The following is a 139,543-nucleotide window of genomic DNA, read 5'->3' on the forward strand; positions in this document are numbered from 1 at the left end:
ATACTCGCAGGGCCTTATTTTTAAGGCCAACCCTGAAGATTGGCTATCTTGGAATTTTCGTCAGGTGATTCGAAAAACGTGGGTTAATCTTATGGGAGCTTCCACTTTTGCCTGTTTTTTACCCTTTCGGCCCTTCCACCTTCCGCGCGGTTCGAGCAGGATGACAAACTCGCACATCAAAATGAAGCTAATTGCGACTTCTTTCAAATGAGGGGTCGCGGCGGGCCTTCGAACATCCTGGGCCTTCGCTGGGGCTCCTAAAAAAAAATAATTATTGTCCAAACCACGTTTTTCGGCTTTTGGAATTTCATATCTCGGCTCCTATGGGAGTTGCGGGCCAAAACCGGTGATGGCTGAACTCGAGGTTAAATTCTGCAGACGATGGCGCCGGTTTCAACCCCCCATCCCCCTCGCACCCCCCGCTGCCCCGGAAAGACCCTCCAAAATGCCTCTTTTGGTTTTTTTTAAATTCGCCTATGGCAGGAATCTCGGGTTTCTCGGTTGTTTCCGCGTTTGTGGCCGACCCTCGGTCGGCCATCCGGGTTTCGGCCCGATCGGCCCCGTTTTGCCGATTTTGTTACACAGGAGCATAGGGACACCTCCCGCTTCGAGGGGGCCCCCGGGCCCCTATGGGGCGGCGGCAAAAAACCTCTCGGACCCGGGCCCCCCTCCCCGCCCCTCAACTCCGCCCCCCCTTGTCGATGGGTATTGTATAAGTAGGGTCCATACATAAAAAAATAAAATAATAATAACTTCTCTTGTTCAGGAGTTCTCTCATTTCGTCGTCACAATCATCATAGGATTAGATGCATATTTTTACGATTTTTACAAATAATCTGTCACCTTATTGATGCATTTTAGCATTCTGTCTGTGTCATAACAATCTCCTCGTTTACTCAAAAGCCATTTAAAATAAATTGCAACAGTCAAAAGCTTATTTTTGCGATTTTTGCTAGCAGACATGAGCATGAGCAGACGTGGGTTTGTTTGTTTACTATGTTTGTGAAGTGGAAGGGTAAATTCTTGCGCTGCGCGGGAAGCGGGCAATGAAACTCCATGAAAGTCGGCTTTTAACGCAACTTACGTTCACGTAGTTGTCCAAAGAAACACGAGGTGGCAGTTGAACGCACAACGTGGATCGCACGTTGGAACGAACGAACAATTACCAAAACACAAAGCACACCAAAGGATTGTAGCGCTCACCCACAGCTTTAGCACCCCCAATACATTTATTGACTGTGAGTCGAAATGGCCGAAGCCGAATGGAAGCAACTCTTTCAAGGTAATTGATTAAGTCTAGACTTAACAGGTGTGTTTACGTTAAAATAAATATGTATAAATCATTTCAGAACCGCCGAAGGTGACCGCGGAAAGTCAACAAATCAAGGAAAAGATGGCCACTGCTTTAACATTTGCTCGGATTTGTTTCCGATACGGTGCCAATGGAATGACGAAGGTTTTAGATAGCAGCGTTGTTGAGTGGGAGCGAATCGCACTTCCTGTCTCAAAGATACTTCAAAAAGAGCGTAATCAGGTTGAGATCCTTGCTAAGGATGCCGAGATCCAGGCTGCCATCGACTATATATTAGGTAATTGAGCGGATTCGAACACTGAAGGTTTATATATATACAAGTAGTAAATTAATACAATAAACCATTATTATAAATCTTTTTCTTTTTACGAGGGGTAGAGGGTAAGCACCCTTTAACTTTTTAGCTGGTCAGGGGAGATCAATGGTGGTAGTTTTTTTTAAATTCTGATGGTTAGAATCCGAGATTTGGAGTTGCAAAAATTACGAAAAAATAAAATTTCTTATTCATTTTTTAAGATAAAAACCTTCTTAAAAATAAAATTTCGATCACTATGCAATTTTCTTCTAATTGTAAGTTCGCATTTTTCATAGGAAAACTTTGAGGCATATTTTCTAAATTTCAAATTTAAAAACAAATATTTTATTTATTTGAAGCTTATATATATATATATATATATATATATATATATATATATATATATATATATATATATAAGCTTCAAATAAATAATAATATATATATATATATATATGGAAACCCCTCAAGTACGAACCGAGCCCGCCGACGAGCCAGCCGTGAGCAGCAGAAACTGTTTAAATTTTATATTTATTAACATGCCAACCATTTTGACTTTATGAAAACATTTAATGTCGTACTTGCATTGTAATTTTAATGTTTTCATTTTGAATATTATTTTCTGCATATTTATTCAGTCATCAAATTAATATATTTTTGAACAAAATTTATCAATCAAGAGTTAGAAACTTTAGTATAGTAAAGATTACATTGTATTAAACTAGTTTTTTAAGGATTGTTCTTTTGCAAAGGTCTGCTTGTTCATTTCTTTACTTAAAAGATATTGTGCCGACTGCCTCGCTGCTCGCGGCTAGCTCGTCGAAGAGCTCGGTTCGTGTTCGAGAGGGGGTTCAGACCTGGCTCTCGCGCTCTCACCCTCGCAGGGATGGTGGTGGTTGTGGTTTCGGTCGTTTATGGGGGATTTTGATCGAGGTAAAAGTCAAAATACCGCCTAATTGAAAATTACCCTTAATACTCTCGCGAAAATTCACCCTTAACTGTTAATTCCGCGAAGGGGGAATCAAAATTGAGGTCAAACTCTCCCTTAGAAGACCGAAATCACAACCACCACCCTCCCTGCAAGGGTGAGAGTGCGAGAGCCAGGTCCAAACCCCCTCTCGAATGCGAACCGAGTCCTTCGACGAGCTAGCCGCGATATATATATATATATATATATATATATATATATATATATATATATATATATACTTTAATTTTATGTTTTATGATTTCTTCATATATAAGAAATTTTGTTATGACGCAAATCCAGGAATGAAACACAAATGGTGTTATTTATTTAATAAATATTTATTAATAATAATTTTTAATGATCAACACACTTGCAGAAAATGGTTGGTTCAACACATGTGAAGATCTTGCCATGGTCGCCAAATACGAATTGACATCTGTCCAAAAAATGGCCTTGACTCAGATAATTCTGAAGACTAATAGTAATGAGTTCAAGAGTCCTCCCAACATAAGTGTGGAAAAAACAGAAGCTGGTGTGGCGCCTGCCCAGACTGGAATTGATGAGACAGCCATTTTAGAACACTTTGTCATCGATAGCATTTTGCGACTTGACAAAAAGCGATCAAGCGCAATGCTAATATATGGTAATGCATCAAAATCAAGTATGTGCTGTAATGAAAGGTTAAATTTTTTTTAGGATGTGATCTGTGGAACGGATTGGAGAAGCTGGAGGGTAAATTTAATATGATGTTTTATTTATATATTAAAATAGGTATCAAAGAAAGTGAAGCGTTGTAATCTGAGAATAATAGAAAGCGATAAATATTATTTTATCGAAATTTATAGATTATTAAATTAAAATGTATTCATGTAATTTTAGAGTTCCCTTGGCCCGACGAGAGTGAGAGGAAGCTGCCTGATACAATGACGACACTCGCCAGCAAGAAGGAGGTAGCCGGTCAACTCAAGGAAGTAGGAGGTCGAAAGACTGTCGTCAGCAACAAGGAGGAAGCCACTGGAGCGACCGGTAAGCTACCGCAGATTAAAAAATATATATTTTTGTCATGGGAATCAAAATTTTCAAATCGGTTAATGTGTCATGAAGTGTTTTTCTTAAATATTTTATAAGTTTTAATACTTTTATTAGCAATATTTTTTTTCTCTTCCGATTATAACCCCGTTCTTAAAGTATTTTTTTCAAACAACGTTGATGCGTTGTTGAAGATAAAAATTTTCTGCGCGTAGAAGTGTTTCATGAAAAGATAATTTCTTAAAAATTTTAAAAGTTTTTATTCTAAAATTAGCAATTTTTATTTTTTCTTCCAATTTTTCTGCCTCAAACCTGTTAAAACCAGGTTCGTCAAAATTGTATTTTAAAACAGCCGGAACAACGAGAAAGGCGTCACGCGTCACGGGAAGGGCGTCACGCGTCACCGTAAAGGCGTTGCGCCGCGCGTCATGACAATGGATTAAAAATAAAATCTTTCAGGAAAGAAGAAAGGAGGTGTTTCTGACCAAACGAACAGTCGCTCGAAGCTGCCCGACAAAATGACGAAACTCGCCAGCAAGGAGGTAGCCGCTCAACCCAAGGAAGGCGGTGGTCGAAAGACTGTCGTCAGCAACAAGGAGGAAGCCACTGGAGCAACTGGTAAGCTACCGCAGATAAAAAATATATATATTTGTCATGGGAATACCATATGTTCGCTATTTTAATAAGCAAAATTTTTGCTAGGGTGGTTTAAACCAGACGAAACGATACCTACGAGAAAAATCACGTGTCTACCACGTGAAAAACTCGTGGTTTTTGCCACGAGTTCACGTGTCTTGAAACACGTGTCTACCACGAGATAGACACGTGTGAAGTCTCGTATAAAATCACGTGTTTTGGGAACGAGTCACGTGTCGACACGGGTTTGGAACGAGTTGAAACTAGGCTTTAATTTTGCATTAAATATATTTATTTTCAGCAAATAATGACCATTTTACAAATACAATAACAATTAATATTCGCATATATTTGTTCTACTGCTCGCGGCTAGCTCGTCGAAGGACTCGGTTCGCATTCGAGAGGGGGTTTGGACCTGGCTCTCGCACTCTCACCCTTGCAGGGAGGGTGGTGGTTGTGATTTCGGTCTTCTAAGGGAGAGTTTGACCTCAATTTTGATTCCCCCTTCGCGGAATTAACAGTTAAGGGTGAATTTTCGCGAGAGTATTAAGGGTAATTTTCAATTAGGCGGTATTTTGACTTTTACCTCGATCAAAATCCCCCATAAACGACCGAAACCACAACCACCACCATCCCTGCGAGGGTGAGAGCGCGAGAGCCAGGTCTGAACCCCCTCTCGAACACGAACCGAGCTCTTCGACGAGCTAGCCGCGAGCAGCGAGGCAGTCGGCACAATATCTTTTAAGTAAAGAAATGAACAAGCAGACCTTTGCAAAAGAACAATCCTTAAAAAACTAGTTTAATACAATGTAATCTTTACTATACTAAAGTTTCTAACTCTTGATTGATAAATTTTGTTCAAAAATATATTAATTTGATGACTGAATAAATATGCAGAAAATAATATTCAAAATGAAAACATTAAAATTACAATGCAAGTACGACATTAAATGTTTTCATAAAGTCAAAATGGTTGGCATGTTAATAAATATAAAATTTAAACAGTTTCTGCTGCTCACGGCTGGCTCGTCGGCGGGCTCGGTTCGTACTTGAGGGGTTTCCATTCTGGCTCTGTCACACGCTCTCACCCTCACAGGGAGAATGGTGGTTGTGGTTTAGGTCATCTAGGGGAAGGGGAGAGTTTGACCTTACAACCATGACCACAACCACCACCCTCCCTGCGAGGGGGGAGCGCGGGGTTGGAACCCCCTTTCGAGTGCGAACCGAGCCTTCCGACGAGCAGCAGAAGCAGTCGGCACAATAACGAAGACGATTCAGTCGAATACAAAATTGTCTCACGTGGCTCCGTACTCTTCTTGATCTTATTCTTCCTCATCAGCTGCTTTCTTCATTAGCTGCTTCTACTTCTTCCTCCTCTTCATCTTGGGCCCACTCTAAAACAGACCAAAAATTCAGCTGTCAATTATCTATTAATGAGTTGATATACTATAAAAATTAATTGGTTTGTAAGATAAATTTTAGTCTAATTTAACAAATTTTGCACTCGTATTTTAATTTAGGGGTTTTTTAGTGACTTTATTTTGCACCTTAATCTAAATAATGTAATCTTTAAATAAACATTAATTACAATTCAAACTATCAATAATAGGATTTAGATCCTTTAGAATTCCAGACAAGCTAAATAAATGTAAGAATAAAAAATACGGGATTTCAACAATGTCAAGGCAATGACAGGACTTTAAGTGATCGACAAAATAACATTACTTTGTTACTTACACAGGAAATATAATTAAAAAATATATTATTAAGTAAATTGCGAATAAAAGTATGTTGTCGCTCGCGAAAATGGAAATGCACACAATGTTATATTATTGGATTTAACATAATAGGTGTAAATATGGCAATGCAAAATGTTTAAGTTCATAGACAAATAGAACACTGACATGAAAACGTTAGAAATTATACACATATTACATACCTGCCAGAAATTTTGAAGCCTTTGATCCAAGGGATTCGCTCCAAAACAGATCAGTGTTCAGCAACCTCAATCAGCTTTCTTCCAGACGGCTGAGGCGTGGGCGGCAAGGCCAATTAAAGTTGTCGTTTCACAAATTTTCAATCTGAAACATACAATTGTAAACATTTTAATTAAGCAAGAGCAAAAATAATTAATTATTGTCAAAGTGCATGCGGTTTACTCTTTAAAAAGTAGAAAATTCACTTAATGAAACACGTCTTGGTGCCGTTAAAATTGCGCATAGCTCAACAAACACCTTAATTTTCAGTGTCGAATTGTCGTTGTTGCCCTTTTCTTGCGACAAAGAAAATCGCGCTTGGTTGTTGAGCTATGCACAATTTTTACGGCACCATAAGACGCGATGCCATTTACATTTCGAGATTAATAAGCTCATATTATGTACATGTTGACATATAAATAAGAAAACTAGAGTGATTTTAATACATAACATACGTTACATGGAATTTTGCACGGCTGAAATTGGCATTATTTGTTAAATTAATTGAATATTTAGGCATTTATCGAGCTCAAATAGAAAGAGGCGTTAAAATTTGAAATGCGTGTTTAAAATTCTTACTTTTTAAATTTTGGTTGAAGTAAGTAAAAGAATTGAAGAAGATTTTTGCCAATTTAGCTGCCTCAAAACCTGTTAAAACCGGGTTGGTCAAAATTGTATTTTAAAACAGCCGGGACAATGAGAAAGGCGTCACGGGGAGGGCATCACGCGTCACGGGGAGGGCGTCACGCGTCACGCGGTGGTTGTCATTGGGAGGGCGTCACGCATCACCGTAAAGGCATTGCGCGTCACCGTAAAGCCGTCAGCATGCGCCACTTCATGGAATTTTTAATGTTCTTTGCACTGCAACGGTGTGAAGCGTTTCGATGGAAAATAATTTTTTTAAATTTTCAGGTCCTGTCTTAGCGCGGAAAGAGAGAGATGTTGCAGGTCCTTCATTCCAATCTTCTGAAGATGCTCCTCGAAAACTGAGGTCTTACAAATAGTTTTTTCACACATCAGCGTGTTTGTATTATATTAGTAAACAATGATCCCACCAAAAGTTATACATGGTTAGTAATGTTGATCTGAACTCAACCTCTCTGTTGAATGAAATATGTGAAAAAATGTTCTCGTAAAAAATAAATTGTCATTTTAATTTGTAGAAATTGCATATTATGCTGCGACAAGTCTCTAAAGGTCTATATGAACAATCGTAATTTCATTTATAAATTATTTGATGGATATAATAAAAGCTGAATCGCATTATTGAGAGATCAAACGTATATATTTTTAATTAAATCATCTAAATTATGTCATTTTTTTGCTAAATCCTTGGGAGAAATAAATAGGATAGTGCACTCTGAAACAAATAAATTAAAAAAGAATTAGTAAAACTTAAGCAAATTACTGCTAAACTCCGGTGGAACTACCCTGGTGCCACCTGAATCCAGGCAACCAGGCTACGTGTCAATCTCAATAAACTAGAAAACCTATTATGGGAGGATTAAGATATCTCTGCACTGCATACCCTTGAGGTTGTGCATGGGGGTCATTATTCTAGCTGTAAATCAAGGGATTGTGTGGTCATAATCATTAAGACAAAAGCGGTATTGAGGTTGAAAATGAATTTAATTGGAATAAAAGCTACACATGCTTTAGGAGAATATACGTTGATATTTGTTCACTTTTAAGTTTAAATCGTAAAAAAGCTGATACACAATAAAACTAAACTTGAATCTGAATATATGCGCTCTTGAATGTCCATTATTTTAAGATTCATTTGAAACCAAAAGTGACCGAATGAGCATGATTTTTAGCTGTCTCCGTGCTCGATATCCCATTTTATTTCACAAAAAATAGTTTTCTTAGCAGGCTTCATACGCTGTAGGATAGATTTCGACGAGAGGATAAAATTTTTGAGAAAATTTGAATTTTTTCTGTAGTAAAATGTCTTTTTTGAATATTGCAAATCCTATTAAAAAATATTGTTTGCATTTATTATGTTTTGCGCATTCTTGACGTTTGTTTTAACCGATAGACCCAACGTAAAAAACAATTTGGATCGTGTTTCAAGAAGCTCACATTTTGACAGCCAGAAAGGCCGCGGTTTAATTCTCTTTATTCAGCATCTAAAAATAAATTCAAAAGTTATGGGTCGCCTGGCGCGTGCGGCTTGGCAGCCGCAACCACACTCTCATTCTCATTCTCTGCCGAAGCTGCTTTTTTTCTCTCCTCTCGTCAGCTCATTTAGTCAGCTACGAGACTGTCAGGGTCAAGACCGTTTGCATGGCTAGTCAAGACAGTCTTACCGACCTGCCCCAAGGCGCGGCTGCGAAACAAGGACGACCGTTATATATATTTTTTAATTAAATTTAAAATAGAATTGAGGGTTGAAAAGATATTATTCCATTTTTGGCATGAGACAAACTAAAGCGAGCAGAGGCAGGTGGCGAATACAAAAATTATAAAAAGGCATGAATACTGCTAAATATATCAATCTGCAACTGCATTTCAATTGTACCGGTCCCCCGTCAGATTTTAATAATTTAAGGCTCAAAGAGTGACCGATTCTCAAAGAGGATCTGTGTAAAAGCCAGGAAGCGAGCAACAAAATTCATCTCTGGCTTGTTATAAATAATGCTGTGCTATCCAATCCAGCATTCGCACCCCACGCATACCAGACGCGCTCTCATGATTGCAACATGTTAGACCACGCTTCGTGCGCGCACGATTTCGTTGGGATGCTATCGATTGTGATGGCGCCGGTGGATCAAATTGTAACCGGTTTTCAAAGGGGGCGTTAGTTGTGTGACAGTTTGTTGCGTCACGAGCACTATGACTATGCATCGTCGGTATTTTCTTTGATGAAAAAACCGGTATAAAATTTGTATCTGCTGGCTGCTGCCTCTGGTGACCCGTTCGTCATTCAACTCGATCATTGCAGCGGCCTTTTAACGTCCTTGATTATGTACATACATACACTCCTCATTTTACACACTCTCTTTCCAATTGACCTGCTTTTTTGCCATTCTTCCGTTATTCTGCCAATTTTTCACATCTTTTCATCTGAATTGCCGACTGAGAACCTGCAGGAATTTCAGAACATAAATTCGCGCATCCACTGAAAATTCATTGTGAGTTCTGCCGACAATGGGTGGCAGAGGGAGAGAGGATGAAGTCGCGTACGAGGTATGTTTAATTATGCATTATTTATTTAAAAATTCGATGCGACCGCGTCTTTGCATTGATTTATCATAATATATGTAGTGTACTTTTCGCAGTGCTCAGACTACATACATTTTTCCCATTTATGTATTAATTATCACGCAATTTAAAATAAAAAATCGTTGCAATTACTGGCTAAAAATATTTTGATTTGATTTTACAGCTCAAAAATATCTACAGTGAGCGAGCTAATTTGAAGAAGACCATCAAGGAATTGTTCCCACCGCAGCACATAAAAGATTGCCATGAAGTATCTGAAGGTCTCTGCAGCAAAACTGCTGTTGATATTTTAAGTTGCGAGGTGAAATTGAAATAAAACAATTCGCTTCTGTCCACCAAATTTAATATTATTTCATCAGGTGCGCCAAATTTTGTGTGTCTATCTGAGGGTTGCTGGCTTCGTGAGACGCAATTGCTGCAGCAGCTGGCTGAACAGCGGCCCTTGCCTCTGTGGGAAATTGCAGCTGAGTGGCGCAGTGAAGATTACCTGCCTGATGACCTGGAGGATTACTTGCGGGACAAATGGAAGGAAGACCTGGCCGGTTCAGTCCTGCAGGTCCCGTTGAAAGAGGTTGCGTGGTGGAACAAGAAAAAGCAGCCACGACATAGGGATTACAAACCTGCGACCTGTCCAAGTGCAAGATGAGCAGCATGGAGTTGCTTTGTTGGTAGCCAATTCCTTATGACACGCCACGAGTTCCGGAATGCTATTTTGTTGGACCCCTCATTGAGATTCTCGTAAAGGTAATTTAGTCGCTTGCTTCTATGTGCTAATTAGAATCGTATTTTTTCTATTATGTCTGATTCTATCAATCTTTAAAATGTATATCAACCCTTCGCCACAGGGCCCCCTCGACCAAATCTTTATCTTCTCATGTAAAAAATAGACGGAATTTTGAATATTTTGTCACGGGGAGGTGTGCCTGCAAGTCAGAAACTGACTCCGGCCCATGTGCAAATTTAAATAAAAAATAATGCCAAACACTTTTATCAGATTTTGGGGCTGCGGCTGCAAATGGGCCTTAAACACGCAGAATTTAACAAAAATACTGATGAACTTAAGATTTCTGCAGTACGACGCATAGGAGCCAAGTTATTGATTTTTAAAAGTTAAAAACGTGATTTGTGTCACTTTCAAGGCTTTGTTTTTGGGCCCAGGTGGCTGTCGGCACTGATTTGGGCACTATTCAATATGCCCCTTGATGGGGCGCGTTCGCTCATGTGAGTTTTTACAAAATTGGATTTCGATTTAGGAAAAAAATGTGCCGTTTTTTCGGAAAATTTGAAATTATCAGCCCCTGACCTGATATCACTTTCATCACTTGCAATTGAGTCTTTTGCGAATCAATTGCGTCGCATCGATAGACAGTTTCCCGTAGGGCCCAAGTCACTTGTCATGAAATAAAATAAAATATTGTGTATTATATTCAAGTAAAAAAATTATAATTGAAAAGTTTTGCAATCAACTGAAATTTCATGATTTTTATCCTTTTAGCACAACAAGAAGGGCCATCCTTTTAAGGCGCCGGCATGTGACCTTGCGAAGATTAGATTTAGTTGCGTCCAGTTCGCCGTTCCTCCTATTTTGGCTCTGAAGTACCACGAGAGAAACATCCAAGGACTGCACAGCATGAAGATATCTGCGTGGTTCGCCTCATGGTCCCGTTCGGAATGTAATGAACCATCTTTTGGCGTCTTCAAAAGACGTCAATGCGGAGGGAAGGAAGCAACTGCATGGTGGCCACAAGTCAGACTCTGTTAAATTGGAACTGCAATGAGGCTTTGCTGCCTCTCTGAAGACCAAATATCAGACGAATTAGCTTTCCTCACCTGTTAGATGTGTTCAGTCAATTCCTGATTAACAACACAATCAGGCAGCAATGGGGATTGTTGTAGCCCTCTTTTCTATTGTCAAGGTACTATTTTCTTTTGCCTTCATAAATAACGTACCCTAATTTTAATGAAATAATCTCTATAGATTGAAAGGGAGACCATCTCCCTGCAAGTGTGGCCACTGCCTGTCGAAACTGTTTGAACTGGACGAAAACATAAGTTGCTATTGCTCTGGGCACCCATTGTAAGGATAAACAATAATATTAAAATGGGCTGCATTTAATGATCAAAATTTAAGGAATTTTGAGTACTACAAGAGCCCTTCACAGAAAAAAGATCCATCTAATAAAATTCATGATCCAATTGGCTTGGCAGTTACAACTTTTGGAAAGATCCTCCGTTGCTTGAAAACAGCGCCCAGATGCCACTCTTCAAAGGTGAAATAGCCAATTGGACATTTTATTTATATGTGTCTATAATTATAGGATTACTTGGAAGTGATGCTTACGCACTGGCTAGGAATAATTCGTGGAACAAGAAAGGGAAATTCGTCAAAGAAGTGGTTTCTGCAATGGCCTGCATGGGATACATTATTCCATCAATAACTGAACGTAGCAGAGTGGTCAACGCCTTGTATTGGCGAGTGGCAAATTTGATGAGCCTCTGTGAGCAATGAAAGGTGATTTCATTATGAGAAATAGCAAACCAGTTTTTCAGATTCAGAAAGATGTTTTTTGTAAAGCTGAAATTGTCACAAATTGATCACAACAGGAGGAGATTATGCCAAAATGGATATCATCGGGGTAGAATTGGATGCCACTGCGTCTTCTTCTGCTGAACTGCACAAACACATTCAAAGCACCTGAGCGCAAGTGCTTTCTGAGTCAGCTACGATGGTAATAATTGAATTATTATACATTTTATTGTAATCATAAAAAATTTGGTCCGTAGACTTTTGTTGGAAGTTTGGTCTATCTGTCTTATGAAATGTTTGAGATGAATCATCTTCTGAGACTGGGTATTTTACTTGGGATTGTTGGCGACTTTGAACCAGTTTGGCCTCTGAAAGACAAAGGAGGAGATTTCACTCACCTTTTTAACGTTCATAAGAGTCACCAAGAAGGCAGAGTTGTCCAGACTTGGTGATAAGTCAATGGAAAAAGATGAGTCTCTTAAAACAGAAGGTAACTGGTAGCGTCAACTCTTGTAAAAGTTCATTCATTATTTCTCATTCAGGTCCCAAGGAGGATGAGTGTGGCGTAGGTGTCTGCGGCTCGTGGCTTCGGGATCAACTTTCACTCCAATTGAACTCCATTTGGTCGAGCAATGGAAATGCTGCAGCCGCGAAGTGGGCTCCACTCCTACACTACCTCTACCCCTGCTACATTCATCTTTATGAGGAACAGCCCCCAAATGAAGACCTAGCTGCCTTGGCTTATTCTTTGTTCTCATTCACCAGCTCATGTCAAGCCACATGGACATTCTCAAGGGAAATGTCTGCACTGGAGATGTCAAAATGATTGAATTGCAGATCAACATGACTACACAGGTAAATCGAACAGCAGAGTTTAAGGTAGCAATGTTTGAAGTGTCCACTATTGAGACCACATTGCACTCATTGCGCAGTTACCTTTACTACAAGTATGGTTTCTACTCAACAGCAGCAAACCTATAAAAGTAATTTCTCATTAGTCTGTCCAGGTTTTGTCGCTGTGACTTGAATGAGGTCATGTTTCTTTACACCTGCAGCAAAGATTACTCTGGTAGGATTCCAAATTATGATGAAACTGTCAAAAACTATCTCATGCTCTCTCCTATTATAGGACGTTTTGGCAAGCGTTGTGTAACGCACGGCGTCTGATTTCCCAGGAAATGGCCATGGCTTCAATAAAGCTGCCAAATGATAGCTTTGGAAATTGTGTTGCTGCCTTTATCAGAGGAGATTTTGAAAAGACAAATTTGCTGATCAAACCAATCATTCCGTTTGTTCTTTTTGCTGACGATGTTTCTGGTATGTTGATATTCTATGCTGTGTGCTTTCCGAAAAATTGGCATTTTGGTTTTTAAACTTGGTGAGAGCCAAATGAATAACACACAACTAGACATCTCAGCCAGCCACGCGACTCAGCCAATCCTTTTCTCGAGCCGCCAGCCGACGGCATTTATTAATGGCTAAGCCAGCCCCCCGGACTTTTCTTGTTCATGTTATATTGTTTTTCACGTGCCCTGCTAAATTAAAAATTTTCGCGCCGTTCTGTTTCACGGATATTTTTCTTAAGTAGTTATTACACAGTAAGTCGATTATGGGGTTTTCGTGTTACTTGCATATTTATGTATAGCTCGCAATCAGGGGTATCGCAAAATCTTCATTTTACAGGAAAAAACAAACTTTTTTGCGTGTTGCAATTTTACGCATTATTAAAAAAACGGATATTTTATGGAAAATTTAAAATTCTCATGATCGGATGACCAGTATTAAAACCACTCATGGTTTTTACCTTTTTTTTTAGAATTAGATCTTCATTAAAAATGCATGTGTTTCGGTCGAATTTGGGTTTTGACGATCTCTGAAGTTTACAGCGTGTTTCTGTTTCATCTAAGTTGTGACTTTTGAGTTGTGCAGTCTTAAAAAGCAGATGAGCCGGCTGCAAGGCAGCCAAGGCGATGAAATTTTGCCAGCTAGCCGCTGACGACTGTTTTGACTTTGATGGCTCGGAGCCAGAAAGCCAGCCGCCGGTCAAAATGTGGGCGGCTGAGATGTCTAATGACATATGTCATTCGCTGGTCTTAAAACAAGTGCAAATAAGCATTTACATGAATTAATTTTGTAATTTATAGTTAACTATAATATATTATCCTAAGCCAATCGCTCAAAGGTTGGCAAATAAATATTTTAAATAATTTGGTTGCTCAAGTCAGTGTGTGTATGGAATTGGAAGAATGCTTGCAAGAAATTGCCATGGGAAGGAAAGTATTCAAGCAATTTATCCAGCTGCTGGTCGCAGTGGAAGTAATTGAGATTTGTCACACGTTATTATTAATAAGAATATCTCAGGTTGGCCAGTGACGATATGCCTGCTATTGCCATGCTTTATCGTTGGCGTGACATGCACATTTTTAAAAATGCTTCGTTTCTTAGTTTTAGTTCTATTCATAATCTAAGGGCGATTGTTAATAAGGGCGACCTCTCTAGTTTAACGGATTGCAAATTTTGGACCTCTTCCAGCAGTGATGGTGGCAAGAAGAAACCATTCAAGGCCAAGAAAAGCTTTAAGCCTCCGAAGGAGGGTAAGTAATTTTTTCAAAAATTTCAATCGTATCTTTATTATTTTTTTCCCCCAACAGTTATTCAAGCCCTGCGAGAGACACCAAAACAGCAAAGTGAAGCCCTGCAAGAGACACAAAAACCGTAAAAAGAAATTGAAGAGCACACTTGCACCGCCTGCATGAAATCTGTCAACAAGAATTTCTTAACCTGTGAAGAATGCCTGAAAACTGGGTTCCCAAATGTTAAACTATTACTGCTCCAAATCTTGTCAGAGTGAGTACATAATATGTTATCCAGGCCGAGGCCAGCAGCAGCCGCTGAGACACCTGCTCTCTCAGATGGGGTCCAAGCCATTCCCAGAGGATGATCGCCGCTCAACATGAACTACCGGTCCAACTCGCCTGTACAACCAAATGTTGTTGCCTCATTGTCAGTCGCACACGCAACTTGTCCAGAAAAACCAAATCCAACACCAGCACCTCCAGCCGAGGGTGAACCAGCAGCAGCAGCAGTAACAAATGCTGCAACACCAGATGCACCAACAGCAACTACAGCAGCAGCAAATGCAACACAAACGCCAGCAGCAGCATCAACAGCAACTCTTGATGCAGCAACAGCTGCAGAAACTCCCGTCAAGCATCACAATTAATCACTCTCCTGGAGTTACAAAATGTGAGTAAAAATCACAATTTTCGCTTTTCAGTAAATTTCATTTAAAATTAGTGGAGTGTTCAGTACGCTGAATTTATGTGGCTAATAATTGTTTTAGGGAAACGTATTTTGATAATCAGTTAACCAGCCCATTGGCAGGCAGTGCAGTGATAAAAAGCGTTTTTTTAAATCTTAACCAGTTTCTTGCGTGCATAATGTTTTCACTTCGTTTTGCAATAATTAAAGCTCAAAAATAAATTAGCTGATGCTCAATCGTTTCGCCCAGCTAGCGACTATCGTCTCGCGCACCCAGTCGTCCTGTGCAAAAATCAATATATATTGAGCTTGACTTAATTGCATTGAAGCTAGAATATTTTTTCTAAAAGTTGTCGACAATTCTCTATTGGAGATGATGCGTAATAATTCAATACTTCTACAACGTTAAGTTAGTGTTTAAAATATTTAACTTAATACTATTCTTTTCAAAATAAAATTCAATATCTTTTAACCTGCCGTGACTTTTTATTGCATGTGTTGTGACCTATTTTGACTTAAAAAATATCTTAATCACCCTTGTTGAACTTTTAGATTCAACGCCTTCTATTACAAAAAAAGTTTCATAAATGTTGAGCTTCAATTTGTATACATTTTTAATGGCTTAGAAAAGCTTTTATTTGAAGTGGCGAGTACAACTAACTTAGTTTTTTTCTACATATTATATGGATGCAAGGAAACCATTGGTGAATTAACAACGATGAAATTGCGTATTTTTCTAACGTTCTTTCCTCCTAGCTGCTCTGTCTGATTTTTGCTTGAAGAGTTAATGGGCGATATATGAGAAAAATGCAGCACTCTCTTTTGCCTCTAAAATAAATTTTATTCATTTTGTAATTTAAACAAATCACAAAATTTAAATTGCATAGACACAAGTAATTTCAATAAACAATGCCCACGTACTTACAAAATTATCAACAGAAGGTACGATGGCATTTATCACAAAAAGTCATGGAATATAATCTGACCAAACGTGTTGCACACGCGTGTGCTGTTCAATTAATCTATGCAGCCCTACTCTAATAACAGCCATTCATTCTTTCAATTTTCCAGGTTATCATTCAATAAAGCATTGAGATAGTCGACGAGGCTTTCGGCATCAGTCTTCATAAGTATCACCAAGTGTTTGGAGTCATTCAACCGACATCAAAATGCATAATTGGGGAGCCATCACCATAGCAAGATTGTTTGCTTCCATCTTTGTCATTTGGAATACCTCTATCTAGTCTGGTGAATATCTACATAGAAATCTTACCAGGTAGAACAACACAAGAGTTTGTTGAGCTTAAGTAGCATCTGGACAATATGATGGCACGCCGCTGGATGGTCATGGAATTTGAAAGCTAGAAGATCTTGGCGCAGTGAATAATCTGAACCATAAAGAGGCCACTTCCAAATTCTGAGAAGTTTATGCATTATTAAAATATTTTTTAAAAACAAAATTATTTTTAGGAAATAGCTGTTTCGGCTAATGAAGCCTCGTCAGCAGTACTTTGTCAAATAATAAATTAAGTATAATATGAATTGATGTTAAGTTATATAAACCCTACTCTAGAGCAAAACAAGAATTCAATCGAAATTATTGTGATAACTCAAATTTTGAATTCACACTAAAAATCAGCTAAACTTTCAATTTTATACAGGAAAAAATTAAATGAACTTTTTAAATATTTGACTATGTACTGGACAGCTATATCCTAAATAACTGTCATTAAAGGCCGAAATTAATGGTCTATATAGGTATTAGCAAAGGCCAGAAAGCCAATGCTAATGTAAAAACCTCAAATCTCGTCTTTAATCTAAGTCTACTAGTTATAATAAAACCTACGCACGCCATAATCACACTAGATTCAAATTAATCCTGCTATATACAAATATATACAAGTGGAATTTCCTGTTCAGGTCCCTTCAGCTCAAGCCGGCCACGGTGGACAACAATCGCAGGGTTCCAATCGAGCAGAGTTCCCGAAGTACCTCGTTTTTCTGGAATAACTCAGAGGGAAACTGCAAGGACACCCAGCCAGGATGCCCTTGTGGATGCTGCGCAAGTGCTCCTCATCAAAGATGCCCTTAAGCTTGGATTCTACAACTGAAAACTGATTAGGGTCGATGGAGACAAACCTCACCTTTTTGAGCAGCCGGTGGAAAAAAAAGGGCGCCGGTACCGGTGCCCCTGAGGCGTCGAAAACGTGCCATCCCCAGGATAGAGCCGCGTCCAGCAGATGCAGCTCAGTGAGGTCGGCAGGGAACTTGTCCAAGCTAAGCACAGCCTCCAAACTCTTGACGTGCGAAACCCTCCACGTGTCGGACTCGAAGACTGGCATCGGGTCGTCCGACACCTGCATCAAAAGCCGCTGCGACAGCAGTGGGTAGAGGTCCTTTTTGCCAGTTGTCTCCAGGAGATCGTAAAGCAGGAAGGCGTCGAGAGCGGTATCGCACACGAGGTGGTGCTGCACCTCCTGGCACAGGTATTCGGATTGCCACAGCAAGCCGTACCTAAAAATGACAGATTTTAGAGAAGAATCAACTTGTGGAAGCTTATTTGAGTGGAGGAGGGAGAGAGCAGCGCTCACGGCCTCGATGTCCGCACGACAGAATGCCTCCAGCTCGACGAACGGGCCTTCAGACAAGGCGCTGGCCAGGCCTGGGCTGGTGGACGTCAGAGCATCGGTGTGCACCCTGAAGATGGCGGCGAGTGGTCCGTCAACCAGCCGAACGAAGATGGCCGCGTTGGGCTTGGCGTGTTGGTATTCGAATTCGACCTCGTCAACCTGTAAATAGTGTCAGCGGCAAAATCAAATCGGAATGGGGTTCATTTTATCAACCATCAAATTAGCATTATTTAAACAACTCTACTGAAGTATCCCAGATTACAATTTCGATTGAAAGCATTCTTGATCACCCGCAGCAAAAATTATATTTATTCAAAGCGGTGCACGTTCCGATCTTTTGAACCGCCACTTGAAGCATAAGAATCGTGATACATATTATTTATTCTGAACTCTCATTCAAGCATTATTTGACGCGCAAAAAAAGTTAAAGAAAATATCAACTGCGGTCATTTTTGTGCACGTGTTTGATCCGTTTGGTTGCGCGGCGTGTGTTTCGCGGCGGCCATGACAGTTTGAATGGAGGATCATGTGGTGAATTTTTTCAACTTCATTTTAACACCCAAAAACCTTTCAAAATTGCGATAAAATTACTTACAGTGCCTCCATCGTCCTCAGAATAGACAGAATCGCCCTCAAATGCGTAGTCCATGTCGTATTTTTGCTAAAATTGCGATATTTCGAGAAAGCGATATAGCGCGTGACTTTTTCTATGACTTTGCCCCGTAGGGTGGTGTTCTGGCGCTGCGATCGCCTTTTTCTCTTCTCCTTACACCTGTATGAGTTCCCCTTGGAGTGTTCCTGCACGGCTATTGGCTTAACCATTAACCGCGCAGCTTTTCAGGTATAAGAATTATTTGAAAGTGGCGGGAAATTTGTTTATTGCAAATTGCAAATACGGTCATATAATTGTTATATATGTTGTTTTATTGTTTTACATTGCTATACACATTGTATAGACATTGTTATACATTACGATATTATTTTTAAAATTATCGGTTTCTTTGTGGGTGTAGGTGAGGTCCATCCTGGGCTGCTGCACCAGGGTGACGCCCTGAGCAGACTTGGTGGAGGAGCCTGTGAAGTTGGAGCTGCTCTTGCTCGACGACTGGTTGCCCACTGAGATGTACGAGCGGCGCTTCAGGTCCGAGGTGCTGTCCGGGCTGACGTCCTGCTTGCCGACTGGCGAGTGCGACCGGTACGACGGAGGCATCAGCACGGCCGACGACAGCTTCGTCTCCACGCACCTGCAGGATGAACAGAGTGACCCTGTAATTATTTTTATTAATAAATCCTGATTTTTTCTATTCAATTTTAATTCTAATTTGTTTATTTTGTGAACTTTCAAGTGGAAATATTTTATTTTGAATTAAAAGTAAGTCGTTAAAGATGTCAAAAATTTAATGAGAAAATGTGAGGCCGATTTCCCAAATATTCAGAGTGAAATCTGGGCAAATCGGACTCTAAATACGCTTAAAAAATTGAAAATATTATTCAGAGTTAATAGTATTCTATAGATTTAATACCACAGCAACAAATTTAAACTTGATTTAAACCGACAATAGAATGAATTGTCATTTCACGCACCTGCCAACTGGCGGCCTGCAGCGCCGTTCGCTTCTTGTCGGTGGCGTTGACGTCGGCGCCGGCGTCGAGCAGGAGGGCGGCCATGTCGGTGTGTCCCTGCCAGGCGGAGACGTGGAGCGGGGTGCGGCCCTCGCTGTCGGCGCCCTCGAGGTCGAGCAGCGAGGTGGGCGTGGCCAGGCCTCCGCGGGGCGCCGGCGGGCCGAACGACGCTGACTCGGCGATCAAGCAGCGAGCCATCGAGACGCGGTTTTCCAGCGCCAGCACGTACAGCGTCGAGCGGCCGTCGGCGTCCTTGGCGTTGGGGTCGGCGCCGGCCTTGATCAGGCCTCGCAATGAAACTGAAAATTAAGCGCATCGTGGACCAGATTTCGACGCACCTCATCTGTTTCATTGATCGACTGTAACCAGCCGCTGCTCAGTTGGTCGGTCGGTCACGTTTTTTGACTCGACATACATGCCGGCTTTAAATATTTATTTCTTGACAAGTTCATTCAATTTAATGTGTAGAATTTAGCAATACATAGTTAAACTCTAATAATAAACTAATGGCAATTGTTTATTCGTAAAAACTGCATTATTATGCTGCGGCAGGTCTCAAATGTCTATATGAACAACCGTAATTTCATTTATAAATTATTTTATGGATATAATAAAAGCTGAATCGCATTATTAAGAGATCAAACGTAAAATATTTTAATTAAATCATCCAAATTGAATCCTTGGGAGTAATAAATAGGATAGTGCACCCTGAAACAAATAAATTAAAAAAGAATAAGTAAACTTAAGCAAATTACTGCTAAACTCTGGTGGAACTACCCTGGCGCCACCTAAATCCAGAGGCAACCAAGCTGCGTGTCAATCTCAATAAACTAGAAAACCTATTAGGAGGATAAGATATCTCTGCACTGCATACCCTTGAGGTTGTGCACGGGGGTCATTATTCTGGCTGAAAATCAAGGGATTGTGTCGTCATAATTATTAAGACAAACGCGGTATTGGGGTTGAGAATTTAATTGGAATAAAAGCTACAAATGTTTAGAAATTAGGAGAATGTATACGTTGATTTGTTCACTATGTAGTTTAAATCGTAAAAAAGCTGGTACACAATAATACTAATCTTCAATCTGAATATATGCGCTCTTGAATGTTCTTTATTTCGCGTATTGAAGTGAAAATCTTCGCAAATTAAAGAAAATAATCAGACCAAACTTGTTGCATACGTGTGGTGTTCAATTAATACATAAATGCAGCCTTAATCTAATAACAGCCATTCATTCTTTCACGCGCGACTCCCTACCCGTTCCAATATCCGTATCCAATGATAGTGGCCAATATTGTTGCCAATATTAGAACAATGTTGAAAAAGTCACATTTTCACATTGATATAACATCAGACGCCAATATTAAAACAATAATCATAATGCTATTGGGAAATAATGTTACCCTATAATATTAAAACAATGAAGATTTTTCGCAGGGTGGTCTACGATCTGAACCTTTATGGACAATGTCAGTTACTGGCGAAATGCTCTGGTGAGGGCTTGAGTACAGGCTTGCAAGTGTGCAGCGAGGTAGTTTGCGTAAAATTTCACCAGCAATAAATCTCACTGTGGTCTTTTGGTATGTTTTGGATTATAATTCAACACGCGCACATGAAACTCATCACTTGTTTGACATTTATTGGGGGCTGCAGTTCTTTGAGAACTGTAATTTTCCGGTCGTTAATTGTCTGGCCTTCGCGATTTTCCAGCCTAGTACAACGCACAAATAAATGTGTGCGTGTGAGAGGGTCTTGCGCTCAAAAGATACCTGAGTTTCTCCCTCCGCTCTTCCCTGACGGGAGCCCGAAAATTCACGACAATTATTAATGTGATTGTAATATCTTCAGATAAAACCCTGATGATAAAAAACTGGGGATTTGGTTTTGTATTTTTTTCTTAAAAAATAATAACCCTAAAGGAACTTGTTAAAGTTTTGTGTTTTTAGGTGAACTTTTTGTAATGTTTTTTGTGTTCCTCTTTTATTGTTGCGTTTCTACGTACGTGTTTGTGTACCTATTTACAAGCAAACGATATCAATACTTTGCTTGTGGATTTTAAATTCGTTTTAAAAAATGGGTGGGATGTCAATCCATCCCGGGTAGAACCCTGACAAGACTAACAATAAAAAGTCACTCATGCAACTTATCACAAGTAGTGAACACGTGAACATGTGATTTACACTTGATCTTGAATTTAACTGACCACATTTTTCAAAGCAGTTTTAATATTTCAGAACGTGATTTATGGACAAGACATTGTTTCTAATTAAATCACAGTTAATTTAAAAACATTTTCATACGCTGTAGGATAGATTTCGACGAGAGGATTAAATTTTTGCGAGAAAATTTGAATTTACTGTAGCAAAATGTCCTTTTTGAATATTGCAAATTCTAGACAAAAATATTGTTTGCATTTATTATGTTTTGCACATTCTTGACTTTTTTTATAACCGGTAGACCCAACGTAAAAAACAATTTGGATCGCGTTTCAAGAAGCTCACATTTTGACAGCCAGAAAGGCCGCGGTTTAATATACTCTTTATTCTGCATCTAAAAATAAATTCAAAAGTTATGGGTCGCCTGGCGTGTGCGGCTTGGCAGCTGCAACCACACTCTCATTCTCATTCTCTGCCGAAGCTGCTTTTTTTCTCCTCTCGTCAGCTCATTTAGTCAGCTACGCGACTGTGTCAGGGTCAAGACTAGTGCGTTTGCCGGGACGGGAATGTATCAGGACTCCCGGGAATTCCCGGCGCCAGGAGCCAAATTTTTAGAAGGGAACCACGGTCGGGACGGGAGTGGGAAAGTTTTGCCGGGAGCGGGATTTCCCGGTAACCTAGTCAAAATTCATATTTCACAACTAGCTTATAATTTTCATAAAATGATTAAAAAAATTGTTAGGAATGTTTTGTATATTAGATTTTTTTCACGGTTTGATAACTTATTAACTGTCCTAATTTCAATTTGCGGAGTACAAGCTGCAATATTTCTTTTCTGTCATCCAATATTACTAAAAATATTACAGAATTTTCTTTCATTGACGTGTGATGATTCTCGCAACTTAAGAGTCGAAAGATCAATATAAAATGCATTTTTTAGGTTTTGTTTGAGTAATCTCTGCATTTTTACAAACACTGAATTTTATTTGCAAGGTGGTATTTAACATGGCCCAGTAAAAATTGCCTCAGTGAATTTTTAAATCAACCCAAAGTATAATTTATAACTTCAACACGGAAAAATAAAAAAGGATTTTTGTATTTGTAAATATGCGAGCAAAGAATTAAGTTATCAACGCACATGGTGTCTACTTTCGATTTTAAAATTTTTGGCGGGAAATCGGGAGCGGGAAAAATCGGGAAATAAGATTCGGGAGCGGGAATTCCCGGGAAAAATATTTGGTAAGGGCACCAGGAAATTCCGGTAACAGGAAACATTTTTTCGGGAGCGGGACTCCCAGGGAGAAAAATTTGCTCCCGAAGAACGCACTAGTCAAGACCGTTTGCATAGCTATAGTCAAGACAGTCTTGCCGACCTGCCCCAAGGCGCGGCTGCGAAACAAGGACGACCGTTTTATATATTTTTTAATTAAATTTAAAATAGAATTGAGGGTTGAAAAGATATTATTCCATTTTTGGCATGAGACAAACTAAAGCGAGCAGAGGCAGGTGGCGAATACAAAAATTATAAAAAGGCATGAAAACTGCTAAATATATCTGCAAGTGCAAGTGCATTTCAATTGTACCGGTCCCCGGTCAGATTTTAATAATTTAAGGCTCAAAGAGTGACCGATTCTCAAAGAGGATCTGTGTAAGCCTGGAAGCGAGCAACAAAATTCATCTCTGGCTTGTGATAAATAATGCTGTGCGATCCAATCCAGCATTCGCACCCCACGCATACCAGACGCGCTCTCATGATTGCAACATGTTAGACCACGCTTCGTGCGCGCACGATTTCGTTGGGATGCTATCGATTGTGATGACGGCGGTGGATCAAATTGTAACCGGTTTTCAAAGGGGACAGTTTGTTGCGTCACGAGCACTTTGACTATGCATCGGTATCCTTCCTTGTTGAAAAAACCGGTACAAAATTTGTATCTGCTGGGCTGCTGGCTGCCGCCTGGTGACCCTGACCCGTTCGTCATTCAACTCGATCACTGCAGCGGTCTTTTAACGTCCTTGATTATGTACTTACACCTCTCATTTTACATACTCTCTTTCCAATTGACCTGCTTTTTTTGCCATTCTTCCGTTATTCAGCCAATTTTTCACGTCTTTTCGTCAGAATTGCCGACTGAGTGAACCAATCGCAGAATCTGCAGGAATTTCAGGACATAAATACGCGCATCCACTGAAAATTTTTTGTGAGTTCTGCCGACAATGGGTGGCAGAGGGAGAGAGGAAGAATTCGCGGACGAGGTATGTTAAATTATGCATTATTTATTTAAAAATTCGATGCGACCGCGTCTTTGCATTGATTTATCAATATATGTAGTGTACTTTTCGCAGTGCTCAGACTACATACATTTTTCCCATTTATGTATTAATTATCACGCAATTTAAAATAAAAAATCGTTGCAATTACTGGCTAGAAATATTTTGATTTGATTTTGCAGCTCAAAAATATCTACAGTGAGCGAGCTAATTTGAAGAAGACCATCAAGGAATTGTTCCCACCGCAGCACATAAAAGATTGCCATGAAGTATCTGAAGGTGTCTGCAGCAAAACTGCTGTTGATATTTTAAGTTGCGAGGTAAAATTGAAATAAAACAATTCGCTTCTGTCCACCAAATTTAATATTATTTCATCAGGTGCGCCAAATTTTGTGTGTCTATCTGAGGGTTGCTGGCTTCGTGAGACGCAATTGCTGCAGCAGCTGGCTGAACAGCGGCCCTTGCCTCTGTGGGAAATTGCAGCTGAGTGGCGCAGTGAAGATTACCTGCCTGATGACCTGGAGGATTACTTGCGGGACAAATGGAAGGAAGACCTGGCCAGTTGAGTCCTGCAGGTCCCGTTGAAAGAGGTTGCGTGGTGGAACAAGAAAAAGCAGCCACGACATAGGGATTACAAACCTGCGACCTGTCCAAGTGCAAGATGAGCAGCATGGAGTTGCTTAGTTGGAAGCCAATTCCTTATTACACGCCACCAGTTCTGGAATGTTATTTTGTTGGACCCCTCATTGAGATTCTCCTAAAGGTAATTTAGTCGCTTGCTTCTATGTGCTAATTAGAATCGTATTTTTTCTATTATGTCTGATTCTATCAATCTTTAAAATGTATATCAACCCTTCGCCACAGGGCCCCCTCGACAAAATCTTTATCTTCTCATGTAAAAAATAGATAAATTTTCGAATATTTTGTCACGGGGAGGCGTGTCTGCAAGTCAGAAACTGACACCGCCCCATGTGCAAATTTAAATACAAAATAATACCAAACACTTCAAAATATCAGAATTTTGGGCTGCGGCTGCAAATGGGCCTTAAACACGCAGAATTTAACAAAAATACTGATGAACTTAAGATTTCTGCAGTACGACGCATAGGAGCCAAGTTATTGATTTTTAAAAGTTAAAAACGTGATTTGTGTCACTTTCAAGGCTTTGTTTTTGGGCCCAGGTGGCTGTCGGCACTGATTTGGGCACTATTCAATATGCCCCTTGATGGGGCGCGTTCGCTCATGTGAGTTTTTACAAAATTGGATTTCGATTTAAAAAAATCTGCTGTATTTTCGGAAAATTTGAAATTATCAGCCCCTGACCTGATATCACTTGCAATTGAGTCTTTTGATCAATTGCGTCGCATCGGTAGACAGTTTCCCATAGGGCCCAAGAGGTTCAAGTCACTTGTCATGAAAAATAAAATAAAATATTGTGTTTATTCAAGTAAAAAATTATAGTTGAAAAGTTTTGCAATCAACTGAAATTTCATGATTTTTATCCTTTTAGCACAACAAGAAGGGCCATCCTTTTAAGGCGCCGGCATGTGACCTTGCAAAGATTAGATTTAGTTGCGTCCAGTTCGCCGTTCCTTCTGTTTTGGCTCTGAAGTACCACGAGAGAAACATCCAAGGACTGCACAGCATGAAGATATCTGCGTGGTTCGCCTCATGGTCCCGTTCGGAATGTAATGAACCATCTGTCGGCGTCTTCAAAAGACGTCAATGCGGAGGGAAGGAAGCAACTGCATGGTGGCCACAGGTCATACTCTGTTAAATTGGAACTGCAATGAGGCTTTGCTGCCTGAAGACCAAATATCAGACGCAATTGCTTTCCTCACCTGTATAGATGTGTTTTGTCAATTCCTGATTAACAACACAATCAGGCAGCAATGGGGATTGTTGTAGCCCTCTTTTCTATTGTCAAGGTACTATTTTCTTTTGCCTTCATAAATAACGTACCCTAATTTTAATGAAATAATCTCTATAGATTGAAAGGGAGACCATCTCCCTGCAAGTGTGGCCACTGCCTGTCGAAACTGTTTGAACTGGACGAAAACATAAGTTGCTATTGCTCTGGGCACCCATGGTAAGGATAAACAATAATATTAAAATGGGCTGCATTTAATGATCAAAATTTAAGGAATTTTGAGTACTACAAGAGCCCTTCACAGAAAAAAGATCCATCTAATAAAATTCATGATCCAATTGGCTTGGTGGAATGCAGTTACAACTTTTGGAAAGATCCTCCGTTGCTTGAAAACGGCGCCCAGATGCCACTCTTCAAAGGTGAAATAGCCAATTGGATTAGCCTTAAACTCACATGTTATTTATATATGTCTATAATTATAGGATTACTTGGAAGTCATGCTTACGCACTGGCTAGGAATAATTCGTGGAACAAGAAAGGGAAATTCGTCAAAGCAGTGGTTTCTGCAATGGCCTGCATGGGGTACATTATTCCAGCAACTGAACGTAGCAGAGTGGTCAACGCCTTGAATTGGAGAGTGGCAAATTTGATAAGCCTCTGTGAGCAATGAAAGGTGATTTCATTATGAGAAATAGCAAACCAGTTTTTCAGATTCAGAAAGATGTTTTTTTGTAAAGCTGAAATTGTCACAAATTGATCACAACAGGAGGAGATTATGCCAAAATGGATATCATCGGTAGAATTGGATGCCACTGTCTTCTTCTGCTGAACTTCACAAACACATTCAAAGCACCTGACCAAGTGCTTTCTGAGTCAGCTGCGATGGTAACAATTTAATTATTATACATTTTATTATAATCATAAAAAATTTGGTCCGTAGACTTTGGTTGGAAGTTTGGTCTATCTGTCTTATGAAATGTTTGAGATGAATCATCTTCTGAGACTGGGTATTTTACTTGGGGTTGTTTGCGACTTTGAACCAGTTTGGCCTCTGAAAGACAAAGGAGGAGATTTCACTTACCTTTTGACGTTCATAAGAGTCACCAAGAAGGCAGAATTGTCCAGACTTGGTGATAAGTCAATGGAAAAAGATGAGTTTCTTAAAACAGAAGGTAACTGGTAGCGTTAACTGTTGTAAAAGTTCATTCATTATTTCTCATTCAGGTCCCAAGGAGGTTGAGTGGTGCGTAGGTGTCTGCGGGATCAACTTTCACTCCAATTGAACTCCATTTGGTCGAGCAATGGAAATGCTGCAGCCGCGAAGTGGGCTCCACTCCTACACTACCTCTACCCCTGCTACATTCATCTTTATGAGGAACAGCCCCCAAATGAAGATTACCTTGGCTTATTCTTTGTTCTCATTCACCAGCTCATGTCAAGCCACATGGACATTCTCAGGGGAAATGTCTGCACTGGAGATGTCAAAATGATTGAATTGCAGATCAACATGACTACACAGGTAAATCGAACAGCAGAGTTTAAGGTAGCAATGTTTGAAGTGTCCACTATTGAGACCACATTGCACTCATTGCGCAGTTACTTTTACTACAAGTATGGTTTCTACTCAACAGCAGCAAACCTAAAAGTAATTTCTCATTAGTCTGTCCAGGTTTTGTCGCTGTGACTTGAATGAGGTCATGTTTCTTTACACCTGCAGCAAAGATTACTCTGGTAGGATTCCAAATTATGATGAAACTGTCAAAAACTATCTCATGCACTTTGTTATTATAGGACGTTTTGGCAAGCGTTGTGTAACGCACGGCGTCTGATTTCCCAGGAAATGGCCATGGCTTCAAGCTGCCAAATGATAGCTTTGGAAAATGTGTTGCTGCCTTTATCAGAGGAGATTTTGAAAAGACAAATTTGCTGATCAAACCAATCATTCCGTTTGTTCTTTTTGCTGACGATGTTTCTGGTATGTTGATATTCTATGCTGTGTGCTTTCCGAAAAATTGGCATTTTGGTTTTTAAACTTGGTGAGAGCCAAATGAATAACACACAACTAGACATCTCAGCCAGCCACGCGACTCAGCCAATCCTTTTCTCGAGCCGCCAGCCGCACGCATTTATTATCGGCTTAGGCAGCCCCCGGACTTTCTTGTTCGTGTTATATTGTTTTTCACGTACCCTGCAAAATTAAAAATTTTCGCGCCGTTCTGTTTCACGGATATTTTTCCTAAGTATTTGTTACACAATAAGTCGATTATGGGTTTTTCGTGTTACTTGCATATTTATGTAACTCGCAACCAGGGTATCGCAAAATCTTCATTTTACAGGAAAAAACAAACTTTTTTGCGTGTTGCAATTTTGCGCATTATTAAAAAAATGATTTTTTTATGGAAAATTTAAAATTCTTATGATCGGATGGCCAGTATTAAAACAACTCATGGTTTTTACCTTTTTTTTAGAATTTAGATCTTCATTAAAAATGCATCATGTGTTTCGGAAGAATTTGGCTTTTGGCGATCTCTGAGGTTTACAGCGTGTTTCTGTTTCATCTAAGTTGTGACTTTTGATTTGTGCAGTCTTAAAAAGCAGATGAGCTGGCTGCAAGCCAGCCAAGACGATGAAAATTTCAATCGTATCTTTAATATTTTTTTCCTCCAACAGTCATTCAAGCCCTGAACAAGACACCAAAACAGCAAAGTGAAGCCCTGCAAGAGGCACAAAAACCGCAAAAAGAAAATGAAGAGCACACTTGCAACAAGTGCAAGAAATCTGTCAACAAGAATTTCTTAACTTGTGGAGAGTGCCTAAAAACTGGGTTCCCAAATGTTAAACTATTACTGCTCCAAATCTTGTCAAGAGTGAGTACATAATGTGTTCCTTTTTAACGCATGTGTTTTGACCTATTTTATACTTTGACTTATCTTATTTTTTCTTGAAGAGTTATTAGGAGATATATGAGAAAAATTCAGCACTCTCTTTCGCCTTTAAAATAAATTTTATTCATTTTGCAATTTAAAAAAGTCACAAAATTTAAAGTGCTTAGACACAGGTAATTTCAATAAACAATTCACAAAAAGTCATATATGCAGCCTTAATCTAATAACAGCTATTCATTCTTTCAATTTTCTAGATTATCATTGAAATGACGTTGAGCTAGTCGACGAGGCTTTCGTCATCACAGTCTTCAAGTATTACCAAGTGTCTGGAGTCATTCGACCGACATCAAAGGCCTTAATTAGGGAGCCATCACCAAAGCAAGATTGCTTGCATCCCATCTTTGTCACTTGGAATACCTCTATCTGGTCTGGTGAATATCTACATAGGAATCTGACCAGGTAGAACAGCACAAGAGTCTGTTGAGCTTAAGTAGCATCTGGACATTACAAAGGCATGCCGCTGGATGGTCATGGAATTTGAAACACTCTTCATGCATAGAATCCAGCATGAGAGACTCATAGCAGCTCGCCTCAGTTTTCAAAAGACGCTAGCAGGTGAGGATACTGAGGATCACAGGTGTCGGTAGGCTTCCAACTAGAGTGCCAGAATTCCAAAGCTATACCCCGGAGATTGTTTGGACTCCAAATCACTATACTCCTTTGTTAAATTTTTCAGTCCCAAACCCGGAGATCACCGGTTTTGGGACTGCTTAAACCAGTGTCCGGTCAGTTATTTTGAAAACTAATCACGGGAAGTATAAGGGACCTCTGGTTTTTGGCCCTAGAATTTAGTTTCAAAATTAAGTTTATTATGTGCTGACAGGGCAACTCTGCCCCAAATCAGCACACATCCATAAAGAATTTAATATAGGCTAATGAAAAATCTCCGGTTTATAGTTTTTTGGTTGTCCGGCAACCCTTGTGCAAACTGGTCAATTTGCCATTTCATAACTGCAACCTCGTCAATTTCAGCTGAATCACTGAAGATTCCCTTAGAGTCTGTGCAGCTTGCAGTCTATATATAAGCAACTCTTCTGATAAGAGTGCTTTGAACACAAGCCAGCTTTTTTCAGGGGCTCTCCTTCTCGACCACCATAACTTCGTCCAGGTTATTGATGCCTAACATTGTTGTGCGAATGTATTTGTTTGATTTCTTCATTGGCGCTGGTTCCTTTACTCATATCCTCCAATCGCTGCCAGCTAGAAGATCTTGGCGCAGTGAATAATCTGAACCATAAAGAGGCCACTTCCAAATTCTGAGAAGTTTATACATTATTAAAATATTTTTTAAAAACAAATTTATTTTTAGGAAATAGCTGTTTCGGCTAATGAAGCCTCATCAGCAGTACTTTGTCAAATAATAAATTTAATATAATATGAATTGATGTTAAGTTATATAAACCTGACTCTAGAGCAAAACAAGATTTCATTCGAAATTATTGTTATAACTCAAATTTTGAATTCACACTAAAAATCAGCTAAACTTTCAATTTTATACAGGAAAAAATTAAATGAACTTTTTAAATATTTGACTATGTACTGGACAGCTATATCCTAAATAACTGTCATTAAAGGCCGAAATTAATGGTCTATATAGGTATTAGCAAAGGCAAGAAAGCCAATGCTAATATAAAAACCTCAAATCTCGTCTTTAATCTAAGTCTACTAGTTATAATAAAACTTACGCACGACATAATCACACTAGATTCAAATTAATCCTGCTATATACAAATATATACAAGTGGAATTTCCTGTTCAGGTCCCTTCAGCTCAAGCCGGCCACGGTGGACAACAATCGCAGGGTTCCAATCGAGCAGAGTTCCCGAAGTACCTCGTTTTTCTGGAATAACTCAGAGGGAAACTGCAAGGACACCCAGCCAGGATGCCCTTGTGGATGCTGCGCAAGTGCTCCTCATCAAAGATGCCCTTAAGCTTGGACTCTACGGCAGAAAACTGATTAGGGTCGATGGAGACAAACCTCACCTTTTTTAGCAGCCGGTGGAAAAAAAAGGGCGCCGGTATCGGTGCCCCTGAGTCGTCGAAAACGTGCCATCCCCAGGATAGAGCCGCGTCAAGCAGATGCAGCTCAGTGAGGTCGGCAGGGAACTTGTCCAAGCTGAGCACAGCCTCCAAACTCTTGACGTGCGAAACCCTCCACGTTTCGGACTCGAAGACTGGCATCGGGTCGTCCGACACCTGCATCAAAAGCCGCTGCGACAGCTGTGGGTAGAGGTCCTTTTTTCCAGTTGTCTCCAGGAGATCGTAAAGCAGGAAAGCGTCGAGAGCGGTGTCGCACACGAGGTGGTGCTGCACCTCCTGGCACAGGTATTCGGATTGCCACAGCAAGCCGTACCTAAAAATGACAGATTTTAGAGAAGAGTGAACTTGTGGAAGCTTATTTGAGTGGATGAGGGAGAGAGCAGCGCTCATAGCGTTGATGTCCGCACGACAGAATGCCTCCAGCTCGACGAACGGGCCTTGAGACAAGGCACTGGCCAGGCCTGGGCTGGTGGACGTCAGAGCATCGGTGTGCACCCTGAAGATGGCGGCGAGTGGTCCGTCAACAAGCCGAACGAAGATGGCCGCGTTGGGCTTGGCGTGTTGGTATTCGAATTCGACTTCATCAACCTGTAAATAGTGTCAGCGGCAAAATCAAATCGGAATGGGGTTCATTTTATTAACCATCAAATTAGCATTATTTAAACAACTCTACTGAAGTATCCCAGATTACAATTTCGATTGAAAGCATTCTTGATCACTCGCAGCAAAAATTATATTTATTCAAAGCGGTGCATGTTCCGATCTTTTGAACCGCCACTTGAAGCATAAGAATCGTGATACTTATTATTTATTCTGAACTCTCATTCAAGCATTATTTGACGCGCAAAAAAAGTTTAAGAAAATTTCAACTGCGGTTATTTTCGTGCACGTGTTTGATCCGGTTGGATGCAAAAGGTGTGTTTCGCGGCGGCCATGACAGTTTGAATGGAGGATCATGTGAATTTTTTCAACTTCATTTTAACACCCAAAAACCTTTCAAAATTGCGATAAAATTACTTACAGTGCCTCCATCGTCCTCAGAATAGGCAGAATCGTCCTCAAATTCGTACTCCATGATGTGTATTTTTGCTATAATTGCGATATTTCGAGGAAGCGAGATAGCGTGTGACTTTTTCTATGACTTTGCCCCGTAGGGTGGTGTTCTGGCGCTGCGATCGCCTTTTTCTCTTCTCCTTACACCTGTATGAGTTCCCCTTGGAGTGTTCCTGCACGGCTATTGGCTTAACCATTAACCGCGCAGCTTTTCAGGTATAAGAATTATTTGAAAGTGGCGGGAAATTTGTTTATTGCAAATACGGTCGTATAATTGTTATATATTTATGCTGTTTTATTGTTATACATTGCTATACACATTGTATAGACATTGTTATACATTACGATATTATTTTTAAAATTATCGGTTTCTTTGTGGGTGTAGGAGAGGTCCATCCTGGGCTGCTGCACCAGCGTGACGCCCTGAGCAGACTTGGTGGAGGTGCCGGTGAAGTTGTAGCTGCCATGCTCTTGCTCGACGACTGGTTGCCCACTGAGATGTACGAGCGGCGCTTCAGGTCCGAGGTGCTGTCCGGGCTGACGTCCTGCTTGCCGACTGGCGAGTGCGACCTGTACGACGGAGGCATCAGCACGGCCGACGACAGCTTCGTCTCCACGCACCTGCAGGATGAACAGAGTGACCCTGTAATTATTTTTATTAATAAATCCTGATTTTTTCTATTCAATTTTAATTCTAATTTGTTTATTTTGTGAACTTTCAAGTGGAAATATTTTATTTTGAATTAAAAGTAAGTCGTTAAAGATGTCAAAAATTTAATGAGAAAATGTGAGGCTGATTTCCCAAATATTCAGAGGGTGAAATCTGGGCAAATCGGACTCTAAATACGCTTAAAAAAAGTTGAGAAAATCATTCAGAGTTAATAGTATTCTATAGATTTAAAACCACAGCAACAAATTTAAACTTGATTTAAACCGACAATAGAATGAATTGTCATTTCACGCACCTGCCAACTGGCGGCCTGCAGCGCCGTTCGCTTCTTGTCGGTGGCGTTGACGTCGGCGCCGGCGTCGAGCAGGAGGGCGGCCATGTCGGTGTGTCCCTGCCAGGCGGAGACGTGGAGCGGCGTGCGGCCCTCGCTGTCGGCACCCTCGAGGTCGTGCAGCGTGGTGGGCGTGGCCAGGCCTCCGCGGGGTGGCGGCGCCGTTGGGCCGAACGACGCCGACTCTGCGATCAAGCAGCGGGCCATCGAGACGCGGTTTTCCAGCGCCAGCACGTACAGCGTCGAGCGGCCGTCGGCGTCCTTGGCGTTGGGGTCGGCGCCGGCCTTGATCAGGCCTCGCAATGAAACTGAAAATTAAGCGCCTCGTGGACCAGATTTCGACGCACCTCATCTGTTTCAATGATCGACCTGTAGCAGGCCGCTGCTCAGTTGGTCGGTCGGGCACGTTTTTTGACTTGACATACATGCCGGCTTTAAATATTTATTTCTTGACAAGTTCATTCAATTTAATGTGTGTAGAATTTAGCAATACAAAGTTACACTCTAATAATAAACTAATGGTAATTGTTTATTCGTAAAAACTGCATTATTATGCTGCGGCAAGTCTCAAAGGTCTATATGAACAACCGTAATTTCATTTATGTATAAATTATTTTATGGATATAATAAAAGCTGAATCGCATTATTAAGAGATCAAACGTAAAATATTTTTAATTAAATCATCCAAATTGTATCCTTGGGAGTAATAAATAGGATAGTGCACTCTGAAACAAATTAATTAAAAAAGAATAAGTAAACTTAAGCAAATTACTGCTAAACTCCGGTGGAACTACCCTGGCGCTACCTGAATCCAGGCAACCAAGCTGCGTGTCAATCTCAATAAACTAGAAAACCTATTAGGGGGATAAGATATCTCTGCACTGCATACCTTGAGGTTGTGCACGGGGGTCATTATTCTGGCTGAAAATCAAGGGATTGTGTGGTCATAATTATTAAGACAAACGCGGTATTGAGGTTGAAAATGAATTTAATTGGAAAAAAGCTACACATGCTAAGGAATTGGAGAATGTACGTTGATATTTGTTCGCTTTGTTTCAATTGTAAAAAAGATGATTCACAATAATACTAATCTTCAATCTGAATATGCGCTCTTCAATGTCCATTATTTTGTGTATAATTGAAATGAAAATCTTGGCAAATGTATACGTGTGCCGTTCAATTAATATGCAGACTTAATCTAATAACAGCCATTCATTCTTTCAATTTTCTATAGATTATCATTCAAAATTCAGGTCAGTCGGACGAACGGTATGCGTCAAGCAGGTCGACGAGGCTTTCATCATCACAGCAGTCTTCATGAGTATCACCACAAACAGTGAACCTGAGGTCGTCAAGTTTTGGAAGAAACACAGACGCCTCCTTCATCAAGCACTGGATTTTTCTTAAGGGCCTATTCTTGCAAGGGATCTCAGGAATGTTAATGTGGAGTTTTTTCAACTCTTGCAAGATCTCGTGCTTGGATATCGATGACCTGAGCACCTCCAGGTCATTCCCATCAAACTTCTCAGTCTCAATATAAGCCTCCTGCAGGCTGGGAGCAGCCGTCAAAATAAAGGCCATGAGAGGTGTCCAGTTCCTGCAAATAATAATCATTTGAGATCGAGGTAACCCAAGAAATTAAATAAAGAGACCATGTTCGACCCGATTTCCACGTAAGCTTCCGGAGTTTGGCAAATTTCACGTGGGCGCACGGCTCCCAGGGGTCCTCCACTTGAATATTGCACAGCTCAAGTTTCTTCAATTCAGGGCAAAGTTCGGAGATGCGTTTGAAGCCAATGCGGATGAGATGATCATCCTCAGGGAGCTGATGGTGATTTATATCAACAGCATGGTCATCGCCGTTATCGTAACCAAATTTCATAAATTCAGCGCGATCTTCCACGTCGAAATAGCCGTCGTCTGTCAATTCGTTGAGTAGGCTAAGAGAGCGCAAGGTTTTGCCGAGCTTGGTAAAAAGGGGTTCCACTAAACTGTTATTCACATTTTGCAGCACCAGTGTGTTGAGCTTCGTTAACTGCAGCAGCGAATCAAAACTGGGGCCCTGGTTTAGATGGTAACTAATCTGGAAACACATACAAACTGAATTAAATTCTAGAAAATTTCCAAATTTCCTAAGAGCTGAAATTTTCATTTCTTATTTTCTTTCAATCATAAAATTACTTATACCCCAAAAATGAGTTCAGTAAACCTCCAGAGAAACGCATATTTGTTTCTTTTTAATCTTTGCTGACGTTTCTACACCGATTTTTTGTTCTCAAACAAATTTAAAAAACCATTTTGGTATTATAAACATATAAAATAAGCGTAAAATGCAAACACTGCTCGCGACATCTATTTATAGCGGCTTAATTTTACTAACTTGGTCAAAGAAATAAATAAAATTTAAGATTTCAATCAGCCAACACCAAAAGATGGCATTTAAATTTACCCGCAGATGAGTGATATTTGGGTATTTGACATGCAATTCATTTTCAGCTGCAACATGGATGCCATAGTTAAAGAATCGGCGCAGATTCGTGGGTGGTGCATCATCGCTCTCATCCTCAAGAAGTGGGATTTCATCAAAGGAAAGCCTGAATACCTCCGGCTCAAAAAAGACGTCGAGGTGTGGGAAATGTTCCTTGAGCAAACGATCAACCGAGCTTGAATTGCACGAGAGCACTCTCAGATGGCACAGGTCTGTCTTTGCCTGCTCAAAATCCACCCGGCGGTCCTCTTTAAACGTCGTCCAAAAGGCATAGCAGTCCAGGACTTGTAGGTTGGGCAACGCTCTGCACAGCTGTAGCAATTGATTCCAGTTCGTTGGAATTTTACAAGCCTGCAGCTTTTTCAGGTACGGTAACTTGGCCAACGCATTCATCTCTTGCTCGGTAAAGTAGCCATGATCATAGACATAGCGGAAGCATTTGAACATGAGTTCTTCAACGTTTGGAGCTAAATCAGCAATCCAGTTCAGCACCTTCGCAACAATTAGATTACACAGAAATAAATATACAGCTGCAGAATTGAATTTCAAGTTCAAACCTGTTCCAAAATCTTTTTACTCTTGTTTTGAATATATTCGTTGGGACAGATGGAGCACAAACCCATCAGATCTAGCTTTCTTGTCGACGTGCTGAGCAGAAAAGGTAAAAATTTCATGACTTTGTCAAAGTTTGCTGCATTTTCCTCGTCCTCTTTCGATCTCTTAATCCGTTTCAGCAGTTCTTGCAGAACTCTGTCCCTCATCTCTGGAGCTGCAAAATAAAAATTTAATAATAATAATTGTCGTGTGGAAGAAAATTAGCGATTTTTCTTACATAATCGAGACACAAGCATGTGCAAGGCACGATTTTTCGGGTCTTTAATCGTGTCGTCATCTACGTAGACGTCATAGCAATCGAGGTTCCTAGCAACGCTGAAGGTGGCAATTTGCAGCAGACTTTGGTACCTTCTCAAGCTCCGCAACCTGATTTTGGCCATTTCGACCAATTGTAAACTTGTCAAGTTGTCCATGGTACGCCAGGCGCTTTTCTTCTTGCCTCGCAGTTTCGCGACTACCAGCTCACAAGAACGAAGAATAAATTTATTGTTAGTACTATCCGTACTATCAACGAAGAGGAAGTGGGCGTGGTTAGTAGCAGAGACAGAGAGATGAAGATTCAGTGGGACAGTTGTGCGACGAGGAGTTAAAAAGATGATTACATCTTAATTAGTTTTCATACCAATCAGTGAAATCGTTAAAATCTCATTTTTTAATTCTAATAAAATAGATGAAAACTGTAAGATGAATATTTATAAAGCATATAATATTATTATTTAAAGCAGGTTTCGTGTTTACTCATGGAACTCCTATTGCTACTCCTCTTGCTGATTAAGGAGAGTGATGATGCATGCATCATGCATCATGCATAGATAACAGTCAACGAGTCATGTCACAGGTCGCAGGCACAGAAGCACAGAACGGCAGGAAAATGAAAGCGCGAAGCCAAGCGAGTGTACTGTAGCTCGCATTATTATTAGTTGTTGTCGTGTTCCCGTAATTATAAAATCATAGAAATCAACATTTTTTAAAACATTTTTGAGCTGCGCCTTGGGTCTGCAGGTGTGCGCTGGAGTGCAGCCGATGGGGCGCGAGTGTGCCGCTGCTGCTAAAGCTGCCTGAGTGCCTGCTGGCCTGCTGCATCGCTGGAGGGAAAAGCCGTTTTCCGTCTGTTCTCGCCGCTCTACAGCTAACTCGTCAGCCATCATTTTGTCCGAAAGGTATTATTAGGCAAAGGCAGTCGACAATAATTATTACTGTTAAATTTTTTTAATAAGAGAAATATAAAAAATAATCAAACCTTTGTGGTAAAATAAACCGTATCTTCAAACCAAAAGCAAGCTAAAAGTCATTTAACTGAAGAATTTGAATATATTTGTGTGCAATGCAACAGTTTGAAAATTTAATATCGTTATGTAAGACAATTGCAATCAAAAATTATCCCGTAATTCATTGAAATATCAATATTTTATTTATTTGAATAAGATTCATTCATGAGAACAATAATTAAGCGTTTTCAATGCATAAGATTAGAGAAATTAACATTAAGCATTATTATTTTTTAAAGTAGTACATCAATTTGAAGTTTATCAAGTCAAATATTTTTATAAAGGTGAGTGATGAAGAAAATAAAACCTTTACATAAAAATCAGGGTTCGCCGATTCAACAATTTGCAAAAATGTTCCACAGTATAAACAGCTGGAAAAACACAATTTTTGGATTTTTCCTTTTGTGCAAATCGCTAATTTTGGTCATCCATCGTGAGAATTTTTTACCTTCAATAAAAATGCTATGTTTCAGAAAAATGCAGAAAAAACAGTGGTCCTTTCCAGAAAAATGTGTGTTTTGGCGTACCCTGATAAAAATTCAGTGCAAGCGGATTAATCTGCGTAGCAGTCCTCGCCTCTTTTTCACATTGAGCGTCTTGAAGTAGAGTTTCATGTCATAGCAGCACCTTTTTGAAGCAATGTCCATGACGGATTTGCCTTTGGAGGTCAGCGCCATAGGGTCGACGCCCTGCTTCACCAGCCACTTGCACATTTCTACGTCGGCGTACTCCGCTGCGAGGTGCAGCACGCTTTTCTCTTGAAGCCCGAGTTCGTTAATCAGCTCCGGATTCAGTGAGTGCACATACTTGGCACCTTCCAAGCAATTATGCCGAACGCAGAAGTGCATCAGATTGATTTTTTCTCCGAGAAGGCGGACGTCCGCTTTGGCACCGAGGTTGACCAATTCGCGAGCCGTGTCCAAGTTCCTGTTGAGCAGGGCGAAGTGCAGCGGGCTCAGCTCGAATTCGTTCCCGCTGTTGAGGGGCACTTTTAGTTTAATGAGGTACTGCACGATCTCAACTCCGTGCTTCTTGTTCTTCGCCGCCATGTGGAGTGGGCTGGCGCCTGTCTTCATGTAAAATTTGAACACGTCTTCGTCCAGCAGGAACAGCCACTGGCACATGTCCACATCGGCGTACTCGGCTGCTATGTGAGCCGCATTCCTGCCTTTCGAATCTCGAGCTTTGATCTGCTTGGGTTTGTGCTTGAACACCAGCTTGGCACCCTCGAGGTAGTTCTCCTTGATGCAGAACTGGAGCAGGTTCAACCCTTGGAACTCGACCGTCAGGTCTACCTCCTGCTTGATCAACTCGTCCGCCACGACCAGGTTTCTCAGCCTCAGGGCGAAGTGGATGGGCGCCTGTCCGTCTCCAGTCACCTTGTTCCGGTCCATGTCTAAGCCGATCAGGTACCGGACCATCTGCCTCCTCTCCGTCTCGTTGTCTGCGTTCGTCGTATTGTAGGCGATGAAGTGCAGGGCGTTGGCCCTGTAGAGGTCGTCGTCCACGGCGTACTTGTTGACGTCCCTCTTGGCCAGCCACTGCAGCATCTCGAGGTCGGCGTGCATGGCGGCGTGGTGGAAGGCCGTGGTGCCGCTCTTGTTGGATTCGTGCACCATCTTCTTGTCCTTCCTGTGCACCAGTTTCGCGCCTTCGAGGTCGTTGTTTTTGACGCAGAAGTGCAGCACGTTGGCCACGGTTCCCATCTTGATGCGCGTTTCGGCGCCGAGCCTGAACAGCTCCATGGCCATTTCGTGCTTGCCCTGCTGCAGGGCGTAGTGCAGCGGCGTCATCTTGCCCTTGGCCTTTTCGCTGACGTAGAGGTCTGCATGCTCGACTAAGTAGCAGACGAAGATTTTGTGGTCTGACGCTCTGAAGGCTACGTAGTGCAGTGCCGTGGCGCCGAGCTTCTCGTCGAAGGCGCCGATTTCGACGCCATTCTCCACCAGCCAGTGGCAACCTTTTAGGTCTGCGTGCTGCGCTGCCAGGTGGAGGGCTGTTTTTCCGTATTCCCCCCTCTCCTTGATCATATTTTTGTGATGGTCGTGCACTATTTTTGCGAGGATGAAATTGTTTTCTTTGACGAAGACGTGAAGAAGGTTATTTCTCTGCTCCTCCTCGTCCTCCACTCTTCGCAGTTTGAGCAGTTGCTCGGCCACTTTGAAATTCTTCACCTCGGTGGCATAATGGATCGGCTCCTTGCCCTTGGAGTCTTTCTTCGCCACGTCGAGTTCTTCAGAGGCGAGGAATTTGACGATTTCGCAACCATGATTGATGTTTCTTGCTGCATAATGCATCAGCGTCTCGCAACATGGGCCTAAGATGGTGCTGACGTTGATGTCCTTCTCCTTCAAGTAATTTTGACACTCCTCCAAGCTGCAATCTTGGAGAAACTCTAGCAGATCATCGGCCATTTTCTGTGATTTATTTCTTTCTGAAATTGAAAAAAGGCAGATTTTAAATTTGAGGGAATAATTAATTTTTAAACCAGGAACCAACCTTTTTTCAGGCAATTTTCCTTAAATTTCTTCCTTATTGTGGACTTGGTCCTCTAAAAAATGATCTGTGAACATTTAAATTTTAAATTAGATAAAATTTTAATTAATTGATTGATAAAATAAATTATATTGTTCTAATTATCTTATTATGAAGCTGGAAATATTAATTTGGTTCGTTCGTGCCGGAAATTTGATCGGTCGCTCGCTCCGTCCACTTTTCTATTCCTTCTCCATCGCGCGCGCGAGTCAGTTGACCGGAGTGAAGTTGGCTCTGGTCAATAGTACTCAGAGAGGTCTACCGCGTGGAGCGAACTTCTCTCCGATCAGCTGACTCGTGCGCGCTTATTGTTAGAGTGCACGCGCGACACAGAGGGGTAAAAAATAATGCGGGGTGAGCGACCCATCAAGGTTCCGCGGCACGAACGCGATTGTCCTATATGTTTTCTGAGGGAGCAGGTTTCTCTTTTGAAATCTCGCAGCCAGCAGCTTCACGGCGAGCGATTTTTATTCTTTATTATTTGTTGTTCTAAAAACCTCACGCACATTCACGATTCCCACACGCAACTTAAATTTGTCGTAAATTTGTGTAAGGCTGATATTTTATAATTTGTGACGAAATACTTGAACATCAAAGAAGATTTCCTCTTAATTCTCACCCTTGAAAATTATGAAACATGGGCAATGCTTGCAATTAAGTGCGCAATGTGCCTTATTATTGTGGGCGCCAGACCGAACTGAGATGACAAATTGAATTTCCTTCCGCTTTTTCTTGCTTTAGAGCCAGTCACTTATTTTAATTACGAAAATGTTTGGTAATAAACATAAATATTTTCCTAGAAAACATATATATTATGCATTTGTGTCGAAAACATTCTTACTTAACGGCTGATGAAATACTCTTGTAAAAAATATTTTAAATTATTAATATTAGACAGAATTCAATTCTGGTTGCTGATTTTTATTTAATCGGTTGATTTGCTGTCCAATTTTTTTGCCCCTGCTGAAGTTTATAATAAATATAGTGGAATAAAATCGAAGCAACCCCAATAATAAATGAAATCGGTAAAAAATTAATAATGATAAATTATTCTTGGCGACCGCTGGGTTAAAAAACACACTTTGACCGCTAAAAGATTTCCATTTTTCATGGTTTATCGTGAGAAGCACGGTTCCTCTTTGCATGATGCCCAGATGTGCTTCCCTTAAGGAGATTTATTATTTATTTTTTATGACCCAAGGCAAGACCGATTGGACATTCACGTGTGCGCGCAGTGCTTAGAAAATAACAATACAAAAAAAACTTCAGGGTAGATTTATGACCAAAAGTGAGGCGCTCGAGACCTTTTTACAAGACGTTGTGGGCGGTAGAGATCAGAGTGCGTGAGCTGTTATTCGCACTTGCATTACATCTGGCGGCCCGCGGACACCTTTAAATTTTTACAGGTATACAAGCGCTCATCTCATGTTAGAAAATTATTTGAAAGGGTATTTCCAATTACCTGTTTCAAAATAAAAATTTTAAAGAAATACCAGCGTGCGTCAACGGGAAAAATTCAATGCTGCGAACGGTATACGATTGATTAAAAAATCATGTTAGTGGCGTGTTACACACCATCCTCAAAACAGAAGCGCAATACCCCAATACAGCCCCGAGGCAGGCAAGTTCGAACTGTCTACTCAATTACATTTTTTCTAACGGTTCAGGCAGGAAAATAAATAGACTACCTGGGAGACGAGAGTGACACATCGCGCCGCTTGGTAATTTTAGTCTGTTCGTTGCATCAATATTTTACCTGCTCTCTTGACCCGAAGGCTGGCTTCTTTTGTTGCTTTTAAAGGAATTCGAACGCACGCAATGTGACAAATATGGGAAAATATTTTTATTGACTGCCTTTGACAATGAGATGCACTTGAATATAAATCTGACGCAAGGAGTAAATTAAATAAATATCCCTTTGCCCCATTCAGTTTGAACTAGTCGACATGAAAATCATTTTAAAATAAGGACGTGACACACACAGTCAGAAATAAATTTAAAAATGAGTTTTTCTTAAATAATGTAAGGAATATAATTTAAAATAACCTACTTTAAAAATTATTGCCCCGCCAGTAAGGGGAAATTTTTTAATATTTTGAATATCCCCTATTTCTGTTTGTAAACAGAGAGCTGGTTTTTTATTTAAATTTTGAAGAGCGTGAGCAAAAACAATATCGGAAATAACACAAAATTATGTAGAATATGCATAGTAAATAGACGATGAAAGTAAATAAAAACTCACAATTTTTCCGGCTGATCGCTGGCCAAGACGCGTCTGTCTCCTTTTGAGCGTAACTGCAGTGTAAAGCCTAAAAGCCTGCGACTCACAGAGCCGCTGGCTGCTGCTTGTCGGAGGAGACACAAGAAAGTAGCAGCGCCGCGTCCTGGCAGCGCCGCGCGATGCGAACAAAAGGGAGTTTTCTTCCCTCTGTTTCTGTTTGTGTGCGGGCGATTTCTCAACAGTGCATTGAGACAAATACTGGCGCAGAATTTCGTAATGAAGAACTGTTATGGATTTGTTAAATATTATTACGAAATTTGGCGCCTCTGTTGCAACACATCAATAAAAAATAATCAATTCAAACTAAAGTTTAAAAAAATATTAAAATTTAAAAATAATCGCGTCGTGCGCGAGGGCGCACAGGTTTCTAATAAAATTTACAATTTTAAATAATTTTAAAGTAAATAAAACAATAGCTGATTCGAAAGGGCTCACAAAAAGGCCTTTTTTGATAGTAAACGGTGCGGGCGTCCGACACGATGTAGAATTTTTTTATCAATTGTTTCTGACTCGTGACACTCCTCGGCAGGGTTCGCAAAAACCCGCATTTTTCCGGAAAAACCCAGTGCATTGCAAAAAACTGTTTTTTGCGGGTTTTTCTGCAATTTTGCGCATTTTTCCAAAACACATGCATTCTTATGGAAAATAAAAAATTCTCAAGATGCGGATGATTAAAAATAGGATTTTTCAAAATCCCCAAAATCGGTATTAGAGCCACGGGTTCCTTCAAGAGACAGAAAATTTTAACTCTCAGCGTAATTTTATGAAATTTCAGACTGATTTGGAGCGAAAATTGACTACTTTTGGGATAAATTCGGAAAAATGCGGAAAACCCCAAAACTTGTGGGTTTTTCCAGCCGGTTTTTTGCGCAAAAAACCAGTGGTGCATTTTTGCGCAGTGCAAAATTGGCGAACCTGAAGGAGGGAGATTACGATGGCAATAGGAACGCGTTTTTATTCCATCAGAAAATAATATTGGGGATCAATTCACGCATTCCGACATCCCAGTGAAAAATCGCGAGCCAAATTGAGACAATATATTTTTGTGCTCCGCTCGCTCGATTTGCTCCTCTATTGCTTTACGTGCCAGCGAGTCGTCACAAATAAGGCCCGCGCGCTCAACCTACGTACGCGGGCGAGACTGCAACATCCCTCATCCCTCGAATGCGTCTTCAGGAATGGATGACCTACTGGCCCCAATTCCTTTTTAGAAATTCACTAACGAGAAAAAGAAAATTTTTATGATCCAGTGACTTTCAAACACATCATGCAAAAGGAGAAGAAAAATTTCCGTGAAGGCTGTGGACTGTGGGAGCGAGGCGACGGGAGAAAATTGTGCGCACAATGCCCGTCTCAAGGTTGCTTGTCACGTAATTTATCTTCCAGTGAAAAAATGTAAACATGCCATCTCGGCGCGCCACCCCCAACCAGCCCTTTGTCACACGACACAATTATTTCTCAACTATTGATGGGAGACAAATGCTCTGAATGTATACATATTTTTTGTTTACTTGCTTCTGTCATTTTCAATTGTTCCCGGTCAATTCTTTTAATAATAAAAGGGAAGCGTAACAGAATTATATTCGGATGAGATGTTTCTAAGAATATGCATACAACAAAAGATGCATTCATAGCATCGTGCTCCAGAAATAATTTTAAAAAGGGAGAGTGGCCGATATATGAGAGGAACATAAATCTAGAAAATTCCTTTTTAAGAAAAATAGCCAAAGTTTCTTTTCTGGATTTAAGCATTATTCTTTTTATTTTGTTTGTTGGAATGCCAAAGTGGTTTTAAGACCGTCTTTGAAAAAGTTTCTGAGCACACCAATCGATTCTTGAGGGTCGAATTAGGCAAAGTGGATATTTTTTCCGACCAGAAAGTCCAGCACGAAGTGCGAACTTTTTTTTCCCGCCAAAACAATATGAATGCGAGAAGTGCGCATGCGTGAGAGCTGGTTTTAGCACTTGCAGAGAGACCGCCTGTACGAATTACTTCTTTTTCAGACCCAGCCAGCTCTGACGCATGCGCAGTTCTCGCAAATATTGTTTTGGCGGGAAAAAAGTTCGCACGTTGCGCTGCACTTTTTGGTCGAAAAAAACATCCACTTTACCTAATTCGACCCTCAGGAATCGATTGGAGTGCTCAGAAACTACGTCAAAGATGGTCTTTTACTGAAACACGTTCTTGCATATTATTTTCATTCCAGGTGTGGTTGCAATTATGATTGAAAGAATAGACCGCTCATCGATTAGTTGGTTTTACTTGAATAAAGCATATTGATGGGTCAAAAGTCAATATATATAGATTTATTGAAAAGCCTTTCCTCTCAAACTAACATATTATGGGAAAACAGTTGATTTACAAAGTTCTTAGAACTGAAATCAAAAAGTTTCATTAATTTTGAAACTGCAAGAGAGCGGAAAATCTCCCTTTGATCTTCACGCATTTGCTGGCCATGGCAGCAGCGGGCGATAATCTCTTCTTTTTGAACGGAATATACGAAGCAAAATCTTTGCAGCTTCAATATCTTCCTGCTTGTCGTCAAACGAAATCAAATTCTGGCACAATTTCAGCATGATTTCCTTTCCATTTTGTTTGTTTCGCACAGCACAGTGGACAAAGCCGGCAAACGAATTCTTGTTCACCTTGGCCTGGCCTTGCTCTAGCAGCCATTGGCACATTTCGAGACTTCCAAATTGCACTGCGAGGTGGAGGACGGTCACTCCGTTGACCCCGACCTCTTTGATCAAATTTCTGTCTTTTTCGTGCACGAATTTGGCCGCGTCCAAGTTATTTTTGCAGACGTAATACTGCAACAAATTTTTTCCTCGCACTTTTAATTTGGTGGCCCCACCGCCATGCTTCAAAAGCTCCTCTGCCACTCCGAATTTTCCCGAATCTATTGTGTGAATAATGAGGGAAGATATTAAATTCGCTCCGCGTTCGTGATTGTAATTGAATTTTGAGAGCAGGAATGGAATGATCTGAGTGGCGTGCTTTTCGTTGTTGACAGCGAGTTTCAGAAACGACGATTCTTCCTCAAAATTGCCAACTTTGAGAGGAGAAACCTGGAGGAACCATTTGCACATGGCCAAATCTGCGAATTTCACCGCGAGCTCGAAGTAATTCCGTTTGCAACTAGCGTCACCGATCAAATACTCTTCCTCCTCGAGCACGAATTTGGCAAAGTCCAGTTTATTCGTCTTGATGCAAAAGTGCAAGAGATTTTCCCCAGATGGTGAGATTTTCTCGTGCAGTTTGGCTGCGAGCTCAAAATTTCTGGCTCGGAGCGCGTACACGAGCGGAACGTCGCCGTTTTTGTCCGTGCTCGCGGCGCTGCATCCATTGGCCACGAAGAACTCGGCCAGTTGCATGCCGTGGACGACGTTGACGGCGGCGTAGTGCAGAGCCGAGGCGCCGAGGATGCTGCACTTGGCGCCGACGTCGGCGCCCTGCTCCACTAGGCGTCGGCAAACGGCGGCATCCGTCATCTTCGCCGCGAAATGCAGGGCGGGCAGCTCACCCTTGTACGCCTCGATGAACGCTAGTTTGTATTCGAAATTTGTGTTTCTTCGAAATTTTTGCTGCAATGTCTCCAAATCTGCGTGTCGTTTTCCTAAAACTGGAAATAAAAATAAATGAAAAAATATTTTGCCAAATGAAAACAGAAAACTCACTGTTGCTTTTAGGGGTGTAATTAATTAGCACAGATCCTTCGTTGCAGATCATCATTGGAAAATTGCGAGCTGGAACGAAAAGGAGAATTTATGAAATTTCCATAGATAAGAAATTAACCTTAAATTTTAATTGATGTAGTTTGGCTTTTTGATTTAACTCCTCACAAGGAAACTATTTAGGAAAGGAAAATAGGAGTGCCCGAAAGAATGCGGACACGTTGGTCTTTGAAAGTTTTCTTTAAATTAAATGAAAACAGGAAAATTTTAGTCCATGGTCCTATAAAGATAAAAAATGCGGAGTTAACGGAACACAACAAAAACCACAAAAACATTTTCCCCTAAGCTTTTAGATTTTCAAGGTTCAAAGGACTGTTCTATAAAATGGTTAAGTTACAATTATTTGAAATATTATAGAGGTTGGGAACTCAATACCATAATAGTCAGCAACAGGAGATGAATATCTTGAGCGGCTGCACAACATGTTCCCCTTCGGAGGTTTGAAGGTGTTTTCTTTTTTTATTCGGCGCCAGCGCTCCTCTCAGAAAAAATATGAAATAAAAATTTGGAGGGAAGATATCGCCCAAAATGCTGGTAAAAAATTCCTGAAGAAAAAAGAACCTGAAAAAAAACCAGAAGAGGAGAATTTTTTCCTTTCGCTTATTTATAGTTTTGAACAGCTGTAGAAGCACCTTTAAATTTTAAGTAATAAATTCCTTTGAATGTGCTCGCTCATTTTTACATTTTCCTGCATATTTTTTTCCTGTTTCCTGCTCGCTCAATAATTTATCATTTTTATTAATTTCTTCCATTTTCCTGAATATTTTTGCATTGTTCTGCAACGCTCTTAGTACACGCGCAATGAGAAGACGAAAATAAATTTTCGCTCTTTTTGTTCTAATTTATTTTCCATTTTCATTCACGGGATTCATTCATACCTTAGGCCAAATGAATGGGGGAAAACGATATGCGCGGCGTTGGAATGAAGAAATAAAGAATAAATGAATGGCATTATTTCTTCAGTGTCACTCGATATTAACATTTAAACTGCTGCTTTTGACGATTTAATCAACACCACGTGACTGGGAACATGATGAATGAGTATATTTATATTTTGCTTCTTTCGTTTGGATTTTTTCCTCAGGGTAGCGCTGCGTACGTTCAACCCACTTTAAGTCCCTGAGAAAGGTGAGGCTGCCGGCCATGATGTTTCCACATAGGGAGAACGACGTCACTCTAACCACCCTTAAAAATGCGAAAAATACACATCTCCTCTCGCCAGCAAGGGAGGAGCTTGTAATCATCGTGGCGGCCGGCGCGGCCGCGATCATCCCCCTGTTCATACGAGTTAAAACAGGTGTTTTTGTGTTTATCCCTGCAGCAGCACGCACGAGACTCTTTGGAATTATTTTGTTGCTCATTTCAGTCTCAATAGGGCAGATATTAAGGTGAGAAAACTGTCGTTTTAGTTGTCAAGCATGCATGTTAATATTCTTAAACATTTTTGAGTCTTTTAGGCGCCAAATTTTGAGGCAGGCTGGACATTTTAACCGGCTCGCAGTTTCAGGATAAAATTTAAAAGAGTGTTCGCGTGAGTAATTATTTTGCAATGTAAATAACTGTATCATTTCAGTTCACTGACCTTGCCAAAAGGGTACAATTGTGATTGACCGACCCATATATTGGGGGTGAAATTTAAATTAGCAATTTATATTTTATATTTAATTATTTATTCTGTGATGTTTATTACCGTGTTGACTGTTGGAAGTTGCATATTTAAAATGCCTGTCAAACAAAAAGATAAAATCCAAAAATATTTTTCATAAGTATAAATATTTATTAATTGCCATTTAATTCTAATAACTAAGAGTTCTTCAATCCCAATTTGTGAAAGTACCTTTTCAGTTTAAAATTGGTCGCTGGGACATAGGCCAGCGCCGCATTGCCAAAAGCGTCCTTCGCGCAGGAATCGATGCCTTGCTCCACCAAAAACTTGCAAAACTCAAAGTTTGCCCACTTGGCAGCGACGTGCAACGCGGTCATTCCCGAGCAGTTAACACTGTTGATCAAGTTTATGTTCTTCTGGAGCACAAACCTGGCACTGCCAAGCTTGTTTCGGTAGGCGCAAAAGTGCAGGAGACTTCCCCTGTCGGCGTTCTTTAAATTAATGTCGGCGCCAAGCTTGAGCAGCGCCTCGGCAATGATCAGATTTTCTTTTTTCAGAGCAAAGTGCAGCGGCGTCTCGAAAAATCTGTTGGTTTGGTGCACATTTGCTTGCTTCTCGGTGGCAAAGTATTCGATTAGCTCTGCTCCGTGGTATTTATTCATCACGGAGAAGTGCAAAACGCCGTTGGCGTCTCGCCCGCAGGAGGCGTGCACGTCGATGCCGGCCTCATCGCAGAGAAACCTGCACATCTCTTTGTCGGCGTGCTTGGCCGCAAAATGCAGAGCATTATTCTCGTATTTCCCGAGCTGCCTGGTCAGTCCTGGATCTTTCGAGTGCAAAAATTGAACGTTTTTGTGAAAATTGCTGATGACAGATTTGTGGAGCAGATTATACGGTCCATTTTTCGCTCTGAGATCAGCACCGTACTTGATCATTTCCTCGGCGACCTCGATATTTTGGTCCGTCAGGGCGAAGTGAAGGGGACTGTCCAAATAACCGTCCAGGGAGTTCAAGTCCAACCCTAAGCCGACGAAGAAGGAGACGAGTTGCGTGCCGTACAGTTTGTTGTAGCCAACGTGGTGGATGGCCGAGGAATTCCACTCTCGGGTCAAAGCTTTGACGTCAAAGCCCTCATCTTCAACGAGCCATTGGCACATTTGCAGGTCTGCACACTCGGCCGCAATGTGAAGGGCATTCCGGCCGATGGTGTCCAGCTGCTTTATCTGCAATCCGTCCATTTCGTGCACAAACTTGGCGCTTTTCAGGTTGTTATTCTTCACGCAGTAAAGCAACATTTTCTCGGAACAATTGTAAAGTTTTGCTCCGAGGTTGAGCATCTGCTGCGCCACATGTATGTTTCCAGCTAAAAGGGCGAGGTGCATAGGCGTTTCATTTGATCTATTCTTGAAGTATAAATAATTCAGTTTCTTGCGATCAACGAAGTACGTAACTAACTCTTCTCCATGCTCTTTGTTCAGCGCGGCGCGGTGCAGTGCGGTCGATTGGTCGGAGCTCAGAGCCTCTGTAACGCCGTGCTCCACAATCCACTCGCACATTTTCAGGTCTGCAAATTCGGCCGCTAAGTGGAGGGCGTTTCTGCCATTCAAGTCTAATTTATTGATCAACTCTTTGTCTTCATCGTGGACCAATTGGACCATTTCCATATTGTTTCTGATCACAAAGTAATGTAGTAGGTTTGTTTCCCCGCTCTGCAGCTGCAAAATATTCTTGGCCAAATTCCAGTCTCCGACCCTGATGGCGTAAAGGACTGGTTCCTCGCCGTCAACGTCCTTTGAAGCCGCCAAATCGGGTCCTTTTTCCAGGAAGTGCCAAATTATTTCCATTCCGTGATGCTTGTTCAAGGCGGCGAAGTGAAGCAGAGTGACGCCAAAGTGTGTAATCGCTTTTGGGTCTTCGCCTTCTTCCTCCACGAGCGCCAGGCAGCTTTGCAGGTCATCGTACCTGGCTGCCAGCATCAGCGGCGTGGCACCTGACGCCGTCTTCTCGCTGAAGCGGTCGATGTCTCTTATGCTCATGAACGGATTCATCATCTGAAAGGAGATGATTTATAATTGTGTGATGATAGTAAAGTCACTTACTCTTGTGTTCTTCCGCAAAGTAAATCTGAAAAATTACGTCATGATTATATTTTCAGTGCTAAAAATTAAACCTTATTTACATTTATGATTTTTCGCAGAAAATAACTTGTTTTTCAGGCAGTTAACTTCTAACAACTATAGTTTCCCAGTCCAAATAAAGAAAAGAGCTGTGCCGCAGTGAGGACAGAGCAAACAATATTTAGTGGCTCTGATAAATATTTATGACACAAACAATTCAGTCTTTGTCACAAATATATAAGAATTGTAAAAGAAACACTCCCTTTTCTCATTATTTTTCTAGTTTTAAGTTGTCAATATGTAACAGATATAACTTACACTTTCAATAAATTGGTGATTTGTTAATTTTGAAAGTAAAAACTCAGCACCTCTCTGATATTCAAGAACTATGGCGCTAGGCGAGTTGCTCCTTTCCATTTTCAGCATGAGTGACGAATGTCTATTATAGCGTTTCAAAAAGATCCTTGGTGCGGAGGCGAGTGGGCCTGGTGTGCGCCCGTGATATCCGTTCGCGGTGTTTTTGGGACCCATCAGAGTTTCAGCACAGTGCGTGTCTTTCCCGGTCCTCGCACACCAGGGATAGAAACGAGAAAAAAAGAATTTAAATAAACGTTGAACTTTGGTATCAACACAGAGTCAGTGATGTATTTTTAACGTCCGTTGATATGACGAAAACTTTTGGTTTTATTCATTTTTTTATTTTTTTGATAAAAATCCGGGCGTTGAGATGAAATAAAAACCAGTTTTATAGAAACAAAAATTTAAAATATATAATATTCAAAACAACAACTGAATCAATTTAAGTACACACAAAATTTATTTCTTAATTCCCAAAGAGCGGAAGTATTTCTTCTTGTCCTTTCTGTCTCGCGGAACCATGGCCAAAACCGACTGATTGAATTCGTTCATGACGAGGAAGTTGGCTCCGTTCTCAACCAAAAATTTACAGAACTCCAGGCTTGCCGCCTGCGCCGCCAGGTGAAGCGCGCTCATATCTGACAGGGTCATTTCCCTGACCAGCTCCTTCTCCACTCCTACCACGAATTTGGCGCTCAAAAGTTTATTCCTGCGAGCGCAGTAGTGCAAAACATTGTCGTGATCGAGGCTGATATTAATATTCGCGCCGGAGCTCAACAAAGCTTCGGCAATATTGATATTTTCCGTTGATAAAGCGAGGTGAAACGCGGTTTTTGAGAAGATATTCCTCCCGTTCACGTTGACCCCTTTGGTAACGAAAAAATCAACAAGATCCACTCCATGTTCCAAATTATAAACAGCATAATGCAAAACAGAGTTTTCCATTTCGCCGCTGAGAGCACATAAGTCGACGCTGCTTTCCCTGCACAGCCACTCGCACATTCGCAGGTCCGCGTGTGCCGCTGCGATGTGAAGGGCGTTCATCCCTTCTTCACCGCCTTCTTGCACCAGACTTTGACTCTTCGAGTGAACAAATATGGCACCCTCCAGATTGTTATCCGCAATGCAGAAGTGCAAGATGTTCATGCCGTCGATCGTCACGTCCAAAGTGGCGCCGTGGTCCAGCAACTCCTGGGCCACGGCAAAGTTTCCGGCCCTCAGCGCCAGCATGAGGGGCGTGTTGTTTTTTTTGTCCTGGCAGTTCATGTCCAAGCCCAGGTTGAAAGAGAAATGAACAAGCTGGGCACCAAAATCTTTATTCTTTGCGACGTGGTGTAAAATTGAGCCTCTGCCACTCGGGGTTAAATAATCGATTCCGATTTTATTCTCCAGAAGCCACTGGCACATATGTTCGTCCGCCTCCTCCGCTGCCAGGTGCAGGGCTGTCCGGCCGCCAGGGTAAATTTCCCTAATCAGGCTGTTGTCCATTTCGTGAACGAATTTGGCGCTCTTGAGTTGGTTTATTAAGACGCAGAAGAAGAGCATGTTATTAATTCCTCCCTTTTTGTTATTCAAAACAGCGTCATGTTTCAGAAGTTCTGCAGCAACTTCGAGGTTTCCCAGGCAAAGAGCCCCTTGCAGAGGCGTCACTCCTGTGAGTTTAATTCCTGCGTTTACGTCCAGTCCTTCGGAGACAAAATACTCGACCATTTCACGTCCATGAAGCGTGTTGAGCGGTGCGCGATGCAAGGCCGTTCCCATGAATGGGCTCGCCGACGCGACCTCGATGCCTTCTTTGACCAGCCATTGGCAGAAATTCAGGTCGGCGTATTCGGCGGCCAGGTGAAGGGCGTTCCTCTTCACCGAGTCGACCTCATTAATTAAATTCGGATTCCACGCGTGGACCAGCGGCGCGACGTCTGATCGCTGCTGAGTTATCACGAAATGCAGCAAATTATCCGTCTCGGCCCTCCACATCTCCAGCAGCATCTGGGCGATCCTGAAGTTGCATTTCTTGATTGCGTAGAAAATGGCCTCCTCGCCGTCCTGATCTTTCTTCTTAAAGTCGAGCTTCTTCTCGTTAACAAAGTACCAGATTATTTCGATTCCGTGATCCTCGTTTAGCGCCGCGAAATGGAGAAGAGTCGCTCCGAAAATTGTCTCGGCTTCGGCGTTTTCGCCCTTTTCTAGAAGGTTGAGGCAGTTTTTCAGGTCCTCGTCCCTGGCTACCAGCATTAATGGGGTCAGACCCACATTAATTTTGTTGGTGAAATAAGTCATGTCACACACTTTCTTTAGCGAGCTCATTTTCCGGCGCTACAAGAGGATAGATTTATTTCGGCGGTTAGTAGCCAACTGAATGGATGATGGAGTGCGTTTTTAATCTTTTAACAGTATTTATTTGTTATTTAAATTCTTCATAATTTGCATTCTACAAATATTTTTAGAGAAAATAGATGACATATTTATGGGCGGAAAATAAAAATATTTCTAAGTATGCAAAGTACAAAGGTTGTTTGTTTTTGTTGAAGGTTATTATTTTAGCGGGGGCCAGATATGCTTTAAAATTGTTTCGCACTGCGCAGATCCAAGATGGCGTCTGAATGTGGGAAGCAAAAAGCTCTCTTTGGATTGCCGTACGAGTGTCAAGAGTTTGTTTTTACGATCAAAAAGACACAATTAGTTAAGAGTAATGCAAATTATGCGTCACAATATTGACCAAAACTTGGTTCTTTTCGCGCATTTTCACGTGACCATTTTTTCGCGCCATACTCCACCGGACGCCATATCTGCGCGTCGCACCAATCTGGCCCCCGCAGGGTTTCTAAAGTTTTTAAAATCTCAATAGCTTCCATAATTTTGATTTATAAGAAAATTCTACTGGTTTATTTGATTTAAATAATTTTTCGATCTTGTCCAATTATCAGGGCATAAAACAAAAACTCAAATAATTTTTTTAACTTCTAATAAATCTCTATTTTATTCTCCCATAAAAATTTTAAAATATTTCCTCACATCCTCCATACCTTCCGGAACCAAGTCCAACGCAGTGCGTTTGAGGTTGTCTCGTGCGTGAACATGTGCTCCATGCGACACCAAATATTTGCAGAGTTTCAGATTTGCGATCTTCGCCGCCAGGTGCAGAGGAGTTACTCCTCCCGCGGTTGTCTCCTTGATTAACTCTTTCTTCTCACCGACCAAAAATACGACACTCGAGCATTTATTTAAGTGGACGCAGAAGTGCAAGACATTGCCGGAATTCAGTTTGACATCAATGTCCGCGCCTGCCTCCAGCAACTCCTCAGCCACACTGATATTCTCCTTCGAAAGGGCGGCGTGGAGCGGTGTCCATGCCGATCGGTTCCTCTCGTTTATATTCACCGCCTTCTCGACGAAAAAGGGCACGAGTTTGTTTCCGTAATGCACGTTGAGAGCGGCGTAGTGCAGAACGTTATTCTGCAAAACTCCACTCAGGGCCAGCACGTCGAGGTTCTCTTCACACAGCCACCGGCACATTCTCAGGTCTGCGTGATTTGCTGCGAGGTGAAGGGCATTCATGCCATCTTTCCCGAGTTTTCTCATCAAACTCTGGTCCTTGGAGTGCACAAATTTGGCTCCTTCCAAATTGTTGTCCGTCACGCAGACGTGGAAGAGATTCGTCTCGTTTTTCTGCCAGTGAAGATTAGCTCCGAGTTTAAGCATCTCTTCAGCTACGACAAAGTTTTTGGCCCTTAAAGCGTAGATGAGAGGCGTGTATCCGGATTTGTCCAATCCGTTAATGTTCAATCGCAAGCGGAAAAACGAGTATCGCACGAGTTGAACTCCGTGCTCCTTGTTCAGGCCGACGAGGTGGAAAAAGGTCGAGTGCCGCTTCAAGCACAGAGAATGGGCAAGGATGCCCAAGTCGATGAGCCACTCGCACATTTCTTTATCTGCAGCCTCGCCCGCGATGTGAAGGGCGTTTTTGCCATCTACATCGAGACCATGAATCAGGCTGTTCTTTCTGTTAAACACAAACTGGGCGCTTTTTATTTTGTTGCAAAAGACGCTGAAGAGCAAAGGATTTTCGATGGTGGTAATAGGCAATTTGGCGCCGAGCCGCAGCAGTTCCTCGGCGACCGCGATATTTTCGAGGGCAAGAGCTGCGTGCACAGGCCTGAATCCGCTCTCTGATTTCTCGTTCAGGTCGAGATTTTGGGAAGCGAAATATATGACCAGTTCCTGGCCGTGGATTTTGTTTAGCGAAGCCAGATGCAAAGCCGTTCCGAAATAGCTCTTTGACGCAACGTCGATGCCGTGACCGATCAGCCATTTGCATGTAATCAGGTCGGCGTATTCGGCTGCGAGGTGAAGGGCGTTTCTACTGACCAGGTCGGTTTCTTTGATCAGCTCAGGGTTCCACGCGTGCACTGAAGGTACGAATTCCGATCTCTGATGAATTATGACGAAATGCAGGAGGTTGTTGGTCTCGGCGTCTCGCATCTCGAGCAGCACCTTGGCCACCCTGAAGTTTCCCTTCCTGACGGCGTAGAAAATGGCCTCCTCCCCATCGACGTCGGTTTTCTTTATGTCCAGGCCCTCCGAGTGGATGAGGTGCCGCACGATCTCTACGCCGTGCTCCTCGTTCAACGCGGCGAAATGGAAAAGTGAGGCGCCGAAAGGCGACTCGGCGTCAACGCTTTCTTCTTTTATCAGGATTTCCAGGCAGCTCAGCAGGTCTTTGTCCCTGGCCGCGACCATCAACGGAGTCAAACCCTCAGTTGTCTTTTCAACAAAGCGGCTCATTTCCTGCTGCTCGCCAATCGAGAGCGAATTCTTTTCCCCAACGGTATCTGATCTGAAAAATTTGTTGTTTAAAAAGAATAATTTAAAGGGTTGCTCTGCAAACCTGTCACTCATATTGAAATAGATGCCTGCTGGATGTGTTGTGTCGAGATATTTCCTCCAGTACACTGAATGGGACAGTGGGAGGAATAACAAATAAATTGTGTATTCTGGCATGTTTACTCTTAAAATAAATATTTGGATGGCACCAGAGTGTGGGTATATTGCTGGTAAACAAAACTAAAGAAAATAAGAACTATACTTTGCTGTTAATTTACGCCTAAAATTAGGCAAATTTTGTCTCTTTGACATACAATTCATAGTAATTTAATTTTCCCTAAAAATCAGCGGGGTCCAGATGTGCGATAAAATTGGTTCCCACTGCGCAGATCCAAGATGGCGTCTGAATGAGGGAAACAAAAAGCTCTCTTTGGATTGCCATACGAGTGTCAAGAGTTTGTTTTTAACGATCCAAAAGACACAATTAGTACATTTAGTATTTTTGTCTCAATAATTTAAAAAATAAATAAATTAAAAGAGTATGTGAGATCAATTTAAATTCACCCTCTCAAGTTGATTAAATTTATTTTTTGGAAACAAATTGATTTAAAGCATTTTTGTCTAAATAAACAATAAAACGAGAAATATCATGGAAGGAGATTATTTATTGCAGCATTGAAAGTATAAGGAAATCTTACAAAATTAAACAGACACGACTTGTAATGTTTAAATTTCAACGATCGAAAATATTTCCCCTTGTCACTGCTGCCTCGCGGAACCATATCGGAAACTGAGCGATTTTTCTGGTCCTTGGCTCGGAAGTTAGCGCCTTTCTTCACCAAGAATTTGCAAAAATCCACATCCGCCACTCGCGCTGCAAGGTGGAGCGCGGTCATTCCTCCGTTGGTCTCTTCCCTGAGCAGCTCCCTGTTGATTCTGACCACGAATTTGGCGCTCAAGAATTTCTCTCTTAGAATGCAGAAGTGCAGAATATTGTCATTTTCTAGTTTTACAAAAATGTCAGCGCCAACCTTCAGGAGCTCTCCAACCACTTCGATATTTTCGTTTAAAAGGGCGGCGTGAAGAGGGGTTAGCGAGGATTTGTTCCTTTTGTTCACGTTCACCGCCTTTGATTCAAAAAAGGCGACGAGTGATTTTCCGTGCTCTTTGTTGCAAGCGACGAAATGCAGGACGTTGTTCCGTTGCTTCTCGCTTGAAGCCTGAACGTCAACGTTTTCTTCGTACAGCCACTCGCACATTTTCAGATCCGCGTGCGCTGCCGCGAAATGAAGGGCGTTCATCCCCTCCTTGCCGAGCTCCTTAATTAGTCCTGGATCCTTCGAGTGCACGAATTTGGCACCTTCCAGGTTGTTGCTCATTATGCAGTGGTGCAGAACGTTCACGCCTTTTTTCTCCCAACGCAAATCGGCGCCGAGGCTCAGCAGCTCTTCGGCGACCTCGAAATTTTTCGATCTCACAGCGTGGACGATAGGGGTGTACATCACTTTGTCCTTTTTGTTCACGTTCAGCCCCGATTCGAAAAAGTATCGGACGAGACTCGGTCCGTGCCGTTTGTTGAACACGGCGTGATGCATAGCCGAGCTTTTCCACCGCGAGCACGTGGAGTAAATCGGAATGCCGCTTTCGATGAGCCATTTGCACATCACTCGATCGGCCCTCTCGGCCGCGACGTGAAGAGCCGTCCGACCATCCTTGTCTCGACTCGTGATCTGAGTGTTGTCCAGTCCGTTCACGAATTTGGCGCTGTTTAATTTGTTCCCCATGACGCAGTAGAATAAATAATTGTGTTTCTGCAGTGACGCCCCGAGTGATATCATTTCTTGAGCAACCTCGATGTTTTCCACGGCCAGGGCTGCGTGCAAGGGCGAGCATCCAACTTCCGAAGTTTCGTTCAGGTTCAATCCCTGGGCGTGGAAGAACGGAACCAGTTCTTCTCCGTGGCGTTTGTTGAGAGCAGCACGACTCAAGGCTGTTCCGTAAACGCACTTAGAGGCGACCTCGATGCCCTCGCCGATTAGCCATTTGCAGACATTCAGGTCCGAGTATTCGGCTGCTAGGTGGAGGGCGTTTCTCTTGTCTGAGTCGACCTGTTTTATCAAATCAGGGTTCCACGCGTGCACCGTCGGGGCTGCGTCCCCTCTATTTCGAGTTATCACGAAATGCAGCAGGTTTTTCGTCTCGACACCTTGCAGCTCAAGCAGAGCCTGGGCAACCTTGAAATTTGCCTTCCTGACTGCGTAGAAAATGGCTTCCTCGCCATCCACGTCTTCTTCCTTCAAGTCTAGTTTCTTCTGGTTGACGAGGTGCCGGATGATTTCGATTCCGTTCTCATCGTTCAAGGCCGCGAAGTGAAGAAGCGTCACGCCGAATTTTGTCCTCGCCTCAGCACTTTCTCCTTTTTCCAAGAGGAAGAGGCAGCTTTCCAGGTTCTCATCCCTGGCTGCGAGCATCAGCAGGGTCAGGTCTTCAGTTGTCTTTTCTATAAAGCGGTCTGCATCCCGCACGCTCATGAATGAATCCATTTTTCACAACCTGCCAAGAAGCAACCTTTTTTTTTTAAAAAAAAACCAAAGTATGAAAATAAATGCGTACTTCCCTTCAGGAAAATTAAAATTTCTTAAGCTGTTGCGTCTTCAACCGACAAAGATCTGGTTTCAACTAAACGCAACCACTGTTAGAACAAAGCGTCAAACTGTGTGATTAGCCGATATTTACTTATCAATTTGAATGAAGATGTTTATTATGTTGTACATATAAATTTTTAAAATTAACATTGTTTAGTTCATTAAGGATCAGTCAATTCAAAATGATTTTAAATTGTTCACTTAAATATAATTGAAGGAAAAATTGATCAAATGAAAGATAAATTAAAGCCTAGACCAAACGTGTTTCCACTTACGAAATTTCTTCATGCGGTGAAATAATAGAATGGAGTTTTATACTACCCGCGTCGCAAAGCTGCTTGGCGGCACGGTTTTCATCTTTCTGCAAGGCGTACGTGTGATGATATGAATTGATTTATATGCACTTCTGCTCTCACTGCTCTTAAATAACTTTTGTCTACAAGCAACACGTCTCCCGTCTAATCTGTTCAAAAAATTGAGTGAATAAACAATTAATTTGTAAATGCATTATTGATGCGTACTCCTCTTTAGCTTGTAAATTTTCAAATATCAGCGTCTGACTAACGAGGCTTATTTAAGAAGCATAAGCCATGACCAGTAACTTATCAGCTGAAAATTGCTATACAAGGCCTTATTATTGTATTGTATTATTATTGTACTTTTTATCAGGCATTTTTATTAGTGTCATGATTGTTATATTATGCATGCAATGTGCGTGTTATTTGGAATTCTTTTTCATAACAATGCAGGATATTTAAAAGAAATACTTTCAGCATAAAACGTTTAGCCATTGACAAAGGCTATTGACTTCAAACAAAGCAGAGATCACGGTCTCTTACTTTGCGATGCAATTAATGACTTCCATTAGGAATTTTATACAAACTCTCTGAACACAACCAGAGTCACGTGTTTGTTTCGATATTAATTGAGGCGAACTGTCTGCCTTGGAACAGAGTGACCGATTGAACGACTTATAGAGCTATAATTATGTCGGATGGAATAATTTCTTCCTGTCTGAGCCAATTAGTTATAAGATTAATTTCGCGGCATGCAGCGCTCACATCTCTCCTCGGCTCGCCGCACGCGCAACACAGCTGAAAGGGACGAAGAGAAAGAGAGTTTGCGCTGTCCTGTTGCTATTATTGCGCGCGCATCGAGTGTATGGAGAAATTGTTCAGAGAGGCATGGGGTTGAATTACAAGCCAAAGTTAACAATACTCGCTGCTGCTTGTTTCAACAACTCGATATTTTAAGAAGGAGTAAAGTAAAAACACATTATTTTTTTAAATGCATTTATTGTCAAAAGCAATGAGAAAACAAAAAAGCATGCAGCTTCTTAATTAATTTCTAACTCCCAAGGACAGGAAGTATTTCCTCTTTTCTCTGTTGTTATCCGGAACATAAACCAAAACCGAACGATTCAGAAAGTCTTTGGCATGAATATCGGCACCTTTTTTAACCAAAAATTTGCAAAACTCCAAATCCGCCGTTTGCGCGGCCATGTGAAGGACAGTAATTCCTCCAAAGCCCGATTCCCTGACCAGCCCTTCATTTAATCCAACCACGAATTTGGCACTCAGCAGTTTATTATTACGAGCGCAGGAGTGCAGGAAATTGTCGCCGTTCTCCTGTTTCGTATTCAGGTCTGCGCCAGCCTTCAGCAGTTCCTCAGCCACGGCGATTTTTTCCATTTTAAGAGCAACGAACAAGGTTGAGAGCGAGAAAAAGTTTTTCTCATTCACATCCACCCCCTTGGAAACGAAAAAAGGGACGAGTGATTTTCCAAATTTTTTGTTCATTGCGGCAAAGTGAAGAACCGCGTGTTTCCCCAGTCCTCACTCAGGGACAGCACGACCAAGCTCTTTCTGCACAGCCAGTGGCACATTTCTAAATCTGCGAAAGCCGCTGCGATGTGAAGAGCATTCGTCCCTTCACTCCCCAGAGAATTTATTATTTCTGGCACCTTCGAGAGCACGAATTGGACGCCTTCTAAATTATTTTGTATTATACAGATGTGTAAAGTGTTCGTGCCATCATTTTTCGCTTAGAAATTTCAGCATTTCCTCTGCCACGACAAAATTTTTGTCTTCTAAAGCGTAACTTAAAGGCGTGAAGCTGTAGCGGTTCCCGCTTATTGGCGTTAACTTAGTTTGTAACCTTTAGATGTCACTTGTAACTGTATGATAAGCTTTTCTCATTTACCCTGTATAATTTACCTTCACTGACCGCTCACCTACGCACGCATACGGTCATGTCGCATTTACCTCTCCGGCCGGGAGTATAATGTCGTGCGCATATATGATGCTTGTAATAACTTATAGACCCGAAGATAATACCGGGGTAAGCATTGTATTTAACTGTGATAATAATTATTGTTATTCTCGACTCGCATATTGATGCGTATATTTATTGTTTATATATTGACTTTCCTTTGAGATTTTATTGTGATTATTTATTATGTAATATTTACAGTCTTAATTATGGATTAAATCTACGACTACTAAGGAACTAGATGCATTTCCTTTTGGCTCGAACCGAGTAACCCACAAAGCCAAAGTAGTCCTTCTCGTTGATGTCAAGCCCCAAATTGAAAAAATAGCCCACGAGTTGAGTTCCGTGATTCGAATTGAGACCGACGAGATGCAAAACTGAGGTTTGACGATCTCCATTCAAAGAATCGACTGGGACGCCGGTTTCCACGAGCCAGCGGCACATTTCTAGATCAGCAAATTCCGCCGCTAAGTGAAGTGCATCTCGCTCGCTCGCGTCTTTGCATCTGATCAGGGTTTTATCTAATTCGTGAATGAACCTGGCGCTTATAAGCTTGTTGAGAAATACGCAATAATGCAAAAAATTGTGGTCCTTTATGTTCAAAGAGGCGCCGAGAGTCAGCAACTCGCGAGCAATGTCAATATTTTCCGCTGCAAGAGCTGCGTCCAAAGGCACGAATCCGAACTTTGATTTTTCGTTCAAGTCTAGGTTATTTGAGACGAAAAAATGAACTAATTCCATTCCATGGTTTTTATTAAACGGCGCGCGGTGCAAGGCCGTCCCGAAACAGCTCTTGGACGCTACATCGATGCCCTGAGCGATGAGCCACTTGCAGACTCTCAGGTCGGCGTACTGGGCTGCCAGGTGGAGGGCATTTCTCCTATCTGAGTCGACCTCTTTAATTAAATTCGGGTTCCACTCGTGAATTATCTTAGCGACGTCAAATCTGTTTTGATTAATAAAGAAATGCAAGAGATTGTTGTTAATCTTTTCTCGCAGCTCTAGCAGGGTCCGCGCCATCCTGAAGTTTCCCTTCCTGACCGCGTAGAAAATAGCTTCCTCGCCGTCCTCGTCCTTTTCCTTCACGTCTAGTTTCTCTTGGTTTGCGAGGTGCCACGCGATTTCGATTCCGTTTTCTATGTTCAAGGCCGCGAAGTGAAGTGGCGTCACGCCGAATTTTGTCCTCGCCTCAGCACTTTCTCCGCTTTTCAAAAGGATGAGGCAGTTTTCCAGGTTCTCATCTCTGGCGGCGAGCATCAGCGGGGTCAGACCTGTCGTCGTCTTTTCGATGAAGCGGCTTGTGTCCCGCACGCTCATGAACGAGTTCATTTTCTTCTACATTATAAAATCTATACATTAACTCTCTTTTAAAATAAAATAATCTGAAGGTTACCTTCTGCTTTAATAAGTTTCCTCTTATTTTGCGTCTATCTTCTAAGAGACTTCTCTGCAAAAGGATGGTGCGAGTGGAAACTAATATTATATTTAAGAGGAGACAGATCTTTGTTGACGTTCTTGAAAATATTGTTTAAACACATAATATTTGTCTGATTTGCTCTTTGGACTGTAAACATGTTTGTGTATGAAATAGGTGTAAATATTTTCAAATTAAACTATAGAAACGGTGCATATATAAAGAAAAATTCAAGAAATTTGAATATAAATATATGCGATAATAGGCTACTTTTAATAATAAGCGTATCACAGACAAAACAACATATGTGGCGCTGTCTTTTATTACAAAGATTATAAAACTGGAAGTGTCAGATAGGCTTTATTAGCAGAGCTGTCCGAAAGTTCAACGCGTCGTCAATATGAGTAAAGTGGATTTTTTTTGGTCGAGGGATACTCTCGCCTACGTCGCCGACCTGATCGAAGGCGCATTTGAGGTTTCTGGAAGGATGGAGATGTCACACGAGGAAATCACCGACCATGTCAGGACGAATTACTCGGGAGCTTGGCCTGAGTTTCAACGGTTATCACAAGCCCAATGGAGTAGATTAGTAGTAAACGCCCTCACATTTCATCCGAGGCGGTTTGAACTTAATTTCTCGACAAACGGCTGGTACGTAATTCATCCACGACCGCCTCATCAAGGACACTATTATAAGCACTGAGAGTGAGTTTGCTATATCATTTCTATAGCCTCTGGTCCAACGATTAATCCAACAGACAGTGAGTTAAATCGTGCGCCTCGTCTTCAGCATCCGAAGTGTTTAATCGAGTGTTACCATAGATTGTTTAATTCTCATCCTGAAAACCAGAACTTACTTCACAAATTGTGCCAGTTAAATCTTTCGCAGTTAGGAAGTGTATTTTTTTGCAACGCAAAAGGATTTCCTTACAAATTGTTTCAATATTTGTACCTTTAATTAAATGAAAACACTGTAATTGTATAAATTTTTTGTTACAACAAAATAAATGCAGTACATTAATTTTAAATAACAAATCACGCATGTCGTTTTATTTAAGCTTCATTTAATGATCATGTTTTTGACCTTAAAAAGTTACATATAAGAATTTATATTAATTATATTTCATGCCTTTTCTACTATATGAATGGAGCCACATCAAACTACTATCAAAGACTAATAATTATTATGAAAACATGTTTTTAGAGAGTAAGATATTAACAATATGATATCAATATTGAGAAGAGAGGAAAGAGTTAAATCTCTCTCACGATCTCCAACAATTCCACATTTCTTCCGTTAAATCAAGGTGTTATAATGATAATTATACATTAAAGACAAATTTCGTGGCGCTGAAATTATAAAATGGTGCTAGATTATATGTATAGAGAAATTATTTCCTGTGCTTTAAGAAAATTAAATTATAAATTTTATTTGTGGATTTTTACAGATTTCAAGTATTAAGACTTCTTAATATTCTAACTTTAAAATTAAATTAACTCTGCTGATTGAATATAAAGATAGAAGAAATTAAGAGTAGACCAAACCAACTTTTCATTTTTGTTAAAGGAACAGAGATTAATCAAAAGGTGATTTTCATTTAAGTAATAGCATATTCAAACCAATAACAAAAGAATTTGAAAAGTGCATTTCATATCTATACACCGTTGAATACTTCAGTACTATTAATAAAAAATTTAGTGGAAAATTTCAGTCATTTTCATTCTAGATTTAATTGCATTGATTCAGATTATAAATTCTTGAAAAATTTATCAATCCGTTCACTGAATTGTGCAGTTAATTGTTCCACTGAATGCGTCTACGTACCGATTACATTATGCTATCATCTTGATACAGAGATTGCTGAGTGTCCGGCGATGAAGATGTGTTTAACGGACAAAAATGTCATCTGTTACCAAGAATGGATGTGAAAGTGTAAAGAAAACTCGAATTATCCATCCTATAATTCAAATTTATTTCAACACAAGAATGAAAAACATGCAGATCACCCAAAAGCCTATATTCAGAGGCTGGTTTAACAATCAGAGCTAAAAATAAAGAGAAAAAAAATATGAATAGTGGCGTGCAAGTAACAATAATATTTACTGTTATGGATTTTGTTTTACAAAACTAAACCGTCTATACAAGATAGCAGTAACAAGCATACATTCTGGTAACAATTTTTCAAAACAAATCATTTCCTTCATAAAAATCCAAACTGCCGGTTAAAAATTGAGGGAGTTAAAAAGTTTTCAGGCCCTTTGGGACGTTAAGCACTATCAAACGTCATATTTAATATGTTGTCTACAAGCCGCTAGGCAAAATTTCACCAATGCCTTAAATAAACCACACAGCTTAGAAAGCCGGCAGACTAGTCTACCCAGTGATGACCAACTAACACACAAAACCATGGTTTTTAAAATCCGTTTAACAGGCAGCTATGATTAATGTTTTTGAAAAGAACGGCCTTATCGAACACTCGAGTTTTGATTACAACCAATATAGACATTGTCTTATTTGTTTTAGAATCTCATAGTTCAACGTGTAAAGCTAATACACTAAAAATTGACAAATACACGCCAAACAAGTATGTTAGTGGTGTACATGAACAATATTTATTGCATTGGCATGTAATTTTATAATAGAAATATCTCTCCTTCATATTAAAAGCAAAAATTAATTCTTAAACACATCAAGTTTTGATGAAGATAAAAAATTAACACAGATTTAACCAGCTGCCGGAGAAAAAAAGGGTAGCACCAGAGAAAACCAGAGCTGAGTCGTGAACTGACCAGCTACTCCGGCAATAATTGCGGATGGAGTCCGCTTGGCCTAGGCAGCCCTGGCACTGACGACGCAAGACTGTAGAGCACATGCCATCGCCAGCCAGTGAGGATGTCAGCGAGATTATACCTTCTTCAGGGCTAGAATAAGCACAATCCACCACCGACTCTGATATTTTTCTAGGAAAGGCGTAGAATCAAACCTCTCAGGGACGCAGACGGAGATAGCACTGCATTGACTTGCGGAGTGGAATGCAGGTGAGTGTTGCCCTCACCTTGCCAAGTGACCAGAGGGTTGATCAGCACTGCGACTTGTGCACACAGGTTCACGGTAAACTTGGAACTTGAAGCTGGACCGAGCAAGCCGGTCTGTCAAGGAAAGACGTCGTGCGGAGTGTGTGTCTCGCAGTGCACTGTCGTCCAGCCTACAACCAACAATTCTGTACTGAGAGAATTAAAGATCCTGAAACGAGCTACCTGAAATCTCTGCGTTTCCTTACTTGGCCCTTCTCATCAGGATTGAGACTCAGAAATAGCTTGAAGAGCACAGTTATCAGATGAGCGTGCGACGGCTTGAGTCTCGTACTAGGCAAGCAGGACACAACATTCTATAACACAAAACATGTCAATTATTAATGCAATCTCACTTGGAATTAAAACTTATTGGACAGAACTAACAATAAGAGACTTCCAAAAATTTAGAGACCATCGGTTCGCATCAAAGTAGAGTTTTAATAAAAATCAGTAGCCGGGGTTCATTATTTTTTCCCTCGCTAACCAAGTTTACAGGCAAAGTTGAACTTTAGGCAAGGAGGACAGCAAAAGCCACCTCGCAGCTATTAAATTATTCGAGCTGAATAAAAAGGCAGTCATTTTTTTTTTTTAAAAATAACTAAACCTCTCATCTCACATTTTAATATTCAATCGTAATTGTCATCGGAAAGATGAATTTTTGGCGCCTTTTGGAAACAAATGAGCGCGAGCGACCTGAGTGGCCCTCTACCTGAACAACCTTTAACCTTCCAGTGGTGGGTGTTTATTTCGGTCTTGGTCTCACCCACCCAAAGCGCGACGAGGTAAGTGTGATTTTAACGTGTTTTTTGCCACAGGCGGACAATTCTCCTAGCGACAATGGATTCTAAAAAACCAGTGACCACGCCGACCAGGAAACGGCTGATTGGTACGTACATATTTCCATATTATCTAGGTTCAAAGTTTACACTCGCGGCCACGCTGAAGGTGGCCATTTTTGTTTGCTCCCCACATACACGTGCCATCAGGCGCACAATTGTTTAGGTCCATATATATATATTTCCTATTTGGAACCAGGTTCCACACAATTCTACCGCATTTTTACTCTCTCGCCTCTTTAAACGCGCTTTGTGATCAATTTTATGTTGCTTTTGTAATATTATACGCAAATTGAGCTTTAAATTAGTTCAGGGTAGTAATATACAAGCGCGCCATCTATGTGCGTTAATCAAAACTAACAGAGTCAACCTTTAGTCAGGCGGGAAAGAGTTCCTTTACATTTTATTCATGAATTTGCTGACTAGTGGTTGTAACATCTATCAAGATTTTGATTAATTCGTATTATTTGTTAAATAACTATCCAGAAGCCAATCAATTTGTGCACAATCTGCCAGCCGACATTTTGCTGATGACCATTAGCGAGGTGGGGCACGGAAGAGACTTCAGTCACAGAAAATTTTTCACTGCGAGGACCAAAATGCGGCAATCAAATTGATCCTCCCAGTGAAAATTTGTTCTGTGAGTGTGTATACAAATAACTGCGAATAACCGGCCGGGCCTGCGCCTCCGGCTGGCTCAACATCTGTTCACTCCGGCAACTATGGGCACTGTAATTTCGATTTAATTACACACTTATCCTAATGTTTATCAAATCTTCTGAAAAAATCTATGCAAGGGCTTCAATCTGAACATTGCTTAAAATTGCTTTCCGTTTAACTCACACACACTGCCGTTCATGCTGCAATTTAATGGCTTGAAAACGTTGTTAATTATTTTTTTACTGGCTTTTTAAGTTTGGGAACATTTGCATCAATCTGATTAAGGTTTACTCAATTTATAGATAGCAAAAAAATGTTAGGGATAATAAATTTTAGGCAAAATTAGGCAAATTACTAATTATTCCGATTTCCAGATGTTGGTAATGACGACTCGGATACCATAGACATTCCTACATCAATGGCCGTTTCTTCAAAGGCGAAAAAAATGATGATCAACATGGGCTTCATCCCAGGACAAGGACTTGGTCTTAAAGGCCAAGGAAGCCGTTTCCCAGTGGCCTTGAGCTCACAGCTCGGTCGCCAGGGACTTGGTTACCAACCCTCTCGCTTCGACCCGTTAGCAGACGAGGTGGTTCGAGTTGTTGAACAAAAAGTGTGGCTCACGAAGTGCGCGAGTGCCACTAATCTCCGTGTCGGCGATTGGATTGAGTTAGGACAAAGAAAGCTCTCCATGGAGAACGAACACACTTTCTGCAACCCTGAAGTCCTCAAGGGTGTTTTGGACTCAAAAAGTGCGCTTGACAATCTGGACAAAAACTTGATGCGTCGGGCCCGCGACAGGTGCAACCCCTTCGAGACAATTGGAAAGGCCTTCTTCCAAAATCGGGCAGCGCTAAAGATGGCCAACATTGATGCGGCGTGCGACTTCATGTTTACGTGCCCGAAAGACCGACAAGGTGTAGTGCGCGAGTCCGACCCTCTGTTTTTCGCTGACATATGCGCAGGGCCTGGAGGATTTAGCGAATACGTTTTGTGGAGAAAGGGCTGGCTCGCCAAAGGGTTCGGCTTCACCCTGCGCGGAAAAGACGATTTCAAAATTGACAACTTCTTCGCGGCCAGTGTCGAGAGTTTCGAACCGTGTTACGGACAGGCAGGTGACGGTGACGTTTACAAGGGTGAAAACATCCTGCATTTCCGCGATTATGTGAAGGCGAACACAGGAGGGAAAGGCGTGCACTTCACGATGGCAGACGGAGGATTTTCGGTGGAGGGAAGAGAGAATATCCAAGAAATACTCTCCCATCGCCTCTATTTGTGCCAGTGCTTAGTGGCATTGACCATCACCCGGCCGGGCGGCCACTTCGTTGTTAAGCTTTTCGACATCTACACCCAATTCAGCGCCGGCCTGGTTTGGCTAATGAGGCAAGTTTTCCAGCAAATATGCATCTTCAAGCCAAATTCAAGCCGCCCAGCCAACTCGGAACGGTATCTCGTATGCAGATCGCGACTGGAAGATGTCAGTAAGGTGCGTGAATTGCTCTGGGCCGCGAATGAGAAGTTTTCGACACTAGCTCCCGACTTCACCATCTGTTCCATTGTGCCTCAATCGGTGCTTTTTGCGGACAAACAGTTCATGGACTATGTGTTCCGGTCGAACAACACTCTCGGTCGACGCCAAACCGATTCCCTCAATAAAATCAGAGCCTTCTGCATGGACGAGGCGCTGAAAGAAACAAGACAAGAGGAGGTGAAGATTGGCTGCTTGAGTTTGTGGAAAATACCCTATTCCACGCGCACCGCACCAAGATTAAGACAGCCAGAAGAGATTTTCAGCGACTTGGGAGCTGACCTTGGGAGCCAAAACTCGAAAGAATTGACACCGGAAGTATTAAAGAGCCAAATCAACTGTCTCGACTGGCGTTGTTTCGCAGTTAGCTCATCGCGCCAGGTTCAAAACTGCACTCTCTTTCTCAGCGCCGGCCGAGGGAATGTCTATATCATGCATCGAGGAGAGTGGAAAAATGCCAGTGCGCACAAAATGAAGCTCGACCTTCCGGCAAAAACATTGCTTTACGGCGAAATCGTCTACGAATACCGTGGCGCAGGAAGTGCGCAAATTAGCCAATTGGTTTTGCATGTGATAGACGCTCACCAACTCGGCGACATTTCCATCGGTCATCTGAGCTTCAAAGAGCGATACGAGTATTGCATCAAATTCGTTCGCGCCGTCAATAAAGCAACAAGACCGGACTTAATGAAGTTAAGGATGAAGACAGCTTTCAGCTTGACTGGACTTGAAGAACTGTATGAAAACCTTACTATGAGGAACATCAAGAGATTGGGCGAAGCAAAAAGATTGTGCCTCACCCTAAATGAAAGAGTGTTTGTTGAAGTGAATGCAGTGTATCTCCTTAGAGTAGTGCGAATGCCATGGTCAATCGAGTTTAGTTGTGCGGATAAGCGAAAATATTGGTGCAATTCAGATTTGCGAGTGAGAGTGGACAAGCCACCAACCGAGTCAATTGCCGATTTTAGCACGTGTGTGTGTAACCGTGTCAATTGGTGGTGGGACCAGCGAGTGAACCTGTCCGTAAACGCAGAAGAGAACTGCTTGGATCCGAGTGTCGTGCATCGAGTTAGTGTGACCAAAAGGATTAACGCGAAACTGTGAGTGTGCGGAAAACTCTTCTCAAGCATGTGGATTTGGATTTTGTTTTAAAGTTCTTTCCTAGTTCTTAATTTAGTGTAAATTTGCCAACTATTTCGAGTATAAGCAAATGCGTGTGCGCGCCCCAGAAGTAAGAAAAATGTAATCTGATCTGTATGTTTAGCTTTTATCTTTTTGCAAATGGTGTAAATGTTAATTTTCTTGTAAATTCAATGCACGCAATTTTCACAAGCTGGTTTTAGCCGGGCATATAAACTTGCTTTCTCAAATTTAAAGTGAAATAGATTTTTTCACTGCCAAGATTTTATTATAGATGTTAAATTCATTATTTCTTTTCAAAATTTAAGTCTTAAAATTTTATAATTCAAAATTGACATCTGTTTAATACTCATTATTTCATTTCCCTAATATAAAGCAAATTTAGCCTGCTAAAACTGGCTTGGTCGCTACAGCCGGAATTTGTTCAAAACCTCTGTTTGTCATTTGACTTGATTTTTGTGATTTTGTGTGTTTCTTCATTCAATTAATTTGTAGCTTTAAACTTAATGTATTAGAAAAAAATGTAAAGCAGGAAATTTAAATGATTTTACCCGCTCACTTTGAGCTAAGCTCCAAATCATACTTTTGCTTTTGCGAGGTTTTTCCCGGTTGTGCTTGCTTTGATGCAGATTATTCCTCAAGGCAAGCATACACCGTTTTCCTTGCCTGTAGTATAAAATTCGTAACTTTAGTTTCTTTCTTTTCCTCTTATGATTAAATAAATTTAATTTTAGTTTGCCCCGTACACAAAAATTTTTATTTTAGCAACACCTTTTGACCATTACAAAAAAATAATAATAGGCTGAGAAATATTATTAATAAATGATTCAGAGAAAACTAAATTAAATACAACTGAAATTTTACGAAGAATCACAGAACTAGTGGAAAATTAAAGAAAATTTACGGAGTTTGTTATAATTTAAGAATTAAAAAGAGGTTTTCAGAGCTAAGTGGCCTTTTAGGTATTTAATTCTCGTGTTAATTTCTCGATCGGCATGAGTCTCACCATAATAATATATAATCATTACAGAGACCTACTCTTAATTATATCGAATCATGAAAGTTAGGAAATACTTTTACCAACCGATGTTTTGGCAGAGGGGCTTGTGTCTGATTCGTCTAGAAGAATTATCTATCCGGGCGTGAGAGCTGTCTGTGGATATACAACTCAGCAACCAGAGCAGAGCAGAGAAGAGATAAGCGCCCAACAGCGATTGGAGATTCAAACCACTTCACATGTATGTGCTCCTGAAAAATGAAATTTGAATCAATGTTTGCAAAAAATAACTGCAAAATTTCATTTGTGGAAGAACTTATATCATTTTGCCTGACAGAGACAACGTCCTTGGAGCAAAATGCAGATGTCATTTGATAATTAAAAGGAAAAAACCGTTACTGAGATTTCAAATCAAATAATGTTTGCCACCGAATTAATATGGAAAATCTGATCAAAAATATTCTTCCATAATAAAAATTTAATGTCTCAACAATTAATAGCGAATTTCCTTGATGCAACAAAAGATGGAGAGTAATTTTTCAACAATGGGGTATTTTGGATGTAGTTTAGCAATTTTTGCTTCTCCGCTAACAGACAGCATCATTTATTAAATCTTCCAGAAAAAACTGGTCCTTAAAAATAATTAAATATTTTATCCAAATAAATCATTCTATTATTATTTTTATTACTAATTAAAATTAAACGTCCGCAAATGTTTCCAGAAAATTCGCTTTTTCAAGGTGACGGCCCTTAAATGTTTCTAAAAATAGGTTCAGGACGAAAATGTAGACTCTGAGCAAGGACTCCCAAGTTTCATTGTGCAATTTACAGATGATTTGGCTTTAAAAGATGGACCATAATATCAGGTCAATTAAAACCTTTAGGGTCCGACCCCAAGTGTCAAAACACAAAAAACATTGGTTGAAGACCAGAGCTCAAATGTAATATTGGAAATGGAAACAAATGGAAAATGGAAATCCTCGTTCTTAGTAGCTTCGACCGGCTAGATTTTGGCGTGGCCGTTCACCGCAGCAGCTGCAGCATTCACGGTCACTGTGGCATTAGCTGCATCAAGTTTCATGTGTATGATGCGTGGCCACGTTTGAGTTGTCATCAGCGCAGATGTTGAGCACAAGAATGTCCTTCCTGATTTCGACCTCGCAGATCGAGCCTTACCACCATGCAGAGCGAGTTGTCGACCACAGGCGAAGTAGAATTTACTTTGCTGCCCTGAGAATAATATTTTAATTGATTTTTGTTTTTTCTCTTGAACCATCTTACGAAACAACATGCTACTCCACCTCCCTATTGATCACCAAGCATGGAACCTCTGTTTCATCTTCTGAAGCACACGTGCATGGGATTTATTTCACTCGAGTCAAACCTTTGACCTGAAAACAATTCTGTTTATTTATTCAACAAAGTTTTAATTAATTCCAATCTCACCGCAAAGTAATATCCATACTTCTAATTATTGTAAAACGATCTCCACTACAAGGCAAGATTTGCAGGATTCTAAAGTTGCCGACTGATCTCGTCCATAGGAGCCTGAGTAAGGAGTAGAGATACCATCCACAAGCCTGAGAGCAGATTTGTTTCGTTACACATAATAGATACATAAATTTCTGGAGTTTGTCCACTCACATCTTTTTTTTTGTCTGAGGTTGCGAGCTCTATTTGAAGAATCCCACCGCTGTTTGGCTGATTGACCTGGTGGAAATAATAAACAAATTTAAATTCAGTTCTTATAAAATTACTGTGCTTTAAATTACATTATTTAATAATATAATTTAGTTTAATTCATGTGGGGGGCACAACTGTTACTAATAATTGTAAGAGTGACTCGCAGTATGTAGTGATCGCTTTGACTTTTGCTAATGAAGGTTTTGTATGTATGACACATATTATATAATGTTGAACGACTTATTAGCGGCAAGCGCCTACACACCAATAATTAATGTCTGCTCTCTTCTTGGCAACGAACAGATTTTTGGCACATAGCGATTTTTATAGTCTTTTTACGATTTCCGTGCGTGCAAAAGCGAATTTTAGTGAAGAATTTCTCGTGCATTCCCCAACTGCATACAATCACCACTAGCTTCAATTATTTTCAGATAATTACCATGCATTCCTTTGTTACAGGCCATATCCTTGGGGTCTTCATAAAAACGCGTTGATTTTAAAGCAAGTTTTAGCAACAACAATTAGCAAGAGTCTTGACTTTTCTGTGTCAAAATTCGAGAGTTCAGGAGAGCAACAGCGATTACGTACATAATGTGTAATGCCATTTTGACTTAGAGAGTTGAGAGGCCGCAAGAGTATGAGGCAGCCTCGACGAGGCAGCGCGAGCACGAGCAAGGTGCAGGTGCATGCTACATGGTGACAGGTAAGGAGAGTAAAGGTACCTTTACCCTCCTTATTGTTAGTGACAGGCTCAGGCTGTGAAATTGATGGAGTTATTATTTCACAGACGGTACGGGAATTTTTCCCCTCTCTCATTGTCAGTGGCGACTGGCGACACAGACACCAGCCCCTGCTCACTCATATGGCGCGTAAATGAGCCAGCTAAGAAGTTCAGCATCCACTGGCAGGTGGCAGGTCGATAGCTTTTTCAGCCAATCAGATGGCGAGTTGGAGTTTGTTGCCTGTTACGCCCACGAAAAACTCTGACACACGCCCCTCTTCGCCTCCCTCTGCACGTGGGCGTAACAGGCAACAAACTTCAAGACGCCATCTGATTGGCTGAAAAAGCTATCGACCTGCCACCTGCCAGTGGATGCTGAACTTCTTAGCTGGCTCATTTACGCGCCATATGAGTGAGCAGGGGCTGACAGACACTGACAGACCGCGAGCAACTGAGAGAAGTGAGAGAAGGGGAAATTTCCCGTCTTTAAAAATTCAGTGCCTGTGCCTGCCTGTGTCTGCGTCCGCTCAGCTAGGCCGCCACCGCCACTGCCGCCAGCGCCAGTAAATTGTTCACGCGATTCCCGCGCTCTCAGTTCTTACGTCATTCGCGTCTTTCATCCTTCATCCTTCGTCTTAACCACAGGACAGGAAGTGAAAGCGTGTGTCCGGTCCTGATCTGGATTTTATTGGTATGGAGTTACATTATAATACGCAATCTGGCAATTTTGGCGCAGTTATTATGCATGTTTATGTATTCGCATACATACATAATACAAATACTATGTATGTATGTACATATTTAACAATACATTATTATGCATTTTATGTATGTATGCATGTAGATATTGTACCTATGTATGTATGTATGTATAATTTATGCACATTATGTACATACATGCATCGACATTACACCCTTAATTAATAGCAACGTAATTTATGTAATTTTTTAATGCAATGCATGGTAAAGTTAAAGTGTCTGCTGCCGGGTTATGTAAATACATACATACACATCTCGCCACGAGTTCTTATGAGAATCCCATGACATGTATGTAAGGGTGGCGAAAACTGTAATTTTTCCATAATTTTGACATGATCTGACAGTTTCTTACATCATTTGGTGTAATATACATAATATAATATGCATGATCGACATTCTAGAGTCATATGTATGTATGGTTAATATTTAAAATCAAATTAAAAAATAGATTGCGTACCACAAGGTAAAATAAATGATTTTGAGAATGCAGAACTTGGTTTGTGCATGTATTTAAAATGCAGTGCATCTGCACTTCTCATGCTTTGTGTTTTAAACTATATTGCGTGTCCAATTTTAATCACTAATGCACACTTCTTTGGTGCTTCACTGCAGGAATCGCATCAGTAAAAGCTTGAGGCGCCTCTTGGACATGGATGCCGCCGATTTGATGAATGTGTATGGCATCCCCGCCAGCAACAGCCACCAGCCAATGCAGAGGGAAGTTGGGCGACAGTTGAAAGAGAGTGGAGCTGCAGCTATGGCTCACGTAAGACACATTGCACATATTATTATAATGTATACATAATTCCACATTTTCTTGAGGATTACGCTAAATACTGACACAAACCCTTCTAGTTCCATGAAGTATGTACATACATAGCTCTCGTATTAGAAATGAAAAAGTAAATTCAGACAATATTGAAGCTGCAAATCTTCAAGCCAAATTAATATTAAAATTTATGCCCCACATCAATCAAAACTATTGTAAACAGACGGAAATTATTGCAAAATTAATTACATTTTAAATAATTATTGTCAATTGTGCGGATAATCATGATTATTTAAAATAATCACGTTTTTTACATCCAACTGTTTTATTTTTTTCAGAACATGATGGGAAATGTCGAGGCTCGTCCTCCTCAAAATATTTTCCAGTCTCCTGTCAAGGAAGAAGTGGTGCTGAATCTGAAACTTGCTCTCCAGGAGAGAGAAATGAAGCTGCAAAGCGCCGAGACCCAGATTACTGCCTTGTCCAGCCGAGTGGCAAACCAGGAACGGATGTTGGTCGTCTACGAGGACTTGCACAAGCTGGACATGGAGTTGCATAAATCAAACGCTTCTCTCGTGCAGGCCAGGGATGAGAAAATCAAAGATCTAAGTATTAAGAAATTTAAATTTTTAATGGCGTCTCTAGAATTCTTTTGGCGACCCACAGAGAACCAGCTCTCAGCACCACCAAGTGCTGGCAATCAGAAAACCAAGGGATCTGAGAAGTCGATGCTACGATCGCTCGTGACATTGGCCGAAAAGCTCAAACAGCATGGTATATTATTTTATCTGTAGAAGAATGCTAGGATTATTTGATGTTTTAGTTTCAGCGAATTTATGAGATTTTATTGTATTCGATGTTTTGAAGGTGGGGAAAAATATTGAGCTGACGTACTATGTGATTAAGTGTTTATAAAAGCGATTGCAAATTACCTTATTTATCAGAACAAATTGATTGGTGGGGCAATTTAACAATTAGGAGCTATTGTATTCTAAATTTCTGAGCCTATAGCCAATTTAACGTCTAAAGAAATAATTATTCTACATTTTGAAAATTTGTAAATTATAAATTTATGCCAAGAAGTTGAAAAATCGGAAATAATCATCATCTTTGGGAATTAGAATGAGATCAACGATTTAACCATTGAGAACTCTAGAGCTTTGAATTATTTCGTTAGCTATAAGTATTTAATATTTTCCAGAACGGCTCATTTAAACCAAATTTCAGCCAAAACTTTTCAATTAAATTTAATTAAATTGTCACTTTATTGAAATCCTAATCAAATTGCTGATATTCCTCTATATATATATGTTGTTCACATCCAGAATTATGATAAAAAATGACAGATTAATTAACCACTTTTCATAGGATATTAATTTATTATTTGTGCTTGACCAGGTCTCCTTACCATTCACTACCAGAAAAAACTGACTGGTTGGAAGGCGGGAATGGCTTATGACGGTAAAATGAACCAATTAAAGTAAATTATATTAAAAACCTCATGCAAATCTCATTTTTTCTGGCAGAGGAAAATTCTGCCAACGACGAACAAGCTGCTGTGGTGGAAGCCACTTCAGAGGACTGCTCAAATAGCGACACCCTTGTCATTGATTTCAACAGAGATGATGCTGAAGACCCAATTGTGCCTGAGAAAATTCCAGAAATTGCACCTGAGAAAGAGTTAGATGATGACAGCAAGCTTCAGGTTGTGCTCCCTTCTGCCCCTGATGTCAAAGAAGACTCGCCTGCGTCTCCTGAGCGTGAGGCCTGCGAAGAGCAGGGTTTGGCTGCATCCTTGCCCAAGGAGGTCGCTTGCGCCCTGCCAGAAGCAACTAAAGATGTGGACATGCTGGAGGTGGAGGCTGATGCCGGCACCAACGTCAAGGAGAAAAAGGATGGCGGAGAGTTTAAAGAGGCCACGGAGGTAGCAAAGCAGTCCACTTCAGGCCAGGAAGGAGGACTGGCAAACCTGTACCCTGAAAATGCAGACAGCAAGGACAGCGACTTGGATGATCGCATGGAGACCCTCTTGGACGACTCAGAGGGGTCGGAAGATTTGCGTGTTGTGGGCAATGATAGCCTGATCTTCCATAGTAGGTCTGGTTCAGATGGATGTATGGCATTTGTTTTAAACATTAATATACGTTTAGAGTAAAATTGTAATTAACATTTTAGTCAATGAATCTGGAATGCAGATTATGGTTGACTTGGAACCTGAGAAGAGTCCTGACAGTGTTGAGGCAGGAGCAAGACACGATTCTGAAACCAAGCACGAGGAACCAAAGTTGCCTGTCCCTGCAGAGCCGTTGGAAACAGCACAAGTTCAGCAAACTCCGAACTTGGCAGTTGAGGAACCAGTTCAAGCCATGTCCCCAGCTGCTGAAAATGAGGAAGAGCCAGTTGGGTGAATAATATTTCTATTGGAAAAAATGCAGTAATAATTGGTGTTCAATTTTAGTGAAACAGAACAATCCTCAACTGTGAAAGAGCAAGAAGCTGTCTCTGCTGGGCCCATAAAAGGACTGGCTAAGAAGAAGCGTAGGAAGATGAAGAGAAGTGCCTTCAGCAAGAAGCGCAAGTCTCCAAGTGGAAAGCCCAGCACTCCAAAGGTACAAACTAACGCTTAACGCCAAATCCACCCCGGAGTTAACAATAAGAGATCAACCATTTGGAATTAAAAAAATGTTGCAGTCCTATAATGTACTCTTAAATATTTATTACTGACTTTTGGAGCGAGGTTTTGATTTAATTTAACGACAATAAATGAAAAATTTAACAAGTTCTTAAACAAAAATTAATAACTTGAAATTTCTAAATGTTTCCATGCGAGTAATTTTGTTAATCATTACTAAATAAATTTAACTCTGTTGTAGGAGTCTATGTCTGAAAAACCTGTCTCATCCAAAGACAAGGAACCTGTTGCTGAAGAAAGTCAGGTCCAATTGGCAGAGCAGTTGGTGCCTGAACCAGAGGTTGAAGAAGACAAAACCTCTGAAGACGAGCCAACGAAGAATAGCAGGAAGCGTAGAAGTACTCGAGGATCAAAGCAGGAGACTCTACCTGGTGTGCGTGGCACCCTGGTTGGCACATGGATGTACTCTCCAGGCAAGGAAGACCGGCCCCTCTCTCTGATCAAAGCCAATCTTCCAACCAAGAGTTGTCACCTGAAGATCTACGGAACCCCTTGTGACGATGATGATTCTGCAGTCAACAATGACCCTCAGGCGCAGCTGAAAAGCGTCAAGTGGGCAGGAGTGGCCACTGAACCTGCTCCTCAGGATGATGTGCCCGACATTCCTGAGAAGAAGATGGTTGGTTGAGCGTTTTAAAATGAAAGAATGCTTAGTTAGTTTTTCTTTTGATTTGGCAGGTTGTGTCTACCGTCACAAAGCCAGCCAATGGTAGGAAAAAGATGTCCAGAATGGCGAAGCTGAAAGGGCAGCTGGCGAAGACTTGCCCTTATTTGCATCCTAAGCTTCAATAGCTTCGAGGTAGGAATTTTCAGTTTTTTTGGTTTATCTGAGAAGTTCCTAACAGGCCCTGTATAAGAATGTTTTGATTTTTGCTACTAATATTTCTCACTATCTGTAAATGCTTTGAACAAAGCAAGTTTTGTGACTTAATTAAATAAATCTATTCAATTTAATTGCATGTATTTCAGTCTTCATGAACTCCTTTTCATGGTTACTTGAATTTTTAGGCAGGATTTCTACGGAACAAATGCGATGAAAAACTGATAATCACGGGTCACTAGACTGATTTGGAAATTTCATGTCGCAAGACATCTGTTGAAACGTCCAAAGCGCCTAACCCATTCAAAAAGGATTACTTCTCTCTACCTTAATTGTTCAAAACGGGAGTATCAATTTTCAAATTTATCAGGGAAGTAAAATGGGCTGTAAGAGTTGAGGATTGAGGGGGCATAGCACCTCAAAAGCCATTCTGCTAGCCAGGAGAAGTTAAGCGAAGTGCAGTTCTTGCATTTCTAGCTCTTATAAACCTAAGTATTTATTTTCGTAATCCAAAATTGAATTTCTTGCAAACAAAGCTGAAACCCCCCCTTTTCATTTTCTTTTAAGTTCACATGGACCCTTGAGACCACTTTTGAGTGGCGTTTTGGATTTTTCTGGTTTACTAAATCCCAAAATTTTATATAAAAAGCCTTGACGACTTCAAATTTGGTGTTTATTTGATCTGGCTTGACGAGAGGAGTTAAATGTAAATGTTTTCTTTATAAAATGAGTTTTTGCATTCTCAAAATTCGTCAAGAATGCCCCGGATTACCCACAAAAATGAATTTGATACCTCCAAAACGTCTTGCAACTTGTGATTTATTTCGTTCTATGTTTCACGTTTACAGTGATTCAATTTAGTTCCCTCGAGTTAGTTGGCGCCAAAAATTTTAAGCCGGAGGTTAAAACTGATTAATGCCCGGCATAAATTTGCTTTTTTAAAAAATTTGTTTCAATTTCAGGCTAAAATAGATTGTTTACTAATACTAAAACACTTAAGATTTTATTTTTGATGTAAAATTTATAAATTTAAAATTCAAGATGTGTTTTATACTTGAAAATTTGTGTTCCAAAATTTTAGCCAATTTAGCCGGCTAAAATTGGCTTTTCGTCCTAATTATTTAAGAAGAGCTGGTGTTTTTTTTTAAACTGCTGTATTCTTGTCACTTTAAGAGCTAGATTTAGCTCTGCATCGACTTGATTTCTTCCACTTGGTCCAGCAGCCCAGCGTTGCCTTGATATTTCTTCCATGTGTTAGAGAAAAGAAACCTTTTATAAGAGATTGCGAGCACTCTTAGAAAATCAGGCTATCCACTTTTTACCAAGAGTTCCAAGTCTGTGTGAGGGGCGATGAGCATGACGACGATGTCATGACCCATTAATTTTCTTCCTCTGTAGAGGTCTTGAGTTAGACACGAGCCAGTGGCAAATTTAATGCTCCTCCGTGGAAGAAAACAATCACAGGAAAATTGGCCGCAGTTTAATCCAAACTGGGATTTTAAGATTAGCACATGTTTATAATTACATTTGGCGAGTAAACTTGAAGATAGAGACAATCCTCTCCGGAATCATCGTCTGCCCTGCTTCCCAACACAAAAATGTCGACCTTGGTGTGCCTAGAGTCAAACCCAGCAATAATTCCAACCTGAGGGCACTGATGTAGAAAAAATACCAGACCAAGGTGGAACCAGTAGGGGAGATCGCGTGTTTAGTATTAAAATTTCTGGGATTCAACGGAATTGGCTTTATTGAAAATTGACTTTTAAAAACTAATGTGAGCTAAATAATATAGCAAAAGGTTTAAAAGTGCCATTTTTGCTATAAGGTATACTAAATTTATTCATTTTCAAATTAAACAGATAAAAGCGAGAGTAATGAAAATATCTTCTAAACCTAAGTACTGCTGACAAAGTTATCACTTAATATTAGAATTTTTCATTTTCCCGTCACATTGATTTGTTTTCCGTCCACCGTGCCAAAGCGAAATCACCTGTCGAGCACGGTGATTCAAAGGGAAAACGGCCACTTTGGGGCTCTGGAGGAATATGGCGACGGCAGGGTTGGCCACGATCGAGTTGAACCCTGGAGGGCAGTGCCAGGGTAGAGGGGTGGAAGGGCCGGCTGAACCACACAGTGAGTATCTGCGTGCTGCTGTCACGGCTGCTGCTTGCCGAAAGCGTATTTTGTGTTGACAGTGGTAGGGTCGGGCGTCAGGTCGACTAGACGCCGTGGCCAAACAAATTGTCGCTTTCGCTGTGGCCCACGTCAAAACCCTCGGCCGCGATCTGCCTGGCTGGCGGCCGGCGAGCCGTGCAGCAGCCTCTCGCACGTCCCCTCGGCCCCCAGCTCAGCCGCCCAAAGTCCAAAACGCGCCTCCAGTTCAACATTCTTGATTTTGTGCACGCGCTGCACTCTTGTATTTGCCGAAAATCGAATGCCAGCAAATGCAGCCAGTCGCTCATGGCCAAGAACTCGGGCTCCCACTTCTCCGGCGCGATAGAATCCGTTTCTGCGGCTGAAAATGAGACAAAATTTTAATGATTTGCAATACTAAAAATTATCAAGAGCCAAATATTTTTCAAAAAAGACAAATTTTCATCGTTTTAAAAAAATTTCAGCGATCCTGTTGATTACAAAGGGTTTTCGCCCTTGTTTATCTCGTAAATGAAAAGCAGATACGTCGAAATTTCCAATTTCCGCGTCTTGATTACACAACCAAGCGGTGAAGCGAAATTTGGTGAATTTCAGTCGATTTTCGAATTGCCTCTCGATCAAAACACGACACGTTGTGTTTCTCGCCAGCTGTTTGACTACCCTGGCGGCACCTGGGGGACTCAGGTTGCTACGCTGTGTGTTACTCTCGATGCCCGTTAGAGGGCATCATGAAATCTCAGGACTGGCGTTCACAGACATTTTTTTGCGAGCCGTGCAGCAGCCTGCTCTCGCACGCCGCCTCGGCCCCCAGCGCCGCCGCCGGAAGTCCAAAAATCGCCTCCAGCTCTTCGTTCTTGATTTTGTGCACGCGCCGCTGCACTCTTGTATTTGCTGCTGCAAAGGGAATAATAATTTTAATGTCGCAGCAGCCCGAAGCCCAAATCGAATGCCGGCAAACGCTGCAGCCTGTCGCTCACGCGGCAAAGACCTCGGGCGCCCCCGCCTTCTCCAGGTCGATAGCTAGAATCCGTTTCTGCGGCTGAAAATGAGAAAAAATTTAATGATTTGCAATGTTATAAATTATCAAATGCCAAAATTTTTCAAAAAAGATCTCAATTTTCATCGTTTTTTTTACAAAAATTTCAGCGATCCTGTTGAACGTGTTGATTACAAAGGGTTTGCGCCCCTGTCTAGATGGAAAATGAAAAGCAGATTAGTCGAAATTTCCAATTTCCGCGTCTAGATTACACAACTATGCGCGGTGAAGCGAAATTAGGTGATTTTCAGTCGATTTTCGAATAATTGCCATGCCTTATCACAAGAGAAACACGACACGTTGTGTGTTTCTCGCCAGCTGTTTGACTACCCTGGCGGCACCTGGGGGACACCAGGTCTCAGGTTGCTGTGCTGTGTGTTACACTCCATGCCCGTGAGAGGGCATCATGAAATCTTCCAAGTAGGACTGGCGTTCACCGATATTTTTTGAGATGAACTTATTAAGCTCCTCCTCCAATGCCGTCTCATACAGCGGCCCGGTTTTTGCTGGCAGTCTGTGACGTCATTATTGAAGGAGGTGCTTATATATCTGCCGGAGTTCACCAGTTCTATACTTAAACCATCTTACCATTACCATCCTGAAGCTCAGCCAGGTGGCGCCAGGGTAGCCAAACCAAAGTAAACAAACATCAAACATCTGGTGAGAGAGTGGCGAGTAACACACACGTGTCTTGAGAGGCAACTCGCGGACTGAAATTCACCAAATTTCGCTTCATCGCACCAAACAGTAAGAAAAGCAGTGTTGAATTTTTAATTTGGCAAAACAATTGTGTAGTCACGACTTAGGAAATTGGAATTTCGAAGAATCTGCCCCACTTCCGAGCAAAACAAGGCCGCAAAAACTTGCTACTTATAGGCAATTCAACAGAGTGTCGCTTACATTATTGTTAAAAAGATTAAGATTGGCCTTTTTTGAAAAATTTCGGCACTGAATAATTTTAAGCATTGCAAGTCACTACAATTTTGTCTCATTTTCAGCCGCACAAATGGATTCTATCGAGTTGCAGAAGTGGGAGCCCGACTTCTTGGCCGTGAGCGACAGGCTACGTTTGCCGGACTTCGATTTGGGCGTCGGGCTGTTGCGACACTTCCCACTGCGGCAAATAAAAGTGCAGCGCGTGCACAAAATCAAGAACGAGAAGCTGGAGGCGCGTTTTGGACATCGGGCGGCTGAGCTGGGGGCCGAGGGGGTGTGCGAGAGGCTGCTGCACGGCTCGCCGGCCGCCTGGAAAATCGCGGACGAAGGTTTCGATGTGGGCCGCAGCGAAAGCGACAATTTGTTCGGCCGCGGCGTGTACCTGACGCCCGACCCTGCCACCGCCAACAAATACGCGTTCGGCAAGCTACAGCCGTGTCCACAGCACTCGGACGCCCACTGCGTCCGCTGCGTGCGGCGGCTGCTGGTGTCCGACTGTCTGCTCGGCCGGCCCTTCCTCCCCTCGCTCCCCGCTTCCACCCCTCTGCCCTGGCCGTGCCCTCCAGGGTTCGACTCGATCGTGGCCGATCCCGCCACCAACCCCGCCGTGGGCCAATTCCTCCAGAGCCCCGAAGTGGTCGTCTTCCGCAACGACCAGCTGATGCCTAGATACGTCGTTGAGTACACCATCTCCGTCTACTCGCGTGACGAGTTTGCCAAAATTGTGGGCCAGCAAATGCGGCAAAAAATGCAGCCGGTCCTTTGGAATCTCCGCCCGACAGGTGTTTTCTCTTCGGCATCGTGATGCCCGCTTTCAAATCCAAAAGAGACTGTGTCTAGAACCTTTAAATGGACGAAAAACAAATCGGACTGATTTGTAGACGAAACATTCCAATATAAAATGAAAACTTTGTCAGTAGCACTTTGATTTTAAGGCTATTTCTTAACTCGCTTTTATCTGTGTAGTTTGAAAATGAATAAATTTTGTATATACTTTAAAAACTGAATATTTTGTTTTTAAAAATAAAATTTGATGGCTCTGGATACTGTGACTTTCAACATTGTGCTGTATTATTCAGTTCACATTAGTAGTGTTTCCACTGAAAATGGCATCATTGTAAATTATTTATTCATTTTTTGTTTCTAGTCCATGCTGAGACTATTACCCAGCTCACAATCAGACTAAGCGAATTGTTACTAATGGCAGCATCAATTGGTATTGTATATCAAATTTAAATTATTACCCTTATTACCATAGCTTTTGCTGAAATTTATCAAGCCTATTAAATATACAGCACCAGCATTTGTAAAACAACTAAGCACTGCCTTGGCACGCACCCCAGACTGCACTCTTGGCTATGGCCGTACCAGTAGACACACTACAAAGAAGAAGAAGCTAGAATTTTGGCCATCAACGCACTCTGAACATGCACAGCGGCGCACTCATCGTGAATTGAACCTTCTGATTAAATTTGAATCCAATCTTGATCTTGAATTTGATAGTTGGGTCTTACAAAGGTACGGCTATACATGAAAACCAAGCTTAAAAAATGTTGCCTTCGAATTTGTTCAATTTTTGACGGTTTTCTCACTCCTTCAAAGTCACGCAAGGGCCAAAAATGATCATTTTATTAAAAGATTTCCAAAATTTAAACATTAACTCCATGATGAAGAATGCCTTGCTCATTAAATTTTAAATTTTTTAGTTCGAAATAAAATGTTCATTTGATTCATATTTGGTTATTAATAGTGGTAAAATATCGGGGTAGTGCCGTAAAATAACAAAAGGAAACACCGTTTCATTGTCATCTTGAGAAACATATTAATTTACATGATGAGCGCAAAGTGCAGTATATAGTTGCTCATTTTGATTTAATTTATCTTGGCTATGGAGGTCCATGTAAAACTCACAAGCAGGGGAAGCTCTTTATTTTCAGAGATTTCTTTATTTTGTGGTTCTGCAGGGCTATTTAAGCATATACGTGTTTTAGTTAATAGTGGCAGTGTATAGAAAATTGGATTTCAATTAATTTGAATTCTTTGCACTACTGCGCACCGCCACCTCAATCTTCGTTTTGTGCTCTCTGCGCAACAGTTAATTAAACCGATAAAATAACTTCTATAAACACGGCCGCTCCTAGTGTCTTTCTGAATAACTGGCAAAGAAGCTAAATATTAAACTCGAATATATTTCATTGTCTTAAGATAGGGCGTCGGTGTAATTTTGAGTATTGGGGGATAGCGATACGCAAAAATATGGTGCATGGATGGTAGTTAAGATCAGAGCAAACTTTTTAATTGGTCGGAGTTTGCTTACTAAATGATTTTGTCGCTTTTAGTTTTGGTTCAATAATATTCATTTGTCGAAAGTTAATTTTAGTTGACGAGCGTTAAATCAATGGGATGACATTTTTAGAGAAAAATCGTTACTGGCTCATTAAAATCTCCGATAAACAAAGTTATGTCATATTTGGTATGGGCACAAAAGGGAATTAAACCTTGGAAATAATCGCAGATATCCCAGAATAACTTTTACTATTATTCAAATTTATTTAATTTAGGCACCGTTCCTATGTATAATTGAATATGAAAATATTTACACGTTTCTTATACACTAACATGTTTACAGTCCAAAGAGCAAATCTAGATAAATAATATATTTAAACAATATTTTCAAGAATGACAGAAAAGATCTGCCTCCTCTAAAATGCATTAGTTTCCACTCGCTCCATCCTTTTTGCAGAGGAGTCCGTTAGTGGCTGGACGCAGAATAAGAGGAAACTTGTTAAGGCAGAAGGTAACTTGAGATTGTTTTATTTTAAAACGTCCAAAGCTTCTAACCCATTCAAAAAGGATTACTTCTCTCTACCTTAATTGTTCAAAACGGGAGTATCAATTTTCAAATTTGTCAAAGAATTAAATATGGGCAATAAGAGTTGAGGATTGAGGGGGCATAGCACCTCAAAAGCCATTCTGCTAACCAGGGGTAGCGAAGCCAAGTGCAGGTTTTGCATTTCTAGCTCATATATACCTAAGATTTTTACGCTCAAATCATTTGCAAAAATTGAAAATTATTTATTTTCGAAATGCAAAATTTATTTTTTTGAAAACAAAGCTGAAAACCGCTTTTTTATTTTCATTGAAGTTAACACGGTCCCTTTGAGACCACTTTTGAGTGTCGTTTAGTATTTTTCTGGTTTGCTACATCCCAAAATTTAAAAAAAAGTCTTGATGACCTCAAATTTGGTGTTCATTTGATCTGGCTTGACGAGAGGAGTTAAATTCACATGTTTTCTTTATAAAATGAGTTTGCATTCTCAAAATTCTCCCAAGAATGTCCCGTATTACCCACAAAAATGAATTTAATACCTTAAAACGTGTTTGACTCGTGATTTATTTCATCCTACTTTTTTTCGTTTACAGTGATTCAATTCAGTTCCCTCGAGTTTGTTAGCGCCAAAAATTTTAAGCCGGAGGTTTAAACTGGTTTATGCTCGGCATAAATTTGCTTTTTTAAAAAATTGGTTTCAATTTCAGGCTAAAATAGGTTGTTTACTTATACTGAAACACTTAAGATTTTATTTTTGATGTAAAATTTATAAATTTAAAATTCAAGATATATTTTATACTTGAAAATTTGTGTTAGTTCCCTAATTTTAGCCAATTTAGCCGGCTAAAATTGGCTTTTCGTCCTAATTGTTTAAGAAGAGCTGGTGTTTTTTTAAAACTGCTGTATTCTTGTCACCTTAAGAGCTAGATTTAACTCTGCACCCACTTGATTGCTTCCACTTGGTCAAGCAGGCCAGCGTTGCCTTTTCATATTTCTTCCATGTGTTAGAGAAAAGAGATTGCGAACTCTCTCTCAAAATCATGCTTTCCACTTTTTACCAAGAGTTCCAAGTCTGTGTGAGGGGCGATGAGCACGACGTCATGTCCCATAAATTTTCTTTCTCAGTAGAGGTCTTGAGTTGGACGAGCCAGCGGCAAATTTAATGCTCCTCCGTGGAAGAAAACCATCACAAACAAATTAGCTGCAGTTGAACCCAAACTGGGATTTTAAGATTAGCACATGTTTATAATTACATTTGGCGAGTTAACTTGAAGATAGAGACAATACTCTCCGGAATCATTGTCTGCCCTGCTTCTAAAAACACAAAAATGTCGACCTTGGTGTGCCTAGAGTCAAACCCAGCAATAATTCCAACCTGAGGGCACTGATGTAGAAAAAATACGAGACCAAGGTGGAACCAGTAGGGGAGATCGCGTGTTTAGTATTAAAATTTCAGGGATTCAAGGTAATTGGCTTTATTGAAAATTGACCTAGAATCTCTGATACTACTATATACTTTTAAAAACTCGAAATGTGAGCTAAATAATAAAGCAAAAGGTTTAAAAGTGCCATTTTTGCTATAAGGTATACTAAATTTATTCATTTTCAAATTAAACAGGTAAAAGCGAGAGTAAAGAGAACATCTTCAAAACCTAAGTGCTACTGACAAAGTTTTCACTTAATATTACAATTTTTCATTTTCACGTCACATTGATTTGTTTTTCGTCCACCGTGCCAAAGCGAAATCGCCTGTCGGGCACGGTGATTCCATGGGAAAACTGCCACTTGGAAGAATTGGGCGACGGCAGGGTTGACCACGATCGAGTTGAACCCTGGAGGGCAGTGCCAGGGTAGAGGGGTGGAAGGGCCGGCTGAACAGTCAGCCAGCAGCCGCACACAGTGAGTATCTGCTTGCTGCTGACACGGCTACTGCTTGCCGAAAGCGTATTTTGTGTTGACAGTGGTAGGGTTGGGCGTCAGGTCGACTAGACGCCGTGGCCAAACATATTGTCGCTTTCGCTGCGGCCCACGTCATAACCCTCGGCCGCGATCTGCCAGGCTGGCGGCCGGCGAGCCGTGCAGCACGTCCCCTCGGCCCCCAGCGCCGCCGCCTGAAGTCCAAAACGCGCCTCCAGCTCAACATTCTTGATTTTGTGCACGCGCTGCGCTCTTGTATTTGCCGAAAATCGAATGCCAGCAAATGCAGCCAGTCGCTCATGGCCAAGAACTCGGGCTCCCACTTCTTCAGCGCGATAGAATCCGTTTCTGCGGCTGAAAATGAGACAAAATTTTAATGATTTGCAATACTAAAAATTATCAAGTGCCAAAATTTTTCAAAAAACAAATTTTTTCGTTTTAGCAAAAATTTCAGCGATCCTGTTGATTTCAAAGGGGTTTCGCCCTTGTTTATCTCGTAAATGAAAAGCAGATTCGACGAAATTTCGGAAATTTCCAAAAATTTCCGCGTCTTGATTACACAACTACTGCTTTTCATTCTGTTTGATGCAGTGAAGCGAAATTTGGTGGATTTCTGTCGATTTTCGAATTGCCTCTCGATCAAAACACGACACGTTGTGTGTTTCTCGCCAGCTGTTTGACTACCCTGGCGGCACCTGGGGGACTCAGGTTGCTACGCTGTGTGTTACTCTCGATGCCCGTTAGAGGGCATCATAAAATCTCAGGACTGGCGTTCACAGACATTTTTTTGCGAGCCGTGCAGCAGCCTGCTCTCGCACGCCGCCTCGGCCCCCAGCGCCGCCACCTGAAGTCCAAAACTTGCCTCCAGCTCTTCGTTCTTGATTTAGTGCACGCGCCGCTGCACTCTTGTATTTGCTGCTGCAAAGGGAATATAAATTTTAATGTCGCAGCAGCCCGAAGCCCAAATCGAATGCCGGCAAACGCTGCCTGTCGCTCACGCGGCAAAGACCTCGGGCGCCCCCGCCTTCTCCAGGTCGATTGAATCCGTTTCTGCGGCTGAAAATGAGAAAATTTTAATTATTTGTAATGTTAAAAATTATCAAGTGCCAAAATTTTTCAAAAAAGATCAATTTTCATCGTTTTTACAAAAATTTCAGCGATCCTGTTCAACGTGTTGATTACAAAGGGTTTGCGCCCCTGTCTAGCTTGGAAATGAAACGCAGAATAGTCGAAATTTCCAATTTCCGCGTCTATCGATTACACAACTATGCGCGGTGAAGCGAAATAAGGTGAATTTCAGTCGATTTTCGAATAATTGCCTTATTACAAGAGAAATACGACACGTTGTGTGTGTATTTCTCGCCAGCTGTTTGACTACCCTGGCGGCACCTGGGGGACTCAGGTCTCAGGTTGCTGTGCTGTGTGTTACACTCCATGCCCGTGAGAGGGCATCATGAAATCTTCCTAGTAGGACTGGCGTTCACCGACATTTTTAGAGATGAAATTATTAAGCTCCTCCTCCAATGCCGTCTCATACAGCGGCCCGGTTTTTGCTGGCAGTCTGTGACGTCATTATTGAAGGAGGTGCTTATATATCTGCCGGAGTTCACCAGTTCTATACTTAAACCATCTTACCATTACCATCCTGAAGCTCAGCCAGGTGGCGCCAGGGTAGCCAAACCAAAGTAAACAAACATCAAACATCTGGTGAGAGAGTGGCGAGTAACACACACGTGTCTTGAGAGGCAACTCGCGGACTGAAATTCACCAAATTTCGCTTCATCGCACCAAACAGTAAGAAAAGCAGTGTTGAATTTTTAATTTGGCAAAACAATTGTGTAGTCACGACTTAGGAAATTGGAATTTCGAAGAATCTGCCCCACTTCCGAGCAAAACAAGGCCGCAAAAACTTGCTACTTATAGGCAATTCAACAGAGTGTCGCTTACATTATTGTTAAAAAGATTAAGATTGGCCTTTTTTGAAAAATTTCGGCACTGAATAATTTTAAGCATTGCAAGTCACTACAATTTTGTCTCATTTTCAGCCGCACAAATGGATTCTATCGAGTTGCAGAAGTGGGAGCCCGACTTCTTGGCCGTGAGCGACAGGCTGCGTTTGCCGGACTTTGATTTGGGCGTCGGGCTCTTGCGACACTTCCCATTGCGGCAAATACAAGTGCAGCGCGTGCACAAAATCAAGAACGAGAAGCTGGAGGCGCGTTTTGGACATCGGGCGGCTGAGCTGGGGGCCGAGGGGGTGTGCGAGAGGCTGCTGCACGGCTCGCCGGCCGCCTGGAAAATCGCGGACGAAGGTTTCGATGTGGGCCGCAGCGAAAGCGACAATTTGTTCGGCCGCGGCGTGTACCTGACGCCCGACCCTGCCACCGCCAACAAATACGCATTCGGCAAGCAGCAGCCGTGTCCACAGCACTCGGACGCCCACTGCGTCTGCTGCGTGCGGCGGCTGCTGGTGTCCGACTGTCTGCTCGGCCGGCCCTTCCTCCCCTCGCTCCCCGCTTCCACTCCTCTGCCCTGGCCGTGCCCTCCAGGGTTCGACTCGATCGTGGCCGATCCCGCCACCAACCCCGCCGTGGGCCAATTCCTCCAGAGCCCCGAAGTGGTCGTCTTCCGCAACGACCAGCTGATGCCGAGATACGTCGTCGAGTACACCATCTCCGTCTACTCGCGTGACGAGTTCGCCAAAATTGTGGGCCAGCAAATGCTGCAAAAAATGCATCCGGTCCCTTGGAGTCACAGCCCGACAGGTGTTTTCTCTTCGGCATCGTGATGCCCGCTTTCAAATCCAAAAGAGACTGTGTCTATAGAACTTAAATGGACGAAAAACAAATCGGACTGATTTGTAGACGAAACATTCCAATATAAAATGAAAACTTTGTCAGTATAGCACTTAGATTTTGAGGCTATTTCTTAACTCGATTTTATCTGTGTAGTTTAAAAATGAATAAATGTTGTATATACCTTAAAAACTGAATATTTTGTTTTTAAAAATAAAAATTTGATGACTCTGGATACTGTGACTCAACATCGTGCTGTATTATTCAGTTCACATTGGTAGTGTTTCCCCTGAAAATGGCATAATTGTAAATTATTTATTAATTTTTGTATTTCTAGTCCATGCTGACTGTTACCCAGCTCACACAAATCGAATTTTAACTAATGGCAGCATCAATTGGTATTGTATATCAAATTTTGAATTATTACCATAGCTTTTGCTGAAATATATCAAGCCTATTAAATATGCAGCACCAGCATTTGTAAAACAACTAAGCACCGCCTTGGTACGCACCTCGGACTGCACTCTTGGCTGTGTGGCCGTACCAGTAGACACACTTGAAGAAGAATTTTGGCCATCAACGCACTCTGAACATGCACATAAAGTTGCCTAGCGGCGCAGCCGTGAATCGTATCTAAATAAATTTGGATCCAAATCTTGATCTTGGATTTGATAGTTGGGTCCTACAAAGGTACGGCTATGTATGACAACCAAGCTTAAAAAATGTTGCCTTTAAATTTGTTCAATTTTTGACGGTTTTCTCACTCATTCAAAGTCACGCCCTTGCCAAAAATGCTCATTTCCAAAATTTACACATCAACTCCATGATAAAGAATTCCTTGCTCATTAAATTTTAAAGTTTTTGATTTCGAAATATGTTCTTTTGATTGATATTCGGTTATTAATAGTGGTAAAATATCGGGGCACTGCCGTAAAATAACAAAAGGACACACCGTTTCATTGTCAACTTGAGAAACATATTAATTTGCATGATGAGCGCAAAGTGCAGTATATAGTTGCTCATTTTGATTTAATTTATCTTGGCTATGGAGGTCCATGCAAAACTCACAATCAGGGGAAGCTCATTATTTTCAGAGATTTCTTTATTTTGTGGTTCTGCAGGGCTATTTAAGCATATATATATATATATATATATATATATTATACGTGTTTTAGTTAATAGTGGCGGTGTATAGAAAATTGGATTTCAATTAATTTGAATTCTTTGCACTACTGCGCACCGCCCCCTCAATCTTCGTTTTGTGCTCTCTGCGCAACAGTTAATTAAACCGATAAAATAACTTCTATAAACACGGCCGCTCCTAGTGTCTTTCTGAATAACTGGCAAAGAAGCTAAATATTAAACTCGAACATATTTCATTGTCTTAAGATAGGGCGTCGGTGTAATTTTGAGTATTGGGGGATAGCGATACGCAAAAATATGGTGTATGGATGGAAGTTAAGATCAGAGCAAACTTTTTAATTGGTCGGAGTTTGCTTACTAAATGATTTTGTCGCTTAGTTTTGATTCAATCATATTCATTTGTCGAAAGTTAATTTTAGTTGACGAGCGTTAAATCAATGGAATGACATTTTTAGAGAAAAATCGTTACTGGCTCATTAAAATCTCCGATAAAGAAAGGTATGTCATATTTGGTATGGGCACAAAAGGGAATTAAGCCTTGGAAATAATCGCACGTATAACAGAAAAACTTTTACTATTATTCAAATTTATTCAATTTCTGCACCGTTCCTATATGTATAGTTGAATATGAAAATATTTACACGTTTCCTATACACTAACACGTTTACAGTCCAAAGAGCAAATCTAGATAAATAATATATTTGAACAATATTTTCAAGAACGACAGAAAAGATCTGCCTCCTCTAAAATGCATTAGTTTCCACTCGCTCCACATCCTTTTTGCAGAGAAGTCTGTTAGTGGATGGACGCAGAATAAGAGGAAACTTGTTAAGGCAGAAGGTAACTTGAGATTATTTTATTTTAAAACGTCCAAAGCGTCTAAGCCATTCAAAAAGGATTACTTTCTCTCTACCTTAATTGTTCAAAACGGGAGTATCAATTTTCAAATTTATCAGGGAATTAAAATGGGCTGTAAGAGTTGAGGATTGAGGGGGCATAGCACCTCAAAAGCCACTCTGCTAACCAGGGGTAGCGAAGCCAAGTGCAGGTTTTGCATTTCTAGCTCATATACCTAAGATTTTTACGCTCAAATGATTTGCAAAAATTGAAAATTATTTATTTTCGAAATGCAAAATTTATTTTTTTGAAAACAAAGCTGAAAACCGCTTTTTTATTTTCATTAAAGTTAACACGGTCCCTTTGAGACCACTTTTGAGTGTCGTTTAGTATTTTTCTGGTTTGCTACATCCAAAAATTTAAAAAAAAACTTGATGACCTCAAATTTGGTGTTCATTTGATCTGGCTTGACGAGAGGAGTTAAATTCACATGTTTTCTTTATAAAATGAGTTTGCATTCTCAAAATTCTCCCAAGAATGTCCCGTATTACCCACAAAAATGAATTTAATACCTTAAAACGTCTTTGACTCGTGATTTATTTCATCCTACTTTTTTTCGTTTACAGTGATTCAATTTAGTTCCCTCGAGTTTGTTAGCGCCAAAAATTTTAACCTGGAGGTTTAAACTGGTTTATGCCGGCATAAATTTGCTTTTTTAAAAAATTGGTTTCAATTTCAGGCTAAAATAGGTTGTTTACTAATACTGAAACACTTAAGATTTTATTCTTGATGTAAAATTTATAATTTTAAAATTCAAGATGTGTTTTATACTTGAAAATTTGTGTTACCCAGCGAGCAGAGGGGTAACCGCGGTCACTTTTCGGTCACCTGACGAAAGTTGAGCAAAGTGTGGTTTTGTGTTTCAGGCATGATCCTGATTCATGTTTCATTGGAATTTTTTTGAAATTTTGCTTGGATCATGCAAATTTTGAGTGCCCAGTCTTGGGCACCCGATGGGCACCTTTCGGTTACCCGGAGCGGGCAGGGGGTCACTTGCGGTCACCTAACAAAATTAAAACTAAGGGTGATTTTGCATTTCAGGCATGATCCTGAATCATGATTCATTAAATTTTTGTCTAAATTTGGCTTGGATCACCGAAATTGCCACTGCCCAGTCTTGGGCACCCATCGGGCACCTTTCGGATACTCGGAGTGGGCAGGGGGTTACTTGCGGTCACCTAACAAAATTAAAACTAAGAGTGATTTTGCATTTCAGGCATGATCCTGATTCATGTTTCATTGGATTTTTTTTAAATTTGGCTTGGATCATGCAAATTTTGAGTGCCCAGTCTTGGGCACCCGATGGGCACCTTTCGGTTACCTGGAGCGGGCAGGGGGTTACTTGCGGTCACCTAACAAAATTAAAATTAAGGGTGATTTTGCATTTCAGGCATGATCCTGAATCATGTTTCATCGGATTTTTTTCGAAATTTGGCTCGGATCACCGAAATTGCCCGTGCCCAGTCTTGGGCACCCATCGGGCACCTTTCGGATACTCGGAGTGGGCAGGCGGTTAACCATGGTCACTTGCGGTCACCAAAAAATTAAACTAAGAGTGGTTTTGCATTTCAGGCATGACCCTGAACCTGGCTTCGTTGGAATTTTTTATATTTGGCTGGGATCACCTAAAATTGCCAGTGCCCAGTCGTGGGCAACCATCGGGCAGCTTTCGGGTAGCTCGGATCGGATAACTGCGGTGTGACCGGATCATGAACTGTGTTCGTAAAATTTTGGGCACAGAAAAAAAATATTGTTTTGGTTATTGTTAGGAATGAAAAATAAATTTTTTATGCATTTTAATATATGATTGCTTAAAAGGGGCAACTTTTGGTTACCCAATGGTTAACCAATGCGCGGGCACTTTTTTCCTTTACTTGCTTTTTTACCCTCAAATTTTGTCAGTTTTTCGTCACCACAAAAGTTTTAACTTATTTTGGAAAATATTTTTGTAAAAGTAGTAAAATTACACAAATAAATAAAAAAACTTTGATAACCAAAATGGGTTAACCAATGGGCAACCAATGAGCAACCTAAAATAACCACCGTAAATTCTTGAGTTCATGTTTCGTAGAAATTATTTTTTAGAAATTTATTTGGTTATAACACTAATTAGCATTTCAAACTCTTTAAATTAACTCGTTTTGAGCACTTATTCATGCTCAGCATTATCGCGCGCGTTTCTATGTAACACTCGTCAACCGCGCGTGTGGCGCCACTGTCGGCAGCAGCACCAGCTGCTGCTGCCGGCTGCCTATGGCTGATCTGGCTGATCTGGCTCAGTTACTGACTGACTGTAAACAAGCATGACGGTTGAGACGCGCTGCGATTGCATCATCATTGTTAGCCGATTATTTCGCCCTGATTTCGGTTGCATTTCGGCAAATCGACAACATCAACAGATACTTGGACGGATGGTCGATGTTCCTGATATTCCGAAAGGTAAGGGTATCATTGAATTTACTTAGGTTGGGGGCTACAAAAATACGCGAGCGGACACTGACTTCAAAATATTCATTTTAAATTGCTTTTTAATCAATCCTGTGTGTCAGCAGGCTTCTACCGCATCCCGCCCTGATGTCCTTGTTGGGAATAGCTGCCTGTACACGATGGCCATCCGGTTATAAGCCTGGAAAACTTAACTAAACATCGCCCGCATATTATCCAGGTATGTAGTTGAATACATGGCAAAATTAATGAGTAGAAAATTGTTACTTTTTATTTTATTTTGTAGAGTTGTGTGCTGTTGGTTCGATTTGCTTTTGCTACCGACGTGGAATGCGCTGGGACTATGAACTCCTGCAGAGATGAAAAGCAACGAACCCACATGTTTTGGCAGGAAGCGCGCTGGACGACATGGGTAGAGGGTTAATTTGTGGTAATCTTTGTATGTTTAATGGCTATTTTTGATGATAAATTTTGTGTTTATACCTTGAAAATTAATTTTTACAAAGTTCAATTTGCTGCTTAAATACTTCAATTTTCTATTGTTATGTTTGTAACAACTATAATATTATCCCATAACTATTTTTGTGTTTTGTGATTTAGTTTGGAATTGCGGCATATTTTTTAGTTCAAGTTGGCTTCCTCTTGAAGTAGATTTTAGTATAATTTCCAAGACAGTTAACTATTGTGGCAACTAAATTTTAAAATCAATTACTTATTGTCAGATAATCATCGTGGGTTTAAAGTTAAAAATTGCAAAAGCCTTAAAGTTTTGAAATCAAAAACAACAGATGAGCCACCACATACTGATTTTAATTGCACTGTGGTTTTTTTAAATACTGTTACCGTGCCTTCTTGACTAAAAATCATTAATTTTAATGTGCTGAGAACCATAACCAGTTCAACCAATTACCCTAGAACCATCAGCAGATTGAAAATATATATACAATCAGGTTTAGACGATGGACGGTTTTGGTTTCCAGCACATCAAATAGAATTATTTTAAGGGTTGAATGCGCAGCATCAGGAATCTTATTAAAATCAAAAGTAACAGCTGGCAGCCAAGGGGAATTCACAACTTCTGGTGAACTCGTACAATTTATATAATCATCCAACATTATTTTTGCTTTGTTGCTGCATCACCTCATAAATTAATGTGTTATTATAGTTTAAATTATTAGGTTTTATTAACTTTTAAGTGTGCAGTTCTTCAAAGTCTATTGTACGCGATTCTATGGGTTTGAAAAATTTTTGTTTACATTATTTATTATTTATTTGTTTTTGCTTATTGTGTTATTGAAAGGTGGAATGTAACTTAACTGTATTGAGGTATCACCTTGGAATTTTCGCTGCCAAACCCAGATTTCGATACTGAAAAACTTATTTTTCCATAAATTTGCAATTTGAAGGTCAAGGTCACCTTTCTCGACCTTAAGGGATGGTGGCCTCCTTAGATTTTTTCAGGGTTCAAGCCTGAAATGTAGCCCGTGAAAATCTGAACAAGCACACCAAGTTTCAGAAGTGCAAAAATAGTTTGCTATAATTTGTTAAAGAAAGTTTAATTTAGGCTTGATGCCGCTCGATCGAGCATGCTCGTTAGTCGGCGAGTTCGCCTATCATTTGTCGATAATATTTTTACCCATTCCATTTGATTAGGCACAACAAGAGGACCAAGATTTGACATAGTAAGGTCAAAATCGACCTTCAGGGTCTGACCCTGACGAGACCCTGAGATAATAATTTAGAAAATGTCCAATTTCATCAAGAATGGTGTCTTTTAATAGGTTTTCGCCGCTGCACAGCTCAAATATAGAGCCTAAACTGCCGAATGACAATCCTGAAACCGGTTCTTGAAATAATTGTGGAAGCCATTAATCCTGACGTGATGTTAAATGTTGTTAAAATTGAAAATCAGCAGTTTTGGCTTTATATTAGAGCTGCAGAGCCTATAGAAAGACACTAAGTTTGATGAAATTGAGTTTTTTTAAATTTTTATCTCAGGGTCTCGTCAGGTACAGACCCTGAAGGTCGATTTCAACCTTAATATGTCTACCCTGGGCCCTCTTGTTGTGTCTAATCTAATGGAAAATGTAAAAATAGTCTTGACGAATGATAGGCGAACTCGAAGACTAAAGGCCGTACTCGATCGAGCGGCCTCGAGCTGGTTATTAAACTTCAATTAAAATTGCACCTTTGAAACTTGGTGAGCTTGAGCAGAATTTCAAGGGCTACATTTCAGCCATGAACCCCAAAAAATCTAAGGGTTCTATCATCCCTTAATTTTGAATTTTCGAAAAAGGTCGCGAAAGGTGACCTTGACCTACAACCTGCAAATGTTTTGAAAACTGAAAATTTGTTCAGGATCGAAAACAAGGTTGGACAGTAAATATTTCAAGGTGATACCACAACGCAGTCAAGAGTTACACTTCGCCTTTCAATTTCTGAATTCATGTTCCGGGGATTTTTAAGAAATTGTAATATTAGGGAATGGATGGTCATTGATTTATAAAATGTTTAATTTTGTGATTTTTACTTTGCTGTATTGAAATAACAAATAAAAGTGCTGCCCATCTGGCTGCCCACTGAGGGTAACCCCAAGCGGGCACCCAATGGTTACCTTTTGGCTACCTCTTACCTCGGGCTGTCATTTTGCGCTATGCTGAAATTTATCTTTTTTAATGGACAAAGTCAAGTGACCTGCCACCAGTGCCACCTGACAGCCCTAGATAAAAGGTGGCCAAAAGGTAACCATTGGCTGCCCACTGGTGGTAACCTCAGCCGGGCACCCGATGGTTAGCTTTTGGTCAACGAACATTCTCGGCCTCTCATTTATTACGCTCCCTGAATTCAGGTATACTTTAAATGTAAATATAAGGAGATTCTATGAAAGGTCATTTAATGGGTGCCCATTTGGTGACCGAATTCTGGGCATGACCACTCGCGGGTGCCCGAAGGGTTGGACATGCGGTATAACCAATGGGTGCCCATCTGGGTGCCCACGGGGGGTAGCCGGGTGACCGAACGCGGGCACCCAATGGGCACCTTTTGGTTGACATTTTTCTCGGTGGGTAGTTCCCTAATTTTAGCCAATTAGCCGGTTAAATTGGCTTCCTCCTAATTATTTAAAAAGAGCTGGCATTTTTTGAATACTGCTGTATTCTTGTCACCTTAAGAGCTAGATTTAGTTCTGCACCCACTTGATTGCTTCCACTTGGTCCAGCAGGCCAGCGTTGCCTTTTCATATTTCTTACATGTATTACAGAAAAGAGATTGCGAGCTCTCTCTCAAAATCATGCTTTCCACTTTTTACCAAGAGTTCCAAGTCTGTGTGAAGGGCGATGAGCAGGACGTCATGTCCCATAAATTTTCTTTCTCAGTAGAGGTCTTGAGTTGGACGAGCCAGTGGCAAATTTAATGCTCCTCCGTGGAAGAAAACAATCACAGGCGGCAGTTGAACCCAAACTGGGATTTTAAGATTAGCACATGTTCATAATTACACTTCGCGAGTGAACTTAAAGATAGAGACAATCCTCTCTGGTCTCTTTGTCTGCCCTGCTTCTAAAAACACAAAAATGTCGACCTCGGTGTGCCTAGAGTCAAATCCAGCAATAATTCCAACCTGAGGGCACTGATGTAGAAAATACCAGACCAAGGTTGAACCAGTAGGGGAGATCGCGTGTGTATTAAAATTTCAGGGATTCAAGGGAATTGGCTTTATTGAAAATTGACCTGGATCCTCAGACTTTTGACGGGCCTGGAATCATGGCCAGGGCCAAGCTTAGTATGGCCACAGAGTTCAAATTAAACACAGATAAAAGCGACAGTAGAAAAGAGCTTAAAAACTTAAGTGCTACACACTGACTAAGTTTTCATTTTCAATTGGAATTTTTCATTTTCATGTCACATTGATTTGTTTTTCCGTCTATCGTGCCGAAGTGAAATCGCCTGTCAGGCATGGTGATTCCAAGGGAAATTGACCAATTTTTTGGGCTCTGGAGACAAGGGTTCACAAGTATTTACCAGCCTGGTATTTAATGGTAAATAACACCAAGTTTTTACCAGGTATTTGGTATTTTCCATAAAAGTGAAATTTATATCATAGTACTACAAGTTGTTGAAAGTGTGCCCCGCAGCAAAATACAGGGAGGGGCATAATTGAACGTTCAATAAGAACTGAACACCCCGTAGCGTGAGGTTGGGGTAGCATCAAAATTCCAACGGCGCGTGGTTTAGAAACTGTGAAAGTTTTTTTGGTGAAATTTTGAACCCTTTCGGCAGAGCGATTTCATCGCTGCACCCCAAAATCCAACTTTGAAAAAAGTTTCTTATGGGAATCCCATGTTAAACCACTTTGAAAAAAAGTTTCGAAAATTCAGCGTGCGAAAGTGTTTTTAAGACCAAAATTTTGCGCTGATTCCGATTTTGAGGTCCGTTTTTTGTTCCGGAGGCCGGGGGGGTTGTTTTGTTGGGTGGGAAGCTTGGCTCACAGGGGATGACGGTCAAAATCAAAGTCTGCAAAAAGTGTCGTGCCGCACATGTTTCCGGGTGGAAATTTTCCGCAAAAACCAAATTTGAGACTCAAAATTCGAAATTTTTAAGATTTTGTAGAAAATTCGGCCAAAATCCGAACATTTTGTTACCCTCGGGGAACCGCATTTCCGAGGCGGTCGAATGTCATACATCTCGACAAAAAAACATGAAATTCGGTTTGTGGGCACAAAACAAAGTGCTGAGCAGGAAAAAGTGTGGTTTTTGAAAATCAGACCAAAATTGTCCATTTTCATAAGGGGTCCGAGTTTGGCCTTGCAGCTCGGCACCTATGGGTCCGAGAGCAAAAATAAGCACAGTTTCTGAAAGCTGATAAAATTTGCAATCTTCTTCATGTGGAAAAAAAATTTCCTCCACTTTCGGATTTTCCAGAAAATTCCTGTAAAAAATCTCTTAACCTTATGAGAAAAGGAAAAATACCGAGAAAATTTTTTCAAGATAGCCAAAATTTAGCAGAGATCTTCATTAACTTCTCGTGCAAAAATTAAAACATTCGTGCAAGCCGTTTTCGTGCTGCGCGCGATTTCCCAAGTGTCCACCTGGAAAAACCGAAAAAAATCGAAAGTGTCCGAAAATTGTCGAAATGCACATTTTTGAACTCGTCATGAAATGCTGATTCCAAAAATGTCTGGTTTTTAAAATTCCGAGCATTTTTCGAAAAGTTACGCTTTTTTTAAAAAGTTAAAATTTTCCGAAATGTCGTAAAAAGTTCAAAAATCCATAACTTTTTCAAAAACGCTCTAATTTTTGAAAATCAAACATTATTGGAATCAGCACTTCATGACGAGTCCAAAAACGTGCAATTTGACAATTTTCGGTCACTTTCGATTTTTTTCGGTTTTTCCAGGTGGACACTTGGGAAATTGCACGCAGCACGAAAACGGCTAGCACGAATGTTTTTATTTTTGCACGAGAAGTCAATGAAGACCTGTGCTAAATTTTGGCTATCTTGAAATTTTTTTATCGATATTTTTCCTTTTCCCATAAAGTTAAGAGATTTTTTAATTGAATTTTCCGGAAAATTCGAAGGCGGAGGAAAATTGTTTTCCACACAAGGAAGATTGGAAATTTCATCAGCTTTCAGAATCTGTTCTTATTTTTGCTCTCGGACCCATAGGTGCCGAGCTGCAAGGCCAAACTCGGACCCCTTATGAAAATGGACAACTTTGGTCTGATTTTCAAAAACTAAAATTTTTCCAGACCATCTTGCCATTTTCTAGCAGCATACCGAACTTCGACTTTATCCGACATGATTTGTCCCCTCAGTCTCCCCTCGAGCTGAGCTTCCCGACATGTGTTTGCCTGAGTTAGACATTTGCACCGATTTTCATGCAAAATCATAATTTTTTCGATTGTTTCACATCAACAATGGCTTCGCCGGAAAATTTCAGCCAGAATCCATGTTGTGCTTATCATTTTGTGAGAAAATTTGGTAAAAGCCGTAATTTTGTGTGACCTGAAACTCAAATTTTCGCTCCTTTGAAAAATTTAGCATTGTAAATTGAAAAAATAGCGCCAGATTCGGATTCCCCGTGAAATTTTACCCTGGAAAACCTGTTTGCACGATAGAAAAACGAAGGTTCGTGTTTTGGAAACGTTTGACCTGAGTTTTCCATATGACACCTTTTTCACCTGAGCGATTTTCATTGTACTGGCGCAACAATCGACCTGGGAGGGTAGATACCAATTATTGGTCTCTTCCTCCACAGCCAAAGTTTATGCCGACGTTGGAATTTTTCGGATCAGGCTGCACGGCGCCTCGAGATCTCGCGCTAGAACCCCGGTTACAAAGGTCATTGATTTCTGGGACAAAAAACTTTAGTCTGACTTTCAAAAAACCAGCGAACGATTTTGCAGAGCGTGGTGCGGCGGTGCGAGTTTTGGTCGCAAACGACACGATTTTGTGGTATACAAGATCGTTCGCTGCCGTCCCGCGATTATTGTTAGCCAAAAAGAGCGCCTCCGCCCCGCGCACCGCAACACCACGCAAATGGCACCGCGCTGCCACCGAAAGTGAAAAAAGTAAGCGATGATGCCAGAAAAAACGCGTAGAAACAGTTATTAGGTTGCGCGACCTGCGGAAGATCAATTACAGTCCAGAGATTAAAATCATCGCGCAAAAGGGGTGTTTTTTTAGGGTGTAGGGTTGCGTGGCTGACGGGATGACGGTCGACATCAGAGTCGGCAAAATGTGTCGTGCCGCACATGTTTTCAGGGTGAAATTTTCCGCAAAGACCAAATTTGAGGTTGAAAACTTGATTTTTTTCGAAATTTTTAAGATTTTGAAGAAAATTTGGCCAAACGCCAAACATTTTGTTACCCATCAAGGACTGCATTTCGTAGGCGGTCAATTGTCATAAATCTCGACACAAAAACGTGACATTCGGTTTGTGGGCACAAAATAAAGTACTGGGCAGGAAAAATTTTAGTTTTTGAAAATCAGACCAAAGTTGTCCATTTTCATAAGGGGTCCGAGTTTGGCCTTGCAGCTCGGCACCTATGGGTCCGAAAGCAAAAATAAGAACAGATTCTGAAAGCTGATGAAATTTCCAATCTTCCTTGTGTGGAAAACAATTTTCCTCCGCCTTCGAATTTTCCGGAAAATTCAATTAAAAAATCTCTTAACTTTATGGGAAAAGGAAAAATATCGATAAAAAAATTTCAAGATAGCCAAAATTTAGCACAGGTCTTCATTGACTTCTCGTGCAAAAATAAAAACATTCGTGCTAGCCGTTTTCGTGCTGCGTGCAATTTCCCAAGTGTCCACCTGGAAAAACCGAAAAAAATCGAAAGTGACCGAAAATTGTCAAATTGCACGTTTTTGGACTCGTCATGAAGTGCTGATTCCAATAATGTTTGATTTTCAAAAATTAGAGCGTTTTTGAAAAAGTTATGGATTTTTGAACTTTTTACGACATTTCGGAAAATTTTAACTTTTTAAAAAAAGCGTAACTTTTCGAAAAATGCTCGGAATTTTAAAAACCAGACATTTTTGGAATCAGCATTTCATGACGAGTTCAAAAATGTGCATTTCGACAATTTTCGGACACTTTCGATTTTTTTCGGTTTTTCCAGGTGGACACTTGGGAAATCGCGCGCAGCACGAAAACGGCTTGCACGAATGTTTTAATTTTTGCACGAGAAGTTAATGAAGATCTCTGCTAAATTTTGGCTATCTTGAAAAAATTTTCTCGGTATTTTTCCTTTTCTCATAAGGTTAAGAGATTTTTTACAGGAATTTTCTGGAAAATCCGAAAGTGGAGGAAATTTTTTTTCCACATGAAGAAGATTGCAAATTTTATCAGCTTTCAGAAACTGTGCTTATTTTTGCTCTCGGACCCATAGGTGCCGAGCTGCAAGGCCAAACTCGGACCCCTTATGAAAATGGACAATTTTGGTCTGATTTTCAAAAACCACACTTTTTCCTGCTCAGCACTTTGTTTTGTGCCCACAAACCGAATTTCATGTTTTTTTGTCGAGATTTATGACATTCGACCGCCTCGGAAATGCGGTTCCCCGAGGGTAACAAAATGTTCGGATTTTGGCCGAATTTTCTACAAAATCTTAAAAATTTCGAATTTTGAGTCTCAAATTTGGTTTTTGCGGAAAATTTCCACCCGGAAACATGTGCGGCACGACACTTTTTGCAGACTTTGATTTTGACCGTCATCCCCTGTGAGCCAAGCTTCCCACCCAACAAAACAACCCCCCCGGCCTCCGGAACAAAAAACGGACCTCAAAATCGGAATCAGCGCAAAATTTTGGTCTTAAAAACACTTTCGCACGCTGAATTTTCGAAACTTTTTTTCAAAGTGGTTTAACATGGGATTCCCATAAGAAACTTTTTTCAAAGTTGGATTTTGGGGTGCAGCGATGAAATCGCTCTGCCGAAAGGGTTCAAAATTTCACCAAAAAAACTTTCACAGTTTCTAAACCACGCGCCGTTGGAATTTTGATGCTACCCCAACCTCACGCTACGGGGTGTTCAGTTCTTTTTGAACGTTCAATTATGCCCCTCCCTGTATAACTGGTATATATACCGGTAATTACCGCTAGTAAATACCACCTTGAATAGTAAAAATATGAAATTATGGTAAATTCTGAACCCTGTCTGGATAACCCTGGGGGGGGGGGCAGTGCCAGGGCAGGGTCATGGAAGCGGCGAGCGAGGGGAGGAAGGGCAGGCCAAGCAGCAGCAGTGAGTGCCTATGTGCTGCTGAAACGGCTGCTGCGCTTGCGAAAGCGTATTTTGTGTTGACAGTGGTAGGGTCGTGCATCAGGTCGACTCGACGCCGCGGCTAAAAAAATTGTCGCTTTCGCTGCGGCCTATGTCGAAACCCTCGGCCGCGATCTGGCAGGCAGTCGGCGAGCCGTGCAGCAGCCTCTCGCACGTCCCCTCGGCCCCCATCTCAGCCGCCCAAAGTCCAAAACGCGCCCCCAACTCAACATTCTCTTGATTTTGTGCACGCGCTGCACTCTTGTATTTGCCGAAAATCGAATGCCAGCAAATGCAGCCAGTCGCTCATGGCCAAGAACTCGGGCTCCCACTTCTTCAGCGCGATAGAATCCGTTTCTGCGGCTGAAAATGAGACAAAATTTTAATAATTTGCAATGCTAAAAATTATCAAGTGCCAAAATTTTTATAAAAACAAATTTTATTCGTTTTAGCAAAAATTTCAGCGATCCTGTTGATTTCAAAGGGTTTTCGCCCTTGTTTAGTTTGTAAATGAAAAGCAGATACGTCGAAATTTCCAATTTCCGCGTCTTGATTACACAACCAAGCGGTGAAGCGAAATTTGGTGGATTTCAGTCGATTTTCGAATTGCCTCTCGATCAAAACACGACACGTTGTGCGTTTCTCGCCAGCTGTTTGACTACCCTGGCGGCACCTGGCGGACTCAGGTTGCTGCGCTGTGTGTTACTCTCGATGCCCGTTAGAGGGCATCATGAAATCTCAGGACTGGCGTTCACAGACATTTTTTTGCGAGCCGTGCAGCAGCCTGCTCTCGCACGCCGCCTCGGCCCCCAGCGCCGCCGCCGGAAGTCCAAAACTAGCCTCCAGCTCTTCGTTCTTGATTTTGTGCACGCGCCGCTGCACTCTTGTATTTGCTGCTGCAAAGGGAATAATAATTGTCGCAGCAGTCCGAAGCCCAAATCGAACGCCGGCAAACGCAGCCTGTCGCTCACGGCAAAGACCTCGGGCGCCCCCTTTTCCAGCTCGATAGAATCAGTTTCTGCGGCTGAAAATGAGAAAAATTTTAATGATTTGCAATGCTATAAATTATCAAGTGCCAAAATTTTTCAAAAAAGATCAATTTTCATCGTTTTTACAAAAATTTCAGCGACCCTGTTGAACGTGTTGATTACAGAGGGTTTGCGCCCCTGTCTAGCTTGGAAATGAAAAGCAGAATAGTCGAAATTTCCAATTTCCGCGTCTATCGATTACACAACTATGCGCGGTGAAGCGAAATTAGGTGAATTTCAGTCGATTTTCGAATAATTGCCTTATTACAAGAGAAATACGACACGTTGTGTGTGTATTTCTCGCCAGCTGTTTGACTACCCTGGCGGCACCTGGGAGACTCAGGTCTCAGGTTGCTGTGCTGTGTGTTACACTCCATGCCCGTTAGAGGGCATCATGAAATCTTCTAAGTAGGACCGGCGTTCGTTGACATTTTTAGAGATAAAATTGTTGAGCTCCTCCTCCAATGACGTCTCATACAGCGGTTTTGCTGTCAGTCGTCTGTGACGTCATTATTGAAGGAGGTGGTTAATAAATTTTTTGTCGGAGTTCACCAGTTGAACCATCCTACCATCCTGAAGCTCAGCCAGGTGGCGCCAGGGTAGCCAAACCAAAGTAAACAAACATCAAACATCTGGTTGAGTGGCGAGTAACACACACACACAAACACACACGTGTCTTTAGAGGCAACTCGCGGCCTGAAATTCACCAAATTTCGCTTCATCGCACCAAACAGTAAGAAAAGCAGTGTTTGATATTTAATTTAGCAAAACAATTGTGTAATCAAGACTTTGGAAATTGGAATTGCGAAGAATCTGCTCCAATTCCGAGCAAAATAAGGGCGCAAAACAGGCAATTCAACAGAGTGTCGCTTACATTATTGTTAAAAAGATGAAAATTGGTATTTTTTTTTTTACAAATTTCGGCACTGAATAATTTTTAGTATTGCAAGTCATTAAATTGTGCCTCATTTTCAGCCGCAGAAATGGATTCTATCGAGTTGCAGAAGTGGGAGCCCGACTTCTTGGCCGTGAGCGACAGGCTGCGTTTGCCGGACTTCGATTTGGGCGTCGGGCTGTTGCGACACTTCCCATTGCGGCAAATACAAGTGCAGCGCGTGCACAAAATCAAGAACGAGAAGCTGGAGGCGCGTTTTGGACATCGGGCGGCTGAGCTGGGGGCCGAGGGGACGTGCGAGAGGCTGCTGCACGGCTCGCCAGCCGCCTGGAAAATCGCGAACGAAGGTTTCGATGTGGGCCGCAGCGAAAGCGACAATTTGTTCGGCCGCGGCGTGTACCTGACGCCCGACCCTGCCACCGCCAACAAATACACGTTCGGCAAGCAGCAGCCGTGTCCACAGCACTCGGACGCCCACTGCGTCCGCTGCGTGCGGCGGCTGCTGGTGTCCGACTGTCTGCTCGGCCGGCCCTTCCTCCCCTCGCTCCCCGCTTCCACCCCTCTGCCCTGGCCGTGCCCTCCAGGGTTCGACTCGATCGTGGCCGACCCCGCCACCAACCCCGCCGTGGGCCAATTCCTCCAGAGCCCCGAAGTGGTCGTCTTCCGCAACGACCAGCTGATGCCTAGATACGTCGTCGAGTACACCGTCTCCGTCTACTCGCGTGACGAGTTCGCCAAAATTGTGGGCCAGCAAATGCGGCAAAGGCAGCCGGTCCCTTGGAGTCACAGCCCGACAGGTGTTTTCTCTTCGGCATCGTGATGCGCGCTTTCAAATCCAAAAGAGACTGTGTCTAGAACTTTTAAATGGACGAAAAACAAATCGGACTGATTTGTAGACGGAACATTCCAATATAAAATGAAAACTTTGTCAGATAGCACTTAGATTTTTAGGCTATTTCTTTACTTGCTTTTATCTGTGTAGTTTGAAAATGAATAAATTTTGTATACTTTAAAAACTGAATATTTTGTTTTTAAAAATAAAAATTTGATGACTCTGGATACTGTGACTCTCAACACCGTGCTGTATTATTCAGTTCACATTAGTAATGTTCTTTTAATGTCAAGATGTTACATGAACAAATTTTGCTAGCTGGGTAGTGTTTCCCCTGAAAATGGCATAATTGTAAATTATTTATTAATTTTTGTATTTCTAGTCCATGCTGACTATTACCCAGCTCACACAAATCGAATTTTTACTAATAGTAGCATCAATTGGTATTGTCTATCAAATTATAAATTATTACCATAGCTTTTGCTGAAATTTATGAAGCCTATAAAATATACAGCACCAGCATTTGTAAAACAACTAAGCACTGCCTTAGTACGCACCTCGGACTGCACTCTTGGCTGTGTGGCCGTACCAGTAGACACACTCGAAGAAGAAGCTAGAATTTTGGCCATCAACGCACTCTGAACATGCACATGAAGTTGCACAGCGGCGCACTCATCTTGAATTGTATCTTCTGATTGAATTTGGATCCAATCTTGACCTTGAATTTGATAGTTGGGTCTTACAAAGGTACGGCTATACATGAAAACCAAGCTTAAAAAATATTGACTTTGAATTTGTCCAATTTTTGACGGTTTTCTTACTCCTTCAAAGTCACGCCCTTGCCAAAAATGCTTATATTCTTGTTTATTCTTGCTCATTTTATTAAAAGATTTCCAAAATTTAAACATTAACTCCATGATGAAGAATGCCTTGCTCATTAAATTTTAGAGTTTTTGAGTTTGAAATAAAATGTTCTTTTGATTGATTTTTGGATAGTAATGCGGTGTTAAAATACCAGGGCAGTGCCGTAAAATAAAAGGACAACCATTTCATTGTCAACTTGAGAAACATATTAATTTACATGATGAGCGAAAAGTGCAGTATATAGGGTTTATAGTTGCTCATTTGCTTGGCTATGGAGGTCTTATGCAAAACTCACTATCAGGGAAACGCTTTATTTTCAGAGATTTCTTATTATTTTGTGGTTCTGCAGGGCTATTTAAGCATATGCGTGTTTTAGTTAATAGTGGTGCATAGAAAATTGATTTTTAATTAATTTGCACTACTGCACCGCCACCTCAATCTTCTCTGCGCAACAGTTAATAAAATAACTTCTACAAACACGGCCGCACCTAGATTCTTGGGGTCTGAATAACTATGGTAAAGAAGCTAAAATATTAAACTCTAACATATTTCATTGTCTTAAGAAAGGGCGTCGGTGTAATTTTGAGTATTTGGGGTACGCAAAGGGATGGTGCATGGATGGAAGTTAAGATCAGAGCAAACTTTTTAATTGGTTGGAGTTTGCTTAGTAAATTATTTTTTCGCTTAGTTTTGGTTCGATCATATTCATTTGTCGAAAGTTAATTTTAGTTGACGAGCGTTAAATCAATGGGATGATATTTTTATAGAAAAATCGTTACTGGCTCTTTAATATCTCCGATAAAGAAAGTTATGTCAGTGTTTGGTATGGGCACAAAAGGGAATTAAGCCTTGGAAATAATCGCAGATATTATCACAGAAAAACTTTTACTATTATTCAAATTTATTTAATTTATGCACCGTTCCTATATAGTTAAATATTTACACGTTTCCTATACACTAACATGTTTATAGTCCAAAGAGCAAATCTGGACAAATAATAATATATTTGAACAATATTTTCTAAAACGACAGAAAAGATCTGCCTCCTCTAAAATGCATTAGCTTCCACTCGCTCCTTCCTTTTTGCAGAGGAGTCCGTTAGTGGATGGACGCAGAATAAGAGGAAACTTGTTAAAGCAGAAGGTAACTTCAAATTATTTTATTTTAAAAGAAATTAAAAGAAGCTTTACAATTCAGAAGCTCTTGTGCGGAGAAAATGAACTCATCGTTCATGAGCGTGCGGGACACAAGCCGCTTCATCGAAAAGACGACGACAGGTCTGACCCCGCTGATGCTCGCCGCCAGGGATGAGAATCTGGAAAACTGCCTCGCACTGCTCCTGAAAATTGGAGAAAGTGCTGAGGCGAGGACAAAATTCGGCGTGACGCTTCTTCACTTCGCGGCCTTAAACAAGGGAAACGGAATCAAAATCGTCTGGCATCTCATCAACCAGGAGAAACTAGATTCGAAGCTAAAGGACGTGGATGGCGAGGAAGCTATTTTCTACGCAGTCAGGAAGGGAAACTTCAGGGTGGCGCAGATCCTGCTCGAACTGCGAGAGGAGACAAGCAAAAATCTCTTGCATTTTTTTATAATTCAAAATAGATCTGACGTCGCTCAGATAATTCACGAGTGGAACCCGGATTTAATTAAGGAGGTCGATTCAGATAGGAGAAATGCCCTCCACCTGGCAGCCCAGTACGCCGACCTAAGTGTTTGCAGGTGGCTCATCGCCGAGGGCATCGACGTTGCGTCAACGAGCTGTTTCGGGACGGCCTTGCACCGCGCGCCGTTAAATAAAAACCACGGAATAGAATTAGTTCGGTTTTTCGTGTCAAAGAAGCTAAATCTAAATGAAAAATCAGAGCTCGGATTCGTGCCTTTGGATGCAGCTCTTGCAGCGGAGAATATTGACATTGCTCGCGAGTTGCTCAGACTCGGCGCCTCTTTGAACATAAAAGACCACAATTTTTTGCATTATTGCGTATTTCTCAACAAGCTTAAAAGCGCCAAGTTCATTCACGAATTAGATAAAAGGCTGGTCAGAGGCAAAGACGCGAACGAGCGAGATGCACTTCACTTAGCGGCGGAGTTTGCTGATCTAGAAATGTGCCGGTGGCTCGTGGAAACCGGCGTCCCAGTCGATTCTTTGAATGGAGAACGTCAAACCTCAGTTTTGCATCACGTCGGATACAATTCGAAGCACGGAACTCAGCTAGTGGGGTATTTTTCCGACTTGGGACTTGACATAAACAAGCAGGACAAATATTACTGCTTTCCTTTGAATTACGCTTTGAGAAAGAAAAATTTTGACGTGGCAGAGGAAATGCTGATATATGGAGCCGATTTCTACGCGATGAACGATGGCGTGAACACTTTCCATACCTGCATAATGGAAAACAATTTAGAAGGCATCCTATTCGTGCTCTCAAATGAGCCAGGGATTATAAATTCTCTCGAGACGAATGCCCTTCACATCGCAGCGGCTTTCGCAGATTTAAAAATGTGCGAGTGGCTGTGCGGGAAGAACTTCGACGCGCTGGCCTTGAGTAAGGGGTGCAAAAATACGGTTCTCCATTTTGCCGCAATGAACTTTAAGTTTGGAAAATCGCTCGTCCCTTTTTTCGTTTCCAAGGGGGTGAATGTGAATAAGAAAAACATTACCTCACACTCACCCTTTTACTTTGCTCTTAAAATGGAAAACATAGCCGTGGCTGAGGAATTGTTGAAGGCCGGTGCAGACATGGATATCAAACCTGATCTCAAGGACAATGTCCTGCAATACTGCATTCGTAATAATAAACTGCTTAGTGCCAAATTCTTGATTGGATTAAATGAAGGGCTGGTCAGGGAGCCAGTCTTTGGAGGAGTTACTGCACTTCACATGGCGGCGCAAACGGCGGATTTAAATTTTTGCAAATTTTTGGTCGAAAAAGGGGCCGATATTCATGCCAAAGACTTTCTGAATCGTTCGGTTTTGGTTTACGTTCCTCGAAAAGACAAAGAAAAGAGGAAATACTTCCTGTCCTTAGGAGTTAGAAATTAAAAAATCTTTATGATTTTTTGTTTTCTCATTACGTTTGACAGTAAATGCATTTTTTTTCAAATTAATGTGTACTTTTATTCTCTCTTAAATAATCGAGTAGTTGAAATATGCTAAAGAGGAGTGCGCGCATCAATAATGCATTTGAAAATTAATTGTTCATTCACTCAATATTTTAAACATATTAGACGGCCAATGTTTCTTATTAAAAAAGTTATTGAGGCCTTCTCCAGCCGGGCCAGCCGGAGGAGTGAGAGCAGAAATGCATAAAATCAATTCATAACATCACGCGTTAGTCATTTTTGCTTCCTCGTTCGCCTTGCAGGGAGGTGAAAAACCCGTGCTGCCCAGCAGCTTTGCGACGCGGGGGTTGTGTTGTTATACCATTCCACTATTTCACCACATGAGGAAATTTCTTAAGTCAAGACACGTTTTGTCTCATATACCAGCTATTAAATAATTTATCTTTCATTATTTGATCAATTTTTTACAGTTATATATTTAAGTGAACAATTTAAAATCATTTTAGATTCAATTCTTAATTCAATTCTTAACAAAGTAAATTAATATTTACATAACAAAAACATCTTTGTTCGAACTGATAAGTAAATATTTGAACTCGACGAACTACACACTTTGATTTTATTTGTTCTAACAGTGGTTGCGTTTAGTTGACTCGAGATCTTTGTCCGTGAAAGACGCGACAGCTTACAAATTTTTGATTTTAATTTTCCTGAAGTATGCTTTTATTTTGATATTTTGGGTTTTAAAACAAATGTTGATTGTTGGCAGGTTGTGAAAAATGGACTTATTTATGGGCGTCCGGGATACAGACCGCTTTATAGAAAAGACGACGACAGATCTGACCCTTCTGATGCTCGCAGCTAGGGATGAGAACCTGGAACGCTGTCTCTTTCTCTTGAAAAAAGGAGAAAGTGCTGAAGCGAGGACAAAATTCGGCGTGACGCTTCTTCACTTCGCGGCCTTGAACAAGGAAAACGGAGTCGAAATCGTCTGGCACTTCACAAACCAAGAGAAACTAGACGTGAAGCAAAAGGACGAGGACGGCGAGGAAGCCATTTTCTACGCAGTCAGGAAGGGAAACTTCAGGGTTGCTCAGATCCTGCTCGAACTGCGAGAAGAGGGAAACAAAAATCTCTTGCATTTTTTTATTACTCAAAACAGATCAGACGTCGCTCAGATAATTCACGCGTGGAACCCGGATTTAATTAAGGAGGTCGATTCAGATAGGAGAAATGCCCTCCACCTGGCAGCCCAGTACGCCGACCTGAGTGTCTGCAGGTGGATCATCGCCGAGGGCATCGACGTGGCGTCAAAGAGCTGTTTCGGGACGGTTTTGCACCGCGCACCGTTAAATAAAAACCATGGAATGGAATTAGTTCGGTTTTTCGTCTCAAAGAACCTAAAGTTAAATGAAAAATCAGAGTTCGGATCTGTGCCTTTGGATGCAGCTCTTGCAGCGGAAAATATTGACATTGCTCGCGAGTTGCTCAGACTCGGCGCCACTTTGAACATAAAGGACCACAATTTTTTGCTGCATTGCGTATTGCTCAACAAGATTAAAAGCGCAAAGTTCATTCACGAATTAGATAAAAACCTGATCAGAGGCAAAGACGCGAACGAGCGAGATGCACTTCACATAGCGGCGGAGGTTGCTGATCTAGAAATGTGCCGGTGGCTCGTGGAAAAAGGCGTCCCAGTGGATTCTTTGAATGGAAAAAGTCAAACCTCAGTTTTGCATCGCGTCGGCTACAATTCGAAGCACGGAACTCAGCTAGTTAAATATTTTATCGATTTGGGGCTTGACATCGACAAGAAGGACCACTTGGAATTCACGCCTTTAAATTACGCTTTGGGAGACAAAAATTTTGACGTGGCAGAGGAAATGCTGAAACTTGGAGCCAATTTCTACGCGAAGAACGATGGCATGAACACTTTCCACACCTGCATACTGGAGAACAATTTAGAAGGAGTCCAATTCGTGCTCTCGAAGGTGCCAGAAATAATAAATTCTTTGGGGAGTGAAGGGACGAATGCCCTTCATATCGCAGCGGCTTTCGCAGATTTAGAAATGTGCCAGTGGTTGTGCGGAAAGAACGTCGACGTGCTGTCCCTGAGTGAGGACTGGGGAAACACTGTTCTCCACTTTGCCTCAATGAACAAAAAATTTGGAAAATCACTCGTCCCTTTTTTCGTTTCCAAGGGGGTGGATGTGAATGAGAAAAACTTTTTCTCTCTCTCACCCTTGTTCGTTGCTCTTAAAATGGAAAACATTGCCGTGGCTGAGGAATTGCTGAAGGCTGGCGCAGACCTGAATACGAAACAGGAGAACGGCGACAATTTCCTGCACTCCTGCGCTCGTAATAATAAACTTTTGAGTGCCAAATTCGTGGTTGGATTAAATGAGGGGCTGGTCAGGGAGCCGGCCTTCGGAGGAATCACTGCCCTTCACATGGCGGCACAAACGGCGGATTTGGAGTTTTGCAAATTTTTGGTCGAAAAAGGAGCCGATGTTCATGCCAAAGACTTTCTTAACCGTTCGGTTTTGGTTTATGTTCCGGAAAAGAACAAAGAAAAGAGGAAATACTTTCTGTCCTTGGGAATTAGAAATTAAAGGAGCCTTTGATAAGCCGACAGCGGTGTATTCGTTTGACAAATAAACGCATTTTGTTTAAAATTATATTTGTTTTTATTTGAATAAGTGGCATTTATATGTCTTCTCTTAGATTGTTGGACAGATTTAACGAGCAACGAAATTCTTATTAAAAGAGTTATTTGAGACCCTATCCAGACGGAGCAGTGAGAGCAGAATCGCATAAATTAATTCAAAACATCTCACCTAATCTTTTTCTATCACTTGTAAGCCTTGCAGAGAGATGGAATCCGTGCCGCCAAGCAGTCTTCCGGCACGGGATGCATACCATTCCACTATTTCAACACAGAAGATTAATTGCCTCGGTAGCTAATTAGATCTATCGAAATTTCCAATTTCTGTGTTTTAAATGCACAATTTATTTTGTCAAATAAAATATGAAACACTGCTTTTCTTTACTGTTTGATGCGATGAAGCGAAGTTTGGTCAATCGCAGTCGATTTCTGAATTGCCTCTCAGGAGAAACACGACACGTGTGTTTTATTCGCCATTTTTGGCTACCCTGATGGAACCTGGTGGCTGCACTCAGCTGGCATTTAACTCAAATACGAATTAGATTTTGCCTCTTGTAAACGCATAAACGAAAATCATCTGCTATCTCCCCCGGAATTTTTTGCTCAAATTTTGTATTATTTTTGGGAATGAGATGCTCATCCCTTTTTTCTCTGCTATTTAATTCGATCTCTTCGCGTGTGCAGTCAAATTTACTAAAATGAAATAAAAAAAATGAAAAGTATTAAACGAAGAAATTTATTGAGTTTTTTTTATATGAAAACATCTAAGAACTAGGACTGTTAACAAAGATATGGAAACGGTTTTTAAGTTTTTATTCATTTTCATCAAAATCATTTAATTATAGCAGAGTGTTGATGTGTTTACAGCTATCAAAAAAGTCTCATAAAAAATTACACATCTAATAAAATAGGATAAGGCTCACGAGTCATGATCAGTGTGTGTTTATTTTTAATCGAAATGATGCATGTCAAAAATTTGCTCAGAATAATGGTTTAAAATTGAAAAATACTGAACCTTAATTATATCATCGCGTTTGTACAAAAATTGCAAAAAGTGAAAGAAATTACTGACGGACTGACGTTTCGCCGTGAATTAGAAGCAAATGATTTCGCATGCAAGTCGAGTACATTGTTTTTCCACAAATGTGACAAGTTTCCCGGACTTTTCTCTATCAATGAACCTCTTTTTGATAATTTCTGCGATTTTTCATTAAGATGAAATTTTTATTGCAAGCCAGACAAGGCAAATGGCCCACAATCAAATTATGCTTTGAAGCGAGATGGTGTTTCAAACTTGGGATATTATAGAAATTTTTGGAGGAGTGAGCGCAAAACTTCAAGTTGGCTTTGTTGTGGATTCTATTCAAATGTTGTTTCAAGATTTTGTCACTTTTGTAATACCTTTTGCAGGGTTCACACTTGAAACCAAGCTATTTGTGCTGAATCCCACGCGTAATGTGTTTTCTTTTCGTGTGGTATTTCAACAAATATCTTTTGATGAATGTTTTGTTGCACTTGTCACACTTGAACAGAGTTTTCTTGCAGGATTTCAAATGTGACTGATAGAGTCCTGAACATTGGAATTTGTTTTTGCAGCGAGAGCAATTTTTCACACTAATGTGACCACTCTGATTGAAATTTCCCTCGGGGACACTCAATTTGCACAAGGAACAAACTTTGAAAATGTGCAAACGCCTAATATGAGATCTCAATGAATAATCAGAGGAGAAAGATTTTCCGCAAATATGGCACTCACTTGATATTGGTATATGTTTTCTAATGAAGTGCTCTTTCAAATTAGATTTAAGCCTTGCTCTGTAGCCACAGTCATTGCATTGAAATCTCTCAGCCTCGTTTTCACTTTTGTGAGCAGAGTCAAAGTGTGTTTTCATTTCAATTTGAGTTTTGAAGTGTGAAAGGCACCCTAAGTGAGAGCATTTTACAAGAAACACTTTGTGAACTTTGCGAACATGTTGCTTGTAGTTTTGTGATCCCTCGAATTCCTTTCCACAAAAGCTGCACTCGATTTTGTCACGTTGTCTTGAGATTTCGTGAACAGTCTTTGTGTGCTTTTCTTTTTCTTCAAGAGTGTGAAAATAAGTAGCACAATTGCGATTTCCACATCTAATGGCTTCCTTGTGCATTTTCTTCATATGTCCTGACAAATGATGAGTGTATTTAAATCTTTTCCCGCAGTAGATGCATTTCCATCGCCGCGGCCGTATTTCAGCTACAGCAATTCGGCTCTCTTCGCTGCTGTCACTTTGCGGCAATTTAATTTTCTCCAACTGCACCCAACACTGCTCTAATTTGCCCTCTGAAAATGCATAAATAATAAATCGAATTTAATAAATTTCAAAGTTCATTTTCACCGAAATAGTTCTTCCGCAGCTCTTTTGCCGCATCGTCCAAATATTCTGAATTCCTGGGCCACCAAACCAAAGACTCGTCCGCAATCTCGTCGAATTTCCGTTGAAATCTTTATACAAATACCAAAAATAGAAACGAGAAATTCCTAAATTTTCTTTATAACTCACTCGGCGTGCCACAGACAAAAATAGCAAATCAGGTCATCGTCCTCGATATCCTCATACATCTCGTGTCCGCAAATGTTGAGAAACCAAGCCTCCAGTTTGTCCTTGTCCACGTTGACAGCGAGGATAGCGCCGTCCGCCGTCGGACGCTCGCAAACCAAGCACAGCGCTTTTTGAATCGACATTTCCATTAGACCACCTGTACCTGAATGAAAGGTGGAAGGTTCCAGGTGAAACAGGGCGATTGAAGCGCCCCTCATGGTGAAATGGAATATATTCTAGTTTGCGTGTATTCATTTAAACCAGTGACCGTTATTGCAATCATGTTTAGTGTTGTGAAGATAACCCTTGACTTAGACAAAAAAGAGCTCAAATTTGTTTGATAATTTTCTACAAATGTTTCGGGATTTTAATTGAATTTCTAAATTGTGACTTGATTTAACAAAAGTCAAAGGTAAAATAGAAAGGAGCACAGCCTCAGAGCAAAGGTGATTGATTTTGTTTGATTGTCTATCGAAAATATTGACTCTTATTGTATGTGCAAAATCTGCTAAAAGAAAAACATTAGCATAGACATTCAATTTTAAAAGGTTCAAACTGATATATATATATATATATATATATATATATATATATATATATATATATATTAAATCAAACAGTATATCATTTTTAAATTAATTTATTTTTATTTATTCCTTTTGCTAAGGGTTGAGGCAGACGTCGGAGAAAATCTGAAAACCGAATAAATGACAACAAGAAGCAGATCTCTTAAATCCATTTTTTCCGATTTCTTCTGGGCAAAATTATTTGTCAAGAGAGTTGTATATGTCAAGAAAATCGTTAAGGCTTGATTCGCCAAGTAGCACGATTGTTTTTTTCGTTGAAATTTCATACATATTTACAGGAATATTGTAATGCAAAGCCATTTTGACACTCGATAATTGCGGCAAAAATGCCGATGCGTTTTTGACGACATCACTCAAAGCTCTGAAAAATTCCAAGTTGACGTTTTCCATTTCTATCCAGGACGAAGTGTATTGAAATTTTCTGAGCTCTCTCAGGATTTTCTTTTTAGCAATTAAAGCCGAGACTGCTTTCAAATCTTTTACGTCATAGTTTTCGTGAGAAAGGGAAATCGTCTCCAGTGTGGGCGCCTGTAATATGTTGGAGAGACACGCTTCCTTTGCCCTGAAATTTCAAGAATAAATTAAAAAAGTTATAATTTAAAAATACAATCGAATACACCTGTCTGAAGTAACCCACGTGAATTGCTTGAGAGGCGGAAAAAAATTAATTGGCTCCGAACTGTCTGTGATGTTTACACGACCCAAAATAATTGTCTGCAGTTTCGGGCAGTTGGAGAAAATCGTTTTGAGTTCAATTTCCGGGGGAGAGCTCTGAAACGCGAGTTCCAGAGTGTGCAAATTGTGCCCGTAAGTCTTCAGCAGTGTCTCCACCACCTCCTTTCCCCCAAAATCTTTCAACTTGAGACTCTCAATTTTTTTAAACTGCAGGACTGGGTCGATATGTTCCACGGAAACATCCGAGTTGCCCTGAAAATCGTTCGTGTAAATATATTTCATGGAAGTAATCACTCGATCATTATGGTAATGATTTATCAAAAGACCCATTTTTTAATTGAATAATAAATTACCTCCAAAACAAGATGCCTGACGTTTGGAAACTTCAAATGCCACGGCCTGGAGATTGTTAGATAGTCCACCTTCAAATAGCAAAAGGCGGAAGGTTTTTGTAAATTTCTAAAATTATCAGGTGAGGCAATGGTCGGCGCATAATGGCTGCTGAAATCGAAGCCTTCCTGCTTATGCACGAGCTCCAGTTGCGGCAAGTGCTTCAAACATTGCTTGAACAAAAAACTGGCCCTTTCGCAACGCCACGAGTCGGACGGAAAGAGGAACACTTTCAGCTGGGAAAAGGCCAATTTGAAATCTTCAATGTTATTTTCTTGACAAATGCTCTTGTCGCTCATGTCAAGACGGACGTCGAAATATTTTAAATCCGGAAGCTGTTTGCAGATTTCCTTCGCTTCGGCGTATTTCACCTTGTGGGTGTCCAATTTCAGTTTTCTTAATTTTTGGAGTCTTCCTAGGGTTTCCACCCACGCTCTTTTGGAATGCTCGAATTCCTCGCATGATTTGTCGACGCTCAGAGTCAAGGACTGGACATTCGGTGCGTGGATCGCAATCAGGAGAAGTATCTGGTCCAATTTTAAAGTTAGTTTAATTAACGAAAATTGGAATGGAAGAAGAGTTTTACAAGCACATAACACTGAAGAACAATTAATAGATTTGTTGACTTTAACTGTTTGTGAAAGTTATCAACAGTCTCTAACAAATTTTGTTCAATAATAAGCTATTTTTCTTTAAGCCGACAAACGCTGGGCAAAAAGAGAGCGGCTGATGTTTAGGACACGCCACTTTAACTGTGTCTTGTCTGATGTTTAATATAAGCAACCCAAAAACCACCATAAAAAGAATCATTATTTCTTTTGTTATTCAGATCAATGATTACGTTAAAACGTCCTTTTTTGTTCAGCGCTTGTCGGCTGCAACGATTCTAAAAATTCCCACATTTTAATTTTCCGATTTTATTTTCCGATCCCGTAAACACGCGTCCTTAAATAATATTACCTGTGAAAGCGCTGTTTCTCTGTAGTCTTTCGGGCTGAACGTCAGCATGCCAGTTAAAGCGATTTCCTTTATTTTCGGGCAAAGCAAGTGAGTAAAAATAAATAAAACTCTCTTTAGTTCCTGCTTCTGTTTGTCTACGTAATAATTGTTTTTGCACGTGAGTTCACAAAGGCCGTCCAACAGTTTTTGACGCAGGCAACGAGCTAAAATGAATGTAAAATAAAAATAAAAATTAATGTTAATATTTATAATGATAACTCACGAAGTGTTAGCAGTCTTTGGATTCTTTCCATGCCATCCTCTCGTTCATCAGAAACGAAGGCTTCAAAGCTCTTGACGATCTTTTTGGCCGTGAGGTCGAACAAACTTTTGTTCCTTCTTAGGTTATGCAACCTAGATTTGGCCAAATCGAGTCTCTGAAGGTCGCTCATGCTTGAAAAGCTACACCGGAATGGGGAAAATTAACGCTTTAACTGGCTTTTAATTATAAGCCATTCGTACAGATTAAAAATATGTTTGCGCCTAATTAGATGTAGGTTTTTCAATAATATTGAACACATTTATAATCAATATTATTGAAATATGCATCATTTTCTTTATTTCAAACAGCAAATAAAATTAATATGTAGTGTCAAAATACAAATATTTTTCTACTTTTTAATTGGTTTTAATTTTTAAGTTTAACAGTTTTTATTGTGCTCTAAAATCTGTTTGGCACAATCCAGATGGTCAAACGAGTGCAGAAATGGAGCACACTGTCACTTCCGAGTTTTACAATGCACGGCGTCTAGGTTTCCTTGAGCCAGGGCGAGCAGGTTGAGTGCAAGGCGTCTGCCCGTCGACGTTTTTGCAGTTGACGTCGTTGTCCAAGGAAATAAAAAAGTGGGTGATAATTATGGGCCATCGATTCTGTTAGAGGATGCAACGTGCAGGGCGGCCATTGAATGCGTTTCTTAAATTGATGTTTTTTCCTTCGGCTTTTTTGTCGCGTTGAGGCCAGAATGTGCAGAATCGTGACACTTGGTGTCGAAACGTCTTGACCTTTTTATCCTTGACAGACACATTTTGCTGCTGAGGGACGCGAGGGATAGAAATGCTTTCGTCGGAGAGAAACTCAGTTAATTCGCGCCCTAGTAGAATAAATAATATTTATTATGAATTTATCCGCATTATGCGATTGTTATTATTACAAACTAACTCCTGCTTGAAGGCCAACCCGTTTTTATAAGATGCATCTCAGTTCTCTCCTGAAATAAATTTGTTCTCGGTTAGAAGGAGAAACACGAATTATTGTTACTCGTGTTGGTCACCAGAAAATAAATGTGTCAAGCCTCTCTCCCGGCCAGCAGACTTGAACTTTGGCATGATATAATGATATTTTAAATAAAAATATATCGACTGCAACAAACTGTTTTTAATTAATTTTTAGAATAAACTAAAACGTTTGTTAAAGATCCTCATAAAAAATTAGCATATATATTTAAGTTATTTTTATCAATATAATGATTAAAAATTATTTTGAAATCTAACAAAAAGATTGCTTTCAGACTTGTAAAAAATTTATAAAAATTAGTAAATAAAACAACGAGAACATGAATTCACATAATAAAGGAGATAAACTCACCTGTTATACGATTAGTTGTTTTTTTGTACGAGTAAATGCACAAGTGCTTTGATGCCAAAAAGCGATAAATTTCACGAGGCGGCAAAGACGTCTTTGGATGACAGAGGACATTGTTACGTCGGTCGCGAGGTTGGTGCTGAGAATGAAAGCTGACGAGTTAGTTGTTTATAAAGCCACATGGAAATGGAAAGATCAAACAAATATCAACATTTTGGACTTTGATCTCTTCACAACATTTATTAACGAGGGAATATACTGCTGATTTATTGTTTACAAATTTGTGTTGCTTCAAGAAAACCACAGTTGATGCATATATTTACCAATGATTAATAAATTCCGAGGAATGATGAATAACCGGACTCTTTATCGTTTGTTTAAGACATAAATTTTAATTGTTTTTCGGAATTTTTCATCTTATGCTGGCCATTGGATGACGTTTCATTAATAATAATAGCCAAATTGTAAATTAAAAAAGTAATTATTGTATTTAACAATATAATATGACAGCGTACACGTGTTTGATTAATGTGATGAAACGAAATATACAATCATTGCAGCTATAACAAATCAAAGTAAATTAAAATTCGACCCAAATAAAATAATTGCGTCTTTTTCTATGCAAATTGATATTTTTCGCAAAATATCTTGTCAATAAAAACGCCTTTCACATTCTCTCGTCTGCTACAATAATTTTTCCGTCAATTTTCCTCAATGCCATTTTGTTTTAACTCCATGTTATATTCCTAATATTTATTTTACTAAAATTCTAAGTGAAACCTCTTTGTGCCGCTTATTTCTCTGTTTCTGCTTATTGCACTGCGAGTTTGCATGCTTTGTGCGTGTTGGCAGATCGGAATTGCCCATTGGGATCGATAATTATTCTATCAGACGGGAAAATGACAGCAAGGGCAAAATAAATACGACGAAATAGGCAGGTGAGGGCAAATAATTTTACAGCCACTGAAGAGAGACGAGTGTGAGCTATTTTCTAACGCACGAGAAATGTATTTCGCCTCTTGCACGCGCATAATAGAAAACCTTCTCTCCCATAGAATAGCATTCGAATCAAATTCTTCTTTTGAGAGTGAGATTCCCTCGCATTTTTATCATATTTGTTTATTTTTCATCAGAGTCAATAAACAAATTAAATGCATTGATCAGGATAAAAACAAATGAAAAAAGGCTGGGATTGAATTTTTAGATGTCTTTGTGTGAGATGAAAATTACACATGAAAAAGATGTTTTTTAACTATGAAATTTATTGAATGAAATTTTCGTTGATGTGAAAAATGTTCAAAAAAGTAGACTGTTAACAAAAGATCGAGAGAAAATTACTGACGGACTCACACTTCACATTGGCAGTAAATGTTTTCGCATGCAATGTGAGTACATCGTTTTCCACACATGTCACAGCATTATATATTTCGCGAGATTTCAATGAGATGAAAGTCCTTTTTGCAGTCCGGGAATGGCAATTTTCCTGCTATCAAATTATGCTTTACAGCGAGATGGAGATTCAAATTAATGAAATTTTATAGAAATTTTCGGCGCAGTGACAGTTAATACTTGCAGTTAGCTTTGTTGTGGTTTTTTTTAAACGTTCTTTCAAGATTTTCTCACTTTTGTAGTACCTTTTGATAGGTTTAAACTTGAAACCAAGATGTTTGTGCTGAATCTCGCGCGTCATGACATGTGTACTCTTTTCGCGTGGTAATTCAACAAATATCTTTTTATGAATGATTTTTGGCACTTACCACACTTGAACAGAGTTTTCTTGCATGATTTCAAATGTAACTGATAGAGTCCAGAACATTGGAATTTGTTCTTGCAGCGATAGCATTTTTTTACTTTCAAGTGGCGTCTTTGGAAATTCCCCACGGAGACATTCAATTTGCACAAAAAACAAACTTTGAAAGTGTGCAAACGCCTTATATGAGATCTCAATAAAATCTTAGAGGAGAAAGAATTTCCGCAAATGTGGCACTCACTTGATATTGGAAAATGTTTTCTAATGAAGTGCTCTATCAAATTAGATTTAAGCCTTGTTCTGTAGCCACAATCATTGCATTGAAATCTCTTTGCCTCGTGTTCACTTTTGTGATCAGAGTCAAAGTGTGTTTTCATTTCAATTTGAGTTTTGAAGAACGACAAGCAACCAATATGAGAGCATTTTACTGGAAAATCTTTGTGAACTTTGTGAACATGTTTTTTGAGGTTTTTCACTCTCTCGAATTCCTTTCCACAAAAGCTGCACTTGACTTTGTCTCGTTGTCTTGAGCTTTCGTGAACATTCTTGGTGTGTTCTTCTTTTTCTTTAAGATTGTGGAAATAAGTAGGACAAGTGTGATTTCCACATCTGATGGCTTCTTTGTGGATTTTCTTCATGTGTCCTGACAAATGTTGAGTGTATTTAAATATTTTACCGCAGTAGATGCATTTCCATCGCCTCGGCCGCATTTCAGCTTCGTCAATTCGTCTCTCTTCTCCGTCAGTACTTTTCGGAAGCTCAATTTTCTCGAACTGCACCCAACACTGCTCTAATTTACCCTCTGAAAATGCATAAATATTAAATCAAATTTAATAAATTTCATAGTTAATCTTCACCGAAATAGTTCTTCCGAAGCTCCTTTGCCGCATCGTCCAAATATTCTGAATTCCTGGGCCACCAAACCAAAGCCTCGTCCGCCATCTCGTCGAATTCCCATTGAAATCTGTACAAAAATACCTAAAATAGAAACGAGAAATTCCTCAATTTTCCTTATAACTCACTCGGCGTGCCAGAGACAAAAATAGCAAATCAGGTCATCGTCCTCGATATCCTCGGCCAACTCGTGTCCGCAGACGTTGAGGAACCAAATCTGCAGTTTCTCTTTGTCCACGTGGACAGCGAGAACAGCGCCGTCCGCAGTCGGACGCTCGCAAACCATGCACAGCGCCTTTTGAAACGACATTTCAGTAAGACCACCTGAACCTGAATGAAAGATGGAAGGTTCCAGGTAGAAGAGGGCGATTGAAGCGCCCCTCAAAGGGAAAGGTATAAAACTTCTAGTTTTCGTGCTTTAATTCAAACCAGTGACCGTTACATTAAATATTTTTTTCCTTCATTAATAAAAATTAAATATACTTTTATGAACTCTTTCCAGAAAAAAATAATAAATAATAAGCTGAGTTCATTATTTTTTCAGCTGTGTGAGTTAGTTTCTTTTTCAAAATTTATGGTTGAGCGAACTCTTTTCCGGCGGCCGCTCTCCTCGGTTTTTAGTCTGCGAGCGAAACGTGTGCAATGACGATAGCGCTCTACACTTTACACCCCTGCAAGCTGATGGAAGCGGCGAGAAGCGCGGCGCACAGCCTACCCCAGAGATATTTTAATTAGCTTCTGCAGGCACTCTCCAGTTCTCTTATCAGGAATATATACAAAATCAAGCGTCTTTTACTTGTGAGATAGTGAAGCAAATATTTTGGTCTTAACATAAAATCTCCCTTTCCCCGCGATTGCATTTAGGTTTAAAAAAGCGCCATTGAAAAATAATTTTCTGAGCTTTCCAAAACGATCTCTCAAATATATATCTATCGTTCGTTACTGCAAACCTGCTGCGAGAAATAAAAATTAAAAATAGTCGGATGTCAGGCCGCGCACGCTGGAACCAAGCGGTGATAAATCATCAGCCACTCTCTTCGGCTCGTAATTTAATGTGGGCAGAAAAGCTCTCTAATTTCCCAGGGAGCCATATTAAAATTGCCCTTTTGGGCAGAGCTGTTCTGGTCAAAAACGCAGTGCGTTAATTGCTTCTAAAAAAGATATGTTTTAAATAAAACCACTCCATTACTATAAATCTGTTTATTTATTTGAAGATCGTAAAACCCTGCTCAGGAACAATAATAATTATTGCTGATTATTTGAATGGACATTAATGATGATATTTTTGCTTGCCCCCATGTGCCATTCCACCGTTTTCGACAGGTGGTATTCCACTCTACATTTCGACTGAATTCGAGTTCGCTCCTAACGCCACTGACCCGCTTGTAAACTGTTGTAAATTGTCTAGTTAATAAATAATTCCATAGTACTTACTCTAAATAACCTTTTTTGCCAATGAAGAGCGCGAAAAGCAGAGTCGAAAATTCTCCGATATTCGACTCTACGAGTAAACATATCGAATATTCCACCGTTTTCGACAGGCAGAGAATTCGGTGTAAATCGAAAGATATTGCATAGAGAGGGTCCAGTATAAGTAAAATATGTGTTTTATTCTTTAATTAGCATGCCTAATTGGTTCGGCGGCCGAAAAACTTCGGCTTATTAAATCGGTAATCTAAGGCAGTAACGGTGGCAGCACCGGTATCGATATCCGAATCTGAGCGAGCCGCGCCCACTCTTTAGCAAAATCAGTAAACATCCTGGCCAGAACGCTTATAATGCCTAATTTTAAGTGAAATGTCTACCTGCTGAAGAGCTTTCAGGTAAACGCAGGCTACTCAGCCTGCTGAAAATCATGGGAGACTTGTGTCCTGCGTGCCTAGGCATCATATTTTAGCACTTTCAATAAATACAGAGGCGTCAAAAGTGAATAAGGCGGCAGCATATTTTATTTCAATCTTATTTTTATTCCATTAATAAATAAAACCTTTAACAATACTTTTTGATTTGGATCTTTTTCCAAACATTAAAAATTTATGTACATTTAAGAACGTTTTTAAGCAACTTAAGTTATCATTCCAGAATTAAGTGAGCGTTAAATACATGTAAAAGTATACAATTAAAACCAAAATAATTATTATTTTGTAAGAAACTCATTTTTAATTTTAAATTTACATTCAGATTTAATTAAAAATGTGGTCTTCGTGGCGGAGCTCTGCCCCTGTTTCTCTTCTGAGGAGTTTGGAAATGGGACGGACCAGCCGACGAGTATCTGTAGAACACGCGTTTCAGCATTTTGTTAGAAATAAACGAATTATAACAACCTGTCATCCCAAGATGTGAAACTATCACCACTGGCATAATTTTTTTCATATATTTGAGGGCTCCTATATGGGCTGTACCTGAAATTAGGTGCAGGGCCACCCTTCCAGGCGCTTCTGTCTGGGGTTCTCTCATTCGAGTATCTATTAATAATTTAAATTCATTAAACAACATGTGATGAGGATAAAAATGCTTATATTACCTCAAATGCGTTGGAGACTGCGTGAAATTTTGACTTTCCTCATAGCTGTATGGGCCATGGTACCTAAAATAACAGATATCTTACATTTAATACTCCACAGTTCACGTTTATAATCGCTTTCGACCTGCTTCTATTGTTGAAACCTCGGTTAGGTGAACTAGTAAAGTTTCCTCCTTGAGGATCAAATCTTTGTGAGTCAGCTGGAGGAAACCTAACCATATGTCGAGATTCAGGCCTGAAAGGGGCAGAATCGGGCCTTACAATGCCTCGACTTGAACCACTTTTGACAGTGGAATGATGCGATATTGAGCTAGCTGCAGATTCTGGCCTGGGCCTGTAAGCAATGCAAAGCGTGAGCATTTTTATAAAAATTTGAAGATAAACACTTTACGTAGAACGCGATGTCTTGCTACGCGCATCACAGCGCTTCTTCGCATTCCTAAACCAGCCAGCAATCACATTTTTAACGTTTGCCACCGATGCTGTAGGAGCCGTATGAATGATTGGGAGGCTATGCACAACAGTGTCTGAAAATTGATATAATTAATTATTCCATATAAACAAAATTATGTTTCATATTCTTTAACTAAGTAAAACAGGCCTTTTTGTTGGTAGTGAAATTTTAAAAAAATATTAACAATCTTTGTTGCACTCCTTGGGCTAATTTTGCTGATTACTTTGTCTTTCAGCTTTTGTATCTAATTTGTTTTAACCCTTAAAATATATATATATATATATATTAATTTTTTTTTAAAAAAACGTTTAAACCTGAAAATATATGAAACGTGAATTGGATAAATAAATATTGTGAGCCTAAAACCACTGTAATATGCAAAAAACCACAGGAATGGAATTATTAGGGGCGTTGCTGGTACCAAATCCAGCAGGAAATACAAATTTTAAACGGAGCGTATACAAAATTTGAATTACAAATCTTAAAATTAATTTTAATAAATATTTTTTTGCGTACTATATCATTTAAAAAAACTCACTTTTTTGTTCGGACCAATATTGCCAAATACCATATTCTGCTAGTCTATTCTGATTTTTTTAATAAAAGAATTGAAATTTTTGGGACAAAAAGATAATAGAGGTCATTTGATTGTGGAGATGTGAATAAAAAACTTACTCATCAACAACGAAATAAAATTTTTTGAGAGGTATTCTTCTTTGACTCTTGTGCCATCCTCTGAAATGCTACCTTTCGCATTATACCTTGTAGCCAGGTCGTCGGTTAAAATCTTTCGCAGGCACGAGTTGACGAAGGTGGTTAAGTTCGGGCTGGCAAAACTTCGGAACTTGGACACCTGCCCAAAATAAATGGATCAATGTTAAAAAAATATTTTTGTCAAACATTATCATCAAGATTTACCATTATGTTCATATTTTCCTCTTTTTCGAGATATTCTTCGAATCTTATGACTGCCGAAGGAGTAGTGCAAGGCAGGGTAGCGAAAATTTGGCCCTCTGTAACCAAATCAGTTCCTGCTTTCCTTTCGCATTGACATTTCCTCGATTCCAATACGTTTGCAATTCTTTCTGAAATCATCAATGATTATAAGATAACTGCTGAAAAGCTAAGCAGGACCTACCAAGGAACAAGGCGCATTTGTTGCACAACATGCAAGTCTGGCTGTGGTTATTGTCGTCTCCACGGCAAAACTTTTGACCAATATTGTCTGTCTCCTGCGTGTCTGACTCAGACATGTCAGCTGATAAAAAAAGGAAAATTAGCAAAAAATGTAATTTAGAGAAATTCTAAAAACACATACCAATGTGAAAAGATACTTGTTCATCAGACTTATTTGCATTATCTAGTAGGCCTACATCCTCTTCTTCTTGCGCTTCGACTAAGGCTGATTCAGAACTATTTTTAACACTTTCCTCATTCCCTTCAGCTACACTATTTGAAATAGCTCTCATGACTTCAGAGGTGCCTAAATTGATTAAACACAACATGAAACTCTTCAATATTAACTTTGACAAAACGACGAGTGAGGCAGCAGTTTAATGATTAGAATGTAAAATGTTAAAAAAATGTTGTTACTGGCTGCTTATCCCAACAGCAATTTTACTATTGCCTTATAAAATAATACAAATATTTTTTAAAACATTTACCTAAATTTGAGATGTCTATTTCTATTTGTGGGGGGATAATAGGCTCATTTATAGAGGAGCCGTCTCCTTCATCTCCTCCATTGACTGAGTCGTGGTCGTTGTCTACTGAGTCATTATGTGGTATTTCTCTGTTAGCTGAAAAATATTACATTATTTGTATTTTTAATAGGAAGGTAACATGGCTTTCTTACATTCCTGCAAATCATTCACATCATCTTCCTCATCACCAGAGTCTTGCAGATATCTTGCTGGAGCCTTTCCTCTTGTCTTCCTGGATGAGCGTTGACTGATCACTTGATCTTCGTTTTCTGTAAAATCACTCTCCTCCAAAATTTTTTGTGCCTTTTGGTAATCGTCTGCAAAATTTTTAAACAAAATGGACAAAATGATTGAATTTTTGTTTATTAACAATATTAAAATTAAATTACTTGATCGTCCAACGATTCGTGAAATTTCGTACTTGTCCCAAATCTTGACATCTGTGTGTGGCTCCTGATGGCACTTGATGAGTTTGTATAATTTTTTGCTTGAGCTGCACTTCGGCCAAAAAACTTTATTTCCCTGTAACCAACGGGATGAAAGCACCTGCGCCTCTACACTGCCTGAAGGCTTGTTGCTTCCGCCTGGTGCACCGAATTCAACGACGATGTAGTCATATCTGAAACAACAGAAAAATGGGATTTATTTACTTAATGAAAATTCATTTGTTTATATTTTTTGGTTTATTCAATCAAGGGTACAATCACATAGCTTTCAGAATTTGGATATCCAATGCATTTTGTGATGACGTCAGACAAGCATACTTTCACAAAGTCTGTGCTCAAATTTGAGACTTCACAAATATTTAATAGGCTCAAAGGGATCGGTTTCGTATAAAATTCAGACACAGTGTTGAATTTTCTACCAATCAAGTAGGTCAAGCCGTTTTCTACAACTACATTTGAGACAGCCACCACAATTCCAGTTTTGCATAGAACAAAATTGTTTGGGTAGTCAATTTTAACTTTTTGGCCACCTATAAATATGTACAAGTGCTGGGACTCAACGTTTTCATTTAGGACAGGTCCCTGGTAGTGAATTTTTCCCAAACGCGGACCAGAAAATTCTTTTTCCTTTTCAGGATTCTCATCAACTGGGCGAAATGAAGCTTCAACGCAGCGATTTATGACCTGTTGCAACTCGTCTTTATGGGAGCTAATATTTGAGTTGATTTTGGACAAATAGGATTCAAAGCGGAAATTGGAGAAATTGTTGAGGGCTCCAAATTTCCGGCAACAGTCAACAAGGTGCAACAAATTATGAAAGTTACGCCCAATATAATGAACACCTAGCTCCCGACACACAAATACTAGGAAATTGCGGAGCAGGTCGTCCGCAACCTTCAGCCACTCCTCTTTCGAAACCAAATCGTTTCTAGACAAAATCCTAGTTGCAATACTTAGGGACAAGAATCCCTCATATTGAGCAGGACTTAAAATGCCTTTAAACAAGACCATGCCAGCATAAAGCAGCAGGTATCGGAATTCCTTCCCTTTGAAATTTCCGTGTTTGTCAAGACTTTGGGGCCGCCATTGGAATTCCTCCACTATCCAAGGCGACAAAAGGTCAAATTTTTGAGTCAGTTCTTTTCTCACTTTGGAATTTAGTCTATTTTTCGATGGTTCCACTAGGTAAATATCGAGCAATTTTTTCATTATCCCAAGGTACAGTTGGTGGAGGGAATCTAAAGGGAATCCTTGAACCATGTCAAGGTATGTCAATTCTTCAAGAACGCTTTCCCCTCTATGGTGCTCTGGTTGCAATTTAGCACGGAATGACTCATTCGTGCGTTTGACAAATGCAAAATTATCATAGTACAAACTTTTGCTCCACTTTCCCTCCTCCAGACAAAAGTCACATGAAAAGTAACCCCCTTTCTTAGTACATTTTGCATCAGCTTTCGCTGGAAGGTCCAGTACAAATATTTCTCCTTTCACTATAATCTCCATGTCTAGTACCTCAGAATAATAGCCTGCCTGGAGGTCTTTCATGTCTTTGACCATTGGCCTAATGAAGTTATTGAACGGTTTTGGCTCAGCACTTCCCACGTATAGTCCCGACATGAACGGTCTTCGTTTCGGATCCTCCAAGATACTGTGCAGGATCGCCCAGAATTTCTTCTTTTTAGTATCATAAGGATTGAATCCATCAATAAATGTGATTAGGGTCAAATTCGAGGTATCAGGCCTGAACCCATCCCTAAAAACGGTTTCCATACCAAATTTAATTCCTAGCCAACCCAATTTCCCCCCATCACACACGTCGTACAGTTTGAGGCATGTGTTTCTTGGGGTACTCAACAGTGCTCGGTAATCCCATGGTATCCCTAAATTGATCTGATGTGGTGCCTCAACATTTGTTTTTAATTCCTTTAGAAGACTCGTAACATGGGACCTCTTTATATTGCAGTCAATTGCCCACCGTTTTAAACCATCACGGAATTTTGTGCTTGCATCCTCCATTGCGAACTTACATGGTACTTGACCCTGTCTTGTCTTCGTTGGCAGCAGTGTCGGTGATAGAGCTGTCAAACAAAAAAAAGTTATACAACTGGTCATTAAGCGTTAAAAAATATTAACAAACATGGGAACCCTGATCATTATATCAAAATGTGAAAGTAAAATTATTGAAAAAAAAAAATGAAAATTGGTGATTTTTGTTACAACAGTCAACACAAAAGGTAAATTTTATTTCAGACCTTGATATCCACCTTAAGAATTAAATCAAATGTTTAAAAAGCAAAAAGGATTTTTCATGACCTTTTTAATTTTACAGTAATTAATATGCAGAACAAACATCTATTTTGGATAATGCAAACAAACCAGGTAGCAAAAGATCTTTGGAAAAGATTGGTTTCAAATTATTTTAAAAATGTTTTTCGCATGCTTCCAGGGCAATATTGTGCAGGGTATAGGGAAAAAATGCCTAGGCAATATTTTCGAATCATTTTGCAAAAATAATTTTTGAAATTTAAAAAATAATTAATAAGGATCGATTTTTAACGATTTTTTAGTAATCTCTTGGCTCGGTTCTGTAAAATAATTGGACAATATTTCTATTAAATTTATTTAGACAGTATTTAAAAAATCTGTTCAAAAGTTAAATCTCAACATATTTCAAGCAAACTTAATTTATTGCACTCGCGATTTTTAAACATTTTTAAGATTTTTTGAAAAGGTCTCTTTATATACGTTTAATAACTTGACATGACCTTACATTTTATCAATTTTAATGATTTGAAGATATATTTTTGAGCACAAGAAGAAATATTGTAAAGCCAACCGCTAATATTTCAAGAACATTGTCAAGAGATATTTTGCTACCTGAGAAGAATATTCACAGCAATTACCTCATTGTCTACGCAAATTCTGTCGTTTTTTGGAGGATGTTTATGACACGCACTGTCGGACGCCTCTCACTCAAAGGCCAGTTTATGCGTCTTTTCGGCGAACAAAAGCTGGCGTTGCTCTGAAAAATTTGGATAGAGGAGGCGTTGAGAGATGAATACAGAAAGAAATATGCCATGAGTTTTAGAAAAATAATAATAATTTCTAACAGCAATGTTTTAAAAACCGTTCAATTTGCTCAAAAACTCAACAATGCAATTTTACATCGCACAGCAATGTTGTTTACCTTTTGCAGGACTTTGCACACGCCAACAGCCTAGCAGAAATTTGCAACTTTGCAGTCCTTTTCTTCCAAGGTGTTTACGAGACACCTTTGTCGGACGCCTCTCACTCAAAGGCCAGTTTATGCGACTTTGTGGCGAACAAAAGCTGGCGTTGCTCTGAAAAATTTGGATAGAGGAGGCGTTGAGAGATGAATACAGACAGAAATATGCCATGAGTTTTAGAAAAATAATAATAATTTCTAACAGCAATGTTTTAAAAACCGTTCAATTGGCTCAAAAACTCGACAATGCAATTTTACATCGCACAGCAATGTTGTTTACCTTTTGCAGGACTTTGCACACGCCAACAGCCTAGCAGAAATTTGCAACTTTGCAGTCCTTTTCTTCCAAGGTGTTTACGAGACACCTTTGTCGGACGCCTCTCACTCAAAGGCCAGTTTATGCGTCTTTGCGGCGAACAAAAGCTGGCGTTGCTCTGAAAAATTTGGACAGAGGAGGCGTTGAGAGATGAATACAGACAGAAATATGCCATGAGTTTTAGAAAAATAATAATAATTTCTAACAGCAATGTTTTAAAAACCGTTCAATTTGCTCAAAAACTCAACAATGCAATTTTACATCGCACAGCAATGTTGTTTACCTTTTGCAGGACTTTGCACACGCCAACAGCCTAGCAGAAATTTGCAACTTTGCAGTCCTTTTCTTCCAAGGTGTTTACGAGACACCTTTGTCGGACGCCTCTCACTCAAAGGCCAGTTTATGCGACTTTGTGGCGAACAAAAGCTGGCGTTGCTCTGAAAAATTTGGATAGAGGAGGCGTTGAGAGATGAATACAGACAGAAATATGCCATGAGTTTTAGAAAAATAATAATAATTTCTAACAGCAATGTTTTAAAAACCGTTCAATTGGCTCAAAAACTCGACAATGCAATTTTACATCGCACAGCAATGTTGTTTACCTTTTGCAGGACTTTGCACACGCCAACAGCCTAGCAGAAATTTGCAACTTTGCAGTCCTTTTCTTCCAAGGTGTTTACGAGACACCTTTGTCGGACGCCTCTCACTCAAAGGCCAGTTTATGCGACTTTGTGGCGAACAAAAGCTGGCGTTGCTCTGAAAAATTTGGATAGAGGAGGCGTTGAGAGATGAATACAGACAGAAATATGCCATGAGTTTTAGAAAAATAATAATAATTTCTAACAGCAATGTTTTAAAAACCGTTCAATTGGCTCAAAAACTCGACAATGCAATTTTACATCGCACAGCAATGTTGTTTACCTTTTGCAGGACTTTGCACACGCCAACAGCCTAGCAGAAATTTGCAACTTTGCAGTCCTTTTCTTCCAAGGTGTTTACGAGACACCTTTGTCGGACGCCTCTCACTCAAAGGCCAGTTTATGCGTCTTTGCGGCGAACAAAAGCTGGCGTTGCTCTGAAAAATTTGGACAGAGGAGGCGTTGAGAGATGAATACAGAAAGAAATATGCCATGAGTTTTGGAAAAATAATAATAATTTCTAACAGCAATAGCGATCACGTTTTAAAAACCGTTAAATTTCGCTCAAAAAGCTCCAAGAGAGCATTAAATTACTCCATTCCCAAATCAATCAGTAATGCATGCGTGTTTTGAAATTAATTTCGGAATGGATCCTGTTTAATCACACTACTCTTGTCCCGTTCTTTGGTTAATATTTTGAAAATTGACAAGCTCATGAATCAATAGTTGCACACTTACGTTTAGTTCGCGCAATAATTTGTCCTTGTCGACGTCAGATGCACCGGATTGAATTCCATTCTTAAACGACACACGCCATGCAGCTTAACTTTAAATGGCGACGCACTAACATCGTACAAGAGTGGGCGCGGCTCTCTACCAGCTCCAGCTGCGATTACGAAAAAAACCGCGCTTTCTGCCACCGCTTGAGTTAAAATGCAATTAATCGGTTACAGTTGATTAAAAATACGCTAAAATAATAATGATTTAATGAAATATAGGTTTGATTCAGTTCACCCTACGCTTTTAATCTCGAAACTAGGCGTTTTTCTGACTGTTTGGTGATGATTCGAGTGGATGTGGAATTTTCGACAGAATTCCACGGGTAATACCGTCGAAAGTTCGACACTGGTTTTTTAGAGTTTATACCGGATGAAAACCGCGAAAACTACTAAAATACATCAGCATGGACAGCTGGAAGCAAAATGTGACTGGTTTTTCCGCGAATTAAGGGCTTTAAAGTAAGTTCGAAAACTGTGGAATTGTAGCGCGCGTAGAGGAGAATCGACGTCTATTCGATTGGTTTTGGCACATGGGTGAATCTTAAAAATGCTGTGCATTCCTGCCGCTAGGAGAATGACAATGACGCGTTAAAAAAATCTAAAATGTAATTTATGCTGAAAATTTGGTCCATATATAATTTGAATTACAAAAATTTGTTGAGGCATCACAATTTCCAGTGGTCTATTAAAAAAATAAATATTTGTGATTAAGCAGTAACACAAAATTATGCAAGCAAACAATAATTCTATCCTCTAAGCTCCGTGAACCTTTCGCTCTATTGATTTGTTTGTTTCACTAATACACGATTGTTTAGTTGTTCGTGTTAAAATATGCAAGTTTAAAAGTAGAAAAATTAAGCCTCATCCCTACATACTACACTCTTCTGATTTGGTAAATCGAGAGCCTTGTGACTCGCTGATTGTCCCAATAATGCGCATTAAAATAAAGCCATCTGTTTGCTTCCATGAACCGAGGTCTTTTATTGAAACGCCAGAAGAAAAAAAGCCGTGTGAAATCCAGCAAGTGGCGGATCGGCGCCTGTGCGCCTTCCAATCCGTTGAGCTATTCGAGCATTTTCGAGTCACCAAATTAATCAATCACCTTTTGCCATCTCTGACACTAAACAGCCAGTATTATAGATTCCCGAATTGCTCAAATATCTGGACCAGCTTTGAAATTCCTGAGAAGTTCCTTTAACAATGCGAGCCAACAACGGGCTGTTTCTAACAATGAAGAGGAATATCAGTCATAAAAATTTTGAAAAAATATCTGGTTCTACTCTTTTTGTATTTTTAACCGGCAGCTAAAAGTAAACCATGCAGAGGAGAAAAATCATCCTGCATTCTAGCAGAATTATCCAATAACAGCTGTTTTTGTTTATTAATGAAAAGTAGCTTTTTACGTTTCAAATAAAGACAGCGGAAACGCGAATTTTATTTGATTCGTGGGACGCAGGAGTATTTGAGGTTGTCGTCGGTGTGTCGATGATCCAGCGTCTGCAGGTGGCAACGTCGGTGCCGATGGCCGCCGGGTGTTGCAGAACTTGCCGCCGTCGATTATATTGCGGCCACGGTCTCGCTGACGATGCCGCGCGCGTACAAAATGACCAGCTACAGTAATTTTCCGTCAATTTTCCTCCAAACCATGTTGCATTAACTTTATTTCAAAATCCAATATCTATTTTAGTTCCAAGAAACCATTTATTTTCACTATTTTCTCTATTTCTGTTGGCGCGGCGTTGCTTCTAGCGTGTCAGCAGAGTGGAATTTCCGGGTCGGATATTTATAAAATCGGACAGCAGGACAAAATAAAGACGGTGAATGAGGCACGTGCGAGGGAAAATAATTTAAATAAAGTAATCACGGGCACTGAAGAGAGAGAGAGAGAGAGAGACGCGACACGTGCAAAAATAGTTCTTTTCCATCGCATATGAGAAATTGATTAGGCCTCTTGAACACGCATAAAAGAAAACCTGCTCCTTTCCGGAACTGCTTTGCATTCAAATTCGAGACCGCCAGCAGAAGGAGATTACCTCTCCTTTTTTCCTCAGGAATTTGATTCAGTTGTCTGTGTGTTAGGTGAAAAATACTCATGAAAACGCTGTTTATTTTTAAAGCAAGAAATTTATTGAATGAAAAATTTATATAAAAAACAAGAATTGAAACGAAATTTTTTATTTGATGAAATGGGAAGAGGTTCACGATTAGCGTATTATTTTCCAAATTGACGATGTATGTTTGCTCAGAATTAATGGATTTTACATTTCAAATCTTTAACCTTATAATATCGCGTTTTACAAAAAATATAGCAAAAAACAATGCAATTACTGACGGACTGACAAATCACCGTGAATTAGAAGCAAATGTTCTCGCATCCAACGCGAGTACACCGATTTTCCACAAATGTGACAAGTTTCCAGGACTTTGCTTTTTCCGTGGACCTCTTTTTGATGACAATTTTGATATTCCAATTAGACAAAAGTCTTTTTGCAGTCCGGACAAGGCAAATGGCCCACAATCAAATTGTGCTTTGAAGCGAGATGGTGTTTCAAATTAGAGAAATCGTAGAATCCTTTGGAGCAGTGAGCACAGTACTTCAAGTTGGCTTTGTTGTGGATTCTGTTCAAGTGTTTTTCCAACAGTTTGCTGCTCTTGTAGTACCTTTTGCAGGGTTCACACTTGAAACCGAACTGTTTGTAGTGAATCCCGCGCGTGACATGGTCTCTTTTCGTGTGGTAATTCAACAAAGATCTTTTGATGAATGTTTTGTTGCACTTGTCACACTTGAACAGAGTTTTCTTGCATGATTTCAAATGTAACTGAAAGAGTCCTGAACATTGGAATTTATTTTTACAGCGAAGGCAATATTTCACATTTAAGTGGTGTCTTTGGAAATTCCCCACGGAGACACTCAATTTGCACAAAGAACAAACTTTGAAAATGTGCGAACGCCTTATATGAAATCTTAATAAACACTCAGAGGAGAAAGAATTTCCGCAAATGTGGCACTCACTTGATCTTGGTATATGGTTGCTAATGATATGATTTTTCAAATTAGATTTAACCTTTGTTCTATAGTGACAATCATTGCATTGAAATCTCTTAGCCTCGTTTTCACTTTTGTGAGCAGAGTAAAAGTGTGTTTTCATTTCAATTTGTGTTTGGAAGTAGGAAAAGCAGCCACCAAGTAAGCATTTTACTGGAAAATCTTTGTGAACTGTGCGAATATGATGTTTGAGGTTTCCTGGTCCCTCGAATTCCTTTCTACAAAAGCTGCACTCGACGTTTTCTCGTTGTCTTGAGATTTCGTGAACAGTCTTTGTGTGCTCTTCTTTTTCTTCAAGAGTGTGGAAATAAGTGGGACATTTGTAATATCCACATCTGATGGCTTTTTTATGCATATTCTTCATATGTCTAGACAAATTATAAGAATATTTAAATCTTTTCCCGCAGTAGATGCATGTCCATCGGTTCAGCAGTATTTCAGCTTCATCAATTCGTGTCTCGTCGCTGCTGTCACTTTGCGGCAATTCAATGTTCTCCAACTCTACCCAACACTGCTCCAATTTGCCCTCTGAAAACGCATAATTATTAAATCGAATTAAAAAAATTTCAAAGTGTGTCTTCACCGAAATAGTTCTTCCGCAGCTCTTTTGCCGCATCGTCCAAATATTCTGAATTTCTGGGCCACCAAACCAAATTCTCGTCCGCCATCTCGTCGAGATTCCATTGAAATCTTAGATAACAATTCTCATTTAAAACAGAAAGTTCTTTGAATTGCTATTAAGAACTCACTCGGCGTGCCAGAGGCAAAAATAGCAAATTTTGTCGTCGTCCTCGATTTCCTCGGCCAATTCGTGTCCGCAGACGTTGAGAAACCAAGTTTCCAGTTTTTCCCTGTCCACGTGGACAGCGAGGACAGCGCCGTCCGCCGTCGGAAGCTCGCAAACTATGCACAGCGTCTTTTGAAACCACATTTCAGTAAGAGCACCTGAACCTGAATGAAAGATGGAAGGTTGCAGGTGAAACAGGGCGATCGAAGCGCCCCCCAAAGAGGGAAGGATAAAGTAATTCTACTTCGCGTGGTTCAATTCAAATTAATGACCGTTTTAGTATTTTTTTTTGTCACTTCACTCACAAAAATTAATTATATACTATCTATTTTCCAGCAAAAGACAATAAAGAACAATAAGCCGAGTGCATAATTTTTAAATTCTTATCTGTGAGGATTTTTTTTCAAAATTTGGGCGAGTAAACTTTTTTCCGGCGGCCGCTCTTCTCTGTTTTTAGTTTGCGAGCGAATTGTGTGCAATAATGACCAAAGCGCTCTTCACTTTTGCAAGCCGACGGAAGCGGCGAGAAGAGATATTTATTAGCTTCTGGAGGCACTCTCGCTTTCACGCACACAAATAATTATTCACGCGCGGCAAACGGAGAGTTCAAGCGGTTATTTTCTTAATATTTAGCTCGCTTCTCGCAATCATCTCAGTTGCAATCATCGCGAAGGACCAAAGAGGATTTAAGCGTGAAAAATCTACACAAAATATTCAAATTTAAAATCCCATTTTGAAATCAAAATGGAAATTTTTAGCTTCAAAATAAGATAATTAGACTTAAACCAAGAAGCTCAAATTGTTTTCTCTATATTTTTTCCCCACGATTTGAATTGAGTTCCTCTTAGGATCGCAATTTAACGCGCTGGTTGACCCCGAAAACTCCAGTAACGCTCCGCAGTGGATTTTAGAATATTTATAGCAAAAATGCTGAATTTGAATGGATTTGTATGGACATTAATTGTGATATTTTTACTTGAATCTTAAAAATGCTCTGCATTTCCTTTCACTAGGAGATTAACACTGTTCTAAAAATCTAAAATATACTTTCAGCTGAGAATTTGGTTCCCATAAAATTTGAATTACAAAAATTTGTTGAGGCATCACAATTTCCGGCGTTCCTAGTAAAAAAATGAATATATAAATTATACAAGCAAACAATTCTATCCTCTAAGCTCCGTGAACTTTTCGCTCTATTGATTTCTTTGTTACACTAATACACGATTGTTTAAGTGTGTGTTTAAACATTCAAGTTTAAAAGTAGAAAAATATGCCTCCTTCCTCCTACGCACTCTTTCGCTTTAGTAAATCGAGAGCGTAGTGACTCGCTGGTTGTCCCAATACGCATTAAAATATAGTCATCTTTTTGCTTCCATGAACCGAGGTCTTTTATTGAAACGCCAGAAAAAAGCGTACGGAAACCAACAAGTGGCGGATCGGCGCCGGTGCTTCTCCCAGTCCATTGAGCTATTTGAGCATTTTCGAGTCACCAAATCAATCAATCACTTTTTGGCATCTCTGACACTAAACAGCCAGTATTATAGATTCCCGAATTGCTCAAATATCTCCCGCTGCTTTGAAATTCCTGAAAATGCCTTTAATAATGCGAGCCAACATCGGGCTGTTTCTAACAAGGAACATACATTAAAAATTTAAGCTGCTGTTAAAAATAGACCTATTTGTAGAGGAGAATTTTTGGGATTCAGCTTTTGCGAGTATTTCTTTTTCTTCTCGATCTGAGATTTAATTCGGATGTCTGTGTGGGTTGTGTGGGGAAGTTTACTCATGAAAACGCTGTTTATTTTAAAAAAGAATGATTGAAACGATTTTTATTAAATTTCTTTCCATGTTCACTGAAATCATGCGACCGGCGGAAATGATGCGCTTGGCGGAACAGTCTCACAATAATGAAATTTATACATCTGATGAAATGGGATTAGGCTCACGATTAGCGTATTTTTCCAAATTGGCAATTACTCAGAATTGATGGATTTTACATGTCAAATATTGAACCTTATACCATCGCATTTCTACAAAAATATTGCAAAAGAGAAAGCAATTACTGACAGACTAAGATTGTTTCTCCGAGAATGAGCAGCAAAAAAGTTTAATTTATATTCTTTTTTGCTTATTCCTATTTCCTATAGATAATTTTTCTGTTGGTGAAAACAATTGGGAAAAAGTGGTTTGAATTTTCACTCGAGGAATGATGAAATACCACACTTGTTCTCGTTGGTTGAAGCTTACAATTTTTATCGTTTTTCGACGCAAGTGTCAGCTTTTACTGTGAAATGAAAATAAGTTTCATTAAAAAAACATTTAAATTTAATAAAAAAACTAATTTTAAATTTTTACAATATATAATATGACACCAGCGTACACGTTTTTATTTAATGTGATAAAACGAAATATGCAATCAGAGTTTGTGGTGCTTCTTGAATTATTAAATTAAAAAATAACTGAGCGAGTTGCAAAGCCAAAACCTTGAACGGCATCAAAATTAAAAATACCTTTGTTAACTGATTATGATGTAATTTATTATTACGATAGTAATGGCCCATGGGGATAAAAAGCAGGACACATCAATGTATCTAAATTCAATAATCTTGAAAAAGGAATTTTTCCTCAAATATCCAGAATATTCGCCGAACGCATTTTCCTTCACATTCAAATTCCGGAAACGGCTTTTTACGTTGTAAATGGATCTCAACACATAAGTGATTTAATATTTCTTTCTCCATTTTGCGATGCAGCTTAAATATTTAGTTGACCCCTTTCTTCGAAAGTTACATCATAACCTCCATTGTTTATATTATCTTCAGCCCTTCCCCGCAGCAGCAAGAGCACTTAAACTTTAGATTATTCTAATCTGACGTGCGCGGTTTGCACAAATTTAAATTTTACTCATGTTGAAGTGTTAATTATAATAAATTCTTTCAGTTTTTTATTATAATTTTAGAAGGGTTGATTTATTATAATTATCAATTTCTATTTTGCAACTAAAAAATCAAAGTACAGAGAAACATTTGAGCCAAATAACTAAAATTCAAATAATTTAATTTAAATTTGTCTGCAATTTGATATTTATTGCAAAATTATTTCGTGCAAATAAAAAGACCTCAAATATTTTCTCGTCTGCTACTCACCAAAAAAGAGAGTGCACCCTTGTTTGCCTCAGAAGTGAAACAGATTCATCGACATTTCCAATTTCCGTGTCTTTAATACACAATGGTTTTGTCAAATAAAATATTAAACACTGCCTTTCTTAACTGTTTGACGCGATGAAGCAAAATATTTCGGTCCATTTCTGAATTGCTTCTCGCGAGAAACTCGCCAGTAGTTTTGGCTACCTTGATGGCGCGTGGTTGCGTGATGGCTCTCTGGATTCTAACTCAAATTAGCAAATTAGATTTTGCCTCTTGCTCGCGCATATAAGAAAATCATCTGCTCTTTCCCGGAATTTTTTACTCAAATTCTGTGTATTACTTTCGGGATTCCTTTTTGAGAATGAGATTCGCACCCCTTAATTTCTCTGCGATTTTTAATTCAGACGTCTTCGCGTGTGGGGTCAAAATTACGAAAAGGAAAAAGCTGAAAAAATTTAAACCAAGAAATTTATTGAGAAAATTTTTATATGAAAAACATCGAAGAACATGACTGTTAACTGAGATATGGAAACGATTTTTATTGAATTTCATCAAAATCATTCAACTAGCAGTGATGACGTGTTTACAATGAGCGAAACAGTCTCATAATAAAGAAATACATAAAATACACATGGTTAAATAGGATTAGGCTCACGATTAGCGTGTTTATTCCTATTGGAACATTGCATAAAGAAAATTTGCTCAGAATGGTTTAAAAATGACAAATATTGAACCTCATATTATTGCGTTTTAACAAATATTGCAAAAAGAGAAAGCATTTACTGACGGACAGACGTTTCTCCGTGAATTAGAAGCAAATGTTTTCGCATGCCACTTGAGTACATCGTTTTTCCACAAATATCACAGCATACCCGGAATTTGCTTTTTGCGTGAACCTGTTAATGATGTTTATTTCGAGGTTCAAATGAGGTGAGTCTTTTTGCAGTCCGGACAAGGCAAATGGCCCACAAACAAATTATGCTTTACAGCGAGATGACATTTCAAATTAAAGAAATCGTTGGCTTTGTTGTGGACTGTATATAAATGTTCTTTCAATATTTTATCACTTTTGTAGTACCATTTGCAGGGTTCACACTTGAAACCAAACTATTTGTGCTGAATCCCAAGCGTAATGTGTTTTCTTTTCGTGTGGTAATTCAACAAAGATCTTTTGATGAATGTTTTGTTGCACTTGTCACACTTGAACAGAGTTTTCTTGCAAGATTTCAAATGTGACTGATAGAGTCCTGAACATTGGAATTTATTCTTACAGCGAATGCAATTTTTCACACTTAAGTGGGCACTCCGCTTGAACTCCGCCAGGGCAACACTCAATTTGCACAATGAACAAACCTTGAAAATGTGCAATTGCATTATATGATATCTCAAACACCGCTCAGAGGAGAATGAATTTCCGCAAATATGGCACACACTTGATTTTGGTATGTGTTTTCTAATGATGTGCTTTTTCAAATCAGATTTAAACCTTGCTCTATAGCAACAGTCATTGCATTGAAGTCTCTTAGCCTCGTTTTCACTTTTGTGAGCAGATTCAAAGTGTGTTTTCATTTCATTTTGAGTTTTGAAGAACGACATGCAACCGTTAAAAGAGCATTTTACAGGAAACTCTTTGTGAACGTTGCGAATATGTTGCTTGCAGCTATTTGAACCCTCGAATTCCTTTCCACAAAAACTGCACTCGACTTTGTCACGTTGTCTTGAGCTTTCGTGAACAGTCTTTGTGTGCTCTTCTTTTCCTTTAAGAGTGTGGAAATAAGTAGGACAAGCGTGATTTCCACATCTGATGGCTTCTTTGTGAATTTTCATCATATGTCCTGACAAATCGCGGGAATATTGATATTTTTTCCCGCAGTAGATGCATTTCCATCGCCGCGGCCGTATTTTAGCATCAACAATTCGACTCTTTTCGCTGCTTTCACATTGAGGCAATTCAATTTTCTCCAACTGCACCCAACACTGCTCTAATTTACCCTCTGAAAATGCATAAAATTATTAAAACTTAAAAATTCCAGAGATTGTTATCTATTTACCAAAGTAGTTTTTCCGCAACTCTTTTGCTGCATCGTCCAAATATTCTGAATTT

At 40.3% G+C, this 139,543-nt stretch overlaps 12 protein-coding genes and 3 long non-coding RNA genes across 43 annotated transcripts; 7 read left to right on the forward strand and 8 right to left on the reverse strand.

The window, feature by feature from the left end:
• Positions 1-1,107: 1,107 nt before the first annotated feature.
• On the forward strand, positions 1,108-3,251 carry LOC135943691 (uncharacterized). Its single transcript, XM_065490354.1, has 4 exons — positions 1,108-1,282; positions 1,350-1,589; positions 2,954-3,162; positions 3,240-3,251. Exons 1-4 carry the CDS (start codon positions 1,249-1,251, stop codon positions 3,249-3,251), a joined length of 495 nt encoding a protein of 164 aa, XP_065346426.1. The 5' UTR covers positions 1,108-1,248.
• An 819-nt stretch (positions 3,252-4,070) lies between these two features.
• On the forward strand, positions 4,071-7,960 carry LOC135944357 (uncharacterized). Its single transcript, XR_010575321.1, has 2 exons — positions 4,071-4,224; positions 7,131-7,960. It is a non-coding gene; the product is annotated as an uncharacterized LOC135944357 (long non-coding RNA).
• Positions 7,961-9,083: 1,123 nt separating this feature from the next.
• LOC135943496 (uncharacterized) lies at positions 9,084-32,506 on the forward strand. Of its 28 annotated transcripts, XM_065490055.1 has the most exons (19): positions 23,610-23,897; positions 24,095-24,232; positions 24,291-24,675; positions 25,423-25,840; positions 25,903-26,001; positions 26,056-26,201; positions 26,265-26,455; positions 26,549-26,667; positions 26,723-26,954; positions 27,007-27,301; positions 27,443-27,513; positions 27,574-27,757; positions 28,453-28,649; positions 28,922-29,126; positions 29,180-29,282; positions 29,700-29,835; positions 30,487-31,052; positions 31,101-31,331; positions 32,206-32,506. In XM_065490055.1, exons 7-10 carry the CDS (start codon positions 26,449-26,451, stop codon positions 27,063-27,065), a joined length of 417 nt encoding a protein of 138 aa, XP_065346127.1. In that variant the 5' UTR covers positions 23,610-23,897; positions 24,095-24,232; positions 24,291-24,675; positions 25,423-25,840; positions 25,903-26,001; positions 26,056-26,201; positions 26,265-26,448; the 3' UTR covers positions 27,066-27,301; positions 27,443-27,513; positions 27,574-27,757; positions 28,453-28,649; positions 28,922-29,126; positions 29,180-29,282; positions 29,700-29,835; positions 30,487-31,052; positions 31,101-31,331; positions 32,206-32,506. The 28 variants fall into 28 exon arrangements, 10 of the variants coding, with proteins under 10 accessions (XP_065346119.1, XP_065346127.1, XP_065346125.1 ...); XR_010575214.1 differs by lacking the exons at positions 23,610-23,897; positions 24,095-24,232; positions 24,291-24,675; ... (14 more) ...; positions 31,101-31,331; positions 32,206-32,506 and adding exons at positions 9,084-9,407; positions 9,607-9,744; positions 9,803-10,187; ... (13 more) ...; positions 17,766-17,996; positions 18,875-19,188; XR_010575210.1 differs by lacking the exons at positions 23,610-23,897; positions 24,095-24,232; positions 24,291-24,675; ... (14 more) ...; positions 31,101-31,331; positions 32,206-32,506 and adding exons at positions 9,085-9,407; positions 9,607-9,744; positions 9,803-10,187; ... (13 more) ...; positions 17,766-17,996; positions 18,875-19,188.
• A 182-nt stretch (positions 32,507-32,688) lies between these two features.
• Positions 32,689-33,734, reverse strand: LOC135943692 (ankyrin repeat domain-containing protein 50-like). Its single transcript, XM_065490355.1, has 4 exons — positions 33,711-33,734; positions 33,594-33,645; positions 32,786-33,129; positions 32,689-32,709 (listed from the first exon to the last, which is right to left on the reverse strand). Exons 1-4 carry the CDS (start codon positions 33,732-33,734, stop codon positions 32,689-32,691), a joined length of 441 nt encoding a protein of 146 aa, XP_065346427.1.
• Positions 33,735-33,982: 248 nt separating this feature from the next.
• On the reverse strand, positions 33,983-36,372 carry LOC135943078 (uncharacterized). The gene is made up of 5 exons (XM_065489476.1): positions 36,142-36,372; positions 35,867-36,078; positions 35,424-35,801; positions 34,474-34,904; positions 33,983-34,418 (listed from the first exon to the last, which is right to left on the reverse strand). Exons 1-5 carry the CDS (start codon positions 36,335-36,337, stop codon positions 34,076-34,078), a joined length of 1,560 nt encoding a protein of 519 aa, XP_065345548.1. The 5' UTR covers positions 36,338-36,372; the 3' UTR covers positions 33,983-34,075.
• Positions 36,373-37,731: 1,359 nt separating this feature from the next.
• Positions 37,732-39,606, reverse strand: LOC135943693 (putative ankyrin repeat protein RF_0381). The gene has a single exon (XM_065490356.1). It carries the CDS (start codon positions 39,604-39,606, stop codon positions 37,732-37,734), a length of 1,875 nt encoding a protein of 624 aa, XP_065346428.1.
• A 4,841-nt stretch (positions 39,607-44,447) lies between these two features.
• LOC135943694 (putative ankyrin repeat protein RF_0381) lies at positions 44,448-49,397 on the reverse strand. Its single transcript, XM_065490357.1, has 3 exons — positions 47,581-49,397; positions 46,843-47,018; positions 44,448-45,631 (listed from the first exon to the last, which is right to left on the reverse strand). Exons 1-3 carry the CDS (start codon positions 49,395-49,397, stop codon positions 44,448-44,450), a joined length of 3,177 nt encoding a protein of 1,058 aa, XP_065346429.1.
• An 885-nt stretch (positions 49,398-50,282) lies between these two features.
• On the reverse strand, positions 50,283-57,190 carry LOC135943695 (serine/threonine-protein phosphatase 6 regulatory ankyrin repeat subunit C-like). The gene is made up of 3 exons (XM_065490358.1): positions 55,386-57,190; positions 52,850-54,660; positions 50,283-52,048 (listed from the first exon to the last, which is right to left on the reverse strand). The coding sequence occupies exons 1-3, from the start codon at positions 57,188-57,190 to the stop codon at positions 50,283-50,285; spliced, it is 5,382 nt and encodes a 1,793-aa protein (XP_065346430.1).
• A 2,610-nt stretch (positions 57,191-59,800) lies between these two features.
• Positions 59,801-60,892, reverse strand: LOC135943696 (alpha-latrocrustotoxin-Lt1a-like). Its single transcript, XM_065490359.1, has one exon. It carries the CDS (start codon positions 60,890-60,892, stop codon positions 59,801-59,803), a length of 1,092 nt encoding a protein of 363 aa, XP_065346431.1.
• Positions 60,893-62,926: 2,034 nt separating this feature from the next.
• Positions 62,927-71,648, reverse strand: LOC135942809 (uncharacterized). Of its 2 annotated transcripts, none has more exons than XR_010575130.1 (8): positions 71,336-71,648; positions 70,858-70,923; positions 70,660-70,793; positions 70,495-70,604; positions 69,301-70,443; positions 64,236-64,366; positions 63,962-64,183; positions 62,927-63,899 (listed from the first exon to the last, which is right to left on the reverse strand). It is a non-coding gene; the product is annotated as an uncharacterized LOC135942809 (long non-coding RNA). The 2 variants fall into 2 exon arrangements; XR_010575131.1 differs by having other exon boundaries at positions 70,495-70,616.
• A 504-nt stretch (positions 71,649-72,152) lies between these two features.
• On the forward strand, positions 72,153-76,791 carry LOC135942618 (uncharacterized). Its single transcript, XM_065488829.1, has 10 exons — positions 72,153-72,308; positions 72,989-73,142; positions 73,484-73,754; positions 73,812-73,919; positions 74,544-74,606; positions 74,672-75,259; positions 75,321-75,549; positions 75,604-75,754; positions 76,019-76,456; positions 76,516-76,791. The coding sequence occupies exons 2-10, from the start codon at positions 73,026-73,028 to the stop codon at positions 76,627-76,629; spliced, it is 2,079 nt and encodes a 692-aa protein (XP_065344901.1). The 5' UTR covers positions 72,153-72,308; positions 72,989-73,025; the 3' UTR covers positions 76,630-76,791.
• Positions 76,792-80,853: 4,062 nt separating this feature from the next.
• LOC135943697 (poly [ADP-ribose] polymerase tankyrase-like) lies at positions 80,854-81,733 on the forward strand. Its single transcript, XM_065490360.1, has one exon. The coding sequence runs from the start codon at positions 80,854-80,856 to the stop codon at positions 81,586-81,588; it is 735 nt and encodes a 244-aa protein (XP_065346432.1). The 3' UTR covers positions 81,589-81,733.
• A 9,424-nt stretch (positions 81,734-91,157) lies between these two features.
• LOC135944056 (uncharacterized) lies at positions 91,158-95,617 on the forward strand. Its single transcript, XR_010575269.1, has 3 exons — positions 91,158-92,804; positions 92,918-93,030; positions 93,097-95,617. It is a non-coding gene; the product is annotated as an uncharacterized LOC135944056 (long non-coding RNA).
• A 10,789-nt stretch (positions 95,618-106,406) lies between these two features.
• LOC135943699 (serine/threonine-protein phosphatase 6 regulatory ankyrin repeat subunit A-like) lies at positions 106,407-110,868 on the forward strand. Its single transcript, XM_065490361.1, has 2 exons — positions 106,407-107,982; positions 109,067-110,868. Exons 1-2 carry the CDS (start codon positions 106,407-106,409, stop codon positions 110,866-110,868), a joined length of 3,378 nt encoding a protein of 1,125 aa, XP_065346433.1.
• Positions 110,869-122,447: 11,579 nt separating this feature from the next.
• Positions 122,448-130,548, reverse strand: LOC135944193 (uncharacterized). Its single transcript, XM_065490983.1, has 20 exons — positions 130,420-130,548; positions 129,965-130,118; positions 129,646-129,799; positions 129,327-129,480; positions 129,008-129,161; positions 128,689-128,842; positions 128,405-128,523; positions 127,529-127,579; positions 125,445-125,674; positions 125,208-125,372; positions 125,017-125,151; positions 124,671-124,835; positions 124,491-124,610; positions 124,271-124,437; positions 124,028-124,205; positions 123,290-123,425; positions 123,023-123,232; positions 122,899-122,961; positions 122,699-122,839; positions 122,448-122,646 (listed from the first exon to the last, which is right to left on the reverse strand). The coding sequence occupies exons 7-20, from the start codon at positions 128,407-128,409 to the stop codon at positions 122,562-122,564; spliced, it is 1,851 nt and encodes a 616-aa protein (XP_065347055.1). The 5' UTR covers positions 128,410-128,523; positions 128,689-128,842; positions 129,008-129,161; positions 129,327-129,480; positions 129,646-129,799; positions 129,965-130,118; positions 130,420-130,548; the 3' UTR covers positions 122,448-122,561.
• Between the last annotated feature and the right edge of the window lie 8,995 nt (positions 130,549-139,543).

This window comes from Cloeon dipterum, chromosome 4 (assembly GCF_949628265.1).
Source record: "Cloeon dipterum chromosome 4, ieCloDipt1.1, whole genome shotgun sequence".
NCBI classification, from domain to species: Eukaryota; Metazoa; Arthropoda; class Insecta; order Ephemeroptera; family Baetidae; genus Cloeon; species Cloeon dipterum.

Excerpts from the sequence above, each read along its gene's own strand:
- LOC135943694 (XM_065490357.1), bottom strand. The coding sequence starts at position 49,397 with ATGAATCCGTTCATGAGCATAAGAGACATCGACCGCTTCAGCGAGAAG. Across the intron at positions 47,019-47,580 it reads ACCAATTTTAAACTGAAAAG|GGGGATGATCGCGGCCGCGC; the intron begins GTACTTTCACAA and ends TCGTATGAACAG. Across the intron at positions 45,632-46,842 it reads GGACTTAAAGTGGGTTGAAC|TTTTAGGAAAACGACACGCA; the intron begins GTACGCAGCGCT and ends TTTTATTTCCAG.
- LOC135942618 (XM_065488829.1), top strand. The coding sequence starts at position 73,026 with ATGGATGCCGCCGATTTGATGAATGTGTATGGCATCCCCGCCAGCAAC. Across the intron at positions 73,143-73,483 it reads GAGCTGCAGCTATGGCTCAC|AACATGATGGGAAATGTCGA; the intron begins GTAAGACACATT and ends TATTTTTTTCAG. Across the intron at positions 75,755-76,018 it reads GAAAGCCCAGCACTCCAAAG|GAGTCTATGTCTGAAAAACC; the intron begins GTACAAACTAAC and ends ACTCTGTTGTAG.
- LOC135943695 (XM_065490358.1), bottom strand. The coding sequence starts at position 57,190 with ATGGATTCATTCATGAGCGTGCGGGATGCAGACCGCTTTATAGAAAAG. Across the intron at positions 54,661-55,385 it reads AAGGGGAAATATTTTCGATC|ATCAGATACCGTTGGGGAAA; the intron begins GTTGAAATTTAA and ends CAAATTTTTCAG. Across the intron at positions 52,049-52,849 it reads GTTGGACTTGGTTCCGGAAG|CCAGGGACGAGGACCTGAAA; the intron begins GTATGGAGGATG and ends TAATGCTGGTAG.
- LOC135943691 (XM_065490354.1), top strand. The coding sequence starts at position 1,249 with ATGGCCGAAGCCGAATGGAAGCAACTCTTTCAAG. Across the intron at positions 1,283-1,349 it reads ATGGAAGCAACTCTTTCAAG|AACCGCCGAAGGTGACCGCG; the intron begins GTAATTGATTAA and ends AAATCATTTCAG. Across the intron at positions 1,590-2,953 it reads TGCCATCGACTATATATTAG|AAAATGGTTGGTTCAACACA; the intron begins GTAATTGAGCGG and ends ACACACTTGCAG.
- LOC135943693 (XM_065490356.1), bottom strand. The coding sequence starts at position 39,606 with ATGGCCGATGATCTGCTAGAGTTTCTCCAAGATTGCAGCTTGGAGGAG.
- LOC135943697 (XM_065490360.1), top strand. The coding sequence starts at position 80,854 with ATGGATTCTATCGAGTTGCAGAAGTGGGAGCCCGACTTCTTGGCCGTG.
- LOC135943496 (XM_065490047.1), top strand. Across the intron at positions 26,668-26,722 it reads TTTCTGAGTCAGCTGCGATG|ACTTTGGTTGGAAGTTTGGT; the intron begins GTAACAATTTAA and ends TTTGGTCCGTAG. Across the intron at positions 26,955-27,006 it reads TGAGTTTCTTAAAACAGAAG|GTCCCAAGGAGGTTGAGTGG; the intron begins GTAACTGGTAGC and ends TTTCTCATTCAG.
- LOC135943699 (XM_065490361.1), top strand. The coding sequence starts at position 106,407 with ATGAACTCATCGTTCATGAGCGTGCGGGACACAAGCCGCTTCATCGAA. Across the intron at positions 107,983-109,066 it reads TGTCCTGCAATACTGCATTC|ACCGCTTTATAGAAAAGACG; the intron begins GTAATAATAAAC and ends TCCGGGATACAG.
- LOC135943692 (XM_065490355.1), bottom strand. The coding sequence starts at position 33,734 with ATGACCCCCGTGCACAACCTCAAG. Across the intron at positions 33,646-33,710 it reads CCCCCGTGCACAACCTCAAG|CTTGGTTGCCTGGATTCAGG; the intron begins GTATGCAGTGCA and ends ATTGACACGCAG. Across the intron at positions 32,710-32,785 it reads TGCAGGCCGCCAGTTGGCAG|AATACTATTAACTCTGAATG; the intron begins GTGCGTGAAATG and ends TTAAATCTATAG.
- LOC135944193 (XM_065490983.1), bottom strand. Across the intron at positions 124,206-124,270 it reads AGGAAAATATGAACATAATG|GTGTCCAAGTTCCGAAGTTT; the intron begins GTAAATCTTGAT and ends TATTTTGGGCAG. Across the intron at positions 122,962-123,022 it reads GGTTTCAACAATAGAAGCAG|GTACCATGGCCCATACAGCT; the intron begins GTCGAAAGCGAT and ends CTGTTATTTTAG.
- LOC135943696 (XM_065490359.1), bottom strand. The coding sequence starts at position 60,892 with ATGAACTCGTTCATGAGCGTGCGGGACACAAGCCGCTTCATCGAAAAG.
- LOC135943078 (XM_065489476.1), bottom strand. The coding sequence starts at position 36,337 with ATGGACAACTTGACAAGTTTACAATTGGTCGAAATGGCCAAAATCAGG. Across the intron at positions 36,079-36,141 it reads CATGCTTGTGTCTCGATTAT|CTCCAGAGATGAGGGACAGA; the intron begins GTAAGAAAAATC and ends TTTATTTTGCAG. Across the intron at positions 34,905-35,423 it reads ACGTCTTTTTTGAGCCGGAG|ATTAGTTACCATCTAAACCA; the intron begins GTATTCAGGCTT and ends ATGTGTTTCCAG.